This window comes from Tiliqua scincoides, chromosome 3, assembly GCF_035046505.1.
Source record: "Tiliqua scincoides isolate rTilSci1 chromosome 3, rTilSci1.hap2, whole genome shotgun sequence".
NCBI classification, from domain to species: Eukaryota; Metazoa; Chordata; class Lepidosauria; order Squamata; family Scincidae; genus Tiliqua; species Tiliqua scincoides.
The window spans coordinates 13,934,256-14,044,625 of record NC_089823.1 but is presented as its reverse complement, the minus strand read 5'-3'; the positions used below and the strand labels follow the sequence as shown (position 1 = coordinate 14,044,625).

Sequence of the window (110,370 nt, the reverse complement as noted above, 5' to 3'; positions counted from 1 at the left end):
AATGGAATTACAGTTGGGCCTTTTTCTCTGTGATAGCAGACACAAGGTACTAAAATGGTCAAGGGTCACTTTTTTTACAATTGCCAAGGTATGCCCATCAATGGCATAGGCTCACATCCCCCAGTGGTCCTAAGAAATGTCTCTTCCCCCCCCCCCCCCATACAGGAATCTGGATATGTAAAGCCAAGTCACTTTGAGGTCTTCAGCAATCCTTCTCGAAAGGCCTGCTGGAGCTCTCAGAAAGCCACTTAGGACAAGCAAACTGGAAGTAGCTTTCCCCTATATCAGTAGTGAGTCAGAGCCATAGGGTCACACTACTTGCCGAGGTCCACGCAAGTACAGAGCCAGTACTCCAAAGGCCAGTAGTGCCTGTTACTGCTGTGGTAACTTGCTTTTTGTTTCTGATACCTCCATGCAGATTCAGGAACCCTCTGGCTGAGTACTCAACCCACACCTGGCAAACCTATTGGGTGGAAGGCAGGGTATTAATGCAATGCTGTGGCCTCTTAACATGAACAGTACTGAAGAAGCTAATGTAAGGAAGGATGTCAGCTCCTATTATAGAAATGGCTTTAGTGCTAATGCCCATGATAACAAGAGGTAATCAAAAACTAAGCTCAAATTGATTGTTGCAGCAATGTAAACTAAAAAAGTTTATTAAAAAGGTCAAGAGTAGTAGTACATGCACTATATTAAAAAAAACTGTACAGTGCTTCTGGTTAAGTCATAATTGAAGCATACTAAAAGCAAAACAGGTTATACAACTGTGGTGAGTATACCATTATCCAGTAGTTTAAACAGAACAGTCTGTTTAATCTTCTAAAGTTGACTTCAGTACAGTTTATTCTGCCAAGAAGTTTTCTTCAGTTTTCAAGTGCTTTTTCAACATGTCTTTTTGGTTCGTAGCTTCTCCAGTGTTTTCTGTAGAGAGGGGCAGAAGGGCCATTCATAGCATCTGGACCATAAGGACCACAATTTGACAAGCTAATATATTTGACCCAAATTTCTACTTAGCAAAGAAATTTGCTTGCTAGCTAGTATTGAAAAAGACTTTGTCTACCCCCTTTCGGAATCTATTTCTTTCCTAAATATAGGTCATTTTGCTTGGGGTCTCAGGAACAGTTTGACACTTGTTGCATCTGCACTAATAGAGAGATCATCAAAGTGTTGATAAAAATGGAAAAATTCTATTCAATGTTGTGAATTTATTGGACAAAGGCAATAAAAGTGCAACATGTTGCACCAATCTCCTTAGCTGCTATGTGCCAAAGGAAAAAAAGATCTCTCTAATACAACCCTTCCTACTAAGGGGACCAAATAGGCTCATACCCACTTGGGTGAAGCAGCTGGAACACCATATCTGATCAGATACAACACTTCCCTGACTCCTGCTGGGCAAGGCCATGCCTTAAGTAGCTGGATCACAAACCATGCCAGCAACAAAAGTGTGCCTTGTAATCTCTGGAAGGGGTCCATACCACACTGTGCAGGGCATCTTCTGGTAGTTGGGAATGTCATACGTCATCGCTAACTTTCAGCCCAGCCTAGCTGCAAGCCTATACAGCTTAGTGGGAACAATGCTTGCTTCCAATTGCAACCTCCTCTGTGGCAAAGTTCTCGGACCACTTCTCACTATTGCACTGTAAGCAACACCACAGGTTTTCTCCCAATGCCTTTGTTGAGAAGAGTTCCATTGCCATTCCCTCTGATGCAAAACTAAATGTGGTTTATCAGTGAGATCAAGAAATCCTGGTCAGATCAAGGGAGGAAGAAAGTCTCAAAGGGCCTAGGCCTATGGGTTGGGATCCACCAGTGGATCGTGAGCTGATTGTTGGTGGGTTGCAAAACCTTTTTGAAACTTAAAAAAAAAACAAAAAAACCTTGCAAGTACCCTTGCCCAGTTTGTAGAAGAAAATAGCTAATATGAGGTAATCTTGATACCCCCAAATTAACATGTCACATTTTCCAATTTTCTCTAGTAACTGATGTGCCACATGTGAACCCAGTTTCAGCCCTTTGTCTGGCCTGGAAGTCCCAAATTGCACATCTTGCATCTTGTTCAGCTTTCTGGATACCCCGGAATGACTGAAGATTTGGGAGAACAGTCCTTGAACTGCATTTCTAGGAAAAATCTAGCAAATGTCTACACACGCATTCAAGATGCAAGGTTTCTAGCAAGAGCACAGAACCCTGAATATTATTAATTAATAATTTATTAATTATTATTAATGAATAAACTATTTATAGATCTCTTTTTGTCTAGTGGGTCACAATAGATTGTCATTTTAAAAAGTGATGCTAAAAAGTTTGGGAAGCACTGGCCTAAATACTTTTGGCAGTTAATCTTCCAACAGCCTCCTTAAGCATGCAGCACCTGTTTTTAGCCAACAGATGGCACAAAAGCATTTATTTTAAAACAATTCTAGGCAGTTTCTCTTTCCTATTAAGGCAACCTAAAGCAGTGTATGATAGGTAAAATACAGAACTACTAATTTTAAAAAGGCAAACTAAAACAAAACCGAAGAGTTGAAAAGCCAACACTAAATAACCCACCCCCAGTGCTGCCCATCACCCTCCACTAAAAGTTGAATGGAAAAGCTGGGGCTTAGGTTAGGGACCAGGAAGGAGGGAGGGAGCAGTCCACCAGGTTGGCACCATTATTGAGAGGACCCTGCTCCCGTACCACTAAAGGCAAGTGCACCCACAGCAAGGCCCGAAAGGAATGACCGAGTTTACAGAAAGTTATGTATGAGAGAAGGAGAGAAGTATCTCGGTCTCAAACCATTTAGACTGTAAAGATCATTACTAGTATTTTGAATTGAGTCTGGAAACAAACTGGTAGCTAAGATTGTTCACAAAGAACCAAGTTGATGGAGTCTCACCGAACAGTTCCAGTTAACAACTATGCAGCTGCATTTTACCCCAATTGATGTTTCTGAATGTTATGGGTAATACCATATACCAGTGGTTCTCACACATTTAGCACAAGGACCCACTTTTGAGAATAAGAATCTGTCAGGACCCACCAGAAGTGATGTCATGACTGGAAGTGACATCAAGCAGGAAAATTCGTAACAATTCTAGGCTGCAATCCTATCCACACTTACCCAGGAATAAGTCTCATTTACTAACATTGTTAAAAGTATATATAGAGTAGCTTGTTAAAAGTATAGGTCTGTAAACATTTCCCCAAATACAGTCACATACTATGGTAGCATCAAGTCTAATATACTAAAAATAAAATACTGAAATGAATGGGGACCCACCTGAAATTGGCTCGTGACCCACCTAGTGGGTCCCAACCCACAATTTGAGAAACACTGCCATATACAGTACTAGTACGTATATATTTCAATCAGGAGGTAACCAGAGCACAGATAACTATAGCTAGATCAGACCCCTCCAGGAAAGGCCATAGCTGGCAAAGCAGCTGAAACTGATTAAACAGAGAGTGCTTGGACCTCCAGGAGAAGGGGTCTGTTCTCATCCCAGGCCTCTGACATGAGATGTAGTTGTATTCTTCAGGTGGGGGCTACTCCAAGTCATCTGTCCAGGAGTCCCTATCAGAGAGATGTATCTGGGTCAGCAGTTAATGGACAAACATATACTGCAGTGGTTCTCAAACTCTCCCAGAGAGTTTGAGAGCCACTCAGTTCTTGCGTGGGCGGGCGGGGACGCAGCAGGGGCGGGGGGAAGGCAGCGGCACGATCCCCAGCAGGGGATAGAGGCCAGGGCCCACAAGCTGGGGTTGCCCCAGTTTGAAAAGCCCTGATATCCTGGGTTAGGAAAGCCCACTATAAGGGTCTGACAGCTCCAAGATAGCTGGTCTTGGGCTCCAGTGAAAGGAGCAACCCATCTAAGGCTGTCGTCCTCTACTGCAAAAGAATTTGCACAACATTATGTTGCAGGCACTTTACCTTCTGAAACTCCTTTGCCCTTTCCCGGTTTCTAGTGTAGGTTTCTTGTCTGTCTCTCTCTTTCTTTCTTACTTTCACTTCCGACAGATTATTATACAACCTGTAAAAAGACACTTCCGTTACTAGAGAACTGTACAAATGTGCCTGGCCAAACTAAGTAATTAGGCAACAGAACAGCAGTGGAGAATGTTAAGACTTGCTGTCAAAAGTTCCTTCTTTGAAATCGATGGTGTCCTCATATCAGATGGACCTCCCATTTGCTCCACTGGGTAGAGTTATACAAATTAGACTTGCCCACACCATCCTGTGGGAGACAGCCCCTTCCAGTTACAGGGTGTAATATAGCTAAGAGGAACACCCCCTCCCCATACACACAGATTACTGTAACTACAGGATCAAACTTTGTTCCTCACCCCAAACATCTAGTCCAGCTTTCTGTTCCCACAGTGGCCCACCAGCTGCCTCTGAGAAGCCTACAAGTAGGAGAGAGAGACATACTGCTTCCCCATTTCAGTAATTCAATAATACTGCTGCTGAAGTTGGAGGTAGTGTATAAGGCCAGAAGAGAGGCCAATCCCAGGATTTGTTTTGCCTACAAGCTGTAAGAGGTAGATATCCCCTCCTACAGTTCCTGATAATGAGAAAAATCCCTCAGGCAGAGGTAAACGTGTCTTACACTCAAAGGAAGGAACTTATCACAGTGTCCCCAATGTTCTTTTCTCTGTCAGTGGAGGATACCCAGTGGTGGTGAACTACCTGCTGGATCACCAGGCCCATAAAAGCTGTTTTTGCAGAAGGCCAACTGTTCAGTCTGAATAAGAAAGATAAGAGATGACCAAATGGCCACCCATCAAATATCTGACAAATGGCTAAATGCTACCAAGTGGCTGCACTGCAGGTAGGATAAGCTGTAATGCCCTTGGGAAGGGAAGATAATTGAGAAACAGACCCACAGTCTTATTTGACACGTATTCCCCAGCTAACATTCTTCCACCCTGCAGATGAAGGAGGACATGGTGCAGCGCTTTCCTGAAACAGGCACCCTGCAAAGTAGGACTGTAGCCCCTGGTGACTTTTTCTGAGGCATCTCCACTCTTTGCAGAAGATCCAGCTGCTGTCTTTTTCCTCCTCAAGAAGGAGCCTGCTGACTCTGGGCTTGTGCTCATGACCACCGTCTTATGCTGTGTTACTGTTAAAATCACAAGTGGAGTGAGAGCAGCAGTCTCTCCCCCCTTGCTTCTTTCTGCAAGCCCCTGTCTACCCAAGCCATCTCACCCAGGGGAAGAAGAGACCAATCTTCAGCAATACTAGTTCTGTGCATTGCAACAAGGCAGGGCCAGAACAGGGAATGGATACTTCCTACAGGATGGCATGGACAAGTGTAATTTGCACAGCCTGTCCAAATGGAGTAAGTGGAGGGCACAAGCCATGTAAGGATGTCCTACTCTATTGAAAGAGAATCAATGGTTATAAGAAGTAATATACACCGTAGGAAGCCTCTTGTGTGCGCTGATGAGGTATGAACTACCCATGAAATCATATTGGAAAGTTCACTAAAAAAGGTAAACCCAGAAGTTCAGCAGCAATGAAAAAGGGAAGTACAGAACTAAGAAATAAACTAATTGAAAAAATATAACAGAATGGTGTTTAAATCTAGTGTGCAACCACATCTCATGAAGGATCTTTTACAGCCATAAAAGGAAAGGAAGGGCAACTAAAAAGGAATGATGAGTTGGAGCATCTTCCCTTTGAGAGGACAGAAACTTTTGCCTGAGAAAAAAAGGCAACTTTTATTTTTCCTTTATTCTGGTACAAGGAAGGGTGGGGGAAGAGGCGTACTAGAATCTAAAGGAGGAGAATTCATGCAATGAAACTGACTGGCAATATATTTCAGACAAACAAAAAATAAGTGCTTCTCACACCACCTAATCTTCACTACCACAAGGTGAGAGCCACTTGGGTCAATTTTTAAAAAGACTAGGAAATTTATGAACACTGTTAGACATGCAGATAAGGTGAAGCCCCCCCTCCCCCCGCTTAGATAAAATGTGCCTACAAACTTCAGGTGCTGCGAAAAACAGGATTGCCACCATGCCTGTCTTCTGAATAATACATATTTTACTTTCATACATTCAGTGTTGCAATTTCCTTATTTTTCCCATTTTATAGATAGCAGAAACTGAACCAATGGCATTTTTAACAAGCTATTCTAAGTGAAACACAACTGGAGCTGCGCCTTGTATTTTCAAGAAAGCACAGATGATGTGGAAAAGTACAACATTCAGGACCACTGTTTCTGCAACCCCCTCCCCCCCATCTAGTCAACTCCTCCACAGTAAAATGCCACATATAAAACAGCATGACAGCCATGGAATTTCTGCTAAGCCAGGATGACACATTACCTTGTAGTACGCTGGTACATTTGTATTTCTGCTGTCTTCCTGTCATCTGCAGAGTGCACTTTTACTTCTTCTACTTTCTTCACGTTAATAGGCAGTCCTTGGATTTAAACACAGCAGATTAAATTTAAGCAGGTTCATAAGACCAGATTTAGCACACACCAGATTTAGAACACATTTTTCCTGGGACAAACTTTTTTCCCTATTCAATTGTACAGAAAAAAAGGAACACAAGTCACTACTATGATTCCACCACTACTTCTACATGCTGAGCCATGCACGTTCACCTGGTGCCTTCATTATTGTTTTTCAGGAGCTGGGCTAAGTCCTGTTTCTTTCAGGCTTTTAATTCTTCTTGTATTATTTTGGTCTTTCCAACCTTTTACGAACTGAATATTTGTTTTAGAATCTTAGGGTATAATTACTTTTTTTCCAGCTGCTGCTTATATTTGTCCTTTCATTGTTTTCATTAGCTTTAAAGATTGATAATTAGCTGCCTTGTGGCTTTTGCAAGAAGGTAGACAGACATTTATAAACAAACTCAGCAACAAGCAGCACAGTCCCTGAACGCTTTCATAAAAAGTGCATTATGCATCAAGTGACTATCTTAAATGAATTTCAGCAAGGATTCAGAAAGGCCAATGTCTTTTTATAAAGCAACTCCAAGCAAACAGTATTTTAAACTAGGAGCTACAGTCATTCCTATGACCCCCAAAAAAACATTCCAGTTAATTTCATTCCTTGTTGAGTGTCCCACACAACTCAATGGTTTTGATTTGTTTGGTTGCTAATGAAAGTTACCAGGAGGTGGCAAGTTCTCTTTTAGTTTATAAAGCTGCTTTTTTTTCTGTTGAGATGCCCTAGCATTAGGCTCTTCAATGCATCGCTCTCTACTTTTGAGTTTCTCCAGTCTTTTAGAGGATCTCTCAATGAAGTCTTTCTTCCGCTTCAGAAATGATTCTTGCAAGCTCTCAGGATCAGATGTGAATTCTGTTGGCGGAGTGGGGTGGGGAGCGAGAAAGAAGTCTGGTTTATAACTAGTATTTATAATTCTGATTTATAACTATGTTAGAAATGTTTTCCTTAAAAAAAAAAAAACCTTTTGTGTCACATTTATGAAGACAGATGTTTTCATCAGCCAAGTGCTTTCAAAGTGACAAAATAGCAAATGGTAAAACATGCTGGATTTACGATCAGGGGACAACACTACATTGCCCCAAATCTGCTTGCAAACACTGACCCTTGGCCAAGGCGGTGGGAATAGGGAAACCAAGAGTGTGACATCCAGAGTAATGCTTTGATGAATGGAAACATCCTCCATGAATGTAAGGGTCTTTGCATGAACAGAACAATCCTCCCCCAGGTGCAGCCTGTGCTATTCTGGACGTGACTCAATGCTGCTAAAAAGATTGGGGATGAAAATAGTTTGGCGTATCCTGGAACACGGGCCTCATCTTGTTTATTGAGGAAGGTATGAAATATGCACTCACAGAAGTCTGGAAACTTTTTAGAAGACAATGAATAAAGGCATTCCTATGGTTTTGTGGCCTGTACAGGAATGAAGACATTTCAAACAGCAGGGGTTAAATCTATAATAAGATCTTCATTACACTGGGTTTTATTCTAATAAAGTAAATCCTGACTAAGCACTACTGAGATCAATGGAACAAGTTTGTTGTGGCCAATTTAAATCCCTTTGATTTCAATGGAAATTGAGATCTCCTTTGGGTGCAGCCCACAGTCTCAGGTAAGTCATTTTGCTATTTGAATATCTGCACTTGAATACAGCTATTTGTTTGCTATGGTGTATTAGCATTAGAACAGTGGTTCCCACTGGGAACCCATTTTTTAAAAATACTCTTACCAGGACCTACCTAGATTTACTAGGTTTTTTAAAAAGGAGATCTAGAACAAAATAATTTTATTTATTTCTAAGCAATAATCACCAGAAGACATCAAACATTTATGCAAATTTCAGCTCACCTCCTTGCAGGGCAATTAGCAGCAGTCTTGCAAACAGGAGCTGAGCTCTTTTGCAGGGTAATTATCGACTACAGTATCTGATTTTTGAATAGCTTCAAGACTGGAGGCAATTAGTTATCTGATCTTTTACCCTGCACATGCCTGATCTTGTCTGATCTCGGAAGCTAAGCAGGGTCAGGCCTGGTTAGTACTTGGATGGGAGACCGCCTGGGAATACCGGGTGCTGTAGGCTTCTACCATAGTCTTTCCATGCCTGATCTCGTCTGATCTCAGAAGCTAAGCAGGGTCAGGCCTGGTTAGTACTTGGATGGGAGACCACCTGGGAATACCGGGTGCTGTAGGCTTATACCATAGTCTTTCGAGACTGAAGGTTGCCAACCAACCACCACCCTTTGGCAACCCACCCCAAAAAATCAGGTTGCGACCCACAGTTTGGAAACCAATGTATTCTGTTTAGCTCTTGTGCTAGTTCTGAAGTTATTGCATACGTACCTGTTGGTTTGTGTTTTTGAGTCAAAGAACCCTCTTTGGGGCTTTGAGCTACTGAGGGATCATTGTCAGGGTCAATGGAAGTGGTATCATCCACTTCTAAATGTAAAGGTAAAAATTCTCCACTCTGTTGGAAAAAAAATAATTAGCTATAATAAATAACTTGCTGGCTGTACACTTCAAGCTTATGCATTATATATGTGCATTATATATGTGCCTCTAATAAAACTGCATCATCTTTAGTATACAGGTTGAGTCTCATTATTCTCATGGGTTCTGTTACCAGAACAGATGACAAAAATGCACTAAAGCAAATCAATATAAAAAACGAAGTTTCTTTCCTCTGATGATTTAAAAACAGCCTTGCTGACCTTTGTGATGTAAGATAAGAGTCCTTAAGATGACAATCCATCAAACAGTCCTCCTCCAAGCACTTAGAAAGGCGTTTCACTCAGCACCTCCCTTCACCAATGCAAAGTGATGTGCTCAGAGGGAAGGGAGCTGTCGCCTCGCAAGAGAAGGATTGATGAATTGTCAGCCAGCTGCCCCCCCCATTAATGAGGCGAGTCCTTGTTAAAGGACTGTTCAGTTTTTTAAACTGATTTTAAAGGGATGCATTTTTCCCCTTCTCCAGGGATCAACACATTCCTTCTCACTTGCAGTGGCCATTCATGTTGAGTCAAATCCGTGTATAAAAAATCCTTGTATAACAAGGTTGGACCTGTCTGTGCAAGAGGAAAGAGCCATAGATAATGTTCCTTGTTAACTGGGATGTCACATCTTAATGAGAAAACCTTTAGTGCATTGATGCACCACTTCTCAGCACAGCTTTACTTCAAAAACATGCAGAGCAGCCTCAGCAGAGAGCTTTCCAGTGGCTTGCCCATAGGTAGTAGTAATCTCACAACATGTATTGTCTTATTAGCATTCTAGGCAACGTATTGCTTTCTGAAACGGAAAAGTTTAGGAAACTGTGCGACGGGTGTCTTGCGGAAGCCAAGATACAAAAGCACAGACGGGTTGAATGCTTCTCTCCACAAACATCAAGATTAGGTCTATGAGAATCACTGCTCGTCCTCTTGGTCCAACATCAACATCCGATTTGGGAGGAATTGGTGCTTTGTAATAACATTTTCCAAAAGCAGCTCTAGGAAAGGCTAGAAATACCCTGTTCACCTCTAGCACAGGTACTGGAATTTATGGTCTAACTCACTGCTCTTTCCACTGAGCAGCAGGGTGCACGCTTATGACTATGTGGAAGGACAGGCATAAGGAAATGAGTACCTTCACCTTCCCCAACAGATGGAGGTCCGAGAAGGCAAAGTATGTTTAGAAAGGGGTGAGAAGGGGCTAAACTGTTTTAATTTTCAAGTTGTTCTTCAGGATAAGCACTCTACTTCATGTAATGGCCCAGCAGAAATTTTATTAAGCCAAACACCATTCTCTGGCACCCACTATCTAAATTACTTTTCAGAAGTGAATTCTGCCTTAATAGGCATATCAGGTCATGGCAGAAGAGATACTAGGAAAGCAACATACATTTCTATTGCCTTTTAAAGTTCAGTTTTGACAAATGTGGTCTAGACTAACTAAAGATTGTCAAAACCATTTGCAAAGTTTCACAGTCTATCACTTTTTAAAATTACAAATAAAAAAACGAATCAATCTTACTAACATAAAATGCGTTCTTTTGGAAAATAAACAGATCGAGAAGTTTTACCTTAGGACAGCATTTAATTTCACAATGATCCCTGTAGGGCAGGTTTTCATTTTGTTCCTTTTTGCAATCTCCTTGACTAAAGAGCTCCAAATCGGATTCTACAGTGCTTATGTCACTGGAGCTTATTAGAGTCAATTCGGGTTCTTCCATAATGCCTTGCCCTGTCTGCGTCTCCTAGGAAGTAAAATACAGGGTGCAACATCAGCATTTGAAAGAAAAATACTGTATATTTAAGTTAACAGCAATATTTGTTCATCAGTGTAAAGGATAGTTGGATGTACAGAAAGCATTTGTTCCCCATTTGAGTGGAGGAAGATAATAACTCACAACAATTGCTATCAGTTGTGCCTGGACACACTGTAACCAACTAAAGCTAAAGAAAGTGAGGTATTTTGCTGTATTAACATTATAAATTTGGGCTTATGTGATTCGGGTTCTGATCTTCCGAAACTGTAATAACCTTCTTAGCAAATTGGACGGTGAAGATATAACAATGGAGAAAAAACATCATCACCCTATATTTATTGATCTAATTTATTCCAAGGACAATATTCTAATTTAAACCCTTTTGAAATTGAACACACACACCCTGAAACAACATTTTAGGAAAAGTTCACAGCTTACCTAAAGGGCCATTGTACAAATTCTTCCCTACAGCCCCTGGAATGAATTCTGATTTTAAAGCTGAAACAGCCTTTGGCTTTGCTAATAAATGTTTATTCTCTTGACTAATTAGCCTAAACATGCTTCCTGCAAGCCTTCAGGGGATTCAGGCACCAGGAAACTATTAAGATTCTAATGATTAGTGTAAATATTAATGTGCAATGAGGAATAGGGCAAATAAGAGATTGGAAACTGTTTAGCACAGAAGGAAGTTTACCTAAGAACCCAGGAGTCACTACAAAACAACTGCATGCAATGAACATTTGCACAAACCTAATGAATACTTGACAGTATCTTTGACACTGCAAGAAACCATCCATTACAGGGTACAAGCCATGATGTGTATGCGCAACCTCCTGATTTTAGAAATGGGTTATGTCAGAATGCCAGATGCAAGGGAGGGCACCAGGATGAGGTCTCTTGTTATCTGGTGTGCTCCCTGGGGCATTTGGTGGGCCGCTGTGAGATACAGGAAGCTGGACTAGATGGGCCTATGGCCTGATCCAGTGGGGCTGTTCTTATGTTCTTAATCGTATCTTCACCTTTATCTCCATGTCCACAAAGTCTTACAATTGAAGCCCCCAAATAAAACTGCAGAGATACCACAGATGGTGTTTTAAAAGTTTTGTAGGTAAGGTGTGTGTTCTTCACTGTCCGTCTGGGATCTAGCTCTATTTCTTATATCTATCAAGAAACTTAAAAGGCATGATTTTAACAGATACAGACCATAACGTTTTCTAATAGCTACAAAGACCATGTCCAAATAATTAACCCGCACCGCCCGCCCAGCATGCAGTTTTTTCTTTTAGTTCACTCACCCAGACTGGTATGCTGCTTTGTGACACAAATGAGCCTGAGCTTTGAGCCTGCCTGCTATTCAGATGTGGTTGTTGCCATGTATCTGGCACACAGTCATTCTGCTGTCCAGAATTCTTCCCAGGACTGATGGAGACCTCAGGGTTCAACTCTTGAGGTAAACACATTGTGTCTGTTCCCAGAAAACTCTTTTCTTCCACAGTATGTAAAGTACACCGAGAGAGGTCAAGTTCTAGATCATCACTTGCAGTCATATTTTCAGTAACCATTTCACAATTTTGGTCAGCTGATGCAACAGGTAACTCAACAAAGCAGAGGTTCTGTTCAGATGCCATATTCTCCTTCACTGAACATCTAATTTCAAGAACATTTTTCATTGCACCATAATCTGGAAGCAGCTGATAAAATGATCCTTGATCTTCTACTGGACTCAGACTTGGACTACGAAAATGTTCAATAGGAGAATGGGTGCTGATGTTCGCCTCATCTCTTTCCAAGGCCCTGCGTTCCAGGGTGTCAGGTGAAATACGAGTATCAGTCTCAACAGACTCTCTTGTTTCAAGGTTTTGTTCAGGCACCACACTAAAGTTTCCTGGTTCATCAGCACTTTGGCTAAAGTCACTTAAGATAGATTCAACAGGTAGGGGTTGAAAAAAGTCTTCAGTCTCTAATTTAAAAAAATCAGTGTTAGAAAACCCTGTTTCTGGAAACACTCAGGTTAATGCAACCTTGAATTTCAGTAAGAAAACACACCAAGGTATGGCATTTACTCCACTGCCAAACTATCACATTCATTTATTAAACACAAAACTGAGGAAGCCGATCCGTATGGTAGGATGCTGTTGCTGAATGCCAACATGGAAAACATGGAATCACTGGGAAAGCTATAATAACTAATTCATTAATGACAGAAACATTAGAAACTTTTACCATTGTTATATCTTCACCATCCTACTTGCTGAGAAAATTATTACAGTTTCAGATCACAACCTGAATTCCATAAACCCAAATTTATAATGTTAATACAGCAATGTACCTCACATAATGCTGCTTTCTTTAGCTCTAGTTCAGTGGTTCTCACACTGGTGGGTCACAACCCACCAGTTCGTGTAATGCTTCCCCATCCCTTTAAGGGGCAGGGGAAGGGGAGGGAGGCAGCAACGCGATCCCCAGAATCGCTTCACTAAGGGGGGTGCTTTGAACTTACTTCAAGAAGGCAGGGCTGCAGCAGGTGCAGGGAGCCCTGCGCAGCACTCCCCAAGTCTTGAAACGTTCACTAAAAGCCGGCACAAAGCACTTCCGTTTTGCAGGAGGTGCTTTGCGCCCGCTTTTAGTGAATGTTCCAAGCCTCGGGGAACGCTGTGCAGGTTTCCCCGCACCTCCTGCAGCCTGCTGCACTCTGCCTTCAAGAAGGTAGCCACTCCCTGCAACGCACCCCCTCACCCCCCTTAGCGACGCGATCCTAGGGATTGCGTCGCTGCCCTAGCCCCTCCCCCACAAGAACTTACTGAGGGAGTAAAGCTCCCTCAAAGTTTGAGAACCTCTGCTCTAGTTGGTTACAGTACTCTTAGCCCAGGCACGATTGACAGCAATTGTGGCCAATGGGAGCAGTGCATTCTGCAAGCAAGGGGGCCAATCAGCACAGCTGCCCTGTTTTACCTCTAACAATATCTCCTATAGCTCTGTTTTGCATAGCACATGACTTTCCAGCAATGTACCCCTGTTATGGGTAGTATAACTAAAAAACTAGGGTAGTCCCACTCTAAAGAACCCCAAAATTTCCAGAAGGAGATATCTATAACACACACACACACACAGGTTACCTTTCCTCATTCAACTCCTAATCAGCTAATTACCTTGGATTTGCTCTCTTGTCTCTTTTCCAATCTGCTCCATTTGCAGAGGATTGCTCAGGTTTTCTGCATTGAGGAAAGACTGTCTATTCCTTTTTCCTTCTGAACTAGATGCTGATAATTCATGATTCTTAGACAAATCTGAACTCTAGGAACAGAACATATAGAGAAAAAAATTAAGAGGAAATTATGAAAGTTTTAACTGAGACTTTTAGCTGGACTTTCAAATTCTTTCTGTGAAATGGCAAGTTACACCTATGCATGAACAAAACTAGTTACATTAATTTCAATCCACCTGCTGAAGTGTAGAATTTTGCATGCTGAAGTAAGAATTTAAACCCAAGATTTACTGGATAGCCCTTGGATGCTAGAATCATTGTGCAAGTGTCTCCACACTTCAGTTTGAGATGTGGTCAGTGCTACCATCACTGATTTCCTGTCAGTAGGTCAGGAAACGGAAATTCTGGACAGGCACTTGCTTATCCCACCACAGGTCCAATTAGTTTATTACCAGAAGGCCTCCTTTCTTCTCCACTCAACAGACTGCCTGTAAGGTCCCAGGTGCATAAGAACATAAGAACAGCCCCACTGGATCAGGCCATAGACCCACCTAGTCCAGCTTCCTGTATCTCACAGCGGCCCACCAAATGCCCCAGGGAACACACCAGATAACGAGACCTCATCCTGGTGCCCCCCCTTGCATCTGGCATTCTGACATAGCCCATTTCTAAAATCAGGTACAGCATGGTACAGCATACCCAACTCCAGGTCCTAACTGCAGGACCTCCTCCTGTGGTGGGTTGGCAAGCAAGGCAGACTTACAAGAGAAGACATAATCTTCCTTGGGGATCCTTCTTGCAAGAACCAGACAACACTCTTAGCCTTCTTCCTCCATTTTTTGAACTGCTTCAACGCTATTAGTATAATATATGTAAAGCGCAGGGATGGGCAAATCCAGCACAGCTTGACTCAAGTCGAGTCACAAGTCTCTGTCCCCCTGTGACTCAACTCAAAAACAAGTCCTAAGGGGCAGACTTTCTAAGTCATTCAGAGCATTTTGGCAACTCAAAAAAGACTTGAGTTTCCCTCACAAGTCTTTCCCTTTATAAAGCCAGCCACGGCTTCGCAAAAAAAAAAAAACAGCTGTTGCCAGGGTGTGTGCGTGTATGTCACTTTAAACACTCCCCTGCTATCCTTATCACATCTGTAAAGAAGATGGGAGGGGGTGGGAATGCGTGAGAGCGGGAACAAAAGTGGCAACAGGGTCACACGCAGCAGCTGGGAGGCTTACCAGTATGACCGAATCCTCTGCAGCTCCACTCAGTAGTCCCATTTGTGCAGGTTCTTCATTGAGGCTTCCTCCTCCCAAGTAACAATGAAGCCCACAGGAGCCATGCAGTTGGAAAGCATGATTGCTATGAACTGCTTCCACACCTACTTTCTCCCCCTCTCTGGTAGTCCAGCCAATTCTAAGGCAAGAACCCCCTGGGCTCCTCCTCCTGCCCTACCTGAAACAAATCAGACTGCCCACCCTTTGACCAATGACCATCGTTCCTTCAGAGATGGACAAGAGAGCCTGCTCCTGCCTCCTCCACCCCCACTTGATGTACAAACACCCTTCCCTGCCTCTTGGCTGGAACTTCCCTGCTGCTTGCCCAGTCTGAAAGATGGTCCTATGACCTCTTTCATGCCACAAAAAAGCAAGCAAGTACACCCAGACACAGAATCGAGTCTGCATGCGTGTGGACCAAGTGCCGAGTCAGTGGCCTCAAATTCGAGCCAGTGTTCAAGTCATCGACACAGGTGACTGGAGTCTGCATGAGTCAGCAAAAAATCTGTATTTTTGCAACTTGGGACTTGAGTCACTTGACTCGAGTTTCCATTTCTGGTAAAGGGCTGTACACACTAAGCTGCTTTTATGAAGAAAAACAAGTTGCCCTAAATTGCTGTTTAGGCTCTACACACATCTTGGCTCTACACACATTTCTAAGCTTAAAACCATAAAACAATGATTTCTTTTCATTTTAAAATACCTTGCTAAAGTCTTTGGCATCATGAAATATCCTAGACAGAGGTGAGATGGTAACAAAGCCAAGATTTTTTTCCGAAACCTGAGAAAGCTCATGATGGAAGTTAGGAAAATTTTCCTCAGTATTAGCACTATCAAGTCCAAATGATGGATCTAGGAAAAGTTTAAAGAGAATTTTGACAAGTGTAATAAAAACAACACACACAGAGTATACTTACTGGCCTTAGAACATTTTCTACACTGTTAACGTATAACTAAAAGCTCTTTCAAAGCTTTCAGTTGTTGTTGTCCTGAAAGGTCACCGCAAGGACAAGCTTCATTCAATTCAAAATGGTTTGAACAGCAAGGACTACGATTTAAAAGGCTGCATAAATGAGCTGCTGCACTGTTGACCAACAGCAAGGCCTACAGTATGAAGTTTTGACACTGTGTTAGCTACCCACACACCTTCACAGCAAGCAACCACAGCAATCTAAATGTGCTTTGTACTATGGCATCCCCATAGATCAGGGGTATCCAAAGATTTTGGCCAGAGGGCCACATCATCTCTCTGACACCCTGCTGGGGGCCAGGAAAAAATAATCAATTTACATTTTAAATTTGAATAAATTTGCATAAATGAATATATTAGAGATGGAGCTTATATGAGTGAATGAAGGTCTTGCAATAGCTCAAGGTCTATAAAAGGCTTTGCACAAAGCAAGGCCGGCCTTTTCTTCACTATCACTGCTGCATCACAGACATGAAACAGCAAACAGTGGAGGGAACCCTTGTCCTACAGCTCACATGAGAGGTCAAACAATTGCCCTCATGCTGAGAGCAGTTGCGTCAGGCCAGTGTGGGCTCCAGCAAGTCTCCGGAGGGCCAGAGGCTCATTGGAGACTGGGGGCTACCCACGGGCTGCATTCGGAGTCTGAGTGCTGCAAATGGCCCCCAGGTTGAGGTTTGGGCACCCCTGCCATAGATCATAACAATTACCTTCCTCACTCTTTGCCACTACAACCTCAGTGTCATGCTATACAAGCACTCTCTCCAGGCACTGCCCCAATGTCAGAGGAACCAGATCAGTATTTTAGCCCTTTAGCCAGAGACAAAATATTGTATTCCTTGGCACACATACAAGCCAGGATACAAAATTTAGTTTAACAGATACAAAGTTAAAAAATAGATATATTTTTGAAATTTGTTATTCTCAACTTTTAAAATGTTACCTTGAGAAGATACGTTGCTTAGTGATGACCAGCTGAAATCTCTTGTGTATTTGTCTATGAGCTGCTGAAATTTACTTCTGCTAGAATGCACTGTTTCTCCAAAAGATGGGAAAGAATCAGGAGCTTCTGAAGGTTCATCCTGCTTAGATAGTTGAGATACAGAAGAATCCCAAGTATGGTTTGCTTTTTCTTCTGTAGGACAGCCAGGATGCCTAGGTTGATCTTGAGCTGAACACATCCCTGCAAGATACACCACAAATGACACCCAACTCTGTGTAAAAAAAAATCTACTAAAATCCTGAAAATAAATGCTTCCAGACAACTCAAAGTTGTGCAACTACTTGTAAATTACACATTTGAAGTACTGTGCTGTGGGGGAGCATTAGACTAGAGACAAACACACCAAGAATATACAAAATACATCATCAGCTCATCACCTTTTCAACTTGAAAGAAAATTTACCTGTACTGGCAAAGCTTCTGCCTGGATTGTCACTACTTATAAAGCTGTCAGTAGAAATAGTAAATGAAGATAAATAGCTGCAGGCTGCCTCTTGGTTAGAAGCTGGTGAACTTAATGAAGCAGGGGACCATGGTGCAGTAAGTGCAACCTACGGCAAGAATACATACACAGATAATATTAGGATTAAAAATTCCATGAACCTAGGTGTTTCTGGTTACAACACACTTCATTCTGAGCTCAGATCAAGTGTAGAAACCTCCATGTATTCAACTGTCAGGTTCCAATGTCAAGTTCATCATTGCTCAGCACGGTCTCACTCACTCGCTTTTTCTCACTCTCACTTCACACACACACACATATCCCACTCATCTCCTGCCATTCATACATCACAAACTGTCATACGCTCATTCAGATATTGCTTCCCAGAACAGTATGTAGATCATGCACCACACTGACCATATAGATGGTCTTTTTGGTGCTCAGATTTGGCTAGTTTTCATCATTGAGCCACTAATTAACAGGCTCTCAGAGGGATAGGAAAGCAACACAAGAAAGCCACTGTGACATTATAATATAGAAGTTTAAAACACTGGAGTTATCATATGTGGGACTATGAGAAATAACATGCCCCATTTTTTTCAAGTAATCCGTTATTGGACCGGGACAATTGTATTAATTTTGGATGAGGGAGAGAAACTACAAAGTTATTCTCAAGGTATCACTCCATTCATAGTTTTACAAAGTGCTAGAATTCACATGCTTATTAGTCAATGCTGCATTCCATTAAAATTTGGAAACCAAAAGAAAGAAAAATTGGTTTGTTTAAAATGAAATCTACCGAACATCTTAATGCACCAATGTGACTAACCATACTATTTGGTCTAAATGATGGAACGAAATCCATAGCTATTCTCCTTCCAAGATCCACAGAAGTGCTTGGTAAATGTTGATCCATAACAGTAGGGTCTTTGAGGTGAACTGAATGCAAAAGATTAATAAAAGCAGAGTTACTCAGGGTAGAAGACAATGAGCAAGCTTTCTGCACCCAAACGCAAGTGTTAGATTGCAAAAACAGAGTCCCTTGTGCTGGCCCAGGAGGGTTGCAAACATGCTATAAAGCATGTTTGCACCTCCCTGGGAGTCGGCAAAAGGCTGACACAAGCCTCCACGCCAATTGAGGCACCAACCCTTGTGTCGGCCTAGCTGGGCCAACACAAGGTTCTGGGGTGGGCGGGGAGGAGAAGGAAGAGAGGGACAGGGGAGGGTGGGTGGTGTGTGGCCCAGGGGTGGGCAGGTGGTGAGCTGGAGGTAGGGCTGGGATCCAGCAGTTGGGCTGGGATCCATAGGGCTGGGATACATCCAGTTATGCTGGATCCCAACCCGTTCCCAGGGAGGTCGGAGCAGCTTCAAGCTGCTCCGCTCTCCTCGGACTTGTGCCACCTCAGGAGGTGGTGCAAGTTTGAGGAGACCCATAGGGTCCAGGGTGCCTTACCCAGGGGTAAGGGGGAAAGTTTCCCCTTGTCTCTGGCTGAGCCAATTCTTGGCCCTATCCTGTGCTGGATACTGTGTAAGCCTCTTGACCTGCCTGTTCCAGCACAGGATAGGATTGCTCCCTTAATCTGTTACTCCATAAGTCTTCTGTCTAGGTTTACATCTATAGAAGAGTACATGCTCTACACTTATCTCAGACTGCAAACGTCACTCAGATATGAAGACCAAATTCATCACCAGGTGTGAAATTAGTCTGTTTGGAAACGCCAGCTGTTCCTCTATAGAAAAGAGTACTTTCAATTTCATATAATGGGCCAAATTGTTCATGGTGCCTGCTGAGGGCCGGAAGTGACATCACTAGGCAGATGATGGCCAAAAATAAGCACTTTGTTCTCACACAGAAACTCATTAGCTGCAAATGACAGAAAATGTGCAAATCTTGTTCATAATTTCAAGATATGAGAGAGCCCAATTACCACATTGGGAAAACTCAACTATAATGGGGGGTATAGAGAAATTGCTTCCGGGAGCCACATCTGGCCTGTGGGCCTTATGTTCCAGTATCAAAGTATGAACACAGCTGTTATCTAAAAAGCTTGGAAGAGAAAGTCTTTCACCAAATAGTACATTATGTGTAGTCACTCTGTCTTATGGTGACAACTCAAGGTTAGCTTTGACCTAGAGAGTCCTAAATGGCTTTGGCCCAATAAACCTCCATTTTTATGTATGCCACCCTTGCACCAAGTTAATGCATGATTACACAGAAAGATATTACTGGAGGCAACCTCACAATTCTAGACTTGCCTACCTGGGGAACCAAGCACTGCAATCAAGCCAGTTCTCTGTACCAAGAACTGTGCAGCAAGGGTAACCTATACTCCCAACCTGAACATTGTTATCTCCTTCACTCATGGATCTGTCTGGGAGAGCGGATGCTTCTGGGGAGGGCTTGCCCTTTGCGTCACTGCCGAGGCCAGGACAACCAGAATCGAAGTAGACATTAGGTTTAAGGGCGAGAGGCCTGTTCCCTTATTGCAGGGCTTTTCAAACTGGGGCACGTGATGCCCCAGCCTGTGGGCCCTGGCCCCTGCCCCCTTAAGGGGCGGGGGCAGCCTGGAGGCACGGAGGAGGCAGCGGCGCGTTCCCCAGGATTGTGCCACTCAGGGGGGCTGCAGGGGCTACATGCTGCAGCCTCCGGGGGGTGCGGGGAGCCCGGCGCGACCTGCAGCAGGGCTCCCCGCAGCAGTGAAAGTAGATGCAGAGCGACTGCTCTCCACTTCCGCTTTAGTGAAGGCTGCAGAGGCTTCGGTACGTGTACCCAAACCCCTGCAGTCCCCCTGAGCGGCGCGATCCTGGGGATCGCACCGCTGCCTTCCCCCACCCCTGCTGCCTCCCCCCTCCCACCCATGCAAGAATTTAGTGGCTCTCAAACTCTCCCAGAGAGTTTGAGAACCACTGCCTTATTGTAAGGTGGGATATCTACAAGTGGAATCCCAATCCAGTTGTGATTGTTTACAAACATTTATAAGCTGCCTTGGACCTAAGTACTGGGGGAAAAACAGACTTAATGTGCAGCAACAGAGAACTTCTTCACGTTAGCTATCAATGGCCAATATTTCAGCAGACTGGACATTTCTAAACACAATAATGTTTATGGTATTTTATTGATTATACTTTTATCCTGCCTTCTTCCAAGAATGATACTCAAGGTAGCAATCAGAGGCTTACCAAGTGGCCTCCCATTAGCTTCAGCAAAGCTGCCCATTCATGTGCTCACCTTCCTCTCGCAAGCCACCAGCATCCATCAACAACTTCTCATACCATGATTCACTCAACTGGCTTATCAGACTTTCACTAGAACTCTGTTCTTTGGCATCAGGAGCAATCCCCACTATATCCGGTTCTTCATGGAGAGAGTCAGTGGGATGTCTGCTGGACTGCATCTCACTAACATCCGAAGTGAGAAAAGTGTCTCCAGCAAAAGATTCTGTGTAACCTGAAATTATTAGCTGCTAGTTACCAAAAGGAGACACTTGTTTTAGCAAGATGCAAATAATATTTAGATAGTAGTTTAAAAATTTAAGATGCAGTTTCTAGTGGAAATAAGATATCTACTTACTGAAGATTAGAAAAGTGATAGTAATACCCACAAAGCCTGTCAGGAGAGAGCATCACTTGAATAAACCTACTTTCAGGGATATCTTTTCTTTGTTCTCTCTTTTAAGAAGACATTTTACAGAAGTGACTTTTCACAGAAGTGAGAATGCTTAAGGTCTCCCCCCAAACATTTTGTAAATTTTAGATTTTTAAGACAGTGGTTCCCAAACTGCGCGTTGGAACCCACCACTGGGTTGTGACTCGATTTTTGGTGGGTTGCTCAACTGACAAGCTGATAGCTCAAAAGGAAAATGGATCAAGACCTATGGAAAGCGAAACTGAGTCACGTGTACGATTTCTTGCAAGTAAGTAACCGTGCCTTGGCTCTTATGAAAGGCCAGGTGGAATGCAAGGTCACCAGAACAGTCCTGACAAAGTGCTGGTTAAGTGAAATTTTTCTGTAGTCTTAGTCTTGTAAAACAAGATAGTTCTACAAGTTCTCATAGAATTAAAAGTAGACCCTGCTGCTAAAATTCTCGTAATAGAATTAAAAGTAGACCCTGCTGCTAAAAATTTTTGGAAGCCTTGTTTTAAGAAAACTACAAGCTCAGCTCCATAATTTTACAAGCAGCAATGTTTTTGATACATGTGTGCTCACTGCAGGTATACAACAGGTAAACCTGCCTTACTTCCCCCTTCCTCTTGGGATACTCATGGACAGCAACCAATTTGAAACCCAGGCCAAACCAGGGAGAAGTACTGGGGTAACAGGAACAGTTAACACATACACTATTGAAAGGCAAATCTCCCCCTTTGGCCCAGCCAGGCATCAAGCATCTCTTACATATTGGCATAAGGCCTTAAGAAAAAGGGGGGAGGGATGAGAACTCAGAAAGACATGCACAATGGTTACACAAACCATGATCAAGCTGACAAGTCTATTCTTTTCTTGGGTTATCAGTCCTGCCAACATAGAGCTGGGCAAGAAACAAAGGACTGCTCAACAGATGGTCAGGCCAAGGAATAAAAGAATGAGGGAAGGGGAGAAGGGTAGCTGGCAACCACTTACTGGCGAGATTTACCAAAACGACTACTTTAGAAACATGCTCCTGTAATACAATTGCTTCTAAGTGGTCTAGCAAAGGCAGGAAGCTTTTCTTTTTTAATAGCAACTATAGCAACTACAAAATGAGGGTCAGATCATACAGCAAAAAGGTACAGAAAGCAAGAGCTTCCAATTAACACAAAAAAAGTCTTGTTATCTACCTGGAGCAGAAAGTCTGCCACTCCTTGGTGTGTCAAGCTCCGGAATAACACTAAGTTCATGCTGTTCCAAATTGAGTCCTAGCTTGACTTTTGTCAAGGGTGGTTTTGAAGTTCTCCATTTCCCTTCTTTTTCCCAGGGATTTTGATATGGCTCTGCAATGTAAAGAGACATTTCAGGTCACCTGAAACTATCACAGAATAGCAGGTAAGAGAGAGGGCTATGTCCTAGAAAATCCTCAGCTCAAATCTAATTTCTGGCATGTAATACATGAAGGTGGCCTACAAGCCTCCCGTTACAATCTGGGAATACCAAATACAGACTTTCATTACAGCATTGTTGGAAGGATTGGGGTAACAGTTACCTAGATCCCAAAAGCTACTTTAGGCCTGTCTAAGGAATGGGGCACATTCAGTGGAAATGTGAAATTTTCTTCTTCTTTGGATATGGACTCCCATGCCATATCAAACTACTTTTCATAGTCTCCTTCAATTCAAAATCAGTTTGCAATGCAGCACAATGGGGTAGGACGAGTGTGCAAAAAAACACAAGCACAACTTTGTGATTCTATGGATCACAGCCAATGTAGGTGAAAGTGCACTGAGCATTGTAAAGTGCTACATGAATACCAAGTAATAATATTACAAGAGCCTTCAACTGAATTGAATAAGGACACAAACATACTAGGCTGCAGGCCAACATTCAAGTCATCACAAAGGAACCATACCCATCTGTTCAGCTGAACCAATGCTTTGAAACAAGATATTTTCAGCATGGTTGCTTGTCGCAGTGAAGTAAACATCTTCTTGGCTGTGGCCGTTTGCTTCTTTAGAAAGTACTGAATTGAAACTGTCAGTCTCTTGTGTTGGTGTTCTCTCTGTACATGCACTGGACTGCCCTGCCTGTCGAGAGGAATGATTTCCAAAACATAATAGTTTTTCCATAACATGTATGCAGCCAGAGGATAAAAAGTATATTATATAAATGACATAAGGTGCTTTATGGCTTATCTACCCAAGAGTATAATTGATTGGTTTGGCCATGGTTCTTCCCAGCAAAAGCAAGATCCTTTACTGGAGAAGACAAGGTTTGAACCAGGGGCACAAGGCAACAATGTACCACTGAATTATGGCCTCCTTCCCAGGGATTTGAAATACTACAACACACACAAGTCAAGTCTGGATAACAAAGAGGCTAAAAATAATAGGATTGCAAGATTGTTTCTACCTATTTGTTGAAGAAACAGATTCTACCATTACAAAGAGTAAAGATGCAACACTTTAAAACAGAGGTTCTCAAACTTTGAGGGAGCTTTACTCCCTCAGTAAGTTCTTGCAGGGGAGGGGCTAGGGCAGCAATGCAATCCCCATGAACACGTCGCTAAGGAGGGGCAAGGGGGGTGCGTGTGTCTTACTTGGACAGATGCAGAGCTGCAGCAGGCTGCAAGAGGTGCTGGGAGCCCTGTGCAGCCCTCTGCAGTGCTCCCCGAGACTTGGAACTTTCCTTGAAAGCGGGCCAAAGCACTTCCGTTTTGCATTGCGCCTGCTTTCAGTGAAAGTTCCAAGCCTCGGGGAATGCTGTGAAGGACTGCGCAGGGCTCCCCACACCTCCTGCAGCCCTACATCTGTTCAAGTAAGACACAAGCACACCCCTTGCCCCCCTTAGCGATGCCTCTCTCCCCTTCCCCCGCCTCTTAAAGGGACGGGGGAAGCGTTACTCAAACTGGTGGGTTGTGACCCACCAGTTTGAGAACCACTGCTTTAAAAAGTAAAGCCCAGAAAGTTTCTGAGGCCTGAAATGGAGTATGGGAAATTTGAGGGAAACATTCTCTTTCAGAATGAGTTAAATACTTCTAAAAGCAGTGTTTCAAAATAATAATATTACAGCTGACTCACATGTTGGGAAATCTCTTTGATCCAAAATTCAAAAGGTGGTAATGTTTAATGAAGATAGCATTGCTACTGCATTTGACTCAATTGCTAAATAAGCAAGTCTCTTATGAGGGTGTCAGAAAAGCATTTTCAAATGTTGCAGAACATTTGCAGATAACTTATCAGATGCTACTTCTGATTAGAACAATACACTTGAGTTATACTAATATTTTCAAGGATACACTATTCAAAAGAACAGAGTAAGGTGGGAAACAAGAGAAAGTCACTGGTTCAGGATGGCTAAATTTCTTTACAACCGTACAACACTCACCGTTTGATCCTATCCACATTTACTCAGAAGCAAATTTCACTCAATGCAGCCCATATATGAGGATTATATAATATTGAAAAATTCAATGTTATGATATTCATTTAACTGAGTATCCAAATATTATTGTGACTCCTTAATTTCAAAATAGGAGCATTTTCTGAAAATTTACTCAGGAAAGAAGTCTCTCTTTTAGCATAAGGCTGTGGTCTAAATACTGATTCTAAACCAAATAAAGCTTTATTTTCCTTTACAATATTGATGGTTTCCATTTTCAAGTCCCCAATTTCCTCAATGAGCAAAATCCAAGTCATATTTAGGCTCTTTGGATCCAAAAACTTTCAGCTTCATCTCCAGCACATGAACAGAACATTTACACTTCAAAAATGTCAAATGTACAAAACAGTGCAATTAAGTGCCAAGTTATTCATAAAGTGTTTCATATTCTGAAAGTAGTAAAATCTGACAAGAAAGTATTTCAGTGTTTCCCAACACTTTTTCTCTACTCCATTAGGAAAGCGGTTGCCCTCTCCCACAACTTCCACATTTCCAGAAATATTAGTACCTGGATCAGTGTACCAGTGATACTTGAGGTGATGTCCAGTGGTACTCACAGGACTCCAGATCCTTACAGCCTGGCAGCGAGACCAGTAATACAACAAGACAAGCAGCAGTAGGAGGCTCAGCTCAGTAGGCACAGCTCCAGCGTGTGCTTTTTGCACACTCAAAAAAGCCCTCCTATCTGCCTCAGCCTCTTACTGGTGTTTGCTGCATTATCTCTGACCTCTCAAATCCAGAAGTAACTGGCAATGGCATCACTGCCAGTTACTTCTGGTGGTATTTTGAATAGGAAGACCATGCAAAGTGGTACAGCAGGGAACAAATGTTGAGAAACGCCACTCTGGATAAGGGTTGACTGAAAACAAGTGGCAAGGAATGAGCATTACTAGCTAGGCTTCCTATTAAGCAATCTTGAGAACATACTACAAAGCAATATGGTGCCTTTAGTTCCCATTAACAGCCGAGAATAGAGAGTGGTACTCATTCTGAACTAAACGGAAGGGTAGTCAGAACGTCTCCTTGTGCACTTAAGAAGCATACCCGTTTAAGAATGTCCTTTAAAGCCTCTTGCTGCTGCTCCATTTGCTGCTTCAACTGAGAATGCTTCTGCATCAGCAACTCCTCTTGTATTCTCTGTCGAGAAAGCAGAGCTTCTCTTTGCTGATCGAGCTGCTCTTGCAGTTCTTTCAAGTGCTCTTGCTGAGCCTGGATGCTCTCAGAGGAAGCTAGCATTCTATCCCTTAGTTCTATTATATCAGAACTGGAAAAGGCTCCATTTTTTATTACCACACATTCCTGGGTTCCCCCAGTCTCCCTATTTACAGAAGTAGGCAAGGAATAGAGAGGCTGAAAATGAGGAAGACATGCTGGATCAGAGGTTCTTGTTTTACTCTCTGTAGGCAGATGTTGTTGCTTTAATAAGGAATTTGGCAGCAGATTCTTTTCTAGAGGTGTATGAGTTTCTGATTTTTCAGGCCAGAGTGCCTCTGAAGACTCAGATGAATTCTCTGGAGACAAATTGAACCGAACGTGCTGCGTGGGAGCTACTGGTTGACTTGTAACAGAGGTATCCTGTGACTTAAGCATGAATGATTCTGAAGTGTCTTGAAATTCCATTGACCGTGTGACAGGTATCTCCTCTACAGCCAGCTTTTCTGTCTGCGGACAGGAAGTCTGTGACAACTGAGAGGATGTGTGCTCTACCTGGGAACACACAGGCTGGACCCGTCTCCCACCGCCCACATCAATTTGCTCTTTATTTTTCTGTTCTGATGGCTCTTTCAACAGCCCTTCTGCAGACTCTGTGAACTCTTGTACAGAAGCATTTTTAGATGGTGGATATAAGCTTTGATTTACTCTCTGCAACACATCAAATCCTTGCAATTGCAGGGGTGATTCAGGAATCGAATTCCACTGTGCCGGTTTCTTTACATGATTTAATAATCCTGCAGAAGCAGATGAATATCTTTGTTTTAGCTTGTTCTGATACTCCAGTAAACGTCTTCTTGCTCTGTCAACAGACTCTTTGTGTATCCTATGGTGAAAAAAAGTGATTACTCAAGCAATTTTTCCCAAGCAGAATCATCCAACTGCTCACACAGTATTGAACAGGCAACCTAGCCATCTCAATTTTAACAGAAAAATACCTGTTTTGCATTAGAAGACGTTGCTGATAGTCACGAATCATCTGAATATGGTCATCCTCTGTAGAGCTGCCAGCCACCTCAGCCTCTGTGGCAGTTTCAGCCTAACAAGAATAAGGAAATAAATATCAAAAACAGCAAAAAGTTATTCACTGAATTACTTCTGGAAGACACAATAATTCTTGTTTCAAAGTTAGCAAGTCACAGCATACCAGAGTTTATAGAGGATCCTTCAGAGCTTCCTAAGCCTGATACTGTATACTTGATCATTACCCCTTTTACCATTTCCAACTTTTGCTACTGTCTGTTAGTCTATCAAGTCAGGTCATTTCTCTAGCCTTTTCCCCAAGAACTAAGACACAAGGGTTCTAAGAGCATTTGTGGTTTTCCTGCAATGCTACTATTTGTGTTTTCTGTGCTGTCAAAATGGAATACTAAGTTGCATTTCTGATTTTTCCACAGAAGGAACTTACGGCCCACTGCACAAATTAGTCAAAGAGCTTTAATTCTCATTATAAATTAAAGCACACAAAAAATTGTTTAAATTCTGTAAAACAGGGGTTGGCAGCCATTCCAGACAAAGGAGCAAGACATTCGGCCATGATGACATCACCATATTTCTGGGCTGTCGAGCTTCCAGAGGCAGCTGAATCAAGCATGGATTGGGAGGCAAAGTCTCTCACCCGATTTGCCATGTGCCAGACAGAAAATGGCAGAGCCTGGGCAGATAGCTCCATCATTGCCTTTCCAGCACACAGCAAGCTGGGTGGGAGGCATTGCCTCCTAAGCTGTGCCCAGGGCAGGGTGGATGACTTCGGGTGGTAGGCCGCATCCGGCCCAGGGGCCATTGGTTGCCAACCCCTGCTGTAAAACAACATATTCATGCATCAATTACCGCTGTGCAGTAATCAATTAAATGAAGAGATGCTTCTGACAGTTAACTCCTTATTTCCATTTTACTGCTCCATCCAACAACTGCACTAGAAAATCCAGCTTTAAACCTTGGGGAATGAAAACAAGTTGAATTCCTGTCTGCACTGAGAAGAGGCACCATTTTCCTACAAGTTTTTCTACTTTACCTGATGTTCTACTTCCTGCTGCACAACTGGACAAGTATCGTTCATCTGTGGCATCTGCGATCGTTGGGCTCTTTTGTCTTTCTCGGCTTCCTCCTGCTGCTGCTGCTGCAGACGAGCCTTCAGAAAATCAACCTCCAGCCGTATCTTCTGCTCTTCAATTTGCTGAAGCAAGGTCAGCTGTTGTTGCTTTTGTTGTTCTAGCCACTCCATCTAGTCAAAAGGAAATTCCTTGTGTTAACAACAGGAGGAATTTCACAGATTCATAGAGCTGGAAGTGTCCTAAAAGTAATCTAATTCAAACCCCCCCCCCCCCCCGCCGCCTGTAGCAGGAAATCCTCCTAGAGCAGGGGTTCTCAACTGGTGGTACACGTACTACAAGTGGTACACTGGGCAGTGTTGGGTGGTATGTGCAGCACCCAGCGCTTGGCGGTGAGACTGCAACGGGAGCTTCTAATGGCAATAGGAAGCTCAAGCCAGCAGGCAGAACTTCTTGTGCAGTTTTCTAGTGCAAGAAAAAGCTCACCCGCCTGCCCTGAGCCTCTTAGTGACCTTCGAAGCTTCCATCATGGTCTCCAAATCCGGAAGTAACTGGCGATGATGTTATCACCAGTTACTTCTGATGGTACCTTTGAGGTCAGAGCAGTGGCAAGTGGGAAGTTGGGAAAGCAGCATTGAGAATGCTGTTCTAGAGAATCTCCAGCAGGTGCTTGTTCAACCTCTTCAAGAAGAGGCTCAATCTGTTTCACTGCCAAACCACCTGTACCAAAAGGAATTTTTTCCTGATTACAAATGGAATCTCTTCTCTTTCAGTTTGTACCGGTTGGATCTAGTTCTACTATATAGACCAGGGGTGTCCAAACTTTTTGGCAAGAGGGCCACATCATCTCTCTGACACTGTGTCAGGGGCCAGGAACAAAATTTGAATAAATTTATTAATATTAGAGAGGGAACTTATACAAATGAATGAAGGTCTTGCAACAGCTCAAGGCCTATAAAAAGCCTTGCACAAAGCAAGCCCGATGTTTCCTTCGCCTCGGCTGCTGCATCACAGATGTTAAGTAGCAAACAGCCCTCTTTGCACAGCTCATGCGAGAGGTCAAACAGTCATCCTCATGCTGAGAACAGTTGCGTCAGTCCAGGGCGGGCTCCAGCAAGTCTCCAGAGGGCCAGAGGCTCATTGGAGACTGGGGGTTCCCCACAGGCCGGATTGGGAGTCCCCAAGGGCCGCAAGTGGCCCCTGTGCCAGGGACTGGGCACCCCGGATATAAACCATTGTAAGTAGCAATCATTTGAGTTTTCTTCTGCCTTTTCTTATGTGTTCATATGAAGAAGATTACCTTAAAATTGTGGCTACCCGAGTTCTTTTTTTAAAAAACCATTTATTGTGAATACCCGAGTTTTCTGAGATTGTTTTCTATGCTTTCCAGAATACAGTTACTAGTGACTTAATGCTAATTTTAAATGAAAGATTTCCAGATGAAACTTCTACTAAATTAAAAGTATTAGTCTGCAGTGAAAAGTGCTTAGTTGAGCCACTTCTTCCTGCTGCTCAAGCAGAACCAGAGAAACTGTGATCATTTCAAAATTTAAAGATGAAATATTTAAGTTACATTGTTTTCAAAGATGATGTGAAAAGGCAACACATTTGCAAAAAATAATCTTAACATAACTGCATCATTACTATAAACAGAAGCTATAATATTCAAGAAGCCAAGATTAAAACAATTATACCCGGTTTTGTCTTTCTGTTTCCTTTCTAATTTCAGTTGCTTGTTCTTGTGGGTGACTTGGGACTACATTTCCAGCAACTACAGTTTGGTCCAATACTTCTGCAACTGATCAAACAATATAAACAAGTAGTTAACAGAATGCTGATATGTTTAGAATATTGATTGAAAAGGAGTATTTTGTTGTCACACTTGAATTCTGTCCATGAATTTTGTTAAAGGAGCACATTTTTTTGAGGTATAACAATTTCTGGAGAGAAAATACTATTCCTTCTCTCTCTTCACAAAATCAGGTGCTAAACTCCACTATATGCATATATAAACAAACAACATTCCTACAGTATAATTATTTAATTTCTCAGCATCAGTTAAAAACCATGTGATCATTGCTTAAATTGTACTGCTAAAATACTTAGCCAGAATCTACCATTTTGCCTTTCCCATTCATCAAAGGGTTAAAGTCCTTCTTGATGAAGCAAATGCTCAATCACCTCTCCAAGGTGAAAGGAGACATTAGATGTCCATTAAAAATAAAAGAAAAATTCCACCCTTACAAAAGATCAGATTCCAGTACCTTAACATTCTTGCTAAGAGCCAGTGTAATGACCAGCGTAGACTTTTTTTACTTGGAAGGGATGGGTTCAACACCATGCTCAATCAGGAAGCTCACTAGGTATTTCTTGGGCCAGGGTATCCTCTCTCTCAGGATAACCCCAAGTATTCTGCCTTAACCCTTTAGAGCAGCGGTCACCAAACCTGCGACCACTGTCTGTCAAAATAGTGGTCCCCATTCAGACCAAAGCTTACCATTCCGCCTCTGCACTGCCTGTATTCTGAATAGAACTGGGCACCGGGATGCTCTAGGCTGTTGAGGCGGTTGCCTGGCATCCCAGAAGGTTGTGCGATCAGACATCCAGGCAGACTTGGCTATGTCTCGGCACCCAGATCTATTCAGAATACATGCAGCGCAGAGCCGAAATGGTAAGCTCCACTCACAGAGCAGAGGGCTTCCCCCAAACCCCCAATCCGGCCCCCAGGCCGGGGTTTGGAAAGCTCTGCTTTAGAGGAAGGGAAGGATACAAATGAAATGAAAATAAGAGAAGGTGAGGCAATTAATGTTTTACAGAGCAAGATTTCATCAAATATATTTTTCTTCCTGCACTTAAAGACATTAAGGGCCAACTCCTATCCACTTTTCCGGCACTGATGCAGAAGCAGTAAATTCCCAACAGAAGAGAACAAATGTTTCCTTACCTTGAGGAGGCCTCTGTGACTGCCACCACCACCACAGAATGCAGGCCATGCTCCATTGGCATAGCTCCATCAGTATTGGAAAGTTGGATAGAATTAGGTCCCCAGTCAAGTATTACAGTTGAAGAGGTAAATGCTAAGCAGCCATGAGACGGCCGCTGAAATCTTAGAAAGCAAACGCCTACCTGACAACAGCTGAAATGTAACCATAGCTTATTTGTCACGGTAAACTTAATATAATCTAATCAACCTTATCTCAAACAAAAGGGAGAGCCATAGTAATTTACAAACTAAAGGTATCTGAGACTACAAGCAATTAAGATAAGAGCAGTCAAACAGAAAATGCTATCCATTTAACTTTTAGCCAATAGTCATCAGAGCATCTGCCTCAAAGCCAGGGTGAAAGCCACAGAAGAAGAACTGTGAGATTATATTCCACATGGTTCAACAAAGGAAGGAGACAAAGACTTTGCTGTTGTTTTTTTGTTTTAGACCATTTCTCCCAGAGATCAAAGCAGTTTACAAAAAGTTGATGAGAACAAATATATTTTAACAAATTAACAAGCTCTCTGCCAACAGCAGGCTGGAGTGTTGGGCCTTCTGCTAAGCTAGTGGAATGTTTGACTATTTCTCTTTGTACAGCTGACGGACCACCAATGCTGTATCACAAACTGTTTTGAAACTCCCCTCTGCCACACAGGGAGCTGCTATTTGAGAGGAAAAAAGGTTAAGTCACCTTGACATAACAGAATTAGTTTCTCAGTATTTAGGATCCTGGTCATTATTAGGTTTGGTTTCAAGTTCTGAAAGAAATCACAAAATACATACCCTTGACGTCAGAAACAAGATCACTACTTGGTTCATGCTCAGATTCCGATTCACCCAATCTTCTTCCTCTGCCAGATAATGTTCCTGACTCAATTGTCCCAATTTCGCTAGGAGTCTCTGCTTCACACCTTGATGTCCAGTGGTTTTTCTGATTCCTGATTTTGTTTAGCAATTTTGTAAGAGGTAATTTTGAATGGGTCAGAAGTGTCTTTTCCACTTCACTACCTGAGGGGAGGGGAGGGAGAAGTCACAAAAATGAGTGCACGAAAGAACAAGAAACACACCATAAAAGTAGAATGGCTGTATGTTAGGCAAGTAGGACATGCATAGATATTCTACCCAAAACTAAATCCTGCATTAGATTTTTGTCTTTATTAAACATGTGGACTGTGTTATAGAAGCAGTCTTGAGAGCCTTTTGGGCACAGAGGGCTAAGGAAGAGAGATGTTCTAGTTGGGGTTTAGCCAATTGATTTTAAAGGTCTTACATAAATCCACAGCAGGTTCTGCTCTTGCTCCAAAACCATTGGGTTATATGATTGCATTGGTTCATGACATTCACTACTGCAAATTATGCATTTGGTAAATTATACATGAATTAGTGACAGATAATAAAACTTTGCAAAAGGTTCTGACATTTTTTACACTGAACACTTACAAACACAAGTCCATCATTTTGTTATGCAACTAAGATGAAAAATGTTACTAAACACAACTTCTCTGTTCTTAAGCATGCAGTAAAAATCTTTGTATTCTTTTTAACAGCTTTTCGGAATAATTGGCTGCTTAGTTTTTATAGTATGGTTTCATCTTTCGCCTATGATTTTGCTTTAACTTGCTGTTAGCTTCCTCAGTCCTGAAGGACAGGACATAAATATTTTTAATAAATAAATGTCAGGTACTGTGCACCTTTCTCTTCAAGCACATGTACCCCTTGTCTTGGCTGCTGTAATCCTTGGGACACCCCTCCTGCTGAGGTGTCACGGTCAAGTAACAAAGCCTATAACTAACATTTATACCACAGGTTTTCAAACTAGGGCATCATGACAGCCTACCCTGAGAAGACCTGCTACTGGCCCCTTAAGGGGCAGGAGAAGGCAGTAGCAGCACGATCTCCAGGATCACACTGCTGCCAGGAACAGAAGGATTTTTTTAAAAACTTACCTGCAGCCAGCACTGCAGTCCTGGGGATCCAGGGAACTATCTGCCTGCAAAAGTCTAAAAAGAAAAAAGGGCACCTCTGAAACCAGAAGTTCCCTTTCTTCTATTTCTTTCTTCTTTCTATTTTTAAACATTTGGAGGCATGGGGAGCCCTGCAGAGGGCTCCCCAAACCCCCCAAGAACTGCAGCGCTGGCTGCAGATAATTTTAAAAAACCCTCCTATCCCTGGCAGGGACACCCTGGAGGGTGATCCTGGGTATCGCACTGCTGCCTTCCCCCCTCCCCTGCAACCTTACGTTGGGTTTCAAGCTTCCAAGGAGTTTGAGAACCGAGAATTTATACACTACACTAGTGTTTAGTAAGCTATCCATCAATGTTCACATTTATTCTTATGAAATCCTTTGACACTTTTCCCTTACAGACTCCTTACAAAACCTTCACTAGAACATATAGTTTACATTCAGTAGCGCTTACTAGCAAATATTCACATGGAAGAATCACGTTTAGAAGTTCCTCTTACCACCTGATTCATGGTCTTTCACCTCATCCCCCAATTTGGGTGGCACCTCACATACAGAATCTGGCTCCTGGGAGAGTTCCAGTTCATCATCTTGAGAATGATCAGAGAAAGCTGGCAAAGGCTGTGGGTCAACGTGCAAGATAAGGTCTCCTTTCATTTCTAGATGAAGAAATTAAGCAACCTGAAACATTCTGTACTGCAAATTAACCACTGCAAACTTTTAAATACAGCTATCTATACAACTCAGTGCCACAGGAAAGTCAGTATATACTACAAGGTGTTCAATGACATAAGGAGAAACTCAGAAAACATAACTTTTTCTTATTACTGATGTCATTTCTTTTAGAATAAGATAACCATAAGCTGAGGCAACTTATAATGAAAATTTTGATCACATATTAACTGTAATCCCCGCATGAAAATATGTGAATGCAATCAATCTCTCTCTTTTCACAGACAGGCAATATCCTTTCCTAATTTTGATATTTATGGTGTCTGAGTAGGGATTGTAGGTAGCACATGACTGAAGAGAGTTTAAACAGAAACACTAGAAGCAACATAAACCACCTATAGTGCCATGATCAGAAACATTCTAAATGCAGAAACATTCATTTGGGCTCTGAATTACAATCTAGAGTCATCCTTAAAATCATTTAGAATGGAAATTGTCAATAAAAGTTACTGTAGGCTTAAGGTACAATTCCCCCAATAATGCAGCTACAGAGCCTCCCTCCCTTCCAAAAGAAGTTGGGTGTGTTTATATGTGTTGTGTTGGCAACCTTCAGTCTTGAAAGACTATGGTATCGCGCTCTGAAAGGTGGTTCTGGAACAGTGTCTAGTGTGGCTGAAAAGGCCAGTTCGGGAGTGACAATCCCTTCCACAACGGGAGCAAGTGCAGTCTGTCCCTGGTCTGTCTCCCTGGCTACGGGCCTTCCTTCTTTGCCTCTTTGCCTCATACTGTTGGCCAAGTGTCTCTTCAAACTGGGAAAGGCCATGCTGCACGGCCTGCCTCCAAGCGGGCCGCTCAGAGGCCAGGGTTTCCCACTTGTTGAGGTCCACTCCTAAGGCCTTCAGATCCCTCTGAAGATCCTTTATATGTGAGAACCTCTGAAAGGGCTGGAGACTGTACAGAAGCATTCTTGACAGACCAGCTTCTTCATCTTCTAAATCAGCAGTTTTTCTACTCCCTGGGAACCCTTATTCCATTAATTAACTCTGGAACATTTGCCAGGGGAAAGAACAGTACATCACAAAGGTGTCAAGCTCATGAATGCACAAAGTTGCTCTCTCCTGAGTCAGGCCATTAGTCCATCTAGTTCTAGTATGCTGACTGGCAGCAGCTTCTCAGGGTTTATCATCATCATCTAGGATAGTGGTTCCCAAAGCTTTCAACTGGCAGCTCCCTTGACCTACTGGGCCATAGGCCATGGCTCCTCATTAGGGAGACAATCCTATTCATTGTAAAGAACAGCAGGTTTTCACAAGGATTTCACAGCTCCTCTGGCTGGTTTCTGCAGTTCCCCAGGGAGCAACGGCTCACAATACCTGATCTAGGGTATTTCTATCCCACCTCTTTCCCTCTGAAGAGCACACCCCAGCAGCTTACAACATTTTAAGATAATAAAATACAATTCTCAGGTCACTGCTGGTTTCTATAGGAGCTGGTATTATCAACTCCCTTTGGCCTAGGCACACCATCTTTTTTCCTCTAGGTCACGCAGATCTCAAGAAGTCCTTGGGAAGATTGGGGGAAAGGATGCACCAGCAGTCCTCTTGGGTCCACACAGGAGTGAGTAATAAGCTCCCTTTGGCCTGGGAACATCATCTTCTTCAGTCAGGGCTCTTTCCCCAGCCTCTCTCATAACTTCTACATACAAAGCAAGTTCTCTAAGCATGTTCACAGGCCCTCCCCAATATGCAGCCATAAGAAAACGTGTTTAAAGTGAGTTCTAATCTGAACGGCGCCCTTATTTTTTTGCAGAGCATTGATCAAGCCTACTAGGCCTCACCAATGCACCATATGAATGCACTGCGCAACACAGAATATGCTAGCAGATTGTCTTACTGCTACATATTACAGGGAAAGATCAAAGTGTTGGGCAAGCTGCCTTTCAGGGAAACTTTGTCATTATTGATCCTTTTAGCATCAATCGTTTTATTTAAAAAACTTCTAAGAAGCCCAACAAATCTTTGAGTTCTTTAAAACACTGCATGAAAGCCACTGTTCTAAAAATGCTTACTCCTGTCCCCCGTATACATGTCTTCAAAGGCACATTCCAGCTCCCTCTGCCATTCTTCCTTAATTTCCGTACGCCTATAAGGTGGTACAAATAGCTGAGGTGGCATTTGTGCAACAATCCGTCTCCTGCGGGCAAGGTCCTGATTTCGCATCTGTTCAAGCTCTTGCATTAGCTTTTCCCTGTCCTTTAAAGCAGAAAATGATCAATTAGTAGGTCATCGCTCAAACTTAAGCAGTTTCTCTGACACAGTAATATACTTTTCAGGTTCTATGATGCTTAATTTTGGATGCTGTCTGAAGAAAGACTGCCCATGAACTCAGACAGGTATAACCTGTACTTAAAGAGAACACCCATTAATAAATATGAATGAAGAGTGCTGGACAGACTTCAAAGTTGAAGATTTTATATTAAAAATGCTTGCAAAGTAGAGTAATACAAGTTATTAATTTCATTAAGTACAACTGAGCTCTTCTAAATATGCAGTTTTAAAGAAACCTGCAGTTCTTTTCAAAATGGGATCGTCCTCTATTACGAAATGTCAGTTTCAGTTCTGATTATTTTCCTGTATAATACCAGAAGGCATGCATTCTTAATTGCTACTTAAGTTGAAATATTAATGGTTTCCTTTCTGCATAATATGAGGTACGATGAAATAACATTAAGTTATCTAGAAAGACAAGCCCACACTATTCTCCCTTGATATCTCAGTTTTCAAAGGTGTTTGCCACATTAGTCAAGGAATCTCAAATGCAGGCAACCGAAAAGTATTTAAACAATATACAGAGCTGAGAGAACAAACTTTGAACCTGTCTCTTACACAACTATGACAATTCCAAATAGAGTCAAAATATAGATACTTGCAATCAATAGGAAGTCAATCCTACAGAGACATCATTAATAAAGCAACAGAGTCTATTATAATTTTTTTTAGGTGTCTTACACATTTGCCTGCTTTTCTGGTTACAAGAATTCTTCATTTTTACAGACTTACTGTAAAATGATTTTATTTATTTATTTATTAGATTTCTATACAGCTTTTCAAAAAACCCAAAGCAGTTTACAACACAAAGAAAAAACATTAGAATCAATTATTAAAATAAAACCAGAAGAACCATTAAAATAATTTCGAAGATAATAAAAGAGCAGATTAAAATATCAGCAGCATAAAAGCATACAAGGGGTCCCTAAAGAGTTTTCCCTCCCCTCCCTCCCTCCCTCCCCAAAGCCAGGCAAAACAGATGGGTCTTCAAACTCCACCAGAAACCATATATTGAAGAGGCTGCCTACAGATCTTCTGGCAGCTGATTCCAGAGGCATGGTGTCACAACCGAGAAGGTCCTACACCTCACTGCCATCCTCCTAGCTTCAGATGGCAGAGGTACCCAAAGAAGGGTCCTCTCTGATGACCGCAGGGGATGTGCAGGAATATACGGGGGAAGGCAGTCCTTGAGGTATCCCAATATTTTCAACAAGATGCACTTCACATTATTTCTAAACATGTGTGGACAAGAAGATGCATGTTCCAAAAACAGATCACTTAAACAAAAAAATTCATTTTCATGAACTTCAGTGCATTTACAATTCTGCTCTGAAATACTTGCATGCCATACCACAAGGTTAACATCAACTGCTTCACCCATATATTAAAATGTTGGTGCAGCTTCTACCATAGGGTGCTTGTTCCAGGAGTGGAAGAGTGTAATGAGTTTTCAAGAGTAAAAGAGCTAGATGGAATGCTACCCACACTATGTCATCAATCTTATGGCTCCAAATGCCAAACTTTACGAATTCATAAGCCTGAACTACTGCAGCGTAGCTTTACAGATTTTCTACTATATTTCATCTTTCACAGTAGAATGAATGTTGCACACCGAGAATAAACTAAGGAATAAGCATAATGAAGACATTGAGGACATGAACTTGAAACAATTCATTATTCCAGAATCTTCTCTAGAGAAGTTAGAAGCTTTGATTTTGAATTAATACAACATGGTTCCCCAATTTGCTAGTACTTCTCATTTCACATTGCTTCTCATCTGAAGTTGGGACACAAAGTTTCTACTTTGCTTACCCGTGCCAGACGAACCATCTTCAAGGCGTGCTTTCCTCTTAGATTAGCTTTTTCCAGCTGTTCTCTCCTATCTCTTTCTTCTTCATTTTGTAGTTTTTCCTGCCGTTTGACTTCCTCTTCAGCAAGTAACCGAGCATCTGGCTGGCAGTCAACCAGTAACAGGTTAGCAAAACTAACTCTATGGTGCTTCAAAGCACAGCCAACAAAAATAGGTGAATCCGTAGGTGAGAGGTAACAAATCCATACAGCCTGAAGGACCAACAGCTGCAACCATTATACCCAAATTATTGTTACCTGAATTCAACCACAACGTTGGGTGGCATCCTGACTAGGACTTTCACTATCAGGAGCTCCCAGTGCACACAGAAGCTTCCTTCATGAGCAGGAGGTGTGTTCCACAGAAAGAATGCTCCTTCCATTCATGGAGGAAACTTGTGCTAGCAACAGGGAGCTTCCAGAAATGCTAGTTCATATGCCACCCAGTAAGTTTAAAAAACAAGTTTTGTTTTTTTTAATGCTCTGGCAAGTATAATCTAATGCTATGGAATGCAGCAGTACCCACTGTTTGCTCTTCTAAGGGTAACACTCAAAAATTGTGTGAAATGTTGTGGAATTGCCACAGAACTTCTGAAGTAACAGATGAAGGTTCACACCTAATGTCGGATATTCCCGCTATAGGCCCAAGTAAAATGAGAATCTATAAGGATCTCTCTTCTTGAAGTGAAAGAAATACTAAGGTGAGGAACATGCTTCTTCAAGGAGCAACGAGTATTAAATTCCCTCTCAGACACACAAAATACAATTGTGCGTGTTTTGTGCATATTAGCAACAGGGATGTGGACCGGCACCCTGTCATCAAGCAAGACTTGATGCTATATGAAGCCTCCGAAGATGGGAAGACGGGCTCCCCTCGCCTCATTGTGCGAGGTTCAGAATGCCCAAACTGCACGGGAGACACGATTTCCGGTTTCCTGACAAAACCAGAAGTTGTGTCTCTCGTGCAATTCAGGCATTCTGAGTCTTGCACCAGGCACCAGGATGCAGGTCTCCTGTTATCTGGTGTGCTCCCTGAGGCATTTGGTGCACCACTGTGAGATACAGGAAGCTGGTCTAGATGGGTCTATGGCCTGATCCAAGGGGCTGTTCTTATGTTCTTACATGTCTGCCCATGACAAGCCCACATGAATTGTAACTGAAGGTTATTTAAGCGGGGTTATACCATTATCAATAGCCTGGGTCTTCAAAAGTTTACAGTTAGAGAAATCTGGATTCTCATAATCTATTTTACAGCAATTAATACTTTGCATTGAAATCAAGAATTACATCAGTGAATTCTTTACACCCACAAGAAGAATATATTGGTCAGAAGCCAGAAGTAAAGGTAGGTTCCCAACATTAACTACAGAAAGGCAAAGGTTATGCTTTCATGGAATTCATGATGTTCTCTGATTTTACACAAAATCACACAACATCATGAATTCTATTAAATCAAAATCAAAGAACATCATGAATTTTCTAACTGGAAGCCCAGTAAGATCATGCTCTTCTGGACTATGACTGTTCCTATTTCACAGAATATGCTGCAAGCATATTTTAGATCAATCACCTGCTCTACATCCATTTCTTTATCCACATATGGATCAAAAAGATGATGGCGAGTTTGAGAAAAATGGTCATCTTCATAGGCTTTCACTGTAGGAACATTCTTCAACTCAATAATCTAAGAAGTATAAAAGATAAATTGTTGTCACAAAAGCTTTGTTCATCCAATTCCAAACAGAATAAGAAAATATAATATAGTGCAGGGGTTATCAAACCGCAGACTGTGAGCCACGCTCAGCTCTTTGATAAATTTGTGGCTTGCGGAAATATGTTGGCGGAGGTCTTTTTTGAATCACAATTAATAAAAAAGGTAAATAAGAAATTTTCAAGCATTATAATTATTTACCAGGTATAAACTGAGAGCCCACTGGATTAAAATGTAAATTTGATATTCATGATGAGTAAATGTATTTAAGCATTTATCTGCTTCTTAAACACTGCGGCTCTCAAACATCTGAAGTTTATCATATGTGGATCTTACATTAAGCAAGTCTGGACACCCCTGTTTTAGTGCTATGCAAAACCCAGCCAGAGGCAGAATGCCACAAGGCTCCCACTGAGAATCTGAAATTATACAATAGCACTCCTGGCAAAAATACATTAAATTTAATCACCAAGGTTGATAGAGATGTAGCAAAGCCAATCATCTGACAGAGTTCTAATAGAAATTCCACATTGGCACTGTATGTCAGAGTAATATTATTTGAACACATGGAATTTTATTTTTTTATTTAAGACATTTGAACCCACTTTTTCATAAGTTCAAGCAGAGTACAATACAATGCATAAAACAAATGCATGAAAGTATTTGTTTCCAACTACTTTTATGAAAGCAATCAAGCAAGCTTAGACCTACATAACTAATATTTAATAACACTATAGTGTAGTGGTTCTCGAACTTTTCCAGCTCACGGCTCCCCTGATTCTTGTAGCCATTGGCTACAGCTCCCCATTACAACACCTCACCTCAGTTAGCCCAAAAATGGGGATGAAGGTATTATAATTATACACCAGAAACAAGGCTGCCAGCATTCTGAGGCTGCAATCCTAACCACACTTACCTGAGAGTAAGCCCCACTGAACAAAATAGGACTTACTTCTGAGCAGAACTGGTTAGGATTGTGCCCTGAGTTTGTTAGCAGCACACCTGGAGGGTTTTGGAAAGCGGGGGAGAGTGTTGAATTTGCTGGGGGAGGGTAAGACTTTGTTTTGCGTGTATCTGCTAATTGCAAACTGATGCAAACTGAGACCTAGAGACTGTTTGGCTGGAATCCTAACCCCACTTTCCTGGGAGTAAGTCCCATTGAACACAATAGGAGTTACTTCTGAGTAGACCTAGCTAGGATTGTGCCTTTTGTCTTACAATCGCAGCCAACAGAGTACCCCCCACCCAAAAGGAGGCAGGAGGAAAAAGGGATGGGGATTTTTTATTTTTAATCAATTTTTGGAGACAAAGCCATCAAGAGTGGTTTTTTTTTTTTTTTGGAAGGGGGAGGAAAAAGAGAAAGGTGAGGATCCTGGGTTAAGCTGACACAGACTCCTAGCCCATATAGGTCTACTAAGAAGTAAGCCCCATTTGAGTAAATGCAGAACCAAGGAGGCCCATGTTGGGTAGAGCAGTTGGGAAGGTTCATTGGATTAGGCAGCAGACTTGTCCACTGTCCCTGTCCCCTTCCTGGGTCTGATCTTGCCTTCGGCCCTCCTGCCCTCCGCCCAGTTCAGTCTTCCCCCCCACCCTAAAAAGCCTTTCCACTGGCCAACTGTGCTGGGCATCTCCACTGACACAGCAGCCTTACCAACAGCATATTTGTGACAGCCATTGCCGGGACAGCACACCGGCCATCGGCACTGCCCCAGCTTAGAATTGGGCCCTAAGCATACCTAAACCGTGTTTATGGTAGACACATAGATGCAAGATTGAACCATGGACTTTCCATCTCACTGCTCATACTCCCCCTAGCAACTACAGTCTTCTCAACAACAAAAACAAAACAAAAAACCATCAAGCTGCATGAACCACTTTGCATAAGGGATGACCTATTTACAGCACAGACTTTAAGGGAAGATGGGGGCCCAGGGCTTACACTTGGTTCTACCCCCCTGCTGGTTCAATAGTTTGTAGCTTCCTGACAGAATAAACTCTGGCTTTGGGAAACTTTCCTCCCAGTATGGAGAGCCCCCAAACCCCAAGGGTGGGGGTTCATTTAAAACTGACAGTCGTGGAAGGTGAGTTATCTGGGAGCCAGGGAAACCAGCTCCCTTCTGAGTGAAACTGAGATCAGGCAGGTAAAGAGTAAAACAGAGGAATTAAAAATAAACCAAAACAATGGGAGGGAAAATAAAAGAGAAGAAAGCAAAGAACCTATGCAAGTGAAGCAGCTACACCAGAATTATCATTCAGCACATGATGTCATACATTTCTAGTCCTTTACAAAACACTTCCAAAAATATTTTTAAAATCTTATTTTAAAGTATTTAACAAAAATACTCACTTCAAAAGGTTCGGGTGGAGGAGGCGGCAGGCTAGCAATTTTGGCAGCTCTTTCTTTTTCTATGTCCAAGGCATGCTTCCGTGCATTCACTCTCCTTATTTAGAACAAAAAGGCACAGCAAGAAATAAGACATTTTAGCTGGACTTGGAAGAAGGGTACATCAAACAAACAGCCAATGTAATCAATATTTGTTTTAGGTCACCAATTTACTGAATTTCAAAGAGAATAAAACTTTATCAAGCTGTATAAAGTTGTGCATCTAAAAGTACCCCCTTTTTTCAGGATGTCTAACCCAAGAGCAAAACACAACTTTACCAGTCCTTCTCCACAAATATTGTGCAAGTTATTTGGAGTTGTTTAAGATATTTATTTTCAACCTTTTCCACCTCACGGCACACTGACAAGGCAATAAAATTATCAAGGCACACCATCAGGTTTTTGACAACTGACAAGGCACACCATGCTGCCAATGGGGGCTCACATTCCCCACTGGCCCTACTAATAAATGACCTTCTCCCAAATTCCTGTGGCACTCCTGTGGATCACCCACGGCACACCAATGTGCCACAGCACAGTGGTTGAAAATGGCTGGTTTAGCTGGTCATCAAATTGACCAGAACACATGTGCTCTCTTCTCCTCCTTATTTCCTTGGTTGAGCTATCATACCTCTGCATCTCATCTTTAACTGCAGCTGTGCTTTCACTGTGGTCTAAAAACCACAATTAAACCAGCATTTGAAAACAGAGTTGAACCTTGGTGCTGCAGAGCTATGGTTTAAATCAGAGGTGTCCAAACCCTGGCCCGGGCTCCACATGCAGCCCTCGGGGACTCCCAATCTGGCCCACAGGGAGACCCCCAGTCTCCAATGAGCCTCTGGCCCTCCACAGATGTGCTGGAGCCCACACTGGACTGATGCAACTGCTCTCAGCATGAGGACAACTGTTTGACCTCTCGCATGAGCTGTGGGACAAGGGCTCCCTCCACTGCTTGCTGTTTCACATCTGTGATGCAGCAGTGGCAGCAAAGGAAAGGCTGGTCTTGCTTTGTGCAAGGCCTTTTATAGCCCTTGTGCTACTGCAAGATCTTCTTTCATTCATATAAGTGCCATCTCTAATATATTCATTTATGTAAATTTATGTAAATTTATTCAATTTTTTTTAAAAATGTAAATTGGTTCTTTTTTCCCCCCTGACAGTGTCAGAGAGATGATGTGGCCCTCCTGCCAAAAAGTTTGTACACCCCTGGTTTAAATAAACCACAATATTGATGCCCTAGCTCAGCACTGAGCCAAGGAAATAAGAGGCACAGGGTGAGGGAAGTACATGGGTTCAGGTGCATCCATGACCAAATACACAGTGCATTTGGGCATCTAAATTTATTCAGTGTGGCTCACTCTTACTGCTTTTGTTCCCCAAGACATGCCAGGAAACAGTTTTTGAAGTCTAGACATCCAATACAACAGATAAGATGAATTTATAAAAAATGAATGTATGTGTAGAAGAAGCTAGGTGTTCCTCAACTCATTTTATATATCAGTGGTTACTGAACTGGGTTGGAGAACTACCCAAAAGCAATCCTACTGACAGTTCATCTGCAGACCAATTCATGACCCAATGAAATTGGCTTAATCTGAATGACAGAGACCAATTTAAACTGTTTTGGCTGACAACAACTGACAAATTAAACCAGTTTGGGCCAACTGACTGTTAACTTCAGTCCTCTGTTTATGAAACAGAAGTTAAACAACACCTACCTAACAGTTGTCTAAACCAATGACATTCAGCAATTCCATACACTCTCTGGGAGAATCCCAAACACACACAGTGGTGGACCTCACTTCCAGGCAAACATGCTTTGGACTGCACTATAAGTTTACAGGATATACTCAATAAATTGCAAACATTTCCTTGTAAAAGTTTCCAAGCTATCAAAACACTCCTGTTTTTCCAAAAACAATATTCCCAGCATTCATGAAACATGGAAGGGACCTTTACAGGCTGAATGTTATGTACAGGTTACAATTGTTACCATGTTTGCTCCCTTTGCAACTTCTCTTTTTCGTTTCTCTGTTCCTTTAGGGCTGCCTTGTGCCTCTTTTCTGCTCTTTGTTTCCTTTCCACAGCTTGCTTTGCCAGAGCCTCCAAATCAGGTTCCTTTGAAATACAATGCAATCTATGTGAAGTATGTGACACAGAATCAAATTACTTCCAAGAGTAAGAATAATCAATGCATAAAGTTGTTTTTATGTTCAGCAACACCCTTTCATGCAGATATTGCAGTCCAAAACCTAAACCTGCCATTTTCCCAGCTTCTTACTGAAAACTATTTAAGAGCCCCTGATCCCAATTCTAGGCACATTTCACTAGCACCAAATATCAAGCCTACTCAGTGCTCACAGTGGCACAAAAGAGGGCTTTCCAACAATACCTGCCCTATGCTATTGCTAGTAAAGAAGAATCACCAGCTTCACAGAATAAGTTATATAGTTCTTGAGGGGATAGGCCAGAATCTCTTCCAATATTCAGCATATCCTGTGACACTTTGGAACCCAAAGGGGATAGAGACTTAGATGCACAACTGGAAGTCAGTTTTGTGTAATAAAATCTGGACCTTACAACACATTCATTCTAACAGTGATGAACAAAATCAAGCTAGCGCCACTGCTGCTGAACAATTACAGAGCCTGGGACAGATAAACTGCAATCTGTCCACACTATTTGTAAATTATTTTGAAATGTTTGGAATTTACTCAAGGTGATCGTATTTTAAATATGCAATTTATCCTTCTCCAAATTCTGGATTCAATTGGACTGCAATCTTCTAAGTTCCTCTGAATACAATAGGACACTTTCAAATAGAAGTAATGATGTCTTCCATAGGACTGCCCTGTTACTTATGTGGATGTTGAAAGTGATCAAAACGTCAATTACATGAAAGATTATTTTGCATAGAAGAATACTACTTTTTTCTCAGCAGGACTTGCACCTATGCAAACTGCAATATTCCACACCATTATCCCATTTCTTTTCTTCCTAAAGTTCTAACAAGCACTGCAAATCTAAATGGCACTCATTTGTAGTTAGCCAAGTTCTTCAATTCATAAACAGTTCACATTTGCAGAGCTCCACCTGTGTTTATGTAGGACATGACTCATGCTTTATAGCAGCGCTGGCCAAACTAAGGCCTGTAGGCGGGATCTGGCAGATTTAAAACACTTCAGTTTATCAACAGATGAAATAGTACAGCCTTCTCACCAAACAAAACTGAAGTCTATAGCACAGTTAAGCATTCCTATTATTTTTACAACTGCCAACCATTAAATCATGTCTTGTTTTGACATGATATGTTTGTAGCTAAATAGATCTAGAAACATTGATTTTCCACAAAGTATTCATACGCCACAAAAAGAAAAAGTAAGATCTGACAACTGCTAGTTGTATATTATATACAGATTTATATATATTAGCCAGTATGTTATTAGAATTTCAGTTCAGTGAATATCTGCTGACAGCCTTGATTGTGACAGTATCGCACAGACCATCACCTACATTTTCTTTCGCCTGTCTATGGCCTTCTCCTATAGTTCTTAAGCTTGACAGATAAAGCTTTTCCAAGGCTTTAATCTTCTCATCTTGTGCTTTTCGCCACTCTGCCTTCAGTTCTTTTGCCAACTGACGCAGCTGCTCATCTCTTCGTTGTTTAATATCTTGTCTTATCTGCAAAGCTATGTTCCTCTCCTGCTCTCTAACCTGCAGGAAAAACATTGTATTTGTCAATAATTTAGAATCTGCAGAAGCCTCCACTGGCTTTCTAGTTGCTTTTTGAATTGAATTCACAGTTCTTCTCTCCTCAACCCCTTTCAAATATATCCTGTGCTTGGTTTACTACAAGTCTAAATACTGCAATTCTAAATAGACTGTACCTGCAGAATGAGAACCAACAATAAAGAAGCAAGGGATAAAGGTACAGGTAACAACTTGGCTTGCAAATCACATTCTGATTCATGGTGTAATTCTACATTTCTGAAACACCAGTCTGAGTAGCATAGGATATAATTAATGCCCTTGAATGCTACTGCTACAACGACACCAGCACAATGACAGTCCTACCATCACACCCTTAGTACTGCCAATGGACATGCCATGGACACTGTTTGTGGAACTCCTTGCCACAGGATGTAGTGATGGCATCTGGCCTAGATGCCTTTAAAAGGGGATTGGACAAATTTCTGGAGGAAAAAGCCATCATGGGTTACAAGCCATGATGTGTATGTGCAACATCCTGATTTTAGAACTGGGTTATGTCAGAATGCCAGATGCAAGGGAGGGCACCAGGATGAGGTCTCTTGTTATCTGGTGTGTCCCCTGGGGCATTTGGTGGGCCACTGTGAGATACAGGAAGCTGGACTAGATGGGCCTATAATCCAGTGGGGCTGTTCTTATGCACACAGGCACAATACTATGCCAACATACATCTAACACTGGTGTAGAGGGTTTGAGATATTGGAGGGATGAGGAGTAATCAATATACACTATATCCCAAAACCCCTCTCCAAATTACAAACTCACCCCAAACATCAGCAAAACACTGTGCTAACATTACAGCTGGCATAAAAAAATATGGCACATGAACCCAAACATTCTTAATCACAGATTTAGGTATGACAAAATCTAGGGAAAATTAAAATCTATGGTGGCAATGTGCAGAATGAGAATCTTCTCCCTGCACCATGGGAAAAAAAATCATATCACAAATTTTCAAGCCTGAAATATTTGGTAAAAAAACTTGGATATGACATCTCGCCTAAAAGTGCAGAAAAGGCTTTTTTAGATACTAAAAAAAGTTGTTCACAGCAATGCAAACATACCTGTTGCAGCCTTAGCTTCCTCCTCCTTTCATGTTCTTCTTTCAACAGCAGAGCTTCTTCATTAGGACTAAGTCTAAGTCTCCCACTTTTGGCCACTTTCCTTTTCATCTCTGGGTAAATTTAATATTCTGTATTGCCCTGCAAACCAAAAAGAGAAAAACACTTTTGATTTCAGTTTGTCACAGATAAGTTAAATTACAGAACCAACAATTGTCTGTAACAGAAGGATTTAATTGGCATCAAGAATATGTAAGCCATGGACTTCAGTTCTGAGCAACTTTCTGGCCCCTGGGTTGTGGTTTGGTGAACACACTGGCCTAGAGCATTGTGTTACAGCAATCGGGTGGCGCTCTGTGTGAGCAGCGTGGTGGAAAGGTAAGAGCTGCTCACACAGGGGAGGGATGCAATGCTGTGCCAGATCAGACCCACAGGCTGTGGTTTGGTGAGCACTGCCATAAAGCATGAATCATGTCCCAGATAACTCAGCTACATGCAATGGAGAACAGCAATTGGTCAAAGTTCCATGCCATGCTCATGAACTATTTACAGACACACATTTTTTCCTTCTCTCAGGCTTCTTGCAAGCTAACACTGGTGCACACACATCTAAGTTTGTGATAAGCAAAACAACTTGTAGACATAGCCCTCTTAGGATGTAGTGGGAAAAGTAAAAATAAAGAAGAAATAAGTATCCCTGGTTTGCAAGTAATGTCAAAGACCCAGGCAAGAGATATACAAATGTACACTGGTGGGTGACTGCAGGAGTTGAAGTAGTAAATTGGTCTCCACCTCCAGTATATGGTGCGTATGACAGTGTATGCTTCCTTAGCACTATACTCTTCTTCAACAGTGTTGCTCCTTCAAAATATTTTTCCTAATGCTGCCATTGGACAGGTGCCCTTGGAAAAGTCACCAACATCCATCAAACTGGGTTACTTCAAAAACAAAGAACAGGTATTAATAATGTTTAGGACTGGAGTACATTTCAAGTGCTCTGAAAGCTCAATTACATACATTGATCACCCCAATAAAGCACAGCATTCACTCAAGTTCATGGCTGGATAAGCTTTTGTGGAAACAAATGAGAGAAGACCTAAAGGAATAACATATTAAGGCCCAGAATACTTGGAGCTGTAAGATATTATCCAGGAGCAACTGACTGAACCTTTCTGATAAATGACTAAAACAATCATTTTTCTAGTCATTTGACTAAAATGACTAAAACAACCCACCTATAAGTTGACTCCACAGATAAGTCGAGGGCAGGTTTTGAGCCAACAACCATGGAATTTTCTATGACCCCCAGATAAGTCGGGGGTTAAACTTATGGGTGTCTGACTATTGTTTTGTCTGATTTTACCCAAGGCCAGATCCTGAAAAATAACCTACCGCTAATTGTTACCTAAGAACTGTAGTCTCTAATTTATTAAAAACATAGTAAAAGATCATAAGATACATTTTTATTCTTTTTTAAATTCTGGTCTTCATCACCCTTTTGTAAACACTATCAGAGTAAGTGCACTGTGAACAACATACCAGTGGTTCCCAACCTGGTATTCATATACTCCCAGGGACACTCAACAGGACCTATAGCAGTACTTGAAAAAGAATGGAATAATGGCAGAAAAAGGCAGGCTGTGCTCCAGAATGCCTTGCAAGGCAGGAATGCCTTGCAAGAACCAGCAAGGCAGGAAGGGAGGTAGCTAGTTGACTGTGAAAGCCCCACCAATAGCTAGTTTTTGGTCATCAATTCATGTATGAACCAGTGATTGAAAACCAACACAGTAAAAAAGCTGAAACATAATATGGAAAGTGATCAATCACCCAGAATTTCTCAGCACACTTCTAGTGCAAAACAGTGCAAAGGCAGAGTCTTCTGTTCTTCAAACAGATGAAAAGAGAAAATACGTGATGACTACATTAAGTCTGGGTTTTCATAGAGAGGAGATGAGGGCTTGTATTATTACAAATATTTTGCTAATATGAAGGGTACAATTTATGGAAATGGGCTGCCAAGGGATATGCAAGTGAAAAAGGTTGGGAACCACTGCACGAGATACATGAATCAAATCCACCTTTAAGGTGGACATGAGGAGGAACATGAATCAAAGACACCTTTAAGGTGTCTGGTGTGTTAAGCCAGAAGCTCTACATACGACATACAACCCATAACACATAACTGAGAGTGTGCAATTCAATTCACAGCAGAGAGATGAGATATTTGCAACCCTTTTTATTCAGAAGTAGACCCACTGCTTTCCATGGGTGTTATTCTTAAGTAATAGTGCACTGAATTGTAGCCTGGGAAGGAGGGTCCCATCCTGGTGTTTCAAAAAACAGACCTCAAGCATTTGCAAAACAGAACCAGGCTGCAGCAGAAGGAAGGAGAATAAAAGGTTAACTTTGGCTGGAATGTCCCAGGGAAGTAACTATAGCAACTAAGGAGGTGCTTGCCTGCTGCTTGAGAAACTTGGTGCCTGCCTGCCTTTTTGTTGAAAGGCTCTGCCCTCTGACTGACCCAGGGATAAGTCAAAGTGATAATTGGAGCTTGATTACTTGGCAAAAATTTCATGTACTATACATGAGTACCTAAGGTAAATTGTTTTGCTATCCCTTGAAGAGACTGTGGGGGCAATCCTAAGCACAGTTATTAGGAATGTCCCACTGAACTCCATGGGATTTATTTCAGAGACAACATGCTTAGGACTACAATGAATGTCAGCTACCCTAATGAAGATGAGTCTTACAAGTCAGGGTGCACTGGGCCAGAATTTATTGTTGACTGTATTAACAGAAATGCAGCCTGCTATACTCTTTCATTTATCTGCTGGTTCTACCCTTTCTTATCCTCAATAAGCTTCATAAGCCAGACACATGGTCAGACACATGTATCAGACACATGTGCACAACAGATAGAAGAATGGAGGCAGTGATTTATGTCAGGCAGAGGTGGTGGAGACTAGATTTCTCACATCAACCCTTCTTCCCCCTCTCCTGTAGTCACAGTACAGTCACCTACTCACAGAGATAACCACTATATGCACCTGACAAAGAGCCCAGTCCTATGCCTGTCTACTCAGAAGTAAGTCTCATTATAGTCAATGGAGCTTACTTCCCGGAAAGCGTGGCTAGGATTGCAGCCATAGTGGGCTCTGCCCCATGGAAACTTATTGCCATAATATATTGGCCAGTTTCAAAGATGCCAAGCGGTTCCTTGCTGATTTTGCAGCACAGGCCTTTGAACTGCTGCCAATTAAAATAAGTCCCAAATAAAGCATGCAGCCTGTCAAAGAGTTTTGCACAATGACTTTTGTAGTTGGATTCTTTGAAATACAGCAAGGCTGCTGCACCAAGCAACCTCAGGCCATGCCAGGGCAGGCGTTTAACCTCAAGTAGTTTTATTGTTATCCTCTACTGCCAGCCCTCCCTCCCCTCTTTCTGCATTTCTGTTGGGATATTTCAGGGTGGACAAACCTGTATAATGCAAGAGCCACACATGATAACTTCAGAAATTTTAGTGCAAGGCAAAGGCAGGATAAAAAGTATTATAGCAAATAAATGTATATTAAGTGTTGTAACACACACACACACGTGTACGTGTAACACACACACGTGGACAGGAGGTCTGTTCTAGAGGGTAGAGCCTCCGTCTGCCTGAAGATAACATCCACAAGGTCGCCAGTTCGAGGCCACCGGCACTGTCCGACCTTGAAGCAGCTGACAAGCTGAAGCCGAGCTATTCCATCTGCTCTGAGCGTGGGAGGATGGAGGCCAGAATGTGAAGCCAGATCGGAATGAAACACCTGAATGTAGTGGTTCTTGAAAGAAAGAACCTTTCTTTCTTAAATAGGGATTGTAGAAGTCCCTATTTAATAAGGGATTTAAATAAAGCCTGCCTATGTAAACCGCCTTGAATAAAGTCTTGAATAAAGACCAAGAAAGGCAGTATATAAATACCTGTTGTTGTTGTTGTTATGTATGAATGCATGCATGCATGCATACACACACACACACATATATATACATGCATGCATACACACAGGCACATATAGACACATATATACATACACTTGGGCTGTACTGGGCAGAAGGGCTCTACACTTAGGGCCGAAACCTGTGCATGTCCACTCAGAAGTAAGTCCCAGTACAGCCAATGGGGCTTCCTCCCAGGGAACAGGATGGCAGCCTGAGAGCCCAACCCTGCGCAGGTCTACTCAGAAGTAAGTCCCAGTACAGCCAATGGTGCTTTCTCCCAGGTAAGCGTGGAGAGGGACCGCAGCCTGACCCCCACACCCGCTGCCTGTCTCCCCAGCGCAACCCCCTCCCCGGACAGCCACGTACCCTCCGTCCTCCGCGCCGCACTAGGGATAATGCTCCAGGCCCCCACTGACGTCACGTCCGCCTCCCTCAACGGCCCGCCAGTGCGCGCGCCTCGCGGCTCCAGGGCGACCCAGGGGGAGGAGGAGCGCCAAGGCGGGGAGAACAGCGCGAGACAGGCGCCCACGGGGGACACTCCTGCGCATGCGCGACTGGTTTAAAGAAAGCGCGTCCCTCCACTAGGGAACCGAAGAGCGTGAGTGCGCATGCAGGTTGTAAAGCTCTTCCCAGCTCCGCCCTTGAGCGGAGGAGCGGAAGTGCGCATGTGCAGCAGTTGGAGCTGGGTTCAGCCAGAGTGACTATCACTGGGATGCTCAGGAGGGGGGTGAGTGGCTGCTGCTGCGGGCTCTTCCCTGTTCCTTCACTACCTGCCTCTGCAGGGGCTCCAGTGGGCTTCAAGGGTGGTCCAGGAGGGTCACCAGAGGGGTGGCAGCTGGTCCCTGGTCCCCCTGCCTCTCCTCCAGTGGCAGCCCTGAGGTGCTTCTCCTGCTTCTCTCACTGGACTGTGGAACGCCCTGCCACAGGATGTGGCTCTGGCTCTGCCCTGGACGCTCTTTCAATGGGGATTGGGCAGGTTTCTGGAGGAATCTCACAGCACCAGAACCAGGGCAGCCGCTCCAGTTCAGTTTAAGAGAGTTAGGACAGGCAAAAGGAAGTATGCTTTATATTCATTCGTGTGTGGAACTCTTTGCCACAGGATGGGGTTGAGGCTCTTCTGTCCAGAAAAGAGGCCCCGAGGGGAGTTCTGATTGAGACCCACAAAACTATGCAGAGGGTGGATGGAGTGAATGCTCTTTTCCTTCTCATGAAGCACCAGATCAGGGTATGTCCACTAAAATTGAGGAGAGTCAGGACAGACTAAAGGAAATATTTCTTTACCCACCATGTAATTAGTCTGTGGAACACCTTGCCACAAGAAGTGATGATCGCATCTGGCCTGGATGCCTTTGAAAGAGGATTCGACAAATTTCTGGAGGAAAAGTCCATCATGGGTTACAAGCCATGATGTGTATGTGCAACCTCCTGATTTTAGAAATGGGTTATGTCAGAATGCAGATTCAAGGGAGGGCACCAGGATGCAGGTCTCTTGCTGTCTTGGGTGCTCCCTGAGGCATCTGTGATGTAGAAAGGAGCTCAGTCAACATATTTGACTCCAGGCCACACCTGGAGTATTGTGTCCAGTTCTGGTCGCCGCATCTCAAAAAAGACATAGTGGAAATGGAAAAGGTGCAAAAGAGAGCGACTAAGATGATTATGGGGCTGGGGCACCTTCCTTATGAGGAAAGGCTATGGCGTTTGGGCCTCTTCAGCCTAGAAAAGAGACGCTTGAGGGGGGACATGATTGAGACATACAAAATTATGCAGGGGATGGACAGAGTGGATAGGGAGATGCTCTTTACACTCTCACATAATACCAGAACCAGGGGACATCCACTAAAATTGAGTGTTGGGCGGGTTAGGACAGACAAAAGAAAATATTTCTTTACTCAGCGCGTGGTCGGTCTGTGGAACTCCTTGCCACAGGATGTGGTGCTGGCATCTAGCCTAGACGCCTTTAAAAGGGGATTGGACGAGTTTCTGGAGGAAAAATCCATTATGGGGTACAAGCCATGATGTGTATGCGCAACCTCCTGATTTTAGGAATGGGTTAAGTCAGAATGCCAGATGTAGGGGAGGGCACCAGGATGAGGTCTCTTGTTATCTGGTGTGCTCCCTGGGGCATTTGGTGGGCCGCTGTGAGATACAGGAAGCTGGACTAGATGGGCCTATGGCCTGATCCAGTGGGGCTGTTCTTATGTTCTTATTTCCCAGAGCCACACATTATATTTTCAAAGAGCCACATGTGACTCCTGAGCCATGGTTTGGCTACTCCTGTTATAGAATATAATATGTGACTGCTGAGGCCTCTCTGAGCATCTGCTTTGAGAACTGTAGAGGATTCTGAAGTTGTGGGGGGATGCTCAATCTTGCACACACAGCTCACATAGGGTGTGAGTCAAGTGTATTTGGTCACATTTGTGTTTGCTTTAAACTTATGTGTTGGGGTTCCCCTTCTCCCCAGGGACCCCAACTTACCAGGGCAGGGATTCCAGAAGACAGCAGCCAGGGCCCTATACTGGGTCAGTGGACGCCAGGGGTGGGGTCAGCAATGCCTAAGGCCCAGCAGGTGCCCTTATCAACCCCTCAGGCAGGAAGCCCCATAAGAGGCTGGAGGCCTGTGATGACAGGTGGAACAGAAACAGGATAGGGGGTTGTGCAGTCAATAGTTCCTGCCCAAGACCCAGGGAGCCTTAACCCCCTCCCTCTGAGCAAGTCTGAGGCCTCTCAGGGCACGCCTGTCTCAAACCCCTACATTATGGTATGCCCTAGACCAGCATTTCTCAATGTTTGTCCCGCACTGAACCACTTCATATGGTCCACCTATTGGACGTACCACAGAAAGTAACTGGCAATGATGTCATCACAAGTTACTTCCAGATTGGAAATTAGGAGGCTAGATGCAATGTGACAAATACTGGTAAAAGACTCAGGGTGGATAGGAAGGCTTTTTTCAGCACATGAAAAGCGCACTCTGGAGCTCTGCCCACCCAGCCTGCTCCTGCTGTTTGTCTTGTTTCATATCTGGTCTTACTGCCAAGCAGTGGAGGTCTGGGGGTCCCGTGCATACCACCGGACACCACATCAACTATCACTCTTGGTACAGGCACCACTGGTTGAGTAAGCCTCCCCCAGATGTACTCAGAGTTCTCCCTGTGGCTGCATATTGCAGGACAAGATCCTACCAATGGACAAATGGTCTTTCAGGGAGGCTTGTTTGTCATTACTGATCTTCTTGCATTGTAGTCCTATGCATGCCTACTCAGAAGTTCCACTGCATTCAGTGTGACTTTCTCAATGGTGTGTATTGGATTGCACCTTTAGTGAAGAATCTCTTCTTTGGAGCAGTGGTTCTCAAACCTTTTAGACTCCAGAGTCCTTTACACCCCTTAAATGGAGTCTCGGAGAGCCTTGCCGGTGCACACGTGGAGTCCTGGGGAGCTCCAGAGTGCCCGCACATCCAAGGCGTGGCACAGCACCAAGCAGATGGCAGCCAATTTAGGGATTTGTGGAGCCCCTAAAAGGATCTCAGGTAGCCCCAGGGATCCTAGGAGCACACTTTGAGAAATGCTGCCTTAAAAACATCCTTCACATGCCTCCACTATCTGAAACACAGTGGGTGGCAGTGTGAGACACAGCTTTCTCTGCAGTAGAACTAAAGCCTTGTAACTCTTTGTAGGGAAGTGTTTGCTTTTTCTTAATGAATTTTAGATGCAGGTCGAGGTGGACCTCTTCCAGAAGGCTTTCCCTTTGCTTTGTTTACTGCTTTTTCTTCTCACTTCCATTGCTCTGAGTAATATTGCTCCTTTTACTTAACTTAAAATGTCTTTAAAATTTAAAGCATTGGGTATGTGTTCACATAAGTCTGTTATTTTTAATGTGTTTAAATGCTTTGGAGACTTTTAAAGATGGTATAAATATTTCATGAATATAAGAAAGAATATACTTCTTTTAAAAAACCAATAAAATATGTCCTAAACAGCTTGAAAGCGACTGCCTTAGATTAACAGTGCACTAGAAACAGAACCAATAGTGGCTCTGTTTCTCTTGGAAACCCTGAATTCCTCACCAATAAGAGATGGGATCATACCCACCTACAACATGTGCAAAAGGGCCATGTGCAGGAATCCCAACATTGCTTCTGAGAGGTGAACCTGTTAGAATTTCAACCTCAAAGACAATGCACTGTGCTGTCCTATGTATCATTATGCAGAGTAAATATATGTAAACAGAATGCAGTCAGTTCAGCTTACTCCTGAGTAAATGTGCATAGACAGAGAAGTAAACCTACAGTAATTTTTATAGTGAAAGGGTGGGAATGTTGATCCTTTTAGAGCCAATTAGCCCAGCTGATTCAGGCCAAAAGCCCATCTAATCCAGCTTCCTGTATCTCACAGTTGCCCACCAGATGCCCCAGGGAGCACAGAAGACAACAAGAGATCTGCATCCTGGTATCCTCCCTTGCATCTCGCATTCTGAGATATCAAACGTTATGCTAGCCAATCTCTGCATCTGTTTTATCCACACCATGAAGTGCTCTTGTGAAGAGATCCACTGGTTCTTTTGATAAATCATTCTAATCTGATTTTTTTCCCCCTCAGGGTTTACCTTCATTCAAGAATGAACAAACAAAGTAATGCATTCAGTGAGCAAACCACAAATCTTGACCAGTTCAGCCCTGAAATCATTGCTGAAACCAAGAAGCTGTTTGAAAAGAAATTCTGGTATGCCAAACCACCAAATAATGAATGGCAGCTGCCAGATCCCAACCAGACTTTTACCAGTGATCACAAAGAGTTCAGTTCCCTTGTTGCCCTGAAGGATTCCATGAATGAAGTCAAGAACCTGCTGAGTGATAAGAAATTGGACGAGTGGCATCAGCACACATCCTTCACCAACAAAGCAGGGAAAATTATTGCTCAGGTTAAGAAAACTGTCAATGCTGAACTGTGTACCCAGGCTTGGTGCAAATTCCATGAGATACTGTGCAGCTTTCCTCTGCTTCCAAGTGATGCTCTTCAAAATGGAGAACTCAACTCTATCCACCTCTGCGAAGCTCCTGGAGCGTTCATAGCCAGCCTCAACCATTACCTCAAGTCCCACCGTATCCCTTGTGATTGGAATTGGGTTGCAAATACCTTGAACCCGTATCACGAAGCAAATGATACCCTCATGATGATCATGGATGACAGACTTATCGCAAACACTTTGCCCTGGTGGTATTTTGGCCCCGAGAACACTGGGGATGTCATGACACTGAAACATCTCACTGGCTTGCAACATTTGATTAGCAACATGGCCACTGTTCACCTGGTGACCGCTGATGGGAGTTTTGATTGCCAAGGAAACCCGGGTGAACAAGAAGCACTTGTTTCTTCTTTGCATTATTGTGAAATGGTCACAGCTTTAATGACCCTTGGCCTTGGGGGCTCCTTTGTTCTGAAGATGTTCACATTGTTTGAACACTGTTCTGTTAACCTGTTGTTCCTGTTGAACTGCTCCTTTGAGGAAGTCCATGTTGTTAAACCAGCCACTAGCAAAGCTGGAAACTCTGAAGTATATGTGGTTTGCCTTCGCTATCTTGGCAGAGAGGCTATCCACTCGCTCCTGTCCAAGATGATGCAAAATTTCGGGACAGGTATGGTTACGAAAGCCCTTTTCCCCCAGCACTTGATTCCAGAATCTTTCCTTAAAGCCCATGAGGAATGCTGTTCATTCTTCCACAAGCACCAAACGGAGACAATTTCTGAGAACCTCCGACTCTTTGAGTGTATGAGTGAAGCAGACCAGGCGAGACTAAACACTTTACGGAATTGTGCTGTGGAGTTCTTCTTGCAGAAATTCCAGATGAAGCCTCTTGCCAGAAGTAACTGGTTAGTGAGAAGGCCTCAGGCTGGCTGCAGCATGAACTCCAAGTGGTGTGGCCAGAGAAACAAATATTTTTGCACGTACAATGAAAGAAAGTTGCTGGAGTCCCTGTCATGGGAAGCTAAATTGGCAAAGGGCAGTCTTAACCAATGGGCTGAAGATCACTCTCTCAGTGATATTGGGAAAAGCTGCATTTTGGAAGGGGCATCTTGTAACCTGGAGTGTTGCTTATGGTATATCTTGGAGGGGCGAAGGCTGCCAATAGTAAAATGTTCTCCCTTCTGTGACGGTGAGGTCTTGAAGAGTCTCAATGATGCTCTTGAGCACTCCGTATTTGGCCAAGCAAGCAGTAGTTCCCTCACAAGACTGATGCAACAAGAATGTCAATCTTGCTGCGTTCTTACAGAATCATCAATACTGTCCAAATTGATTGAACTTATGGAATGTCAGAAAGAGGTTCCAAATGAAGGTTGTGTTGGCCAAACTAAGTGCTTGATTTTAGGCTTCCCTTTATTTTGTGATGCTCCATGCCAGTATGGCTTGGAGGTTAAACTCCTGGACTCGGCCTCTCTCTTGACTTTCAGCTGTTCTTTACTCCATGATGGGGAACCAAAATATCAACAGCGGCTTCTGGAATGCCTTTTGCAGTCACTTCCTCAGCTTCAGAAGGGTGATGCTTTGGTTCTGCCTGTTCTTTCCTGTTTTACACGTTTCATGGCTGGCATAGTCTTCATATTGCATAGCTGTTTCCAGCAGATCTCATTTGCCTGCCCCACAGCACCTCAGCCATTAAGGACCAGTGCTGTTCTGCTGTGTGTTGACTATCAAGGTCTTCCGGACTCGGTTTTCCAATACCTGCAACAACTGAACAAGCTCATGAGCACACTGCTGGTCTCAGACTCTCCACAGCAAGTCTTGCAGTTTGTGCCAATGGAAAACCTTCTTACGGGGTTACTGCTGGAGTTTCTGTGGGACCTAAACACTGCAATTGCAAAAAGACAATTGCATTTGATTATTCAAGTTGAGCAGCAACAAATGAAATGACTTTTTAAATGCAGAATTTTTTTTATTTTGAAACATAAGGCCTCTCTATTGCATACTATTGTACAATTGATTTTAGTTTTTACTTGTATACAATTTGCCAGTCTATGGGGAACACTTATATGGAATTCATGAGGAAGTGCTACAGAGAGAGAGAGTGTCGAAGGTTTGACCTTCTGCCTTTATAAAACTGGTTGACTGCTTGTTCAAAACAGTCATTGGCCTCTTTTCTCCTATGCCCACAATTGTCTGGGAACTGATTTCCTTGATATAATTGTGCATTGGTATGTGAATGATGCACTCAAATGTACAGAGCAAATTACTCAGACCCTTCCCAATTAATCAGCAGGAGGTCAGTAGGTAAAGACACATAGTTACTTCATTCATACACATTCTGCTATGATGGTTCTGATTGGAGTCTGAATGCACTCCCTCGACTGGCTTTAACCAGGTTTCATATGTTTGGAGAAAACACCTTATATGTACTTTCTCATTTTTTTTTAATTGAAAAGCTTACTATTCACTATACTATCAGATGTTTCAGAACATGTGCTCTCAACAAAGTAATCTCATGATAAACATTAGGCACATTCCAGCTATTTTAAGGTCTTCCTTTGTCTAGAACCTTAGATACTGACAGAATCCAGGTAAATTTATGGAAAGAAGTCCTGTGTTGATCACAAGTGACCTATCAGAGAAGACTCTTATTCTCTGTCCACCTCCCCGGCTTTTGTGTTCTCACCACCACCATTCACAAGAAAAGATAAATGGAATGCTAGCTTTTTTGTTATGAGAACTGCAAATTTAGTTGGGCAGAGTGACCCATCAGTGTGAATCAGTGCAGATGACAAACAGGATTCCTGGGCAGATTTGGCTATGTTATTTCAAGTTTTCAATTTGTCTTTTTCTGATTTTTTTATTGTGGCTGTGGTGGGTTTGCTGTGGGTAAGGGATTGGATTCTAATTGCATCATGGGGCAGCTGCACTGGAAGAATGTTGAGTAGCTGTTCTGGTACTTTTAGCATGTGAATAACAAGCAACTACTGTTTAGATTTCAAGAAACAAGAGCTCTCAGATGGTTCAAAATGGTTAATAATGGAAGAGTACAGTCTTGAAATGTATCTCCAGCCCAGATGCTAAGCAGAAGCTACTTGAAGCACAATCCACTAGGAGGTCCTTCTACATAAGCCTTACTAAAACAAACAGGAGCTTCGCAGGAGGTGAAGTACTAGATTTAATTGAGGCTTCGGTGAATTGTGGGCAAACATTTGGTAGGAAACACATGTCCAGAAGCCCTGGTCACCTCAAAACAACTGCAAAAAGGCAAAGGGAGTATGCAATTTACAGAGCAGAACTGGTAAGTGGGGGAGAGAGAGTGCTAACACACCTCATTTTTCCCTGCACCACTCTATTCCAGCCATTTTTCCCCAAATACATTCCCTGCATTGTGGGAAAGTCAGCTAGAAGAGGGGGAAAGGGAAGTGGTGAAAAGAGTTGGGGTACCATTTTTCTCTTTCAAACTGACTCTCCTATTGCCATCTTGCAGCTGTTTGGCAGCAACCAGGTTTCCCAGAGCTGTGTTTGCTTACTTAACCTTGCTAATTGTGGCTGCTAGCATGTGCAGAAATGATCGCACTTCTGTAGCCAATGAGAGGGCATGTTGTCCAAATCCTCCCTCGTGGTCTCCCTCTAGTCCTTTATGTATGAATTTTCATTTCTTTCACAAATAAGCCCAGTGTAAAAAGCGCATTTACAGCTCTGGAGATTTTCCAGTTTGGTCAAGTTGGGTGGCCTTTATCTCCTCCTCCTTCATAAAAGGTTTTTTTCTTCTCTGGTTTGTAAACATATTTTTCCTAACTTTATATCATTAACCATCAAAAGGGTGATAGACACTGTTTTATAAATGAAGGTTGCAGCCTCATGATACTTTGAACATATGTATTTTTATTTCCGTTTGATCTTTGTACGTTATAAATGCAGGGAAACTTTGATTTAGAAAGAGCATTAGTGTTAAACAAAATCCTTTTGGGGGGAGATGTATTTTGAAAATAAAGATCCATTCTCTGTGTTTCTTGTGCTTGATAATTTGGGCACATACTAAATAGCTGGGGCTGTAGTGGAACAGCAAACATGATTAGAAATTACTGAAACATTTAAAGGTGAGTGGGCTTTGAATGAGAAGAACTTGAAAACTGCAGAAAACTTTGAATGAGAAGAACTTGAAAACTGCAGAAAACTTTTTCCAGTTTTATTGCCATTTAGTTTTAGTATGTGTTCTGAATCCAGCTGAAAGGATTACCTTTTGCTCAGCAGGTTGACATTTTTGCTGTGCTTAGAAAGGAAGTGGGAGCAGCCTGCTCTGTGAGAACAAGCAACCAGTTAGGTTTGCTTTGCGCAGCTTGTACAGGAGAGACTGGGTTGCAAGAAAATAACTGTCCCAAGTTCACCCAAACCCCTTCATGCCTGAATGGGAATCTGGCTGGACTATTCAGTTTTATTTTTATTTTTAAGAATATTTAGATACCACTTTTTTTAAAAGCTCACAAAGTGGTTTCACAGCAGAATAAATGGGGGGGAAATTGGTTCAGTGTCCCAAAGGGACATGTCATTTAAAACAAAAATGCACACCAGCAAACAGCCACCAGAGAAGATGCTATGCTGGGATGAATAGGGACGATTGTGCTCTTTTTAAGTGTTGGTTCTCTGATTACTTAGTGGATTCTGACCACTAAGTTTAAAAGAACCAATACTTAAATGTTCCTCTACGCAGGTAGGAGATACTCACTTTGAACTTGCATACTGTTCTGCTTCTCAAAGCAGGTAGATCTGTACCAGTCATCAAGTGTTTTGAAAAAGCTACATAAAAAACATGCTGTTCTTGGTCTCCAGAGGAGTCCTCTGGGACAACTTCAGAAATCCTAAGCATGCACATAATTATTTCACACAGGCTTCTCCGTGCATCTATCCATGTTTCTACAAGAACAGTCTTTATAATCGGCCTTAAGGGTTGGCAAACTGCACAGCAGCAATGAAAAGGAAGCTCCTTCAATTATAGTAATATGCATAATTATCTGCAATAAATAGGCCAATTAACTCTCAAATTCTGTGAGAGTGCTGCTGTGCCTTTCTTGAACTATTGTTCTTGGCTCTAAATTTAGAGCACCTAGTAGTAGATGCAATTGCAAAACCTAAGAAGTGAACAGATGTTTCTTAGACTAACATCATGTTACCGTTTGGGTTTGTGCCTTCCAAGCAAAGAAAGTGTCAGATTCAGTGTGTGATCTTTGGTAAGTGGTAGTGGTTTGACTTGCACTGTAATAAATATAAAGAGAACAGATCACCAGTCCGCTCATGAGTACACATCCCTTTCTGCCATTTCAGGTGAACAGTCAAAAGAGTCTAAGAGAGTACACAGATATATTTTTTCTCTTTCTCCCACATTATTAGAATGTCAGGTTCACCCAGCTGAACTGATTAACACTAGGTTCAAGAAAAAGAAACAAAAGAAAATACTTCTCAATGCATAAGTAAATCTCAATACATTGCATAATTAAGTTCTTAAATTCATTACCAGACCTTCTTGGGGGAAAGACGGATATAATCTCCATAAATTTATTAATAGCTATAAAGCAGGGATGTCTGGGAAAGACCATCATCTCAAACCCTGGAGCCCTGCTGCTTGTCAGTGTAGACCCCTAGATTGATCAATGGTCTGATGCAGTACAAGGCAGCATCAGATGTTCATAAATAATCCTTGTCACTTCTACCAACCACAAATCTTTCACTCTCTGAAGTGGTACATTGATGTTTGAACAAATGCTTTGGTTGCTCAAGTGCAGATGGGTTTGCTCAGAATGTAGCAAATGCAAACAAGTTCTTCTGGATATACTCCAGAGGTGGCCAAATTGTGACTTGCTAGCCACATGCAGCTCTTTGAGCAGCTCATGTACAGCTCCTGGAAATGTCTTGGCTGAGCTCTTTTTTGCATCACAATATAAAAGGTAAATTAAAAATTCTCAAGCTTTATAATATTTTACTGAGTATAAACAGAGTTCACTGGATTAAAAGATTGAAGTTTAATATTCATGGCGAATAAATATATTTAAGAATTTAAATGCTTCTTAAATAATTGCGGTTTTCAAACATGTCTCTTGCAGCTCTTAAAAACCTAATGTTTATCTTGTAGTAGTTGGCAACCTTCAGTCTCGAAAGACTATGATATCGCGCTCTGAAAGGTGGTTCTGGAACTGGAACAGCATCTAGTGTGGCTGAAAAGGCCAATTTGGGAGTGACAATCCCTTCCACACTGGGAGCAAGTGCAGTCTGTCCCTGGTCTGTCTCCCTGGCTATGGGCCTTCCTTCTTTGCCTCTTAGCCTCAGACTGTTGGCAAGTGTCTCTTCAAACTGGGAAAGGCCATGCTGCACAGCCTGCCTCCAAGCGGGCCGCCCAGAGGCCAGGGTTTCCCACTTTTTGAGGTCCACTCCTAAGGCCTTCAGATCCCTCTTGCAGATGTCCTTGTATCGCAGCTGTGGTCTATCTGTAGGGCGCTTTCCTTGCACGAGTTCTCCATAGAGGAGATCCTTTGGGATCCGGCCATCATCCATTCTCACGACATGACCGAGCCAATGCAGGCATCTCTGTTTCAGCAGTGCATACATGCTAGGGATTCCAGCACGTTCCAGGACTGTGTTGTGTGGAACTTTGTCCTGCCAGGTGATGCTGAGAATGCGTCGGAGGCAGCGCATGTGTGGCTCATGTTAAGCAAGTTTGGCCATCCCAATGTATTCCAACATGCTTTAGTAAATGTTCTTGAATGGGGGGGAGTATTTGTTCCAAAATTTTAGTCCCTTGGGAAAATCTATAAGACTAGTCACTAGAGCATCTCATTGACACATGGTGCAAGTCTAGCCAACAGCTTACACAGCCTTTTAAAATGAATGGTTTTCAGAGTATATCAGATATAAAGGATATTTGGAGCCAAAAGTCTTTCTACTTTTGAAGTGGCCAAAATATGCAGCCAACTGAATAAATCCCCCAAGAAAAAAAACTGAGATACAATAATGTACCTTATTGATCTCTGTTAAAATGTACTGCATGCTGTTCCATCCTGGATGGATAATCGTTACAGGGTGTCATGGAGGAAGTGCTTTAATTAGGAAAGGGTGATAGTTGTTTGGCACAGGGAGAAGGCAGTTTCAAAGTATGAGCCACAAGGGAGGGACAAAGAAACTGGATTCAAGAGCAGTTGTGTGGGGAAATTGTAAGAATGCGGAGATGGGAAGAGGACAAAAGAAGAAAAAGTTCTTGGGCATGAGGAATAGTAATCTGCCTCAAAACCTGTGTTCATTGTCAAATCCACCCCCATCCACAACCTACATGGTGTTGCTATTAATATAGTGTTATTATTTTTATTGGTTTTCACATTTTTATACCACCCCTCTTCCAAGGAGCTCAGAGTAGCGTGCATAGTTCCCTCCTTTTGTCCTCACAACAACCCTGTGAGGTAGGTGAGGATGAGAGAAGGTGACTAGGCCAAGGTCACCCAGGAAGCTTCAGAGCTGAGTGGGGATTTGAACCTACATCTTCCAGGTCGGTGTCAGGTGCCAGCATGGATGGGCAGCTGTCCAGGGCCTCAAGGCTACCTCTGTGCTCACAGATAAGAGGGAGTCTGTGGAGAGCAGTTTGTAGATGGACCCCTGGAAGCCAACCCTGGTTTCAATTCACAGTTACACATGGTTGTTGGTGTCCCCACCATTTGACTCTACCAAAAACAGCAGGTAGGTTAGGTTGAAAGAGAACAATGGACCCCAGCAAGCTTCATGTCTGAGCAGGCATTGAAGTGAAGATCTCCCTGATCCATGTTCCATACTCTTTCTGCTACATCACACAGGCTGTTTATATATTTTATGGCTTCCATGTAGAGGCTGCTGAAAATTGCTTCCGTGTGGCTGTGCTCCACACAGCTGTATCATTTGTGGTTTTTAATTCCTCAAAGGAGAACAATTTTTTTCCCATCTACCATCCTTATCTTTTGAATTTATCATGGTCAAATCAGTTGCACCAATAACAGAAATAATTTTTCATGCTATGTTCATTAATTTGTCTATTTACTTCTAAGACAATAAAAATGCCAATAGACATTGATGTTTCTGCTAGCGTTTGATTGCTTTTAACAAGCTGCTCTCTGATCCTTTAAATTATATCCTCTAATAGATGGGTTCCCTGCTGTCTGGGCTGATTTGGTTGTGAAGTGCGTTTAACCAATGTGGGCGCTTCAGTTAGAGATGCTTTTGGCAAAACTGCCACAGCTGAAATCTTTAAACACCACAGATTACATTTGGAACATGATCTTCCCCTGGGAGGTTTACAGATGGCAGATTAGGGAGACTGATGTGATCTCTAATTTGTGAAGATATGCTAATAATTGTCTAAATTGCCTCGGGGGCAGTAGCGTAGCCAGAGGGGGGAGGCATGGTTAAGTGTTGCATGTGTAGTGTAAGTGGTCCCTCCCACTTGCCATCAGAGCCATTCCGGTTAGCTGATGGCAATGTGCAGGAGTGCCTGGAATGGCTCCAATGGCAAGTGGGATGGGTTCCTTACACGGTGTGACACGGCACCTGCAGTACTTACTGCTCCACCCACCCCCCCGGCTATGGTACTGTCCAGGGACAGCCTATCCATGAAGCTGATTGAGAGGGTTGCCTCAAGCAGTAGACTGGTGGGGGGCACCCACTTCCACCCACCCAGCTGCCTCCACGTCTCTTCTTCATTGTCCTCCTGTTTCCCTGGATTGAAAAAGAAAGAAGGGAACAGAACAGAAGAAGTAGTGGAGTGGCTAAACAAGTGCTCTAGTCTATCAGTGTTCTCTCCTCCACACTTCCTCCTGCTCTGTCCCGCTCTTCCTTTTCCAATTTTCCAGTAGAAGGAGCAGAGGTTGGCATAGCATTGGTAAACTGCCTCAGGCACTAGGAAATCTTGGGCCTGTCCTGCTCCTGTCAGTTGTGTGTAGACAAGACACAGAGGCTGGGGGTTTAGGGGAGTAAGGAGGAAGGGAGTTAGCAAAGGATAGGGCTTTAGAGGGGGGATAAGGGGGGTTTCATAGGCCATGTGGGCCAAAGGTGGCTAATGAGATAGGAGGTAAGATAGTGAGTAGAAGGCAAGGACTTGTGAGACTATGGGCCCAATCCCATCCAACCTTCCAGCACCGGTGCCAAGGTAAGGGAACAAATGTTCCCATACCTTGAGGAGGCCTCTTTGACTGCCTCCCCACCACAGGATACAGTGCATGCCCCATTGGGATGGCTGCACCGGCACTGGAAAATTGGATAGGACTGGGCCCTAAGAGGGTTAGATTAAAACAATTTCTCAGAAACATGACCTGATAGGAATTGCAAGGCATTTTTAGAAAAAAAAAAGTGGGCAAATAACTTTTTCCAAAGGATCTGGGACTGTTGAAACTGAATCTGTTGATTTGCCAAGCTTTTTGCAGTCAAAAGTGAACATACTAAGAAAAATGGTCACCACCCCAAAATGCTGATGGCTGATGATGACTGATAACAACATGGTTTTTTTAAAAAATTTATTATTATTATTATTATTATTATTATTATTATTATTATTATTATTATTATTATTATTATTATTATTATTAACAGTATTTATATACCGCTTTTCAACAAAAGTTCACAAAACGGTTTACAGAGAAAAATAAAAATACTGATGGCTCCCTGTCCCAAAAGGGCTCACAATCTAAATAGATGCAAAAGAACACCAGTAGACAACCACTAGAAAAGACACTGCTGGGGTGAGGAGGGCCAGTTACTCTCCCCCTGCTAAATAAAAAAGGAGCACCCACTTTAAAAAGTGCCTCTTACTCAGTTAGCAGGGGTTACTTTACTATTAAATTTACTATTACATTTTCATGCTGAAAATGTGTCTAGCACATGTCTAGCATTGGCAGTGACACGCACTGTACCTGGGGAGGAATCTTCCCTGTGATCTGGAATGCTGGGCCTTGCTGCGGGAGCAGAGCTTGCTGGCAGGCTCCCATTGCCCCGCCTGCACATGTTCATTATCTATTTATGTTCGGTATCTTAACCAGGGTTAGCACAAACCATGGAAAAGTGGTTTGTCTGCAATGGGCCAAAAACAGTTCTTCAACATCACCTTCCTTGACCTGAAAATGTAGCACCCATACAAAAGAAGCGCATATCAGCGATACTAGAAGAAGCCTCTATTATTATGTCAGTTTAACAGACATAGCTTCCCTCAAAGAATCATTGTGGAATGAGAATGCTGAGCCTTGTCTGTGAGAGATCCCCAGTACCTCTCATTGAACTACTGTTCATAGGGTTTCCTGCGGAAACAGAATAACTATTAGAAGTCAATTTAAGCCTGTGGTGTAGATATATGTCCCAAGAATACTGATTTCAAGGATTTTGCCTTTGCTGTGGGTACTCAAGATTTCCTAGAGGGCACCAGCAGACAGATAAAATATCATTATGCCTTCCTCTGGCTCACACCTTTTAGATAACATTTATGCTCTCCTGCTTAGCATCAATTTTAACTTTGGGGTTTCCTAATATATCATGACTTCTTGCACATCTGCAGAAATAATAAGGCAAATGAGTGTTAAAAGGATCCACTGAAATCAGCAAGACATTAGCTGTAAGAAAACAACAGCAGAGTCAAGACTGCTTGTATTTTCAGATTTGTTCTGCATCTCTCCAGAGACCTGGGATGCAAAAGACACCCCCTACCCAACGAATTCACGTGGGATTTTTATAGTGGATTTGAAGCTTCCTGAGGTATTTGTGACATCCAGTCCGTTCTTTCTAATGGGAGTGATAATACGAAAATACACTAGAGATAGCGGTAGGTATCGTAGCAGAATGCCTTATGCACAAATGCATCTCTAGAGGCACACAGGCACATTATCTAGAACAGGGATGTCAAACTCATTTCATACAGAGGGCCAAAGTTAGCATTCATGGTGCCTGCTGAGGGCCGGAGGTGACATCATTACACAGGAAGTGACATCACTAAGCAGACGATGGCCAGAAATAACACTTTGTTCCCACATAGAAACTCATTAGCTGCAAATGACAGAAGAGAAAATCTTGTTGTGCAAATCTTGTTCATATTTTCAAGATATGAGAGAGCCCAATTATGATGGGGCCAGATAAATGGCATCTGAGGACCGCATTTGGCCCACGGACCTTATGTTTGACAACCCTGGTCTAGAATGATATAGAGTGGCCTGGAATCATGTTGATCAATAAAACTTCTGCTTTTCTCTAACTGGATCCTAGTAAACTCTGAGAAACAATCTGCCTAGCGGAGCTGCTGGGGCAGGCCACAAATCTACACAACAGAAAGTTCACATTTTAGTCTATTTCTCCCCCCCCCCCCCCAAATTATTAAACCATGATTACCTTGGGTACTGCTGTGTTTCTTTTCTGCACCAGTCAGACCTTATATGTTTGAAAATTGTGGTTTTTTTTACTCAGAAGTAAGCCCATTGTGTTAATTAAGAGTTAGGGCACAAACCTAACCAACTTTCTAGCACTGAGATAAGGGAACAAACATTCCCTTATTTTGAGGAGGCCTCTGTGACTGCCACCCAACTGTAGGTTGCAGCACATGTCCGATTGGCACAGCTGTGTCAGTGCTGGAAAGCTGGATAGGATTTGGGCCTCAGGCTGTAATCCTGTCTTACTCACCTGAAACAAGTACCTCTGCTTACATGGTATACTGCATTCATTTTTGGACATTACATTTTAAGGATGACACCGATGTGCTGGGATGGGTTCAGAGAAGGCAACAAAGATGGTGAGGGATTCGAAAACCAAAACCTATGAGGAACTGTTAAAAAAGAGCTTGGTAATTTCAGCATAGAGAAGAGAAAACAATGGGGAAATAGGAAGGCTGTCATCAAGCATCTGACAGGCTGCCATGCAGAAAAAGGGGAGGCTTCTTGGATGCGGGGATGTAAATCCAAGTCTCCATGTCCCAATCTGACCCTCAAATCCAGTTAATGTTTTTCTTCTCATGGCACACTGACGTCTATGGTCTTCACCTCTTATGATATCATTTTCAGCCTCCATGAGACTCTTCCAAGTTCTGCGACTGTTTCTAGGGCAACTGTCTGTTGTAATTAATTGTTTGTCACTCTTCCTCTGCCGGCGGAACCCGGAAGAGTTTTTCAGTGATTTTCCTCTGCATTGCTCCAAACCCCTGCAACATGCCTGTGCACTTTTCCTGGCACACCAATGTGCTGCAGCGCACCAGTTGAAAATCACTGCTCTAACCACTGTACCACATTTGCACTCTCCAAGGAAAAGCTAACAGATTTGGGGCTCTTTAATTTAGAAAAAAAAAAAGGCAACTACAAGGTGACAAAGTTTATAAAATTTATGCCTGTTGTGGAAAAAGTGCTTGGGAGAAGTTTTGCTTTCATGATCCTAAACTCAGGATTAGCCAATGAGATTGATAGGCAGGAGTTCCAGGACAGAAAAGTACTTCTTCACATTAAGCATATAGTTGGCCCTCAACATCTGTGTGGGTTCTCTTCCTGGAAACCTCACAAATAACAAAATTCATGGGTCTGGGCACTCACCTCACCTCCAGATGTGGCCAGAAGCACTTTTCTGACGCCTCTGGGGGGCTTTCTAAGACATGGAGAAGCAGAGCATGGCTGCCCTGGGCCTCAGAAAGCCTCCTGGATGCAACTGGAAAGTGCATCTGGTCATGTCAGGAGGTCAGGTGGGGTGCTCCACCACACTTTCCAAACCCACAGTGAGTCAAATATGTGTGTTCCGAACCCGCAAAGGGCCCACCTATAATTATTTTCTGGGATTCACTGCCCCAAGGTGTGGAGATGGCCACTAGCCTAGCTTGACCTGGCTTTAAACAGTGATTAGACAAGTTTATTGAGGATAGGCAGGAGGTCTGGTCTAGAGGGTTGAGCCTCCAACTGCCTGACGATAACATCTAAAGGTCGCCAGTTCGAGGCCACCGGCACCTGAACAGCAAGAACTTGAAGCAGCTGACAAGCTGAGCTTGTCAGCCTGTGTGGTAGGAGGCCAGAAAGTGATAACAGACCACAAAAGTTCCATCTGAAATGATGTGTGGTTCTTGAAAGATAGAACCTTTCTTTAATTGTAAAAATCCCTACGGGGATTTAAACAGCCTGCCTATGTAAACCGCCTTGAATTAAAGTCTGAGGAGAAATCTGACGACCAAGAAAGGCGGTATATAAATACCTGTATTATTATTAGTAGTAGTAGTATTAGGTCTATCATTTACAAAAGCCATGTGGAGTCTCCATGCTTAGAGGCAATGCATTACACCTCTAATTACTACTTGCTGGGAGCACTTGGGACAGAAACAAAATTAGGGAGAGCTATTGCCTTTCTGCTGTGCTTGTGGGCTTCTCTAACACAACCGGTCAGCCAGTGGAGTCAACAGCATGCTGGCACAGAAGAGCCTTTGCCTGGATCTGATCCTACAGGGCTCTTCTATGTTCAGAGAAACTGAGGCAGAAGGGGAAAAAGCTTTTCTGAGCCCATAAGATCAACAACCTGTGAAAGCCAAGGATGGAAAAACGCATTACTTTTTTATTTATACAATTCCACTTGAGCAGAAATGGATGTGTTTATTCCCCTGAGCAAGTTTAAAAGCAGCATAAAAAGGGGAGGGAAAAAAAGGCAGCGGGGGAAGGGAAGAGGTATTTTTTGTGTTTGCCATTTGGCAAAGAACAAGAGTTAAAAAACTTTTAAAGTGCAAATTTATTGTTTTGCTTTCCCCCTCCCTTGTGTCTCTACCCTAGAAACAAAGTGAGACATTGGGGGGGGGGGGAAGGATGCAGTTTGCTCGTTTAAATATCAATAATCTTTATGTATTTTCATTCTGCAAGTATTCCATAACCCCAATGATGTGTTACAGAGCATGTTTTTGGTTGATTGGATTCAGTGTGGTGGCTTGATTTAAACTGAGGGTTTAATATAAACTGGGTTTATTAAACTGGGTTCAAGGGGATTTACTTGCATGATGTAACTATGTTTAGGGATTGCAGCCTTCCTCCTCCAGTAATTGACTCTACCCCTTGTTGTTCAAAATTAACATTCAGCTGAAGGGTGATTGATGATTAGACAACTACAATTTGAGAACTACAATTTAGGTTTTAAAAAGATTTTAAATATGATAATGACAAATTGTCTATAAATATGACATGTTATAGTTTCTCTGTAGCATAATTGTTAGAAAGAGTGTCAGAGATCGTTGAGCCAAGGTACACAAAGTCATGGACAACCTCCAGTTCATGCAAAGAGATTGTACTGGAACGTGCTGGAATCCCTAGCATGTATGCACTGCTCAAACAGAGACGCCTGCGTTGGCTCAGTAATGCCGTGAGAATGGATGATGGCTGGATCCCAAAGGATCTTCTCTATGGAGAACTTGTGCAAGGAAAGCACCCTACAGGTAGACCACAGCTGTGATACATCTGCAAGAGGGATCTGAAGGCCTTAGGAGTGGACCTCAACAGGTGGGAAACCCTGGCCTCTGGGCGGCCCGCTTGGAGGCAGGCTGTGTAGCATGGCCTTTCCCAGTTTGAAGAGACACTTGGCCAATAGACTGAGGCAAAGAGGCAAAGAAGGAAGGCCCATAGCCTGGGAGACAGACCAGGGACACACTACACTTGCTCCCAGTGTGGAAGGGATTGTCACTCCCGAATTGGCCTTTTCAGCCACACTAGATGCTGTTCCAGAACCACCATTCAGAGCACGATACCATAGTCTTTCGAGACTGAAGGTTGCCAACAACTAACAACAACTAATTGTAAGAAAGAATTCCATCACATGCAAGAAACATACTGTAGCATTGATGCTGGCTATCTTGATTAGCACAAATGGCTCTAGCAATATAGTTTTCTAGGCCAGTGGTTCTCATACATTTAGCACTGCAACCCACTTTTTAGAATGAGAATCTGTCAGGACCCACCGGAAATGATGTCATGACCAGTGGCGTAGCTAATGATTATGTAGCCCGGTGCCAAGTTCAAAATGTTGTCCCGGAAGTGACATCACAACTGGAAGTGACATCACAATCGGGCTTTTTAAAAAGTGAAAGTTGGGAGGAATCCACCTCCTCACCCCAGCAGCTCACCACCCACTTGCTCTGCTGCCTCCCCAGTCAGTGGCATAGCTAAGGCATCTATCTGCTACCTGGGGTCAAAGAAAATTTTGCAGCCCCCCGCATGAAAAAATCAAATCTAATTAAGTAAATAAATAGAAAGATATTGGTTCTATGCTGTATCATAATAACATCTCATTGGCACTCAGAACAATCCATCTCATAGGTCAGTTTGGAGTTAAGCAAATCCACTTTTTGTTCCAGAAGGCAGTTGTGTTTTCATCTTCTGGTTAATTGGCCATAACTTTTGATAGAATACAGATATTCCAGTGCTGTTTGCTCCATCACATTCTGCATTAAATTACCTTTCCAATGATATATAACATGATGGTATTATTCATACACACCAAGGTTTTCACAATTTTGGTCACTAGAGTCAAGCTCAGCTTGTTGCCCCCCTAAAGCTTGATGCCCGGTGCAACTGCTCCCCCCTGCACCCGCTTAGCTACACCACTGGTCATGACCGGAAGTGACATTATCAAGCAGGAAAATTTTTAACTATCCTAGGCTGCAATCCTACCCATACTTATCCAGAAGTAAGTCCCATTTACTATCATTGTTAAAAGAATATAAGTAGCTTATTTAAAGTACAGGTCTGTAACATTTCCCCAAATGCAGTCACATACCATGGTAGCATCAAGTCTAATATATAAAAAAATAAAATATTGAAATGAATGGGTGCACATCTGAAATTGGCTCATGACCCACCAATCGGGTCTCGACCCACAGTTTGAGAAACACTGGTCAAAGCCATTCTTCCTTCATATCCATGACACAGAGACAAGACGTATTCACTCAGGACTCAGGAGAGGGGGGTATAGGGGGTAATTTGTACTCGGGCCCAGGGTCCAAAGGGGGGCCCAGGAGCCAAAGGAGGCGGCCCAGAAATTTCCTGGGATCTTGTGTTTTCCTATCTACTCAGACCTGTTGCCTGCACGGGATGCTGGGGACACTATTAATGCCACACGGGTTGGTAGACCTGGGCTCCAAAAACTTTTCCAGCTGTCTTTACCCTCCCCCTCCTCTGTTTTGCCCCTTCCTGCCCCTGTTCTGCTTGCTCATCACCACCCTACCCAGCTCTGTTTCACCCCTCCCTCTTTGCAAAGGGGTCCCAAAGAAACTTTGTAGCCCCTGATAAAATTCATCTCAGAGGCCCTTCATTCACTTCATATTCTGAGGTTTAGGGAGGGACCTCAGCCCTGTAGAACGACAAGTCCAGCAACTTGCACGAAAACAGAGAACCAGAATGGGGCACTGGTTTGGGAGCTGGAAGATCCAGGTTCAAATCCTTGCTTAGCCATGATGCTTCCTGGGTGACCTTGGGACAGTCACTATCTCTCAGGTAACCTACCTCACAGGGTTGTTGTTAGGACAGGAGGAGGGAAGGAAACATGTATGCCACCCTGAACTCCGTGGATGAAGGGCAGAATAAAAAAGTGATAAATAAATAATATCCCCCAAAGCAACATACATAAGGATAAAGAAAGCAGGGACAATAAGTGCTAGAAAACAGGGACTGTCCTTGGTAAATAAGGACAGTTGGAGCATATGCTAATGCAAGCCTTCTGCAACTCGCAATCTTGCAGAGAAAACAGTGACACACTGATATGTAGTTCCTAAATGAAATGTAGGTCAGCAGTAATCACTCATTTCAGGTTTTAGTTAAATATAAGATTCCTCTACTCCTCACTCATCAGTCGCTCCCCCCCCCACTAATCTCAATATGGAAGTAGTTCAGACATAGTGCAGACTTATTACTTTTAAAGTAATAGAAAATCCCTTTCACATTAGATTCCATCGGCATGTAAGTTTCCCCAGAAAACCAATTATGTAAAACTGATTGCAAGGCATTCTTTGGGTTAGAAAATTAAATCCACTTGGACTTCAGCAGAACTCTGGAGATTGCTGCCTATTTCTGATATTTCATTTTTCATAGAAATGGAAGTCAGAGCATGAAATACGTCTGTTGCAAAATCAAATCCTGCCTGTCTGTGAAAGCGATGCAGGAGTTTAAGGAAGGACGGAGGGCTCACCCAGTGCAGCAAGTTTAGTATTGGCAACCTTCAGTCTCGAAAGACTATGGTATCGCGCTCTGAAAGGTGGTTCTGGCACAGCGTCTAGTGTGGCTGAAAAGGCCAATCCGGGAGTGACAATCCCTTCCACACTGGGAGCAAGTGCAGTCTGTCCCTGGTCTGTCTCCCTGGCTATGGGCCTTCCTTCTTTGCCTCTTAGCCTCAGACTGTTGGCAAAGTGTCTCTTCAAACTGGGAAAGGCCATGCTGCACAGCCTGCCTCCAAGCGGGCCGCTCAGAGGCCAGGGTTTCCCACTTGTTGAGGTCCATCCCTAAGGCCTTCAGATCTCTCTTGCAGATGTCCTTGTATCGCAGCTGTGGTCTACCTGTAGGGCGCTTTCCTTGCACGAGTTCTCCATAGAGGAGATCTTTAGTGGTTAATGAATGGCACCTGTCTCTCTGCTTTGTCCTTTTACTGGGGAAAGTGGAAGTAAACTGGGAAAAGGTAGTTTTTGCCATCACTCCCAGAGGCCACTTTGGGAAAATCTCCCTTTCAGGTTAACAGAGAACCCCCAAACACGGGCATGAGCCCTTATAACCCATGGTAGACGTGGTGACTTGCTCTCTCCTGTGTGAACTGACACCAGATGCTTTTGACATCAGACTTGGGCAAACACAAAAAAAAGCATGTCTATGATCCCACTTTTTATAACCTGTAGGTTGACCAAGTTTCACCTGTGCTACTGGGTACTGGGGGGGGTATTACCTGAATTTGCAAAACCTTAGCCATTTTCAACCACTGTGCCATGGCGCATTGGTATGTCACAAGTGGTCCACAGGTATCCCACACGAATTTGGGGGAAGGTCATTTATTGGTAGGGCCAATGGGGGATGTGAGCCCCCCCCCCCACTGGCAGCATGGTGTGCCTTGCCAATTGTCAAAAACCTGATGGCTTGCCTTGACAATTTTAGTGTCTTGTCAGTGTGCTGTGAGATGAAAAAGGATGAAAATTGCTGCCTTAGAGGAAGGTGACAAATAGTTGCCTTGCTGTGTTACATATTTCCATTCTGATCAATAGCCCTTTATTAGCATGACCTTAATTAGAGGGCACTGTGTCACCCTGTCCAGTGAGAAGTCCTGGCTGGCTCTCAGGAAAGCCAGCTAAGGAACCAAGGAGGAGTTAGGAGGAGACTGTGTGTGTTTTGGAAAGTGAGATCATTGGCAACAGGCTACCTGTGAGGCCCTTACCAAGGTTCAACAGTAAACCTTACAGGGGGCCACTCATATAGGAAGGGACTCACAGAGAGCACTTTGCCAAGGACCCCCCGCAGACTTGAACCTGCCCTGAACATTTCATTTCCCTAATCCCTTAAAACAGTGTTTCTCAAACTGTGGGACTCACTAGGTGGGTTGCGATCCAATTTCAGGTGGGTCCCGATTCATTTCAATATTTTATTTTAATATATTAGACTTGATGCTACCATGGTATGAGACTGCATTTGGGGAAATGTTACAGAGCTGTACTTTTAACAGGCTACTCTGTATATGCTTTTAAAAATGATAGTCAATGGGTAACTCTTACTCCCGGGTAAGAGTGGGTAGGATTGTAGCCTAGGATTGTTAAAAATGTACCTGCTTGATGATGTCAATTCTGGTCATGACATCACTTCCGATGGATCCTGACAGATTCTCATTCTAAATAGTGGGTCCTGGTGCTAAAAATTGAGAACCACTGTTTAAAATTTTCTGTAAAATCCTCCTTTCAATCCCTTCCTTTATAGAGGTAAGGATACTCCAGTCACTGGAGGAGAGATCATCGTACCCAGAGCGTGGGAGTTGCCAATTGCTTTTCTCCTGATTCAAGCCCCTTGGTGCTGCCTTGTGCTAATGAGTTAAGGTCTGCAGCTGACTCTCTTGGAAATGCTTTGCTTCACTTGAAGTCTTCACTGCACAAGCCACAGGCTTTTGCTTTCTCCCAGCCAGTTAATTCAACAATTGGCTGTTCAACTGGTGCAGCTTCTAATAGCAAATGGCAGGTCCAGCCTTCTGGCACTGGCACCGAACCTCAAGCACCAGACCAGGCACATTCTTCGTTGATTTCTGAGATGATGGGAGCTCAGTCACCCTCTGTCTGCATACCCCCCCTAACTGGAGCAGATGAGTCTATGGATAGCTCTCCTTCTGAAGCCTTTAAGCCTGTGCTGATGAATGAATCAGCCAGTGAGGTGGACTATCTCAATGGAGTGGGTTTGCAGTGCCATTCAACTAACGCGGAGGAGGTCCTGCATCATGTTGTGGCTATCCAACAATTGCCTAGAGACTCAGCCCAGGTCTTGTCATCTTCCCCAAGCTCATCACAGCCTAATATGAACTCCTTATCTAAAGCCCTGGATGGGGTACCATCAGGGGCAACATCTGCTGCTCCCTGCGATGAGGAATTGGAATCAGCTCTTGTGTCCTGTAAAGCTTTGCCAAAGATTCCTGGCTCCCACCTACCCTCCAGGTTCCTTGGGGACATAGAAGTGAATGACCAAAATTCAGGTTCAGCTAACGCAATTACTACTGCCCTCCCAATGCATTTACCTACTGACGACCATTCACTCATTGCAGGGGCGCTCCCAGCCCCCAAAGGCCCCTTGTCAACGGAACAAGGCCCTAGGGCAGATCCTCCTGCATTGTTGGCTAAAGATCTGATAATGGAATTACAGCTGGAGGGGGATGACATTGTGGAGGGTGCCATCAGCGCCTTTAAGGAACTCACAAGACCGGAACAAATAAATATTATCAGATCCCTGGACAGGGTTAAAGCAGAACTTCTCAATTATAATACGGAAACTTCGACCTATGAAATCCATTCTCTGACCCTTCCAGTGCCAGCATCTGCTCATCAATCTGCTTTAGAAGTAGCCACTGAGGCAATTCCCGTCCCTTATTCCAGGGATTTTACACCTTCTCCGGTGACCAACTTAGCCCTGAGTAGCTGCATGTCTCATCATCCTTCTGGTGCTGAGTGTCCATCAGGAAGCAAAGATTGACTAATTAATGCTTCTCCAGCCCCTGCTACTTCTTCCCAACTAAAAATTCTTTCCTGGAACATTGCAGGGTGGAAGAATAAGAAAAATGACAGTGGCTTCTTAAGCTATCTTAGAACCTTTGACATTATTCTGTTGCAGGAGACATGGGCTTTGGACCATCTGTATATCCCTGGCTACAAGGCTTTTGTAGTACCTGCAACTAAATCCACCTCTAATGGTCGTCCTTTGGTGGGCTTAGCCAGCTTTGTACTGAAGCAGTTTAAGTCATGCCCTCTAGACATCATTCCAGGCTGTTGCAAGATACAAGCACTGAGGGTGTCTTTTGCAGACATTGACTTAATTTGCGTCAACACTTATATCCCTCCTTTGCTTAATAGTTTACAAAGGACCCAGCTCTGGAATGATCTATCATCATGTATGAATGACCTCAAGAGGGCCCACCCCCATGCTGAAATTCTTTTGCAGGGCGATTTAAATGCCAGGGTGGGAAATTCAGCAGATATCTTTCGCAGAGCCTGGGATGTGGTTGATGACAGCTCCCTCCCCCCCATTTGCGCATTAAGCAGGCGGTCCAAAGATGCATACTATAATGCTAATGGTATGGCCCTTGCTAAGTTTTCCATCAGCTCTAACATGATCTGGCTCAATGGTCTAAGAGAGTTCCCCAACGCTGATGAATTTACTTTTGTATCCTCTCGTGGTGCCAGCGTTGTGGATTACATTTTAGTTTCCACTAAAATGAAACATCATGTGAAAGATTTTGCCATTGGGGACCTAACCCTTAGTGACCATCTACCTTTAATCTTGGTCCTTGACCTCCATTCTGGGAGTGTTCCATCACAAGCTGAGATGGATACAAATCCAGAGGGTAGGTATAAAATTGTGGCTAATAGCGCCCTTTCCCCTAATTTCCATCGTCTAAGTACGGAACCAGCAAGCAGAGATTTTTTATCAGCCATTCTACAGGATCCGGATCCCCTTGTTCAAATCAAATCCTTTGAAGGTTTTATTGGTCACGTTTTTAAGGTTTTGAGTACGAAGCCTAAGTTGGTTGAATCCTGTGGTACATTTGACAAAAAGGATTGGTTTGACAGTGAATGTAGGAATCTTAAGGTGTGTATTAGGGCTTCTTATTTAGATTTTAGAAAATACAATGACTCCAAGTGTTTGGTTAAATATTCTATCCTTAAAAAACAACTAAGTGTTTTATTGACAGAGAAAAAGAAAAGGTTTGTTTTAACTCAGTGGAACAAGCTGCATCAAGCAATTCAACAAAAAAATAATAAACAATTTTGGGCAGTTGTAGCAGGTTCGTGTAGATCAGAAACATACGACCCTGCTATTATTCCATCATCTACATGGGTTCAACACTTCACAGACATTTTTTACGATAAGAGCAAATCCCCAGACGCCTACCCTGACTTTACCTCTGTGGATCTGCCTATCTGGCCTCCTGTGACCCCTGAGGAAATTAAAGAACTAATTATGCAATTGAAGCCAGGGAAGGCTGCAGGTCCAGATGAAATACCACCTGAGCTTTTAAAAGGCGATCCGGAATGGTGGGCCCAGTTACTTGCCCACGTCTTTACAGTGATTGACAGTTCTGGCCTATTGCCCAATGTCTGGCTTACAGCGACAGTTATTCCTATCCATAAAAAGGGTGACCCTACCACACCAGGAAATTTTCGGCCCGTTAGTTTGCTTTCTGTAATAGGTAAGATTTATGCTAAATATCTATGCAATAAACTTACTCTCTGGGTTACTTCGCAAGGCATCTTAGGCCCCGAGCAATCTGGCTTCTGTCGGGGCAAATCAACTTTGGACAATTGTTTGATCCTATCTCATTTGGCCCATAAGCAGGTTAGGATATGCAAGGCTCGCCTTTATGTAGCCTTCCTTGATCTGAAAGGTGCCTTCGATTCTGTGGATAGGGAGCTTCTTTGGTCCAAGTTGGAAAACATGGGGATTGATAAAAGATTGTTGCTACTGATTAGGTCCCTCCATCTAAATACTTCATGCAGGGTTAGACGCTCCTGGAGTGGGAATCTAACTCATTCCATCGCTACCAACAAAGGGGTCAAACAGGGCTGTGTCTTGGCCCCCATGCTTTTCAATCTGTTTCTAAACGACCTTGCCCCATCCCTGAAGGAAATAGATAGCCATTGCCCGAAGCTTGGCGCAAGCCAAGTGCCGCTACTTCTGTATGCGGATGATGCAGTACTGATATCCCGTACTAGGATTGGCCTAAAACGTCTGCTGAATCGCACTGAAGAGTATCTTCTGTCCAACAAATTGCAAATCAACTATGCTAAATCTAAGATAATGATATTTGCCAATAGATGGAAGGCTTTTAAGTGGTCTTGTAATGGCAATAAAATGGAGCAGGTTAAGCATTTCAAGTACCTGGGAATCAACTTCCATTACAGGCTCACTTGGGCTTTTCATCGTAAGGCAGTGCAGAACGCATCCAAACTGGCGTCCTCAGCTATTTCCCGTTTCTTTTTTACCTGCGGCAATGGTTATGTTCCAGCTGCTCTGGAGGCATTTAAGGGAAAGATTCTTTCCCTGGTCCTTTATGGCTCTCCCATCTGGTATAAGGCTATTACCCAACCATTAGAACGCATTCAAGCCTCCTTTCTGCGGAAGATTTTGGGTTTACCCAGGTGCGTTCCCTACGCGGTTCTGTGTCTTGAGGTGGGGTTAATTCGGCTAAAGACGACTGCTTGGCTTAGATTACTGAAATTTTGGTTTAGGACTTTATTTAACCCTACCCCCTCTGGTCTAATGCTCCAATTATTGTCGGATTCAGTCCTGCCATTAGAGATCACTGATCTTCTAACCAAGCTCAAGTCAATAGGGCTGGACACTGCAGAGCTAGGCATGATTGGGTGTGATGCTGCTTACAGAATCGTCAAAGAAAGAATTCTTGACATCGAAAAACAAGAGCTGTTTAGTGCCGCCAGAACCACATGCTCTCCACTCTATCTCCATGTTCCAATCAGTTTTGGGAAACTGGCCTCCTTCTTTTATCACCTGGAGTGCCCACAGGCTCGGAGAGCATTCACACTTGCAAGATGTAATGCTCTTCCATCAGCCGTGTTATCGGGCAGGTTCAGTGGTATTCCCTACTCGGAGAGGAAATGCAAGTGTGGTAGGGATTGTATTGAGACCATAACACATACCCTTTTCTACTGCCCACTTCATGATGTCTCACGCAAGAAATATCTAGGCCCTTTGCTAACTAGGATGCAGGGCTGGGAGGACTCAATCATGCTTCAGTCTCTCCTTTCCACATCTGACTCTGAGACCCTTGATAGGGTCGCTGCCTTTTTATCTGGGGTAATTGCCAGGCAGAGCTCTGGAACTCTGGGCAGTATGTGAGGAAAAGACTGATGTCTATGTTGTGGTGTCTTTGTATATTTTTGTTTTGTTTTGTTCTTTCTCTGTATTTTATGCCAATAAAGGTCTACTGAACTGAACTGATACTGAGGGTCAGGAGCCCAGCTTTTATGGTGACAGTCACAGTTTGAAATGTCCTACCTAGGGGATTCTCCTACCCACTCCCTCCCCCTTCAAGCATTAAGCAAAATCTTAGCTTTTCCACAAGGGAGTTCCTGCTGGTTGACAAGATAAGTTCTAAACTGCTGTATTGTTTTCAGTTACTTATTGGTATTTTATTTGGCTATTTCATTTGAGTTTTACTGACCTGGGGAGTGGTATTATGGCTTATATTTGTTTTATAACCATTTTTTTATTTAATGTGTAAGCCCCTTGGGGTGCTGCTTGATGGCTGGGAATGTGGTATTTCTAAATTAAATAAATTGTATTTGTAACACTGTCATATGTGTATGCGACCAACCCATGTTTGCAGACGCCAGCACTACACAAGGTCTGCAGTATGACATATTTTGTTGTCCTTGTTTGTAATAACTCTAATAATCATGCACATGCAGCAACGCCCATTGCAAATGGTGTGCACACACTTAATTGGCAAGGTTGCCCTGCAGAAATGGAAATTCTGATGAGGTGATTAGGAAAGAATTGGGCTCTTGCTTCCATATTTATGCAGCGAAAGCAAGTCATTTAAATGGTACCATGTACATCCTGCTACTTAGACTCTGGTAAGAGGTCTGAAGGAAGACTAGCTTAGTCTTCTTCAGTCTGCTCTAATGGCTGAAAAGGATTCAGGTGGCCTGAGCACAGGAGGCAGACAGGTATAGAATTAATAGCACAATTGAGAAGACAAAGCCAAGACTGCAGACCTTAAGACCAAGGATATTGGCCTGGGAAAAGACTAGGAAATAAATAGTGGAGTAACCAGGCAGCACACTTTGCATTTCCCAAACTTTAATGCAGCTGTGAAACAGAAAACAGCAGGAGATTATACTGTACTCCTGTGGTTCTCTAACTGTTAAGCACCAGGACCCACTTTTTAGAATGCAAATCTGTTTGGATCCACCAGAAGTGACATCATTAACCTGGAAGTGATGTCATTGCCAGAAGTAACATCATCAATCAGGAAAATTTTAACACCCCCATATGACAAAATCAAATCAAGTAAACTAAAAGTTTACAATAAGTATAAGTTGTAAAATGTATTTAAAGAAGAACCCTCCTAATGCTTCCAAACAGTTGCTGATCTGTTTTAAAAGAATATTCCCCAAACATCCTAAGGCTGCAGTCCAATCCACACTTACCTTGGAGTGATCCCCATTGATTATCATTTTTAAAAGCATATACATAGTATGTTAAAAGTACAGCTTTGTCACATTTCCCCAAACACAGTCACACACCATGGTAGCATCAAGTCTAATGTTAAAAATAAAATGCACATCGAAATGAATGTGAAATGAATTTCAGGATCCACCGGAAACTGGCTCACAATCCACCTAGCGGACCCCAACTCATAGTTTGAGAAACACTGCTGTACTCCACTGACAGTCTCCTGTTTGGATTTTGCATTTACAACAGCCACACATGCATATAAATGATGTGAAAGAAGCTCACAGGAACATCTTTAAAATGGCAAAAAATTTTTTAACCCAAAGTCGTAAGAAGAACAACAACAGATATGGGACAGCAGAAACTCAGAGAGCTGGTGCCAGTCTAAATTGCCAATACTGTGCTGGATGTACCAATGATCTGTGCCAATAGACAGAAACGTCAGAGATAAGGTATGCAAAAGGCCCCAGGTTCAATCCCCAGTATCTCCAGGTAGGGCTGAGAAAGAACCTGCCTGAAACCCTGGAGAGCCACTCATAGTCAGTATAAACAGTACTGAACTAGATGGATCAGTGGTCTGAGTTAGTATAAGGCAGGTTCATATGTGTATTCAGCAGAACCAGGCAGAAGGAAGCCTCACAGCTGCAGCACATGACCACGGTTGGTTGCCCAGTCAGTAAACACATGCCCATCTCAGTAGAAGGGCAGCTACTCCAGGCAGAGAGAACAACCAGAGTCCATTAGAGCCCGTGACTGGTTGATAACTGTTTGAAACAAACGACAAATGCTGCCGCAGGAACGCGTCCCAACATGTTTTCAAGCTGCTGAGCCAGCACAGAACTTCTGGTTAGATGTGTCCAAAAATGAGGCATTCATCAGATATCCATTGATTCCCAAGTATTGATTTTTGACTGTGGGCAAAAATTTCGATCAAAATCTTTGAAATAGTCCATCAAGTCTTCTTTCTATATTAATGACAGTGGCGTAGCTAAGAGGGTGCAGGGGGTAGCAACTGCACCCGGCAACAGGCTTTAGGGAGCAACATCCTGAGCTTGACATTAGTGGTCAAAATTTGTGAAAACCTTGGTAGTTTTGAATAGTACCATCATGTTATATACCAGGGGTGTCCAAAGTTTTTGGCAGGAGGGCCACATCATCTCTCTGACACTGTGTCGGGGGCCGGGAGAAAAAAGAAATAATTTACATTTAAAATTTGAATAAATTTACATAAGTTTACATAAATAAATATATTAAAGATGAACTTATACGAATGAATGAAGGTTTTGCAATAGCTCAAGGCCTATAAAAGGCCTTGCACAAAGCAAGGCTAGCCTTTCCTTTCCTGCCACTACTGCATCATAGACGTGAAACAGCAAGCAATGGAGGGAGCCCTCATCCCACAGCTCACATGAGAGGTCAAAAGTTGTCCTCACGCTGAGAGCAGTTGCGTCAGGCCAGTGCGGGCTTCAGCAAGTTGGAGATTGGGGGTTCCCTGAGGGCCGCATTGGGAGTCTTTCTGGGCCTGCTTCAAGCATCTGCTGAACCAATGTTTGTGAACATATGAACTGAACTGTCTCAAGCACAAACATATTGCTCTGTTCAAACAATCTGCCTTTACAGAATAGCTGACTTTGGTCATGCTAAATACATTTTTTCCCTCTAACATAACATAACATTTGATTCATTAACACTGTTCAGCATTGATATATCTTGGCATCATGTACATTTGGTTCATACATACATTTGAACAAAACATCACGACATTTCATTAACTTCACTGAACAGGTATACATTCTGGTCTCTTAGCATAATCTTGGCTGCCTCTATGGCCTTGTCTCAACATGAAAGGTCAAAAGTTGTCCTTACGCTGAGAGCAGTTGCGTCAGGCCAGTGCGGGCTCCAGCAAGTCTCCGGAGGGCCAGAGGCTCATTGGAGATTGGGGGCTCCCTGAGGGCTGCATTGGGAGTCCTTGAGGGCCGCAAGTGGCCCCAGGGCTGGGGTTTGGGCACCCCATTATATACCATTCAATGCGAAATTTAATGCAGAACGCAATGAAAAAACCATATCAAAATATCTCTATTCTATCAAATGTTATAGCCAAATAACCAGGAAATAAAAACACAATTGCATTATGTAACAAAACAGAATTTTCTTAACTCAAAACTGACCAATGAGACTGATTGTTCCAAGAGCCAGTTAGGTGTTGTTATGATACTGTGTGGTGAGCTGCTGGGGAGAGGAGGCAGGTTTTCCCCCATTTTCACTTTTTTTTAAAGCCTGGGCGTTACATCACTTCTGGGGCATAATTTTGAGCTCAGTTCCAGGCTAAGATCATTAGCTATGCCACTGATCTATGATACCATTTTTTTTTCCCCAGAAGCTTTTGCCATGAGTACAAAACATATAAGAGATTTTGACCATCACCATGCATTTAAGGGCAGTTTGGATATTTTCCAATATTCTCACTGCAAGCAAAGTGCCTGGCATTGGATAATCAGTTTCAAAAGAAAGTTTTTAGTCTTCATGAACACAGCAATGAGATTGCATTGTATCTTAAAGTCAGAAAGAAGATCCATGTACATTTATTAATTCATTTAAGAAGGGATCATTTCTTAAGTCAGCACTGCAATTTTTCTTTTCTTGTGGCTATGATTTTGAACACGGCTACCCAGTCAGGGAGCTTGACTATAATATTAACGATAGCATTGATAGGTATTTAAGGAGCCTGCTCATTTGATAAATGAAAAAGCTCATGCAAGTTAAATCAGATTCAAAGTCCAGAAATTTGTTTTAGGCAAAGGTGGGGGGCCAGGGACCCCATATTGGCAACATCACAAAGTAACACAAAGGATGTGACTTTTCAACATGACCTTTCTTTGGCTTTGTTTTTTACGCCAAATGCAAAAAAGAAAGCTTATTCATCTTTTGCATTCCACTGGTGGCAGTTCTCCCACTGTCATGCCAGACAATATAGCTTTGATTGCTTTTGCTTCCTGCCAAGTCTTCCAACTGTAAAAATGCATAATCTAAATTGAAAAGATGGTTCAAGGCAGAACCCCAGATGTGAATGTATTGGGGTAGGGTATATCTGTGTATGTGGGAGGGGGGGATTGGGTAATTAGGGTACCAGAGTCTAGAAGTCTAGGAGAAAAAAAATGAGGGCAGTGTGCGAAAACTTTGATTAACATGGCAGGATTATAAACTGCTGAAAACCTGTTGCTAAAACACACAGGGTCTAAGCAAAGATGGGGAAAAAATAATCTTAAAATAGAAAAAGCATGTGCAATCATCGGCACATGGAGCACATTTCATTTATATAGACTCTTAACGAGCCTTCTCAACCAAGGCAGAAACAAATGTAAAATATTTTCTGCAACAGCACAGCTAATAGTGAGAGCACATAAGCCAAACTCCTTCTGCTACTCTGCCCTGTCGTTAAAATGGTTATTATGTGATTTGACCTGTTGGCAGTGGAGCAAGAAAGAGAGGCAGGGTGAGAGCTAAATGCCAATGACTCAATTAATGATATATTACACTAAAAGAAATACTTACTCCAGTCTAAGGCTGCAATCCTAGCATAGTTTCTGGGGGGGGGGAGCATCGATGTAACATAATGGAACTTATTTCTGAGTAGACATGCCTAATATTGGGCAGGAAGCCTTGCGTGGTAATTAAATGAATGAATGAATGAATGAATGAATGAATGAGGAAGGAAGCTTTCAAAAGCTTGTCTGCAAGCTTTTTTAAAAAAATTACATGTTTATTATTTATTTGATATATGTTTATCCCACCTTCTAGACCTGGGTTCCAAAACCAAGACTAACATAACCAATAATAAAAGCAATATATAAACTATTGAATTGTTAAAAAAAAAAATTATGAACATGCCCACAACAAAACAAGACACCAATTTAACATCAGACTATACACAGCTCAATGTCAGGGAACTCCTAGGGGAAAAAAAACTGACCTAAAAAAAACCAGCAGGATGGTGAATGAAAGCCCTCCAGGGAAGCTTTGATGCAGGTAACTTTCCACCAAGTTTCAAACCCTGTAGGGAACCAAAGCAGGGCTCTGAGAAAAATCTTGACTGCCATGTGTGACAATTGTCCCTTTTTACCAGGAACAATCAGCAAATTCCAGCACCTGCTACTGGAAATCACTGACCCTATTTTGTTTCTTTTTTTGACCCTTTGTGGGATGCCCATTCATTTGTTGTTAGGATGAGCAGTGTGCACTGCCATTCTTCAAAATTCAGCTCCACCTCCCCAGAGTACCTAAAACTTAAATCTCTGAGAGACTATAGCTCAGTGGCAGAGCACATTCTGTATGCAGCAGGTCTCCAGGTTCAACGTGCAGCATGGCATCCTTGGTAGGGTCGGGAAAGATCCTTGTCTAAAATTGAAAAGTTGCTGTCAATTACTGCTAGACAACATTGACTGAGGTGGACCACTGATCTTACCCAGTGGAAGGAAATGGACAGAAGGCAAAACAGATGCAGTGGCTCCCCTCCCTCTTGCTTTCTTTTCACTGGAATTTCAGTCATTTTTGCTGCCAACGACCATGACTGGGATGCCCAGACAGAAGCAGGTCGTCCTGGGAAAGTGTCTCTCTCAGATTAACAGAAAACAACCAATTCTTTGAAAACAAAACAGCAGCAGACCATGATGTCACAAGTCTGCTCCCTCCTAGGTAAATGTATCCTAAGCAGGAAAAATTGCCAGGAGTTTGTGAAAAGGGTGAATAATCAAAATTATGAATGAAGAAAGGCAAGGGATAAACCCAAAATGCTGATCAAAGACAAAAGGAGACAGGCAGAGTTGTGGGCCACAAAGGATTAAAGGGCAAGCTGCAAATAAAACAAGCATCCTGATGCATTTAATGAGTACTTTTCTCTGCCCTAATAACTCATGCTGTTTCAGGGTTCTGATACTTACATTATATTTGCAGCCAGGTGAGCAGGTGAACATTCAAACAACAGGTCTGGGTAACATGCCTATTGCCATCCCATGTATGTTAACTCAGAAGTAAGTTCCACGATATTCAGTAGGGCTTACTCTCAGGTGCACAGATGGCAACATTTGTAATCCTAGGCATCCTTTGTGTGACCTTAATGTGTGACCTTAAAGGCTGATGATATCGTGGGTACATCCAATTCAATGCTTTATGGCTATTTGGGTATCCCAACCTGCCCTTTAACCTGGTCAGGTGGGATGCCTAATCAGCTGATGTATGCCTGTCCCAGGAGGTGGGTTGGCCAGGGGCTATTGCCTTAGCTGGACCCAGGGGATGAGTGAAGTAATCCACAGAATAACCAGTCAGCATTGCTATGCAGTCTGCAATGGCAATGATCTCAGGGATGGATCCTCAGGAGCCTTTATAGATATTGAGGTATCATAGAAGCCTCTGGGGAACTAGTGGGGTCCAAACTAAGTGGGACAACAGGCTAAAGATAGGGGGAAATGAGGGGTTTTCATCACATCCACTCTACGGCAGCACCTGCATTCACAAAGCATGATTATTTAGGGTTCTCCAACTTTTGATGTAAAAAATATTGGTGCCCCAGATGGGAGCCAGGAGGCATGGTGATGGGATGGGACCAGGCAGCAGATTTACTGCAGGAAGAGCTGTCACCAGACCTTTTAATCAAGCAAAGTATGTGCAATCCGACCAACCACCAAGTCAGTGAAGCAAAACTAATAAGCCATCACGAATCTAATTGCAATCACCAGGTAATCATAGGTGCACTTGTATAATAACATATGTCACTGGTGCCTAAAGACTGTTGTGGTCCTCATCATCCTACTACACAATGATTTCTGTTTTCAGAGGATATGACAAATATTAATTATAGTTTTTACAAAACAGCATGCCCTCATTAGTTCCTTTTAATTTTTAAAACATACTTGCCGCCTCCAGAAAATTCAATAGCTGGACATTTACTCCATCGTATAATTCTGCCTCCACACAATATGGACAATCACTCAAAATATCAACAATCCACACAAATGGATGTTTGCTGTTGCTGTTATTTTTATTTAGTGCTATTCACATACAGAACACTTTATAGAGAATGAGAGGCACACTCTATAGAGAAGGAAACATGGCTCAATGGTATGGGAACAGTTTTGCATATAGAAGTTCGCAGGTTTGATCCCTGGTATTTCCAAGTACATTTGGGAAAAAAGCCTGCCTGTCTGAATTAACATTGTAGAAAATGCTGAGTAAGGGTCCAGTCTTAACCAACTTTCCGGCACCAGTGCAGTTGCAATGCAGCCCCGAGAAAAGGGAACAAATGTTCCCACACCTTGGCCTCTGTGACTGTCCCTCCACCACAGGATGGAGCACATGCCCCATTGGCATGGCTGCACTGGCACTGGAAAGTTGGATAGGATTAGGACCTTAGACTCCCCAGTGATCTGACTCAGTATAAAGCCATTTTCTTTTGAGTGTGTGTGTGTGTGTGTGCGTTTGCTACTTGTTGGATTTTATTTTGTTTCCTGTATGGAGTTCTGCAAGCCTCCCTAGGGGGAAAAAGGTGGGGGTATAATTTTGTAAAATAAAAGATAAATAAAAGCAGCACCATAAACTCATCATTACCATTCTATTATCATTCTGCATAGTAGAAACCGAAAGAAAACCCCAGTGCCTCTTAAAGATGGGATCGTCAATGGGATTGGGACAATGGAACTTGCTGGCATCAACTCCCACCCTCCATTCCTTCTTCAGTGCAGCCTTCACTGGTTATTCTGTGGATTACTTCACTCATCCCCAGGTCCAGCTAAGGCAATAGCCCCTGGACAACCCACCTCCTGGAACTGGCGTACATCAGCAGATTAGGCATCCCATCTGACCAGGTTAAAGGGCAGGTTGGGATGTCCAAATAGCCATCCAGCGAAAGTCCCTCTTCCATTGGTCAAGGATATCTCCCATCACCCAAGCTAGCTACTATCAATAAAATAGAATACAGAGAGAGAAAACACACAGAGTTGCCCCCAAATGATTACTATAGCCTTAAGCCCCAAAATGAGTAATGGCATACTTTCCCCCACCTCTGCTGTCTCCTTTTCACTCCTCCTCCTCCTCTGTTGTCTACCCTGTGTCAAATTTTAGATTGTAAGCCCCTTGGGGTAGGATACTGTTCTCTTCTATTTTCATGAGGATGGTGCTTAGTATTTGATAGTACTCTCCTTACTGATCTGCGGCTGCCATGCTATGCTTTTGAATTGGTCTTTGGAAAACACCAATTCTGTATCCCAACTCAAATGACCGGCTTCTTACTAAATAAACAAATGTGGGTTTAACGCATTGTTGTGGTCTCCTGTAGAGTTCTGAGTAGCTGATGAATACTAAATAGGTCAATAGATACTTGCAAACTTCCTGTTTGAAACCAGTCAGATACCGCAGATGATGGATAGCCCGGTAAACATGGCTCCCCGTTCTGCTTGGCACAGCGTCACTCACTGACATGTTTTTTAAGTGATAAGTTTAAACAGACATAATCAGACCCAGGTATTCAGTTCTTCAGTTGGGGGGTGGGGAGTCAAAATTCTTTACTCAGGGAAACCACATTCCACAGCAAGGAAAGTGTAATGCTGAAACTTCTAAAAAAGATACAAAATAGGTACCTTTGGATATATTTGCTTAATTCATATTATAGTAGATTTTACTTCTGTTAGCCATTGAGGGGAAAAGAAACCATACTGGACATTTGTGCCTCATTGGAAGTAGGAAGAGGAGTCACTCTAGGTCACCATTCTTGGCTTCCCTTCCAACTTCCTTCCTCCCTTCCCCACCCTTTTTGATGTTTCAAATGGCAGAGAACAGGAAGGTGGAAAGGGGAAGATAAGATAAACAGGGCAGCCCAGGCATTGGTGGGCAATGGTCTAGGAACAGAAAGCATGTGTGTATTGTGGGAGGGCAATGCCAGACCTTAATCTCAGGCACAGGAGGTTCTGGCTAGACCCAACCAGGGTTGTAATTGAGTAGGGATTTGAACCCTAGTCTCCAACATCAAAGTCAATGTTCTATCTACTGCAACATCATGCCAGCATGGATTCCCCTGGTCCTTTGTTGTTCAGCAATTACAATCTAGCCCCATAAGTCTTTGAGAGGAAGGAAAGCTGTCAGGCAAAGAATGTGCCCTTTGGGCACAGCTGAAGCTGGAATGGTTCATTTTAGGTATTAGTAATAATAATAGTTAGCATTCATATAGCACTTTCTGAGTGAAAAGTACCTCACATGTATCCTATTGTTGTAATCCTTACAACAAAGCTGTCAGATAAGTTTTATTGGCCCCCATATTGCAGCTGGAAAACTGAGGCTTTTCTGAGGCTACCTAGTAAATTAATGGCAGAGGCAAAATATGAACTAGAAAGTCCCAATGTGCGGCTCAGCCCAGTGGCGTAGCTTGAGGGGGTGCAAAGCACTAAGTTTTGCAGGGAGCCTCACCACATCCTGCAGGTGGCCCTTCCCTCTCCCCTGTAGAGCCAGGCGTATGCCTCTGCTTTGTTCCCACTGCCCAGAATGGCTCTGAAGGGGAGGTGGAGGGGCTGCTTGCACGCTGCGGTGAGACTCCATGCAAAACTTAGTGCTTTGCCCCCTCTAGCTATTCCACTGGCTCAATCCCTGACAGAGCAATCTTGTGCATGTTTATGTAGAAGAACGCCCCAATGTCTTCGGTGGAGCCTGTTCCCATGTAAGTGACCATAGGATCTCAGCCTTAGCCAATCTTCTAGCCTTGGTCAACTGGCATTGCATGCACAGATGTTTGTCAGGCATGAGGGAGTTAACAGATGCAGAGAAAGGGCTTTCAAAAAATTGATTGCATTTGAACCATTGTCGTGGGCTTTATGACTTCCTTCTTTAAAATTCTGAGGGCGCAATCCTAACCCCTTATGTCAGTGCTTTCCAGCACTGACATAAGGGCAATGCAGCTCTGAGGTAAGGGAACAAATATTCCCTTACTTTGAGGAGGCCTGCGTGAGTGAAACCCAACTGCAGAATGCAGCACACGTCCCATTGGCACTGCTATGCCAGTACTGGAATGCACTGACATAAGGGGTTAGGATTACATAAGAACATAAGAACAGCCCCACTGGATCAGGCCATAGGCCCATCTAATCCAGCTTCCTGTATCTCACAGCGGCTCCACCAAATGCCCCAGGGAGGACACCTGATAACAAGAGACCTGCATCCTTGTGCCCTCCCTTGCATCTGGCATTCTGAGGTGGCCCATTTCTAGAATCAGGAGGTTGCACATACACATCATGGCTTGTAACCCGTAATGGATTTTTTTCTCCAGAAACTTGTCCAATCCCCTTTTAAAGGCATCCAGGCCAGATGGCATCACCACATCCTGTGGCAAGGAGTTCCACAGACCAACCACACGCTGAATAAAGAAATATTTTCTTTTGTCTGTCCTAACTCTCCCAACACTCAATTTGAGTGGATGTCCCCTGGTTCTGGTGTTATGTGAGAGTGTAAAGAGCATCTGTCTATCCACTTTATCCTTCCCATGCATAATTTTGTATGTCTCAGTCATGTCCCCCCTCAGGCATCTCTTTTCTAGGCTGAAGAGGCCCAAACGCTGAAGCCTTTCCTCATAAGGAAGGTGCCCCAGCCCAGCAATTATCTTAGTTGCCCTCTTTTGCATCTTTTCCATTTCCACTATGTCCTTTTTGAGATGCAGCGACCAGAACTGGACACAAGACACCAGGTGTGGCCTTACCATCGATTTGTACAACGGTATTATAATATTAGCTGTTTTGTTCTCAATACCTTTTCTAATGATCCCAAGCATAGAATTGGCCTTCTTTACTGCCACCACACATTGGGTCGACACTTTCATCGACTTTCATTGTGCCCTGTGTGACTTGCTGCTGAGTAGACTTGTTTGCAGGAAAGAGCAAAGCATCACCAGATGAAATCAAGAGTCCACTGGCCTTCTGAAAACCAAGTAGGGAAATTTGTAGCAAGAGAAATTCTCCCCTCTTTGAGCCACGGTCAAAAGCAACGGCAAACAGAGCCTCCGTATTCTACTCACACAGGTTGGCTACCCTTCAGCCCTCTTTACACTTTTAGTGACAGCACAATTATATCTTTATCGGCTCATTCAAGTTTTCCATGACAACAGCCTGCACTCCTCCATTTCTAGTCAGTAGTGTTCCTGAAAACAAAAGTATAGGGACACAAAAAAAACTCTCACAGCAACAAAACAACAGTGGAGCATTTTTCAAAAGGAAAAATTAGGCAAGGTGCAGAGTCGCAGAGCCCGTTCATGTAAGTAATTGCATTAGTATCGACTCAGTGCAACGATACCGTCTCCATAAACACAGTCCTTTGCATGACTGGTTTTTCCGTGGGTTAAACGCATCAAATTTAATCTTTCTTGTTATTGAATTTCAGAGAAGACATCTTTGACATGAATATGTGCAGTGCTAAGATTTTCCTGTGTTGGGTAGGATCCAGTAGTGTTGCATGGGGCTCCAGCTGTTGCCAGCATTGTTGAACACGCAGCCCACTGTAAGCCCACATGTATTTCATGTGCCAGTTCTGTATTGTTGGCACAGGTTCAGGAATTTGTTTTAAACAAACCAGAACTTTTGGAGGCTGGATCTTTTAAAAATCCCCCCCCCCCTGCATTTATTCTGCTAGGCCTTGTCTACTGATACCATCAAAATGCCATCCTCTGCCATGCCACAAATCAGGCAACCTCCCTGCCCCCGCCATGCAGCCCATATCCACCACTCCTTGATCAGCCAAAAGCTTATCTACTCCTGGTCTATCCATACCTGTCCCAGACTCTGTTCATCATTCTCCTTTAACCAAACAGTTATAGTCATGTTGAGGATATTATTCATGAGATTTTTTAGCCCATCCTTCCTTCAAAGAACTCAGGTAGCATACATGGTTACCCCCCCCTTTTACCCTTACAACGGTCCTGCATAGTAGACTAGGCTATGAGAGAATGATGAGTCCAAGAACACTCACGGAACTCCATTACTAAGCAAGGATTTGAACTCCGGTCCAACACTCTAACCATTGTGGCTTTTTGATAATGCATTAGTAAAAATGCCCAGCTCTTTTACAGAACTAAGAATTTTTTTTAGTTTGGAAAAATCCCTATTTACACAGTTCTGAAAATGGTTTCATGCAACCACAGTCCACGCATAGTTATTATGGAGCTGGAACAGTGAGCTTTAGCCACAGATTTACATGAGAGAGACTGTGTTACTATATTTCTACATTCTGCTTTTCAACTGGAGTCCCCCAAGTGTCTCACAGATTGTTTGGATAGAAAAGATATAATTAACTCTCCACTTTAAGCAAAACAAAACAGTCATCCAGCTGAAACAGGAACAAGCATCTGATGATGCCTTTGTCCAGTGGCGTAACTAGACAGGGGGTAAAGCACTAGGTTTTGCAGGGAGCCTCACCGCAACGTGCAAGTGCCTCCCCCTTCGGAGCCATTTCCGGCAAGGGGAGCAAAATGGAGCAAAAAACCCCACCGTGGAAAAAACGTCACTACTGCCAGGGGGTGTGTGTGTCGGCATTTTCTTTGAACTCAACCCTGCTGTCCCTGCCCATCTGTAAACAGGGTGGGAGGGAGTGCAAGAGAGCAGGGAAAGAAGCGGCAAGAGGGAGGTAGAGGGTCACAAGCAGCAGCTAGGAGGCTTACCAAGATGACCCAATCCTTGCAGCTCTGCTCAGAACTAGTCCCACTGTAGCCGGTCATTCAATGAGGCTCCTCACCCAAGTAACAATGGAGCCAAGAAGCCTCCATTGGAGCCAAGAAGAGGTTGGAAAGCAGAATTGGGCAAAAGGGTTTTCTCCTGCCTTCCTGGGCTTCTGCAGCCAATTGTAAGGCAAGAACCCCCTTTGGCTCTGCCTCTTGCTCTCCCTCAGCCAATGAAAATATCTGAATGCCCATAATTTGTTGAATGATCATTGGGTCCTTCGTTCCTATCAGAGATGGGGAAAAAGAATTCACTCCCGTCTCCCCCTTCCCGCCCAATTCATTAACCCTTTCCTGCCTCCCAGCTGGAACTCCCTGCTGCTCACTGGTCAGAATGCTGGCCCCACAAGGTTTTCCATGCCCTGAAACAGTAAGCAAGCACACCCAGACACAGGCAAACTCGAGTCTGCATGCGTGGGGACGACTTCTGAGTCAGGGGGGCCCTGATCTGAGTCCTTCTCAGAGTCTTCCATGTGTGTGATTCAGGAGTCTCAAAGTCAGCAATTTTCATAACTCGAGTCTGAGTCACTGACTCAAGTTCCCAGCACTGTATGGGGTCGTATACTGTAAAGCGAAAGACCAATAGGACCTGATAAGATCAACTAATGTGTCCATTGTCCAGTTTAAAGTACAGGTTGTGTCTTGTAATTCATGAGGGCTCTGTTTCCAGAACTCACATGAATGGCAAAAATCACATTAAAGCAAATCAACTTAAAAAACAATGTCCCTTTGCTAGGCAATTTAAAAACAGGATTGCTGACCTTTGTGATGTAAGATAGAGTCATTAGGCAGACTATCAATCATTCTCTCTCAAGGTGCTCAGAAAGGCTTGAGTCCGAGCCAGCGATCCCTCCCTTCACCGAAAGTACAGCACTTGGGAAGGAATGCAAAGTGATTATCTTTCTTTCACATGCTCAGGGGGGAGGGAGGGGTCGCTTGCCTTGGAGTGTAGCTGTTCTAAGTGCCTGGAGAGAGAATGATTGATGGATTGTCAGCCAGCTGCCCTCTCTCACATTAAGGAGGCTATTGTTAATTTTTCCCCCTTTAAATTAAAGGGTCCTGAGATAGGGCCATGTGTAGGCTTCCTCATGAAGAAGGTGCTTGAACCATTCACTATAGAGACTATGCCGTGTCTCCAAAACTAGACATGATAGGGCAAAATGGATGCCATTTTTGGAATCGGCACCCCAAATATACCCAGGAATTGGTGTAACATTTAAGGAAGCAAAATGTGTGCTAGGCCTGTGTAATCGGCCATCATGTAGCAAACAGGAAGAGAAGGCAGAAGAAATTCAGTTGAAGGTGATCTGCAGATCAAATTCAGTATCCTGGGAAATTAGTATATTGTATACCATCCCTCTGCAAGAGGGATCTGAAGGCCTTAGGAGTGGACCTCAACAAGTGGGAAACCCTGGCCTCTGAGCGGCCCACTTGGAGGCAGGCTGTGCAGCATGGCCTTTCCCAGTTTGAAGAGACACTTGGCCAACAGTCTGAGGCTAAGAGGCAAAGAAGGAAGGCCCATAGCCAGGGAGACAGGCCAGGGACAGACTGCACTTGCTCCCAGTGTGGAAGGGATTGTCACTCCCGAATCGGCCTTTTCAGCCACACTAGACGCTGTTCCAGAACCACCTTTCAGAGCGCGATACCATAGTCTTTCAAGACTGAAGGTTGCCAACTAGATGCTGTGCCAGAACCACCATTCAGAGCGCGATACCAGAGTCTTTTGAAACTGAAGGTTGCCAACTAGCCTATACCATTTAATTAAGGTATATTCATAGACACCCCCCCTCCATCCTTCCAGCCATGTTGTCTCTTGTTGTAGTTTACACTAAACACAGATTAAAGCAATTCATAGTTTAAATTCATTAAAATAATAATAATATAATGAGAAAATAACTCATATACTTTTAAAACAGGAACTAGTAGAAGGTCTCTCCATTTTTTCACTACTCAGTTACACTGGATATAACATCTTTAAGTCTTGAGACTCAGTACTGGTTGAGGTCTCCTTACTGATTAGGTCAGGTCTTGCAAGGTTCAGGCAGGAGGACATCTGTTGTAGCTCTCACCTGGCATCTGGGAAATGTAGATTTTTATTTTAAAAGTTTCATACTACAATCCACCCCATTCCTTGCCCCCACACTCCCTCCCAGCCTCTGCTCCATCTTCCCCGGCCAGCCCACAAAGAGCCTGTCTGCTCTGGCGGGTGCAGAAAAGAGACACCTGAGAAAAGAGACGCCTGCAGAAAAAAGTGCAGAAAAGAGACGCCTGAGGGGGGACATGATTGAGTCATACAAAATTATGCAGGGGATGGACAGAGTGTATAGAGATGCTCTTTACACTCTCACATAACACCAGAACCAGGGGACATCCACTAAAATTGAGTGTTGGGAGAGTTAGAACAGACAAAAGAAAATATTTCTTTACTCAGCATGGGGTTGGTCTGTGGAACTCCTTGCCACAGGATGTAGTGATGGTGTCTAGCCTGGACGCCTTTAAACGGGGATTGGACAAGTTTCTGGAGGAAAAATCCATTACGGGGTACAAGCCATGATGTGTATGCGCAACCTCCTGATTTTAGAAATGGGTTATGTCAGAATGCCAGATGCAAGGGAAGGCACCAGGAGGAGGTCTCTTGTTATCTGGTGTGCTTCCTGGGGCATTTGGTGGGCCGCTGTGAGATACAGGAAGCTGGACTAGATGGGCCTATGGCCTGATCCAGTGGGGCTGTTCTTATGTTCTTATGCTTCAACTGGATCCTTCAGGCTGGATCCTTCAACTGGATCCTTCAGGCTGGTTCAGGCCTTTCTGCTGGCACCACAAGCCTCCAAACTGCTGTATGGCAAGGACGTTTGCAAGAACATGCATGCTCATTTCACCGGTGTTGGGGTGGTAAGAATTGGGCAGCTAGCTGGGTGTAAGCTCTATTGAACAAAATGAGACTGGTTTCCAAGTAAACAGGTTTAGCAATATTTCTCAAACTGTGGATCATGACCCAATTTCTGGTGGATCCTGAAGAGCCTCCAATGAAATGGGGATGATGGAAAGATCAGATAACTGATTGCCTCAAGCCCTGAGGCTATTCAAAAATCAGATCACTGCTAACTGCCCTGCAAAGAGCCAAGCTCCTGCAGTTTGCAGGCTTGTGTAAATATAGGGAGATAAATGTTTGAGCATCTTTTTCTGGTGTGTGTTCAGGTAGAGAGGGCAGGTGAAGGCTGGGACTAAGCCCCTCAAGCCTTGAGGCTATCACAGGGGCTACCTTATTATGAGAAACAGATTGAGGTTTTTTTTTTGCAAATATATTTATTTCTACATCACTTTTTTTAAAAGTCTTGCAAGGCTAGGTGGGTCTCTATAGTGCGTCATTTTAAAAAGTGTGTCCCAGTGCTAAAAGGTTTGAGAAACACTGGGTGTAGTGTTGCGGTGTGTCTCTAACACTAACAGTGCAACAGTAGTGTATTAAACTTGCATACATTTGCTTCAGGCTGAAACAAAAACTTTGAAGGATCCTCAAAATGCACATAGGTTGTGTTTGTTAAACTGGGGTTCAATTTTAGCATACAATCTGATAATCAATTCATCTAACTAAGTGGTTCCCAAAGTGTGGGTTGGGACTTCCTTGTGGGTTGTGACGTGATTTTTGGTGGGTCACAAATGGCTGGGCAGAGTCTCCAACATAAACACAGGTAATAGCAATATCAGATAATTCAAGCTCTGAGGCAATTCAAATCAGATAGTTGCTAATTACTCTGTAAACAGCTCAGTTCCTGGAGTTGGCAAGAAAGCTGTTAATTGCCTTGCAAAGAGCTCAGCTCCTGGGGTTTTTGTAAGGAGCTGAGCTCCTGCAGTTTGCAAGCATATGTAAATATAGCGAGATAAATGTGCCTCAGTTGATAAAGAATTCCAAAAAGATCAGAAGATTTTTTTTTTTTAAAATTTTTCTGGGGAGAAAATGGGAAAGGAAGGAGAGCATTCATTAACTCTTTTCTGCCCAGCCCCCAGGTGTTCACATTTGATCCCTGTTTCGTATATGCAACGTTGGGCAGAAATAAAATAGATAAAAGTGCCACTTAAAAAAAGTGGGTCTTGGTGCTAAAACATTTGGGAACCACTGATAATGGGCCTGATTCTATCCAACCTTCCAGCACTGATGCAACCCATGCCTACAGAGTGTGTGCTGCGTCCTGCATTGGGGGAGGCAGTCACAGTGGTGCAGGGGCTGGATAGAGCAGATAGAGAGATGCTCTTTTCCCTCTCACATACCACCAGAACCAGGGGACATCCACTCAAGTTGAGTCTTGGGGGATTTAGGACAAACAGAAGAAAATATTTCTTTACCAAGCATGTAATTAGACTGTGGAACTCCTTGCCACAGGAAGTAGTGATGGCATCTTGCCTGGTTGCCTTTAAGAGGACAAATTTCTGGAGGAAAAGTTCATCACAGGTTACAAGTCAAGGTAAGTATGTGCAAGGTAGAGGTAGGCTGCCTCTCATTGCCAGATGCAGGGGAGGACACCAGGACGCAGGTTGTGTCTGTTATCTAGTGTGTTCCCTGAAGCATTTGGTGGGCCACTGTGAGATAGAGGAAGCTGGATGAGATGGGCCTTTGGCCTGAACCAGCGGGGCTCTTCTTATGTTCAAGGAAAGGGAAAGTTTGCTCCTTAATTTTGGGGCTGCATTGCAGCTGCATCCATGCAAGAAAGCTGGATAGACTGAAAATAAGAAGAGCCCCACTGGATCAGGCCAAAGGCTCATCTAGTCTAGCTTCCTGTATCTCACAGTGGCACAACAGATGCTTCAAGGAGCACACAAGACCTCAAGGGACCTGCATCCTGGTGCCCTCCCTTGCACCTAGCCTAGCACTTAGAGACAGCTTACTTCTAAAGCCAGGAGGTTGCACATGCCCATCATGGCTTGTAACCTGTGATGGACTTTTCCTCCAGAAATCTGTCCAGTTTTTAAAGGCATCTAGGTCAGAAGCCATCATCATACCCTGTGGCAAGGGGTTCCACAGACTAATTGGCCCTAAAGCTAGCTACCCTGCCTATGAATGAATGAGATGCCTGCAGATTTTCTCCACCAGCCTCATCATCAGCTGAACATCTCCAGAGAAAAAGAAAGGGGGCAGCCACCCCAACAGGGCAGGCGAGCGCATCCCGGGAGTGCCGGCGGTGGACTTGCCCGGGCAGCAGAGGGTCCAGGCGGCGCCGGCTCGCTCGGCAGAGGGCGTCCCGCTTGCGGCGAGAGCGGAGCCGGGAGGAGCCTCCTGCCTTGCGTGGCTGTGCTGGGCTGGGGAGGAGGAGCCGCTGCTGCCTCTGCCACGTCCACCGCGCTGAGCCCAGCCGAGCAGCCCGGCAGCACGTGTGAATCGACCCGGTGAGTGGACCCTGGGCGCGAGGTTGGGGGGAGGAGGAGGAGAGCGCGGGGCTGGGGGATCTTCGCTTCCAGGTCCTGCAGAAAAGTGGCAGAGCCCCCCCGCCTGCCTGGGACCCCCTCCCCAGCTGCAGGCTGTGCAGGCGGCGTTGCAAGGCAGGGGGAGCTTCACTCCCAACTTACTTCCTAGGAAGCGCCTGCCACATTCTTGCAAGTCCTACTCCCGAGGAAGTCCCACCGAGTTCACGGGGGGGGGGGGCGCAAGAAAGTGTTGCAGCAGCAGCCTGATCTCAGGCACGTGGGCTGCCAGATCAGATCCACTGAGGCTGCAGCCCTATTCACACACTGGCCTGGGAGTCAGCCCACTGACTACAATGGGCTTTACTTCCGAGTAGGCATGGCTAGGAGTGGGGTCTTGCGCGGGGCTGAGTCGGGACCCAGGATTCCGGCCCCGATGTTGACTCAGGCATGTCTGCTCGGAAATAAGTCTCATTGAATCCAATGGGACTGGATCCCAGGTAGGCATGCATAGGATCGGACCCTTGGCTGGATCCCAAGGGGGCTGCTGCCCTCCCGGGCACTGCAGAGAGGGCAGAGCAGGGAGCGGGGGTGACGCAGGAGGCAGAGGAAGGGGGGTCTGGAAGTGGGCTTGGGAGGAGGGAGGCCGCCTCTCCGGGGCTGATGTGAACTTTGGAAGCGGAGGGAAGGCGCGCGCCCGGGCTGCGGGCAGTGGTGCAGCTGGAGGGGACCACGACAAAGCACTAAGTTTTGCAGGGAGCCTCAGCGGGGGGTGCAAGCGGCCTCTCCCCCTCCCCTTCGGAGCTATTCTGGGCGGTGGGTGCAAAACGGAGGGGGAGGGGCCGCTTGCACGCCCCGCCGAGGCTCCCTGCAAAACTTAGTGCTTTGCCCGCATCTAGCTATGCCACCGGCTGCGGGGGTGGGGTGGCCGCGGGGTCACGGCTCAGGACAGGAAGATCGGGTTGCAGGCCTGATGGGGGGGGGAGGTGTTGCGGCCAGGCTCTCTCTCCTGGCGAGGATATTGAGGGGGGTCGACTCCTGTGGCCCCACCCCATCGGGGCGGCTCCAGAAGGAAAGCCGCTCCGCTCTGCAGCGCCTTCTGGGGAGCAGCACGTCCGCTCGGTGGTCTGGAGTGGGTGGGGGTCGTGCAGCTTTGCAACTTCTTTCTGCAGGCTGGATTAGGACTGCCCGGTGCCCCAGGGAAGCCCCTCTGCAGGACTAGCCTTCTGCTGCGCTTGACCCACGAGAGATCCTTCCCCTTCTCCTGCACCCCATGAGTTGGGACCGTCTCCTTGGCCAGGCGGGTGAGTCGTGGTGGGAGCCCAACGCAGGAAGTCTCCCAGAGGCGCCTCTTGCAAGCCGGGAAGGAAATGGGAGTGTTTCAAAGAGCTTCACTTAAAAAGAAGCGTCTGAACCTGGAGTAAGCCCCATTTATCACGATGGGTCCTACAGCCTGATCCTAAGCAAGCCCCATTGAACCTAATGGGACTTACTTTTTAGGTCTACTCAAAAGTAAATCCTATTAGGTTCAATGGGGCTTGCTCCCAGAAAAGTGTGCATAGGATTTTTAGCCCTATGAGTAGGCACACATAGGATTGTCCTGTAGGAGCTACAGGTCTCTTAAAGAATGCATTTTGCTTGCCCTGAAGAAATGCCAGGGAAGATCTGTGCACACTGACCTGGGAGTAAACGCTATTGAACAGAGTGGGGCTTGTTTTTGAGTAAACACATCTAGAATTGCATTAAGAAGCTCTAGTTACCGCTGACGAAGTTAGGCTTAAGCCATTGCTGCCCAACATTGCATACACGCAACAGGAATAAAATATATACACCTGTGGACTGGGCAGAAATGGGTTAGGCCATGCATTTGCGCGGCCCACAGGTATGCACGTTTTTTCCCTGTTGCATATATACAACATTGGGCAGAAATGGCTTAACGGGAGATCTATGGACAGCAATGAGCAAATACAATTTTAATTTATCACTATGGATGAAAAGGTTTTGGTGTGCCTGTTTTTGGGAACGAACAGGTACTAGTCACTTGCAAATATATTTGAACAATACTATGTTCATGTGCTCCCTGAAGCATTTGGTGGGCTGCTGTGAGATACAGGAAGCTGGATTACATGGGGCTTTGGCCTGATCCAGCAGGGCTCTTCTTATGTTCTTATGACTTTTAACTGTTGTAAAAATGATGTATTGCTATGGTGTTTTTAAATGGTACATTTCTATGCACTATTGACATCCATGCTGTCTTTCAGATTATAAAAGGACAGGTCTCTGCTCCAAGGAGTTTACAGTCTGAAATTTGCTGCAGAGGAGGCAGTGTAGAAAGAAGGGAATAGAAACAGGGAGTAGACAGGGGAAGAATATGCACGTATTTTGGTTATCCACAGGCTTTATATATTATATATATTGGCAACCTTCAGTCTCAAAAGACTATGGTATCGCGCTCTGAAAGGTGGTTCTGGCACAGCGTCTAGTGTGGCTGAAAAGGCCAATCCGGGAGTGACAATCCCTTCCACACTGGGAGCAAGTGCAGTCTGTCCCTGGTCTGTCTCCCTGGCTATGGGCCTTCCTTCTTTGCCTCTTTGCCTCAGACTGTTGGCCACGTGTCTCTTCAAACTGGGAAAGGCCATGCTGCACAGCCTGCCTCCAAGCAGGCCACTCAGAGGCCAGGGTTTCCCACTTGTTGAGGTCCATTCCTAAGGCCTTCAGATCCCTCTTGCAGATGTCCTTGTATCGCAGTTGTGGTCTACCTGTAGGGCGCTTTCCTTGCACGAGTTCTCCATAGAGGAGATCCTTTGGGATCCGGCCATCATCCATTCCCACGACATGACCGAGCCAACGCAGGCGTCTCTGTTTCAGCAGTGCATACATGCTAGGGATTCCAGCACGTTCCAGGACTGTGTTGTTAGGATTTTGGTTATCCACGTATTTTGGTTATCCACAGGCTTTATATATTAGTAATATATATATTAGTTGCATGTGTATAAAATATATTGCAATATATATTAGTAACTTAAGGAAAACCTGTACACAGTTGTGGTCCATGTTACTTAACCTGGATTAAGTACTAACTTTAGATTTCTGGATACTATCACAAAAGGAGATTAAAATCCCCATTTCATTTGTAACCCTGCATTGAAAAAGTGGATAAAGTCAAAAATGCAGGTAGAGACTCTCTCCCCAAAGTGTTTATTTCTCAGAGGGAGGCACTCTGGAATGTTGGCTCCCTGTGCAGTCCCTGTGCAGTTGTTGGCTCCCTGTGCAGAAGTAAGTTTACTTCTGTGGCTGGACTGACCCTAAATTGCTTTGAAAGGGATTGTGCCCCTTGTGGGATCTATAGTCATTGCAACACTGTGACCTAAAGGGGGCCTAGTATAGAAGCCATGGCATGGAGGCTGAATTTCATACACCGATTTAAATTGGACTGCTGGATTCTTGAATTTGTGTAAGACATTTCTGCAAGTCGGAGAATGTTTAAAGCAAGCAGAATCCTGATGCTTCATTGGTGGTGACCAAGTTGCTAATATATCATGTGTATATAGATTTCCTTTTCAGCTCCTTAGATACAGCGACGTCCTCTTTGAATAGTTCTGAGTGCTTTGAAGAGATTAAGCTGGGCATGGCGCACACACCATAGTTCCATTTGTGACACTTTAGGAATTAACCTCCCTAAAACTCCAGAATGTTTTAATTGAAATGGAAAATAAAAAAGATCATAAAGCTTCTTTTAAAACAGTCTCCTAAAGAGTGTTGGGAGGGTATTAAAAGGAGGCTCGAATAATTGGCAAGATAATCCAGGGTGAATGTGAGTAATGCAACTCTCTGCCTGAGTTTCCTGGCACAATTTGGCGGTTTGTAGGGGGCAAAGACGTGAACTGAGTGTTGAGCCAAATTTAATTCACGGCTTTTTCTCCTTTTTGCTTTAGGAGAGACAATTACCTGCAGAAACTAATCAATCCATCCTTTGTTTTTTGTAAGCCACACTCCTTCTTTCTGTCAAGCATCTTGTATCAAGGACCCCCCCCCCCCCCATGAATGCTTAATTCCTGTCAATCCAGCATCTGGCTGGTTAGATGTGTTTGAGTTTCCATGATCTCTGATGTATGCAATGCTGATGTGGCAAAGACCAGTTCCATCTGCTTTTGAAACTGGACAGGCGATATCTGGAGCTGGTGTCATTTATACTCATAAACTTGAAGGCTGTAGTCCAGTACTGTGGTCTCTATAGAGGTAGTCCTTTGGTTCACCGCCGGGCAGGTCTACACAATTTGCATCCTGCCAAGCTGGACGCAACCCACCAGCCATATGTTATTGTCTGCCATGTGCCTGGCAGCAGCCTCTCCATGCTTTTTCAGTCCCAACAGAACAAGCCCTTGTTGGTCTTCATCCAGCTTGGTAGGCCTTGTTTGGCTTGTTACAGCCCCTCACTATGTACTTCTACTGTGTTGCTCTGCTCTTTCTTCTTTCCTAGACCCGTTGGAAGGAGAATTGGGGCAGAGAGTGGCATGGCAGCAATGTACACTAAGTCCGCAGGATATGTATTAGTTTCGTTCCGGAAGTTTGTCTGAAAGTTGGAATGTGTGCTAACCTAAACATCCACCTCTTGCCGGCACAGCACTTTCATGCCTGTGCAAAAGTACCATAATGGATGGACTGCATCTGTGTGGATGTGGGTGCCTGTAACTAGGACATCTGTAACTTGGGGACCCAGTATGCGCACAGTTTTGAACAGTGGAGGGAGAATAGGTAGGCAAGACATACCAGAATGAAGAGAGAGCAGGGCGGAGCAGACTGGCAAGAGAGGGAAGGTGTGTTCAGGAGATTTCATGCGTTAAAAATTGGTCACTTGGGTTTAACTTGGGCCACTTCATTAAACACAAGTGCAGTTTGGTGTTTTCCTTGGGGGGTGCGAGAGAATGGCCGATGCAGGGGAGTGGTAGTGAGAAGCAAGTATCTTGTGGTCTTATGTGCTTCCTGAAGCATCCGGTAGACCACTGTGAGTTACTGAAGCTGGACTAGATGGGCCTTAGGCCTGGTCCAGCAGGGCTCTTCTTATGGATGGGTGGAAGACCGAGGGCTTAGCTAAGGCAATTCCACCAAAAGCAAAACTTCTGGTTGGAGTTGTACAGATGTGCCTCAAAACAAAGAGGCAGCAGCTCTAAAGTGACCCATCTGTAGTTAGATCCTGACCCACTTAGGGGTTTCAATCCACCTGTTGAAGATCTTTCTGCTACATTTTTATATTTTCAAAAGATGGACATTTTTGTTCTCTCCTCTGAGAAACTGTTGGTGGAAACAGAAATGTATCTTGCAGATTGCAAAGGCTGATCTAATTGATCCTGCATAAAATTACCTGCACTGCATCTTACTGCTGTTACAAAAAGCAGATTTGGGGGCTTTTTCATCATCCTTTCCTTTTTTTCTCTCTTTCCTTCCCCTGTGGTTTTGCTTGACATCCAGTCTGATGAAGAGCTCTACAGAACTGAAAAAATGTGCTCACTAATTTGGACCATAATGTGTGGTCCTAATAAAGGTACTACCTTACTTTAGCTTTTTTGGGGGGGGGGGGGACGGGGGACGGACCTTGATTGTCCCAAAGTTGCTTCCTATTAATTAACATAAGGAATTTGAGGTAGGGTACAAGGGAGTTTGTCCTGTTGAAATTAGATCTTGGGGAGCGGAGGAGGAGGAGGGTGCATAATGGGAATCCAGCGAAAGCTACAGAGGAACTGGATAGTGCTGTGTTGTAATACAATTGTGGCACTTAATATAGAGTTTGGACCTTGTCTGAAGTCAGTGTGGCTGTGCTATTTTGTTGTTGGCAAGCTTCACCCATGCTGTTGCATGGTCTATATAGCAATACCTTGACTTTCATTGTCTTGACTCTTGTTGCTTTCCTCTTTTGTCCTTGCTGTGCACCCAGAGGTGGCCTGCACGGAGCATGGCTTGGGAGGTAAGCCTCCTACCTAAGTTGCCACAAGTGGCATAGGAACTCCACAAGCTGGGGTCAGTGACTTAGCTAATGATCGTGCAGCCTGATGCTGAGCTCAAAAGGTTGCCCTGGAAGTGATGTCATGACTAGAAGTGAAGTCACCCCTGGGCTTTCAGAAAGTGAAAATTGGGGGAAACTCACCTCCTCCCTGCAGCAGCTTGCCATCCACTTGCTCTGCTGCTTCCCCCCCTCCAGTGGCATATCTAAGGCATCTATTTGCTACCTGGGTCAAAGAAAATTTTGTAGCCCCCATACGACAAAGTCAAATTTAATTAAGTAAATAAATAAAAAGTATGCCCTTAGTGGTTAGATACACTGTGCTGGGGTGAAGAGGGATGGCTATTCTCCCCCTGCTAAATATAAGAGGAGCACCACTTGAAAATGCATCTCTTTACTTAGTTAGCAGGGGTAACTATTATGATAGATGAAAATGAGAGCGGACTCATATTAACACCTTATTGGTCCCATGCTGTATCATAATAACATCTCATTGGCTCTCACCACAATCAGTCTCATAGATCAGTTTTGAGTTATGGAAATCTACCTTTTGTTCCATAAGTTGTGTTTTCATTTTCTGGTTAATTGGCCATAACTTTTGATAGAATACAGACAATCCATTGTGGCTTGTTTCACTGCATTCTGTATTAAATTACCTTTCCAATGATATATAACATGACAATATTTTTCATACATACTAAGGTTTTCGCAATTTTGGCCATTAGTGTCAAGCTCAGCTTGTTACCTCCCTAAGCTTGTTGCCTCCTAAGTTAATACCTCCTGCACCCCTTTAAGTATGCCACTGGACTGGGTGAGCTGCTCTGCCATTCCCCATCCAGCATGTGGAAAAGTGGGTGAGAGACTTGCCTCCCAAGCCAAGCTCGATGTGGGGCTCAATGTGGGAGAATTCTGGGTGCTTAGCAGTGTTAATGATGTCTTGCTCCTACAGTGAGGTTGCTGACATTTTTGACTTTTCATCAATGCTGTGGACTTTAACCAGACAAAAGTGCCAGGTATGCCTGTAATTACGTCAGTAGTGTTAAGGGCCACACAGTCACAGGTCCTTTGGTAGAGCTTTAGTTGATGTTACCTTCACATTCCCTTTCCACAGGTAGCTTACGCCTACCTTGCACAGCTTTCTGATGCAGATCACAAATGTGCCTGGCATGCCCAGAATTGTTTACCTATGTAGCATGCCCTTCAGTTACACGGATCTGTAAAAGAATCTCCTGGGAATGTGGGTGTAGATGTGTACATAGGGGACATAGTGTCATCTCTTTGCTTTGTACAATCTGGCCTCTAGTTCTGCACGGATGAGTCCCGGTTCCACGGGACTTCTGTGTAAGTAATTAGATGCAGGGCTACAATATGAGTAAGATTACAAGTGATCTAAAATTGCTTCATTTTCTTGGTTTATGTTTAAATAAAACGAGCATGTTTACAGCCCCTCACCCCAAATCTGAAATGTGTGAATAGTAGAAACCAAAAAGAGTCTCTCAGGGCTTTGATGCTCCCCCTTGTTTTCTTCCTCCTGCAACTGGCATTTTCTGAATTTTCTTTTGAAAGAATCTCTAGCTTTTTAATCGGTATATTAACTTGTGTAAGATAGTTGCACAGAATCCAGGTTATTTGGGCTCTTCACGTGTTCTTCAGTTATGACTTGACAACATACTTGATGACAACATCAAGTTATGACTTGGGCATGTACATGAGCCATCACAGGGCAGGCACCGCAGATAGAATTTTTGTTTCTTCTCCTAATGCTTCTGAACATGGCATCCTGTGCAGGTTTACTCAGAAGTCATTCCCTGTGATTTCAGTGAAACTTAAGAGTGCATAGAATTGCATCCTTAGTGGAGTTGGTTTATGTGTTCAGGTGCTAGTCATCAAGTGGTTCAGTCCACGTATTGTGTGAATCATCTCTGAGTTGCCCTAAAAAGCATAGGGAAGTTCCTTGGGCCTAGAAGAAATGGCAGAATCCAGATGTAACACCAAACTGTTGGTTTCGTGTTGTGTGTATAAGCATGCATGAGCCTGAAGGCTGTGCACATCTCATCCTCCTTCCTTTGTGTTTATGGGAGAGGTGATTTGAAGCCTCTCTTCATGGTTTAGATTAGTGTTCTCAAGGTTTGCCCTCCACCATTGCACTTCACATGGCCCATGTATTCAAAGTGCCACCAGAAGAAACTGGTAATGACATAATCACCAGTTACTTCTGGGTTGGGAGGCCAGATGTGTTGTGACAGACACCGGTAAGTGGCTCAGGGTGGACAGGAGGCTTTTTTGAGCGCAGAAAAGCATGCTTTCAAGGGGTTCTGCGAGTATCACCAGATACCACTTCAAGTAGCACTGGTAGTACCCATACCACTTTTTGAGAAACACTGGCTTAGACAAACTTCGGAACAAGCTGCAGTTTCCTGTCTTGTCTCTGCACTGGAATCTGCTGTGTTCAAACTGTATGCAGTTGGTTAGCAAACCATGGTATTGCATGAGGATCAAAAACTGTAGTTTGTGCTAAGCTAAACAACAGACAGAAACATTTTAAACTGCCCTTCCCCTGCTTGTAAGAGGGAACAAGTGGATGGTGAACAGGAGAATCTGAGTGGATGGAGGACAGGAGAATCTGCCTGTGTGTGTAATACTAAACAGTGGTTTAGTTTTGCATCTGAACTGGGCCAGTGTGTCTTACACCAGATTGCTTAGTTCCTGCTTACAAATCCTTGCTGGAATATTGCTACTCATCTTGGAAGGGGGAAAAAGTAAGATTCTAGGCCAGTGGTGGCGAACCTATGGCACGCGTGCCAGAGGGGGCACTCAGAGCCCTCTCTGTGGGCATGTGTGACGGGGCAAAAGCCCCAGGTGCTGAGCCAGGCAGCCTAGAGAGGGGTGCTGAAGCTGTAGTTCGCCCCTGCGCGTGTCACTTTAAATAAAAGGAGGCTTTTTCCTAGCCTCCATGTGTTGGGGAGGGTGGGCTGCTTCCCTCCGCCCTCCTCTCCACTGCCGTCCAACCTGCTCATTTTCTTTTCCTTTTGAATTTTCCCTGCTCTGGTTCGTGTTTTTCTCCCAAATGGCTCAGCGCAGTTCACTGGCTGACCACCAGCCTCCTCAACCATTGTGAGAAAAAACCTCAGAGCCTTTGCAGCCTGCCTTTCCTGAGAGCAGCTCCCCATTGAGCGCCCAGAGAGGCTTTCCTCCACAGCAGAGGCTGAGACAAGTCCTGCGTGTCTACTCAGAAGTAAGCCCCATTAGAGTCGATGAGGCTTACTCCTAAGAAAGAGTGGCTGGGATTGCAGCCTTAGAGCACATGCCTGTGCATGTCTGCTCAGAAGTAAGCCCCATTAGAGTCAATGAGGCTTACTCCTAGGAAAGAGTGGCTGGGATTGCAGCCTTACAGGCCGCTTCTGTGGGTGGGGCTTTTTAAAAAAAAATATATTTTCTTGTTTGAGAAAATGAGCAGTGGCAAGGTCTTGCAGCCACCCCCTCCCTGCCAATATTTCTTTACTCAGCATGTAATTAGTCTGTGGAACTCTTTGCCACAGGAAGCAGTGATGACAACTTTCCTAGATGCCTTTAAGAGGGGATTGGACAAATTTCTAGAGCAGGGGTATCCAAACTTTTTGGTAGGAGTGCCACATCATCTCTCTGACACTGCCAGGAAAAAAGAATTAATTTACCTTTCAAATTTGAATAAATTTACATAAATGAATATATTAGAGATGGAACTTATATGAATGAATGAAGGTCTTAACATAAGAACGATCCGACTGGATCAGGCCATAGGCCCATCTAGTCCAGCTTCCTGTATCTCATAGCGGCCCCACCAAATGCCCCAGGGAGCACACCAGATAACAAGAGACCTGCATCCTGGTGCCCTCCCTTGCATGTGACATAGCCCATTTCTAAAATCAGGAGGTTGCACATACACATCATGGCTTGTAACCCATAATGGATTTCTCCTCCAGAAACTTGTCCAATCCCTTTTTAAAGGCATCCAGGTCAGATGCCGTCACCACATCCTGCGGCAAGGAGTTCCGCAGACCAACCACATGGTGAGTAAAGAAATATTTTCTTTCTTTCTGTCCTAACCCTCCCAACACTCAATTGTAGTGAATGTCCCCTGGTTCTGGTGTTATGTGAGAGTGTAAAGAGCTTCTCTCTATCCACTTTGAATTGGCTTTCTTTACTGCCACCGCACACTGGGTCGACACTTTCATCAACCTGTCCACCACCACCCCAAGGTCTCTCTCCTGCTCTGTGACAGACAGCTCAGAACCCATTAAACTATATGTGAAGTTTTGATTTTTTGCCCCAGTGTGCATGACTTTACACTTACTTACTTTGAAACGCATTTGTCATTTTGCTGCCCATTCTGCCAGTCTGGAGAGATCCTTCTGGAGCTCCTCACAATCACTTCTGGTCTTCACCACTCAGAAAAGTTTGGTGTTGTCTGCAAACTGCTCACCCCTGTCTCCAGGTCTTCCGATAAGGGCCTTGCACAAAGCAAGACTGGCCTTTCCTTCTCTGCCACTGCTGCATCACAGATGTAAACAGCAAGCAGTGGAGGGAGCCCTTGTCCCACAGCTCATACAAGAGGTTGAACAGTTGGCCGTCATGTTGAGAGCAGTTGTGTCAGGCCAGAGTGGGCTCCAGCAAGTCTCTGGAGGGCCAGAGGCTTATTGGAGATTGGGCCCCCCCCCCTGTGGGCTGGATTGGGAGTCCTCAAGGGGCCCCAGGACTGGGATTTGGGCACCCCTGTTCTAGAGGAAAAGTTCATTGCGGGTTACAAGTAACAGTAGGTAAAAGATGTTAATGTATGAGTTGTTTTTTCTAAACGAAAACCTCAGTATTCAGGTTAAATTGCCGTGTTGGCACTTTGCAGTAAATAAGTGGGTTTTGGGTTGCAGTTTGGGCACTCGGTCTCTAAAAGGTTTGCCATCACTGTTCTAGGCTTTGTGATTAGTGTAAAAGTGGAGAAAAACATGCCAGCACTTTTCTCAGTAATAAACCAAACAAAAAGAAGTCCACGTTCATGTAGACTGCTTTTTAGTAAACTGACTTTAAGACTTTCGGGACCCCAGATTAATAAGCCATTTTTGGATCTGGATCAGCGTTTCTCGAGGTTTGTCCTCCACCGTAACACATCACATGGTCCACCTATTCAAAGTACCATTGGAAGTAACTGGTGATGACGTCAACACCAGTTACTCCTGAATTTGCTCCACAACAAACACCAGGAAGAGGCTCAGGGTGGACGGGAGGGCTTTTTTGAGTGTGGAAAAGCAAGCTTTGGAGACTGCCCTCCGAGCCTCCTACCGCTGTTTGTTGTGTCACATTCCTGGTCTCCCTGCCAGGCGGCAGGTGTCCAGGGGTCCTGCGAGTACCACTAGACACCACCTCAAGTACCACTGGTGTTATCTGTACCACTAGTTGAGAAACACTGATCTGGATGACTGGAACTCTGGAAAGTGATGAGAGAGTCTTTTTCCTCAAATATCCACGTCTCAGAAATTGTGTCCCAAAAGTGAAAAGCTGGCTTTGTGTATGTGAGCTTTGCCGGCAACATTTTCATGAATTTTAAAGGTGGCAAGGGAAAAGTACGTTCTTAAATTGTCGCTCTCGGAATTCTTTACAGGCCCCCCTGGAGGGAGTTTGTTCAAGTTGTGCTCTTCTTCCCCTGGCAAAGTGCTGCATTTTCATGCAATGTTAAATGATTATACCTCTTTTCATCTGGCAAATATTGGAGACTCTGCGTAGTTTTGCAAACAAGTCCCCAAAAGTTTACTGACTACATGACAAATCGGGAAGCTCCATTGTCATTTGTAATAGACACGAAAAAAAGAGTGATTGTTTGTAGGGTTGCCTCACCACCTGGAGACATTGCTTGCTTGCCGTAGGCGACTGGGTTGATGGCTATTTTTAAACCAGGATTTGCATTAGGCTGGTAAGTTGTCCACTATTTGGTTCACACACTTGCAGTTAGAAACTTGCTCCAGTGTCTGCCAAGCTTCTCCTTCATTCACTTCTTTTGGCCTGATGCTACAGTGTGCTACTCAAGTATTGGAGAGAGGAGCCAGAAGCCAAGGGGATGTGTGCCTTATCTACCTTACCGAGCATTGAATTGGGCACTGCTGTGTGCGCTTGGAAATGCATCACCCGTTATTGTGGAGGTAGGAGCAAAACAAGAGGTGGGCTAAGCAATGTAATTACTTTTCCAAACACTCACGGCCTGGCTGCTCTCGCTGGCAGTAATATACCTAGAAATGTTTGTCATGCATCAGGTTGTGAGACAGCGAAATGGGATTGTGCGTGTTGATGAAAGAGGCATGCAAATAAGTTGCTGCGTTAAGGTAGATAAAATGCAGTCGAGTGTTGTCACTGTCCTGTAGGAACTCTAGATAAGAACAAGAGGTCCCTTGTTCTGTGTTTTGCAGCTATAGTCAGAAGGGTGCTGTGGAGAGAGTTGTTTGAAAGCCAGAACATCCTAATAGGTGCAGCAGAGACAACTACTGTACTGTCTAACAGTGCAATCCTTGGCATGTTTATTTGGAAGCAAGTCCCGTTGCGTCCAGTGGGGCTTACTCCCAGGAAAGTATGCCTAGGATCGCTGTGTTTCTCCAAGGTTTTGACCCTGGTATACCTTCTGCGTCTTTCTCCCTCTATGGTGCTTGGGGGGAGTGGTTGCAGACCAGGGTTCCCAGTGTTTGGGCTCTGCTCTGGGAGTCATCAGCTGGCGGTTCCACCAGCAATGGATTTGCCAG

At 43.8% G+C, this 110,370-nt stretch overlaps 2 protein-coding genes, 1 non-coding gene and 1 pseudogene across 3 annotated transcripts; 2 read left to right on the top strand and 2 right to left on the bottom strand.

Annotated features, from left to right (window-relative positions):
- Positions 1–622: 622 nt before the first annotated feature.
- CEP295 (centrosomal protein 295) lies at positions 623–51,051 on the bottom strand. Its single transcript, XM_066622393.1, has 29 exons — positions 50,977–51,051; positions 46,636–46,773; positions 45,317–45,517; positions 43,797–43,921; positions 41,768–41,861; positions 39,280–39,393; positions 37,674–37,814; positions 35,603–35,786; positions 33,363–33,521; positions 31,683–31,907; positions 29,608–29,711; positions 27,877–28,086; positions 26,801–26,901; positions 25,695–26,688; positions 23,122–23,296; positions 22,397–22,549; positions 20,811–21,029; positions 18,411–18,520; positions 17,543–17,690; positions 17,081–17,320; positions 15,874–16,022; positions 13,844–13,988; positions 11,990–12,654; positions 10,509–10,682; positions 8,792–8,915; positions 7,118–7,306; positions 6,320–6,416; positions 3,918–4,017; positions 623–921 (listed from the first exon to the last, which is right to left on the bottom strand). Exons 2-29 carry the CDS (start codon positions 46,741–46,743, stop codon positions 883–885), a joined length of 5,487 nt encoding a protein of 1,828 aa, XP_066478490.1. The 5' UTR covers positions 46,744–46,773; positions 50,977–51,051; the 3' UTR covers positions 623–882.
- Positions 8,413–8,531, top strand: LOC136646300 (5S ribosomal RNA; annotated as a pseudogene).
- LOC136647097 (small nucleolar RNA U2-19) lies at positions 17,963–18,050 on the bottom strand. The gene has a single exon (XR_010794261.1). It is a non-coding gene; the product is annotated as a small nucleolar RNA U2-19 (small nucleolar RNA).
- Positions 51,052–51,289: 238 nt separating the features above from the next.
- On the top strand, positions 51,290–59,543 carry CMTR2 (cap methyltransferase 2). Its single transcript, XM_066620981.1, has 2 exons — positions 51,290–51,337; positions 55,212–59,543. The coding sequence occupies exon 2, from the start codon at positions 55,231–55,233 to the stop codon at positions 57,520–57,522; it is 2,292 nt and encodes a 763-aa protein (XP_066477078.1). The 5' UTR covers positions 51,290–51,337; positions 55,212–55,230; the 3' UTR covers positions 57,523–59,543.
- The last annotated feature ends 50,827 nt before the right edge of the window (positions 59,544–110,370 follow it).

Bases quoted from the DNA above. Each gene is read 5' to 3' on its own strand.
- CEP295 (XM_066622393.1), bottom strand. From the start codon at position 46,743: ATGAAAAGGAAAGTGGCCAAAAGTGGGAGACTTAGACTTAGTCCTAAT. The intron at 31,908-33,362 runs GTAAGAGGAACT...CCCTCCCCTCAG, and splicing joins GAAAGACCATGAATCAGGTG to GTAGTGAAGTGGAAAAGACA. The intron at 23,297-25,694 runs GTATGCTTCTTA...TCCTCTCGACAG, and splicing joins TAAAGGACATTCTTAAACGG to GCAGGGCAGTCCAGTGCATG.
- CMTR2 (XM_066620981.1), top strand. From the start codon at position 55,231: ATGAACAAACAAAGTAATGCATTCAGTGAGCAAACCACAAATCTTGAC.